The 111,513-nt window shown below is 38.7% G+C and overlaps 3 protein-coding genes and 1 long non-coding RNA gene across 4 annotated transcripts; 2 read left to right on the top strand and 2 right to left on the bottom strand.

Annotated features, from left to right (window-relative positions):
• Window positions 1-16,469: 16,469 nt before the first annotated feature.
• On the bottom strand, window positions 16,470-20,277 carry LOC117303620. The gene is made up of 3 exons (XR_004520522.1): window positions 19,957-20,277; window positions 18,901-19,003; window positions 16,470-16,509 (listed from the first exon to the last, which is right to left on the bottom strand). It is a non-coding gene; the product is annotated as an uncharacterized LOC117303620 (long non-coding RNA).
• A 964-nt stretch (window positions 20,278-21,241) lies between these two features.
• Window positions 21,242-27,301, bottom strand: LOC117303753 (peptidyl-prolyl cis-trans isomerase-like). Its single transcript, XM_033788079.1, has 5 exons — window positions 27,217-27,301; window positions 25,287-25,390; window positions 24,871-24,901; window positions 23,730-23,915; window positions 21,242-23,088 (listed from the first exon to the last, which is right to left on the bottom strand). Exons 2-5 carry the CDS (start codon window positions 25,353-25,355, stop codon window positions 22,880-22,882), a joined length of 495 nt encoding a protein of 164 aa, XP_033643970.1. The 5' UTR covers window positions 25,356-25,390; window positions 27,217-27,301; the 3' UTR covers window positions 21,242-22,879.
• Window positions 27,302-29,463: 2,162 nt separating this feature from the next.
• Window positions 29,464-34,095, top strand: LOC117303756 (peptidyl-prolyl cis-trans isomerase-like). Its single transcript, XM_033788082.1, has 4 exons — window positions 29,464-29,664; window positions 30,465-30,495; window positions 30,947-31,132; window positions 32,089-34,095. Exons 1-4 carry the CDS (start codon window positions 29,596-29,598, stop codon window positions 32,295-32,297), a joined length of 495 nt encoding a protein of 164 aa, XP_033643973.1. The 5' UTR covers window positions 29,464-29,595; the 3' UTR covers window positions 32,298-34,095.
• Window positions 34,096-34,975: 880 nt separating this feature from the next.
• On the top strand, window positions 34,976-101,527 carry LOC117303677. The gene is made up of 14 exons (XM_033787936.1): window positions 34,976-35,287; window positions 41,813-41,856; window positions 69,452-71,847; window positions 76,215-76,418; window positions 80,174-80,314; window positions 81,325-81,577; window positions 81,954-82,696; window positions 93,435-93,592; window positions 94,146-94,256; window positions 94,426-94,570; window positions 94,967-95,031; window positions 95,160-98,785; window positions 99,967-100,158; window positions 100,892-101,527. The coding sequence occupies exons 3-13, from the start codon at window positions 70,245-70,247 to the stop codon at window positions 100,106-100,108; spliced, it is 7,191 nt and encodes a 2,396-aa protein (XP_033643827.1). The 5' UTR covers window positions 34,976-35,287; window positions 41,813-41,856; window positions 69,452-70,244; the 3' UTR covers window positions 100,109-100,158; window positions 100,892-101,527.
• The last annotated feature ends 9,986 nt before the right edge of the window (window positions 101,528-111,513 follow it).

Genomic DNA, 111,513 nt, shown 5'->3' with positions numbered 1-111,513 from the left:
CTTCCTTGCTGGGTAAAAAATGAAACCCCAGTTTTCAACTCACACAAGTTTTGCTGAAAAAATTGACAAGGCTTATGTTACTGACTGAGCAATTAAAGTTGATTAATTTTATCAAATTTTATGGGAAACCTGCAAACAAGGGTGCCTGCTATGTGAACCAGTGACACTGGGGTACTGATCGGGACTCGAACCCACACTGTGCTGATCAGTTCATAGAGCTGCTTAAGCAGACAATATTGCCAAACCATTCTCTGCTAAGCAGAATACCGGTCACAAATGGTACATGTGACATGGTGGTCCCCTTATTCCGGTAAGCAAAGTTTTATTATGCTTAGCATCTGTTTGAGCTTAAGCAGCTCTATAAAATTTGGCCCTGAGCTATGAGTTGATTGCTCTTAACCCCTCAGCCACAACAACCCATCTAGAAGGCACAACTTTGTTTAGAACGTAAAGTCGGGCATTGTCCAACTGTATGGCTGTGGTTTGATTTGGTAACATGACTTAAAGCTTAGAATGCACATAGCAATACCCTGAGCAGCAGCAGTAGCCATATTTTAGGCCCAAGACGTAAGTGCTTGACTTTGGAAAGTGTACTAAGCTCGGTTGTAAATTGCTAAAGCGCGCCGGCCTCTTGTGGTGTGATTTAACCAACTTGACTGGAAAGCTTGACTAGTCCCAAGCCCGCCATTCAAGTTGATCATAGCGTAATATGCCACGCTTTAGCGATTTACAACTGAGCTTAGTACACTCTCCAATATTGAGCACTTACTTCTTGGGCCAAGACTACCGTAGCCACAGCTCAGCCAGGTGATGGAAATCAATTAACGCTTAGTTTGATCACATTTATTTTTTGCAATGTTTAGGTCTCATCAGAGTGTTAATTGTGTGTGAAAATTAGTTTCAAGTCCAAGTTTAAAACTTCTGCATTTATTTTTAAGAAATAAGCCTTAAGTTTATGCTTTATTCAGCAAAAGTATTCTGTAGCAAAGATCGATAGTTATTTCGTTCTGTCATCATTCATGTATTCGCTCAATAGCAATTTTCGTAGGTATTCAAGATTTTATTTTATTTTAATAGTGCTGAAGAACAACAAAATGGTCGAGTAAAATTAATGGTGACTTGAAAAAAAAACATTGTTTAAAAAAATGCGCTGGGCCAAATTTTGTAAATCTGCCAAGCAGATAATCGCTTAACAAGTTTATTTTGCTTAGCAGCAATGAAGTGATGAACCAGTCACAAGCATGTTCTTTGTGTAGCTTTCTGACTGGTAACTCTCTGACTGGTAACTCCTTTCTGCTAAGCAACATTTTCTGTGCAAAGCAAACTAATGTGTTTTTAGAAGGGGGAATACTTTATCTCAACAGTTTTCAAGTTATTATCAAATTATTTAGAAGGCAAATTATAGATTGTATTAATTTAGGCCATTCAAAAAAAGTGGGGATTAAAGGGGCAAAGAAGAGTTGGTCCTATACTGTATTGGTTGTTGTGCTTACTGTGCAGTGATACGCTTGTTGCAAAAGAACAAGTAAAAACAGTTCATAGAGCTGTGAAGAAAATCAACAATGTCTCGAGAATCATTTATTGACTGTTTATGTTCAGGATTAAAGTAAAATCCCCCACCCCCTTTTCGACACCAAAGAACATCAACAGAAGTGCTTCTTCCTCAATTTGAGTTTGCGGGTCATTTAGAGCAGAAAACATTGCTTTGATCTGCCAGTAAAAATGTGCTGGGTACCATCAAATTTGAACATGGCATGGCATGGCATGGCAATAAGCCATTTTAGAGTTGAATAATGTCAGGTACCATGACTCGCTTAGTCACGATGCACCACTAACTGCTTACATTTGAATTCCTTAGACTATCGAGACAGTTGCTACGTACACCACGTGATTTCATAGAATTGCTAATCACAAAGAGTATCTGCGCACAACATAATTATGCAGACAGAATAAAGTTACCAGCAAAAATACCATGTCACATGTATATCCTGCCTGTTTTTGCTAAGCAGAAAATATTTAATAAGTACTATGTCTGCTTAAAGAAGGCATTTTAAGAAATTGGTGCAAGTTAACCAGCCAGAACTCCATGAAGTTTACACTGTTGCCACTCGTGTTTTGCTCACGGAGTATGAGTGCAAGTGCGTTTGGGTCTGAGTTAGTTTGTGTACGAGTGCGTTTTGTACGGACGAGTTGGTTTGTTGTATAATACCGCTAAATAAAAGCATACCAATGAGCACTCTGACTGAGTGAGACACTGCCCTTCTAAGTTATGCTAATTTGCCAAGAAGGGGCATCAAGGGCCAAGAATCAAAGGGAATCCAGAGTACTAAATTGGTGATTGGCAGGTGCAACACCCCCCCCCCCGTGCACAACTTAATTTATTGACAACTAGCAGTTAGCCCCCCCCCCCCCCCAATTCAAATTCTCCCTTGTGTTTGCCTCCTCCTTGATGACATTACTGATTGCAATGCCACTGGCAGTAACGAGTATGGGCTGCAAAACTTTGTGATGGATTGGTATTTCTGACTGTACCCTTGATATTTTTCAAGTTTCGCCCCAATTCTTTCAAGTAAAAAATAAAATAACAACTTCTTAAATTATTGCTTGAAATATTATTATTGGCTTCTATTCAATAAAAAAAAAGGCTTCAGAAAAGCCTACTGCATCATGAAGAGCACAACATCGCACCTTAACAAAAAAATAGATAATTGATAAAAGTGCTGGCCTCACCCCCTATGATTCTTTCAAATTTCGGCCAATAAAAGGATGCCGTTCGTACTACGTTCACGCGCATGCACATCGAGCAAGGCATGCTGGGAAAAGATGGCGATATCGATCACCCCTGGGAACGAGGTTGATGCACCCCTTAACTCCTCGCGGCCATTTTGTTTCTGAGCGCGGCATCGTGTGTTCAAAGGCGATTGCTCGACGTGTGTGGAGGAAAAGCAGATTTTCTGTAACATTTTACACATCAAAATTTAACAACTTCCACGGTGATAACCGCACGGATGTTCATAAAATCTTCTTCATCAGGTAAGTGATTCATGTGTTGATGCAAAAGAGGAAATTTGAGGGGGATAATAAGACAAGATTGTCTCGGGCAATACAGTCAAACCATGGAGGTAGAATTAGAACCATTGTCAGCTAAATGTCAATGATATAACCCAAGACAAATCGAAGAAACGTAGATTGTGTTAAAATTGATTAGACCACTGAATTCTCGCTCAATACAAGTGAGGAAAATATTGTTAGGGACGGATGTTTTTGTTGAAACATTGACCCACATCGATTTTGCTGATGAATTCTAACACTTTGCACTACACGTTTTTTGTTTCTCCAATTCCTTCAAAGTTCAATGGGAAAAGTTTCCGTACGGCGCCACCACTTTTTCATTCGATATGAAATAATACAGCATCTAATTTACCTCAATGAGATATCCCTTTTTGTAAAAATGAGTGAAAAAGTGGTGGCGCCATACGGAAAGTCATCCTTTCCCAATGCCTTATACTCTCTATATCCGCTCATTATGTATGAACACTAATTTACATCCATACTCTAAATATAATTTTGTTCTTTTTCAGAGTTCGTGGAATCTGAATGTTTCCCTTTCATCAGAAGTGTATGCTGCCTCTCCCTACATCTCAGCAGTCTTTCCAGCCACAACAGCAGTCACTGAGGTACGAGCCTCAACCGTTCTGTAAGGCAGCCAAAATGTATATTTTTATTACTAGCTGTAGGGCCAAAACAATTTATACCAACACATTTGCCCAAATTTCTCTCATACTGCTTTTTCTCCTAAGACCCACATTATTTATGACTTCTCCTTTTTTGTGGGGCTTCCGAAGAATCCGTTAAATTTCTATTAAAAACTTTCATTTAGGTGAGCCCTTCTTCTCGATGAAATGTTCATACTTTTCCCTCAAGAGCCAAACATAAGCTAAGCATCGTCAATTCGATACTAAACTACCCTTGAGGTAATTACCTAATATTGTGAATGAGCATTTTTGGAGTTTTGCAACTGATTCTAGTTCACCAAAAGGAACGATTACACTGTATTTCTGTACTTGCAAACATGTAATTACTGTTCATAAATAATATGTAACTCTAACCCCCCCCCCCCCCAGGATGTTGAGAAAAAATTAGCTTTATAATTTTGAATGCATCCTATTAACTAGGTGTACTTGGTAGTTACTCCAAAAATTAATTACCATGAAAACGATAGAGCACTGGCCATGTTGATGTTAAAACAATGTTGTCGGAAAAACTGTCGGAAAAACACCCTTTAAAGTAAAATGTAGTTTTAGTAGTGGTAATTTTTTTCAAAAAGTTTAATCTGAGAAAGGCTTCAGGCATGAAGCCTTTCTCATGCATCTAAAAGCACACAATACAAGGAATGGAATGTAGATTTCCTTTCATATTTTGTTTTCAACTTTGATGACCATTTGGGCCAAAACTTTCACTGGTTTGTTATTTATGCATTTATTGAGGCCCACCAAGTGATGAGACGGGTGTTTGATAATTACCAAAAGTATCCCCAATCTTTATTTTCTAAAAGTTACTTTTAATTAGTTCATCAACACCTAGAAGGGGAATAGGCGATCACCAAAGCCGTTCATAGAACCAATAATTGTCCAAATATTATGATTCATCAGAAAATAATGAGCAAACCAGACTAGATTGTTTATTTGAATTTTCAAGACTTTATTTGAACAAACTCATGTTTTCCATTAACCCCCACCCACCCCTACCTCAAGAGCTTGATTATGACTAAGATGTATGTTATGTTTCCGGAATGTTTTAATTAAAACAATTTTTGTTTTAGGGGGTGCTTTTGCACTCCTGTTGCTTCCTTACTATTCATTTTGATAGTTGCTTAAATTGATGGTTAGAAATGTGCCAGTTGATGTAAAATTACTTGAACCTCATTGAAATTATTTCAAAATGTCTTCTTTTTTTTAATGCACTTGTCAAGTGCCACAATTCAAAAATTGTATTTGTAAAATCAAATACAGCTTTCAATTAATACTTGTCTTTATTAAAAGTATTGAAAATGTGTATAGTTCCAAAATTCAACTTAAACCCCCCAAACCAGTTAAGAATTTATCCGAGAAGAAACATCAGCTGGCAAATGACAACCATAGCTAAGAAATATAAATGATCAACCAAGGAAGAAATGTAACCTGTTTTTTCCCAAAAGGAGTCCACATGGCTAAAAAAAAAACTAGTCTCATCAAAACATAAATTAACTATTTGGTTTCCACAAACTTGTAAAATAATTGTTTGTGCTTTTTCAGAATATTCCAAGAATCAAAGCGTTTTTGTTTGTTTATTTTCAAACAAATCTAATTAAATTTGACTCCTTTATGGTTTACAGGTTGCATTTCTTACTTATAAAGAAGGTACAACATTGGTATTCATATACTGCATATAGAGTGCACAAATTTGGACACAAAAAACATTATCTAAAACTTGCAGCGTTTCAAAACAAATTTCTTTATTAATTGTTTATCTCATAACAGTTTTTACTTCAAGTGGACATTAGATGAATGTGTACTTGCATGCTTACCAAAATTTGCAATAGCGTAACTACCAATGTTGTATCTTCTGTAAAGGCCGCATCTTATAGCTTGTTCCGTGACTTTATAATCTCAATCTTGGAAAGTTTTGCAGTCAAAAATTGCCAATTCCACAAACGGACACAGAGAGTCAAAAATTACCAAGTGTTTTTATCAAAAAATTACTAAGTAAAAAAAAAAGACTAAGTACAAACATTGACTATGAGTTTCTGCTCAAAAAATTACTAAGTACAAACAATGGCTAGTGTTTTTGGTCAAAAAATGACTAAGTCCACAAAAGGACACAGAAAGTCAATAATTACTAAGTGTTTTTGTCAAAAAAAGACTAAGTACAAACATTGACTATGAGTTTCTGCTCAAAAAATTACTAAGTACAAACAATGGCTAGTGTTTTTGGTCAAAAAATGACTAAGTCCACAAAAGGACACAGAAAGTCAATAATTACGAAGTGTTTTTGTCAAAAAATGACTATGTCCAAAAAAAGACTAAGTACAAACATTGACTATGAGTTTCTGCTCAAAAAATTACTAAGTACAAACAATGGCTAGTGTTTTGGTCAAAAAATGACTAAGTCCACAAAAGGACACAGAAAGTCAATAATTACTAAGTGTTTTTGTCAAAAAATGACTAAGTACAAACATTGACTATGAGTTTCTGCTCAAAAAATTACTAAGTACAAACAATGGCTAGTGTTTTGGTCAAAAAATGACTAAGTCCACAATGGAACTCCATTTTATTGTTATTTAAAGTCACAACAAGCTATAAGACGATACCTTTAATAAGGGGCTGCATTCCATTTTGATGTACCTAGCAATATAATCTTATGGTAATTTGAATTTGACGCCTTGTATAAGTGTCATATGCAAATTTCTAGTTGATTACATGTTGGTGTACATTACTATGGGATACAGTCTCTTCTGCACCCCTATAGGGGGTGCATTTGGTTGATCATGATTTTAATAATAGGGGGGGTAGGGCCAAACTTTTTACGCAGTTAATTTCGAACCGTACAACGGCACGAGAAATATTTTTGGCTGACTTAGTCTATATAAAAAAGGCAATTTTTAAGGCATTTGTTTGATTTTTTTAAGCACCACTGAACTGTAGAAGCAGCAGAGTTGCGCAAACGTGTGTACCAGTTGGTGTGGCCAACTACTATCTAGAAAGTGAAGCGACTTAATGATCTAAGTATTAATGGAAGGAAAGCATTTTATTAAGTTAAATCAAGTTAATGTTTCATTGATAGTCTGTTTTACCAATGTCCTGCCTTACATGATTGACAAACTAAAAAGATTGGTTTTTTTTTAAAGTCCGAAGCCAAAAACAAACTAAAGATTTTTTTTCGAAGTCCAAAACACAAGTCGAAAGGATTCTGTTGCCCGTTAAAATGTTTGATGAATCTGTATCAAGTGTACCATCGGACGTCTCCCCCTGTTCGGGCAAACACGTCGCTAAGTTCTTGGAGTCAAGTTTCAAGTTTGAATTTTGGTTGAAGTGTAAAAGGACGTTTCCACTCCGTCACCGATTGAGTCCTGTACCATCAGAATAACGAAGACTTCAACCCAGATGATGATGCGCTGATCAGAGAAACAAGATTCCAACATGGCGGCTGAACTTGAACAATTTTGTTAATTTTTGTGACAAGCACAAAAAACAGAACTAAAATACTCATGTTCTTTTCAATATTAACAGCATACTCAGGAATGTATTGGTTTCACTTGCATTAGAAGTACTACACTTCTGCATAAATTTTGTTTCAAATCAATCATAAGTTTTGGATTTGTTAAAACATCGCAACATTTTAACAGTGTGTGTGATTACATGTTCAAACGCAGTCAAATAAATAAAGTCAAATTTCAAAGTCAAAAGTGAGGTTGTACGAAAACATCAGATTTGCATTTTCATTGCATTGAGTATCATAACAGGAGATATTGTAGATGACATTGGGTTTATGGAGGATAACTAGACTGAGAAAAAAAACCTCTTAAATAAACCTAACCTATCTCTAAACAAATTCTAAACTCCTAAGTACAACAAAGTTTCAAATCCTACGGAACTACAAATTGCTGATGAAGTCCCAATTAAGTATTGAAAATCTAGGATCAACAACTACTCCTACTGATTAACTTCATGTAAATCTGCAAACCAACCACTGCATGCTAATGATTTCGTACCAATTATAAATTACAATTTTTTGCATAAAAATTAGTCTGACGTCGGTGTCGGAAAATCACTGATAACTTGGTGTTTTTTCCATCTAGAAAGACACCTGTGATTCTGCAAACAGTGCATGAGTAAAGTAACAAAGCGACGTCTTATTTAGAATACCTATTCCTGCTGTTTCTTTTTGGCATAATATTCATAACAAAATCAATCTAACAAGCGAATTGAGAAATAACTAAACGTTTTGAAGTTATATGTTTAATAATTCTACACTAATATTGGACTAGTGTGTATGCTCCCTTTTCCTTAAACTACCTAGCCATGTCACAAATTACTATGTTTGTTCTGAGGTTATTAAACTGAATAAGTCTACACTAATACTGCTAATACGCTAATAAACACCTAGTTTGATCAATTGTGCACTTTGCTGTTGTACATGTTGAGACATTCTCATGTTTACCATAAAAGAATTAAAATAATTGATGGGCATCGCACAAAATTTGTTTTGTTTCAAAGAGATCTTAACAAACACAAAATACAATTGTTATACTGACAAAAACTAGTAGCTTGCATTTGTTCCCAACAGTTCTACGGGTTTAATATCATAAACTTGCCTACTCTTTTCAGAACCTGTCAAAATAATTAATGACCAAGTGTCTTTGTCACTTTAACAGCCTGAATAACTAAGACTTCAACCCAGATGATGATGTGCTGATCAGAGAAACAAGATTCCAACATTGCGGCTGAACTTTACCAATTTTGTGAGTTTTTGGAGAAAACGCCTGTGTGTCGTCACCATGTTCAGCTGGAAAAGGGTTAACTAGTCGTAGAAATTGTTCACAATTATCAATAATTAATACCCTAAAGGATTGAAAACAACTACTGCAGCTAAATTACTACGTTTATGAAAAATGTATTAAAAAAAGCAATGTCCATTGGTCAACATCATTTGTAAATCATTTCCTCAACTGATTGTCGTTAACATACCTACTGTAGAATCTGTCATAGAGCTGACCACTCAAAACCTACAATGCACAACCTAGTTAATTGGTCACTGAAATAGACCAATTGTTAACGTCATAGACTGAATAACTAACGTCAACCAGTTCAACAGGGGTTTTAACTAACTCGGAAATCTTAACACTATTCTAACTTACGAAGGAGTGTAAGTAAAACCTACAATAACATAATGCACAACAGCATCTTTCTAAGCAACGATGTTTCTTCTACAATAAAGCACCCTGTTTACTTCCTACACAATCCCATTGTCATCTTTGATATCTCCTTTGATACAGTCAAAACTTCTTAACACAAGTGAAACCAATGTAAAAGCCTGAGTACCTGATTGAAATGTGAATAGCCATGTTCAGAATCTCGTTTCTCCGACCCTCGCACCAACATCTGGGTAGAAGTCTCCGTCATCCGTCAGGTCCAGAGTCTCCCTCAGATCAGAAGAGGATGTCCGGTTGCAGAAAAGGTTGATTAAAAAGTAGACCCGTTTACACAGGAACAGTATAGAGAGACGGGTACCAACTTAGGATAACAAAATGATCAGGTAAAAAATGTGAAAAAAAGTGCTATGGTCCTCAGTCCTTGACACTTTTGATACAGGCCCCCAAAGACTTCAACAGGCAACCAAATCCTTTCTTTCTTAGGTTTTGTTTTTTTGTCGGAGATCGAGAAAGTTGAAATAGTTTGTCAATCATGTAAGGTAGGACACCGGTAAGACAGACTACCAGCGCCACATTAACAAGATTTCACTTAATAAAATGCTTACCCAACCATTAACTCTTGGATCATTAGGTCGCCACACATTCCAGATAGTAGTTGGCCACACCAACCGGCACACACGTTTGCACAACTCTGCTGCTTCTACAGTTCAGTGGTGCTTTCTACAGCATTTAATGAATGGTAACCAAATAATTTAAGACATAATTTTTCAAATTATAAAAACAGCCAAGTACAACATTTACCATCCTTGAGTTGAAATAAAATTTATCTCTGAAATAAGATTTTTTTTTTCATCAGCTGATGCCAAAAAAAATCAATGAAATTTAGAACTGTTAATTATTACTGTCACAGCAATGCAAAGAAGAAAAAACAACATTTTCAAATGTGACTGTTTCATAAAAGATATTGTACTTTCAATTAATTTCATTTTAAGTTTGGACAGGTGTGCATCACACTTATCCAAACATGTTGTGCTTAAAATGAGTAAATTTGGTTAAATTGATGACGTACTTGTATGTCATGAAGATTGGTCCCAAGAAGAATACAACTTTAGGATGTGTTTTGGTTGCATTAATTGTCTTGAGTGCGTGCAAGTTGTACTTGGCTTTACAATCATCAAAGTATAGATATATAGAACCAGAAGCACTCCCACAATTTGAGTCACAAGCAAATTTTACAGAATTTTTTGTTTTCCTAAACCGATTTAAGATATTCCAACTCTGGGAAAATCTAGAAAAGAAGAGTTTTTAAAGCAAGCAAAGTTTTAAAAGTATGAGGGGAAAAAACATTTGCCAAGAGAGTTTTGAAAAAAGAAAAAAATTCTGTATTTTGGAAAGTAAAGTCAAAGGTCTATATGAAAAATGTATGCATTTTGTACGAAGTATTGTGAACTCGTTTCGTGGGAATGTTTCGATAAAATGTATCAAAAACACTGGACACTATTGGTACCTGTCAAAGACTAGTCTTCACAGTTGATGTATCTCAACATATGCATAAAATAAAAAATCTGTGAAAATTTGAGCTCAATCGATTGTCGAAATTGTGAGATATTAACAAAAGAGAAAAAAACGCCCTTCTCGCACCATGGTCACACGAAGTTGTGTGCTTTCAGATGCTTGATTTCGAGACTTCAAATTCTAAATCTGAGGTCTCGAAATCAAATTCGTGGAAAATTACTTCTTTCTCGAAAACTAAGTCACTTCAGAGAGAGCCGTTTCTCAAAATGTTTTATACTATCAACCTCTCCCGATAACTCGTTATTACCAAGAAAGGTTTTATGATAATAATTAACTTTGAGTAATTACCAATAGTGTCCACTGCCTTTAAGACAATTTATGTAAAATACACAAATATTATGCCTCGTTCGTTCTTTCAATCGATCAACCCACCCCAGGGGTAAGGGGAGGATCGATCAATAACAACAATTCATGAAGGTAAACAATTAAATTTTAGCTACTCGTTTTTTGAAACTAGCTATACAGCATGAGTATTTGCACCCTTGCACGAATGAAAAACATTCATTATTTGTTTAATATATTGTCCAAGTAGATCTTTGTCATTTTGATTGGAAGATACAACTTTCATAAACAAAGCGTAGGCCTACAATTTCTAATTGTGAAATTACACCCGTTTCTTTTGGGTCGGCCTGTTTGACAATGCGTTCTGTACAGCTGTTTTGGGACACGCAGAAACCGAATGCTAGTAATGTGCCTTGCAGTAACACTGCTGCGTTACCAAAGACACGCGCACGCGGTGATGTTTTTTGCTCCTCAGCGTGCAATAGTACTTTTCGGATGGAACGAAAAATGCCACTGAGTGACCGTAGCGTGCAATAGTACTTTTATTTGCCAACACATGACGGACACTCCTCCAATCAAATGGCAAGGATCTGATTGGGTGTTATCTAACACAAACTAATGTAAGCAAACACTGACAGTTTAAAAACACCTTTACCACAGTTCGGCCATTTCGTCTGGTTCCTGTGTACCGATCAAAACCCGCTCGAAACTCTCAAAGTTTGAAAAAAGGAACCAGACTAAATTTGGATGTCAAGCCTCATTTTGTTTCTTGAGACAATCCTGATGGCACTGTCATTGATAAAGGATCCTTATCTTATTTAAGTACCCATACTGGGATGGACGCTCGGCCTCCTCATCAGTAAGATATCTCTCTGGCATCAGGTGGTCGTCGTTGTTGTTGTCTTCGGTGATGATTTCATCTCCTTGTTCCAGTGAGCTCTTGCCTTGAGTTCCTCTCAGTGTAGAACGATCCGAAGATGTTGATTCTCTTCAAGAGTACTCGATCTCTTGATGCCTGTAAATCAAAAAAAATAAATAAAAATTTACTTTTACATTAAAAATGAACCTTTGACCCTAATCATCCTGGGGTCAATTTCACAAAGAGTCAGAAAGATCAAATAAAACAGTGAAAGTTTCAGCAAAATGGGTCTACTGGTTCTACTTGCTGAGAAAACAGAAAGAAGCAAACCCTGTCACAGTAGCTATGAATCCATCCGAGGTAAAGATTTTGATACATCAACAAATTACGTTCGTTTTTTCCAAACATTTAAAAAGAAAAATGGCCAGGGGTTTCCTTACGGGTGGCGAACCCTTTGTCACTGATTTTTGCTCCTCTGTTTTCACAGGTAAAAGATAAAACCTCTGAAATAAAACGAGCCTATTTGTACATCAAAATATTTTGGGGGCGTACGTTATTTTTAAAAATTTACCAAATGTCAACTTCAAGTTCCTCTCAGTGTATACCGATCCAAAGATGTTGGTTCTCTTCAGGAGTACTCAATCTCTTGATGCCTGTAAATAAAATATTAAAAAAAATAAAAAATTACTTTTACATAAAAAATGAACCTTTGACCCTAACCATCCTTGGGTCAATTTCACAAAGAGTTAGGACTGGTCCTAACTTAGGACAAACTTAATGCTAGTCCCAAGTTGGACGAGTAACTTGTCTTAACTTAAGATAAGACTAGTCTTAACTCTTTGTGAAGTCCACCGCAGATCCTTCAAGATCCAATTGCATGTTTTGTTTGTTTCTGTTTTGCTGAATGCTACACTTGTAACCATATTGTGCTTACACACGTCATGTAAACAGTGAATTTCTGCTTGTACTAATCCTCATGTAGCACTGAAATCCGCAATTCAGTGACGCTCATGGCTCTTCAACAATGTTACCCCTGATCACTAGGCCATTTATTTCATTCATCAAACCAACTCAGCTCCCTTGGGAATAAACTGCCTGTGCAGCCAAATATGTAGTGACCAAGCTAAATAAATAACAAGAACCATCTCTGCCCTCACAGGTACCTACTAACCCCTGTGCAATCTATGGAAACTGTATGTTAAACCTAAAAGGGTCTACAAGCCTAAAGCCCGGTTCATACTTCCTGCGAATGCGAAGCAAATTTTGTTGTCACTAACTCGCAACAGTTGAACTGTGTCACAACCCCTTCGAAACATTCCCTAAGAAAACAGGGCTGTGTCGCCAAAATTCACTGTGCATTTGCAGGAAGAATGAACCAGGCTTAAGTAGGCCTTAACTTACTTGCATGATGGGCAGAAATAGAAAACGGTTTGTCCTTCATCAGCTGATCGTGTTTGTCTGGTGTGGAAATGAAGTCCATCGTGACCGCACTTGGCACATGCCCTGTCAATCTGAAACCAGACCAGATACAAAAATGAAATTAAGAAGTGGTTGAAAAATAACCAAGCACTGAAAAAAACAAAAGTGTGATAATACGCCTAAAAGGTTGGGCCATAAGTTGTTGTTTTTTGTCAATGATTAATGGACAAAATATAGAAAGATGAAATAAAACTTTGAAAGTTTCAGCAAAAAAAAGGTCTACTGGTTCTACTTGCTGAAAAAACAGAAAGAAGCAAAACCTTGTCACAGTAGCGATGAATCCCTCCGAGGTAAAGATTTTGATACATCAACAAATTACGTTTGGTTTTTCCGTACATTTAAAAAAAAAATGGCCAGGGGTTTCCTTACGGGTGGCGAACCCTTTGTCACTGATTTTTGCTCCTCTGTTTTCACAGGTAAAATATAAAACCTCTGAAATAAAACGAGCCTATTTGTACATCAAAATATTTTGGGGGCGTACATTATTTTTAAAAATTTACCAAATGTCAACTTCAAGTTTGAAGTCGCTCAATTTTCAATCAAACACAGTTAAAAAATTGTCCAGGGGTTTCCCTACGGGTGGCGACCCTTTGTCACTGAATTTTTGCTCTTCTGTTTTCAGAGTTAAATATATAAAACCAAATATTTGGGGACTTGTGCAAAACTTACCAAATGATAAATCACCTAATTTGAAATGGCGCATTTTTCAATTAATAAACACAGTTAAAACATCGGCCTCCTCATCAGTAAGACATCTCTCTGGCATCAGGTGGTCGTCTTTGTTGTCGCCGTCGTCGATTTCATCTCCTTGTTCCAGTGAGCTATTGCCTTGAGTTCCTCTCAGTGTATACCGATCCAAAGATGTTGATTCTCTTCAGGAGTACTCAATCTCTTGATGCCTGTAAATCAAAAAAAAAAAATCAAAAATTACTTTTACATAACAAATGAACCTTTGACCCTAACCATCCTGGGGTCAATTTCACAAAGAGTTAGGACTGGTCCTAACTTAGGACAAACTTAATGCTAGTCCTAAGTTAGACGAGTAACTTGTCTTAACTCGAGATAAGACTAGTCTTAACTCTTTGTGAAGTCCACCGCAGATCCTTCATGATCCAATTGCATGTTTTGTTTGTTTCTGTTTTGCTGAATGCTACACATGTAACCATATTGTGCTTTACACACATGTCATGTAAACAGTGAATTTCTGCTTGTACTAATCCTCATGTAGCACTGAAATCCGTAATTCAGTGACGCTCGTGGCTCTTCAACAGTGTTACCCCTGATCACTAGGCCATTTATTTCATTCATCAAACCAACTCAGCTCCCTGTGCAGCCAAATATGTAGTGACCAAGCTAAATCAATCACAAGAACCATCTCTGCCCTCACAGGTACCTACTAACCCCTGTGCAATCTATGGAAACTGTATGTTAAACCTATAAGGGTCTACAAGCCTAAAGCCCGGTTCATACTTCCTGCGAATGCGAAGCAAATTTTGAACTGTGTTCAACCCCTTCGAAACATTCCCTAAGAAAACAGGGCTGTGTCGCAAAAATTTACTTTTCATATGCAGAAAAAAGGAACCAGGCGTAAGTAGTGATTAACTTACTTGCATGATGGGCAGAAATAGAAGACGGTTTGTCCTTCATCAGCTGATTGTGTTTGTCTGGTGTGGAAATGAAGTCCATCGTGACCGCACTTGGCACATGCCCTGTCAATCTGAAACCAGACCAGATACAAAAATGAAATTAAGAAGTGGTTGAAAAATAACCAAGCACTGAAAAAAACAAAAGTGTGATAATACGCCTAAAAGGTTGGGCCATAAGTTGTTGTTTTTTGTCAATGATTAATGGACAAAATATAGAAAGATGAAATAAAACTTTGAAAGTTTCAGCAAAAAAAAGGTCTACTGGTTCTACTTGCTGAAAAAACAGAAAGAAGCAAAACCTTGTCACAGTAGCGATGAATCCCTCCGAGGTAAAGATTTTGATACATCAACAAATTACGTTTGGTTTTTCCGTACATTTAAAAAAAAAATGGCCAGGGGTTTCCTTACGGGTGGCGAACCCTTTGTCACTGATTTTTGCTCCTCTGTTTTCACAGGTAAAATATAAAACCTCTGAAATAAAACGAGCCTATTTGTACATCAAAATATTTTGGGGGCGTACATTATTTTTAAAAATTTACCAAATGTCAACTTCAAGTTTGAAGTCGCTCAATTTTCAATCAAACACAGTTAAAAAATTGTCCAGGGGTTTCCCTACGGGTGGCGAACCCTTTGTCACTGAATTTTTGCTCTTCTGTTTTCAGAGTTAAATATATAAAACCAAATATTTGGGGACTTGTGCAAAACTTACCAAATGATAAATCACCTAATTTGAAATGGCGCATTTTTCAATTAATAAACACAGTTAAAACCACGGCCTCCTCATCAGTAAGACATCTCTCTGGCATCAGGTGGTCGTCTTTGTTGTCGCCGTCGTCGATTTCATCTCCTTGTTCCAGTGAGCTATTGCCTTGAGTTCCTCTCAGTGTATACCGATCCAAAGATGTTGATTCTCTTCAGGAGTACTCAATCTCTTGATGCCTGTAAATCAAAAAAAAAAAATCAAAAATTACTTTTACATAACAAATGAACCTTTGACCCTAACCATCCTGGGGTCAATTTCACAAAGAGTTAGGACTGGTCCTAACTTAGGACAAACTTAATGCTAGTCCTAAGTTAGACGAGTAACTTGTCTTAACTCGAGATAAGACTAGTCTTAACTCTTTGTGAAGTCCACCGCAGATCCTTCATGATCCAATTGCATGTTTTGTTTGTTTCTGTTTTGCTGAATGCTACACATGTAACCATATTGTGCTTTACACACATGTCATGTAAACAGTGAATTTCTGCTTGTACTAATCCTCATGTAGCACTGAAATCCGTAATTCAGTGACGCTCGTGGCTCTTCAACAGTGTTACCCCTGATCACTAGGCCATTTATTTCATTCATCAAACCAACTCAGCTCCCTGTGCAGCCAAATATGTAGTGACCAAGCTAAATCAATCACAAGAACCATCTCTGCCCTCACAGGTACCTACTAACCCCTGTGCAATCTATGGAAACTGTATGTTAAACCTATAAGGGTCTACAAGCCTAAAGCCCGGTTCATACTTCCTGCGAATGCGAAGCAAATTTTGAACTGTGTTCAACCCCTTCGAAACATTCCCTAAGAAAACAGGGCTGTGTCGCAAAAATTTACTTTTCATATGCAGGAAAAAGGAACCAGGCGTAAGTAGTGATTAACTTACTTGCATGATGGGCAGAAATAGAAGCCGGTTTGTCCTTCATCAGCTGATCGTGTTTGCCTGGTGTGGAAATGAAGTCCATCGTGATCGCACTTGGCACATGCCCTGTCAATCTGAAACCAGACCAGATACAAAAATGAAATTAAGAAGTGATGAAAAATAACCAAGCATTGAAAAAACAAATTTGTGATAAAGCGCCTAAGATGAAGTAAAACTGTGAAAGTTTCAGCAAAATAGGTCTACTGGTTCTACTTGCTGAGAAAACAGAAAGAAGCAAAACACTGTCACAGTAGCAATGAATCCATCCGAGGTAAAGATTTCGATACATCAACAAATAAGGTTTGCTTTTTCCCAAACATTTCAAAAAAATTGGCCAGGGGTTTCCTTATGGGTGGCGAACCCTTTGTCACCGATTTTGTAAAATATAAAACCTCTGAAACGAAACAAACCTATTCGTATATCAAAATATTTGGGGGCTTACGTTATTTTTCAAAATTTACCAAATGTCAACTTAATTTGAAGTGGCGCAATTTTCAATCAAACACAGTTAAAACATTGGCCAGGGGTTTCCTTACGGGTGGCGAACCCTTTGTCACCGATTTTTTCCACAGGTAAAATATAAAACCTCTGAAACGAAACAAACCTATTCGTATATCAAAATATTTGGGCGGCTTACGTTAGTTTTCAAAATTTACCAAATGTCAACTTTGAATTTGAAGTGGCGCAATTTTCAATCAAACACAGTTAAAAAATTGGCCATAGGTTTCCTTACGGGTGGCGAACCCTTTGTCACCGATTTTTTTCCACAGGTAAAATATAAAACCTCTGAAACGAAACAAACCTATTCGTATATCAAAATATTGTGGGGGCTTACGTTATTTTTCAAAATTTACCAAATGTCAACTTTGAATTTGAAGTGGCGCAATTTTCAATCACACACAGTTAAAAAATTGGCCAGGGGTTTCCTTACGGGTGGCGAACCCTTTGTCACCGATTTTTTTCCACAGGTAAAATATAAAACCTCTGAAACGAAACAAACCTATTCGTATATCAAAATATTGTGGGGCTTACGTTATTTTTCAAAATTTACCAAATGTCAACTTTTAATTTGAAGTGGCGCAATTTTCAATCAAACACAGTTCAAAAATTGGCCAGGGGTTTCCACACGGGTGGCGAACCCTTTGTCACTGAACTTGTTTTTCAAAACTTATCAACTGATAAATTACCTAATAAATATGAAGTGGCAAAAATTTCAATTAACAGTTAAAAAATTGGCCAGAGGTTTCCCTATGGGTGGCAGCCCATATCACTGAAGTTTGCTCTTCAGTGTTTATAAAACCTCTGAAATAAAACAAAACTATTTCTAGCCAAATATTTGGGGAGGGGGAGGGTAATTTTCACACATTACCAAATTATAAAAAAAATTGCCAGTTAAAATGAAGTGCTGGTACATTTTTCAATTAAACGCAGTTAAAACATTGGCCAGAGCTTTCCCTATGGTTGGCAAACCTTTATCACTGATTTTTGCTTTTTTCAGAGGGATAAAACCTCTGAAATGAAATAACAAGTACAAACAAAGAAATTTGGGGTTGCTTTTTTTTTCAAAATTTACGAAATGCATTTCGTAAATTTTGAAAAAAAAAGCAACCCCAAATTTCTAGTAAACCCCCTTTTATTCAAAACCAAAATTGTGCATTTATCTTTCAAACAATTTCATAATATTGACCAGAGGTTCCCCTACAGGTAGCAAACACTTTACACTGATTTGTTTTTGTTTCTTTCCTGAAATGAAATAAAATAAAACGGTAATCCTAAATATTTTGGGGGTTATATTCTTCAAAAGAAACCATATTAAATAAATTACTGAATAAATTTAATCTATTGTGCATCTTTTTTATAAACCAATTTTAGAAATTGCCAGAGGTTTCGCTGTGGGTGGTGAACCCTTTTCACAGATTTTATTTGTACATCTTTTTTTTATTAATGCACAGTTAAATATAAATAATGAAACCTCTGAAAGAAAAAAATACAAACAAAATGTTTTGGTGGTTGTAGTATAGACAAATAAACAACATAAAATACAAGCATTTCTGTATGTAAACATCAAGATATAAACCTAAACAATTTGGACATTTCCTAAGATAAGGCCGAGTAAAAAAAGAAACATGTTTAGCATCCGGGTTTCTCAAAAAAAGGGAAGGAGGAGGGGCTTTTTATTTTTTATTTCAAGATGGCCACCATTCTTTTTAAAATGTCAAATATCCATTGTGAATACATTAATGAAACGTATTGGTCAAGACATTCAGATTGTTTTAGCTGATAACGTTTAAAACTACCCTTTAAAAAAAATGTGCGTAATTTTTTTTTTAATGTGCATAAAAAAAAAACATTTAAAAAAATGTAAAAAATTCAAAAGGAGGCGGCATGTAAAAAGGAAGCTGGCGGGGACACTAAAAACATGTTTCTTTTTTTAACTTGGCCTAAAACTCCAGTGTTTCACTCACCAGTGGTCCTAGGTCTTTCTGGCTGTAACCTTGTAACGACCTTCAACATTCTTGCGAGAGTTGAGACACAGGTATGAATGATAGACCACACCATGTAATGCAGCTGTAATGAGGAAGACAAAAAGTGACTTTTCATTCAAAAATATGCTGTCTGTCTGTGCTAATGATAGTGGTATATGCGGTCACAAAAAATTCACTGATAATATTATTAAACACAACTTTACACAAGGTGTTACATTTTGTTGAAAATCTGTGAATGAAAGGAAGGTTATTTTAACTTGTGTTGGTCGATTTTGAAATCATGAGTGCCCGGCACCGGCAGGTTGCACAGCACAGACCATGCCTCATCATAAGATTTGAAAATCGGAAACATTCTGATTCATTTCCAAAAAAGTTAGTCAATGGGGATAACTTTCCGTATGGCGCCATCAGTTTTTCACTCATTTTTACAAACAAAGGGATATCTCATTGAGGTAAATTAGATACTATAATATTTCATATCGAATGAAAAAGTGGTTGTACCAAGGGTATTTCTTTTAGTTTTTTTTACCACAATTAAAAAAGATAATTTTATTTATTTTGTATATATATTTTTATAAATTATAACATGACTAAACAACAGAGGATGAGCCACCGGGATGCAATCATTACAAAGGATGATATAAAAGGCAATCATTAATCTTACAGACAGGCCTAGTAGTAGTTAGTAGGCCGATTATAATGTAAATTACAAAATTAATATTGAAAACTATGTCTACTATTTTATTTATAAATGTTTTTTATACTAAAAAAATATTCAACTTTTTTGTAAACTACAAATTATCAGTCACATGTCATTTACATCATCAGAGTCAAAGTCATTGAGCTGAATTTGCATTAATGTATTTAATATAATATTCAAAGTATGTTGCGATCATGCATCAGCCCCACCCCCCCCCTAGATACGTCCCGACCCCGCCTACCCATTTAATAAAATAACCCACAAGTCCAGGGGGCCATCGCACACAACTTTACAAGCTCCGGTTTCCACAAGAAATACATTAATTCTAAACTTACTTTTTGCATTTACTTTGTGAGGACACGTCTTGCATTTCATAACTACCGTTCCTTTTTCAGGAAACGGTAAAATGGAGCCAAATTGCGGGCAAAATTCTCTTGAAGAAGCAAATGACTCCTCTCCGTCCATGTTTTTGAGAAATTCTAATCCAGCATGCGTTTCTAATTCTGGATGGGCCGGCACGTGATTTATCAAGCTGGACTTCATCCGAAAATTCAGCGTTGAATTTGGTTTAGGGTATCTGACTAGGTATTAAAATAGGAATCGCGTCCTCTGTTGGCGGATTGACAGGTCGTGTCCGAAACGACGACTTCGGCTACAGCTACGTCTAGATCAGCGCGTCTACCTACCAGGGTTGAAGATAGGCAGACGCGCGCGATCTAGCCGTAGCTGTAGCCGAAGTCGCCGTTTCGGACACGGCCTGAGAGTCTCCCGCGACCAATGTAGCCTAAACACCCGACGTCACACTAGCACACTCGTGTATGATAAAGACAGGGGACCAGTCTAATTAAAACCCGCAAGCCACCCCGTGACTACTTTGATGATATTCACTGCTTATGAATATTCATATTCGAATATCATAGTTCATCTAGGCTAGGCAAGTCAATGTGTTTTCAATTTTAAAATACAAATAAAATTCATCAATATGGAATTTAATGTTTGGAACGTTGGAATACTTTGGGAAAAAATGTGTGGGGAAGAAATAGTTGTGAAGTTTACCCGTCCCACCAGTGAATGGAAGCCCCCCCCCCCTCCCGAGCTTATCATATTTTGATACATTTTTCAGATACTAATTACCTAAGTTGTTTGATAACCAGCCCTGGCCCAACGTCAAAGAGCAGTGGATGTCGCTAAGTGCCTTCCATCTTGGGGCTGGCTCTGCACAGCCTACCTGCCTGGGGTCCTAGTTCCCCAAGAATGGCAATTTGGGTCAGTCCCAGCATAGTGCAAGCAACTCATTCTATTGCAAGCTATGTGCACAAGTCATTTCTAAGCTCCTGTCAGAGCTATTCCAGTTTCAGAGTTATTCCCATCCTTGTTATATTTACCCCTCAACCCTTTTTTTGTCTCACGTATCAATAATACACTTGTATGAAGAATAACATTTTCCGGTCAAATTAGCTACAGCGAGTATGACAGCTCCAAAAATATCCCATAAGATTTAATAATATTGATTACAAGTAAAACGCCTTCCATGTCACAGACATCACAAACGTTTTACAATCAAACCAATAAAAATACAGAAAATTCAAGTAACAACACAAAAGGGGAGCAACAAGTTCCTTCATCTTTACAAACTTCATGGTTTGATTTATTTCTTCGCATCACATGTATATATCCAACACAAATTGTTCCACTGCCCAAAACCCATACCAACACTGTGCTCCAACAACCTATTTTTATGCAAAAGTATTAGAGTATGAACCCAAGTTGGGAAAGGCCCAAGTAAAAATAGGTCCACAGCTCAAGTGTAGAATCATGAGTAGCATAGCACACAGGTGTAGTTACTTGGGTAAAATCTACACTTAGGTGTAAGCTACACTTGGGTATGCAACAGTTTTCCTGTATGGATGAAGCCCAATATGCATAACTACAATGGTCATTCAAACAAGGGTGGGACAAGGCGAACAGATACTGGTGATAATAGACTGTGCATGTCTTTAGGTTATATCAACCAAACTTTTTAAACTGCATCTTTCAATCGGTAAGATTTTGTACAACAATTGGAGAGATATTTAGAACTCTATCTAACATAATATCCAGGTTTTCAGGAAGAATCTTCAAGGAATTTGTTCATCAGAGAGACGTGGAAAGATTGGTTTATTTCCAGGGAACTTTCTGCATAATCAGGGAGAGTTGACAGCTCCTCCTTGATTTGGTTTGAAGAATGTGAACATTCCTGAAAACCAAATGGTAATTTTGTGGTTATTCTACAAAAACTTTTTTTAGATGTTGCAATTAACCGACTGTTCACCAAGATTTTGAACAAAATCCTGTGAAATCACAGTTTAAAAAAAAGTTATTTACGTGGGAAGCCAATGTCCACTGCACTAAAAGACTTGCACAGTCTGTTCCGATATTTAAGCCGTTTCACAATACATGTATAAAAACAAACCAATACAAAAGTTTTGCATGGAAACGAAAATAGGTGCTTAACTTGTATAAAGACAGTATAACGAATCATTTATGAAATGATCCTAATTTGGGGCGACACGATTTAGATTAAGTTGAATTACATTCAGAGATTGTTAACAACTCTACTTGCATATAAAAAAAACTTGATATTAAATCCTTTGTTAAACCTTTAACAGAGGGCAACTATTAAATTCTTCCGGCCACTTCTTCAAGAAGTGCTAGAACCATTGCACAGAAAACTCTACATGTACAGGGATGCAGATTGTGTGTCCTTGTTTTCATGTGGGGGGAATAAGAATTTGACCCATAACTATATTTGTTGAAACATAATGCTCTGGTCTTTTCATTAGCAGACTAGCAGATAGGTCGCTTATCTAGCTTACCTTTGTTTATCAACAAAGAAATCAGTCAAAATGTTTTCAGTGTCAAGTTAACTTCCACGATAAATTTGAAAATATTAAACGAAGACAGCTAATAGAAATCATATTCGTTAATTCTATAACTTAATTTAGGGTTGCTCCTAAGAGCAACTAAACCTAAAAAAAATAAAATTTCTTTGAGACAGACTAATTTTTATTTTTGTTAATACTCTTCCTGTTTTGGGGACAGATCAATTAACTATGACGGTTTAACCACACAAAAAAACAAAAACACTAAGATTTAAGAACAACTTCCACATGATACTACCAGGGATTTTCATTTCACTACTTCATGCTACGAATTTATTGATACGATCTTGCTATTCAAAACAACGACCGCTAATTCTCGGGTGCGAAGCGGAGCATCCTAACACTGGCCACAATTGTCGATTACGATCTTCTTTGAGGTGGTCCCAGAGCTAGAGCCATATCCCTCAATCTCTTTGACGATGTCCATTCCAGAGACAACTTCGCCAAAGACAACGTGCTTGTTGTCCAAGTGGGCCGTCTTTACAGTTGTAATGAAGAACTGTGAGCCGTTGGTGTCTTTCCCAGCATTGGCCATCGAAAGTTGTCCTAGGTAGAACAAAAAAAGCAAAAAAAAATAAGCGTTTGGGTACATTTTGTACAACACAAAACAGAAATGTCCACAGATTTTCATTACAATGACAAGTTTTAAAGAAAATGATGGTAGAAAGCTTCCCTTTAAATATATAAATTGCTGAGAAATGAGTGAAACAATTTCACAAAAAAATGATTTTCATCTTAGTGAGAAAAAATTGTTTTAGTGTTACGTGACTCGCCTGGAAACATTGCTCTGTGATTTTTAGTTTTCCTCAAAAACTTTGACAACTAATGAAGCTGAAACTTCTACAGGTAAATTATACTACAAATATATTCATAGACATTGAGAAGGGATTCATGTCATGGGAAACAACTTGATGTACAAAAGGGGATAGCAAATTTAGGTCTTCCTTTGGTCTGTGATGGAAAAGAGTCCGTGCACCAGGTTACATTTCAAGAACTACATCTATCAAAATTATTTTTGCAAATGGTGTCCCACTCATTTGTCTAGCCTAGCAAAGAAACTTGCTTACAATTTTTTTCTGCTGAACAGCTCTAAGAAACTGGGCCAAGAAATTTTATGCCAGAGGCAAGACCTTCTGGCAAGACAATACCCCCCCCCACCCCCCGCTCTTCAAAAGAAGACCGCTTACCAGGTTTGGTGTGTTTCAGAGTGAAGTTCTCGTCTTGAAACTTGGCTCCGTAGATGCTCTTTCCTCCAGTCCCGTTGTGGTTTGTGAAGTCGCCCCCCTGGCACATGAAATTTTTTATCACTCGGTGGAATGACGAGCCCTTGTAGCCAAATCCCTTCTCACCGGTACACAGAGCACGGAAGTTCTCTGATTAAAAAAAAATATATATATATATATATATATAATATATATAGCAAGGAACCCTTGCTAAATTGCAGCATGGATGACAAATTTGACAAAATGTACCTCGGGTGAAAAGACAAACAATGTTTGTAGTGACCAAGGTACCTTGTAAAATCGTTTTGAATTTTGCTTCATTTTGACGGAGGTCTGAACCTCTGACAAATTCTTCTGCCAACAGAAGTTTTGAAAGAGGACGTGCGCCAAATGATCGTGTAAAGGGAACCTTTGTTTATTGAACAATGTTCTGTGCAAAGTCTCCCACACTGCGAATGCAAGACAACTTGTTTGTATGAACTTTTGCATCCCGTGCAAGGGGATATTTTTTCCCTCGCTGAAATTTATTATCGACCACTTTCTTAATCACAAAACTTCCCAGTCGAATGCTATTCTACAAAGCCATTCTGCTGGAATTTGTTGGGGGAAAAAATCACACTTTTGGGGGAAAAATCAAATTGTCTTGACAACTTGCTGACTTTGCGCTGCCAACCTATGTCGGACCAGCTAAAAACCTAATTTGGTCACAAACTGTTTAGTTTTGGTTCAAAATATCAGGAGACAGAAGAATTCAGCTTATCCGTAGTCTGGGTTCAAGACCTTCCTGTTGTTTTTCTTCTTCTTGAAATATCTACTCCTGCTGTCAATTTTCCTCGCTGATAGAGTCGCCAATAGAGGGCACTATCAACCAAGAACAGTTGTCAACACCTGAGCACCGCTTTCACAGGAGGTATCTCATTATTTCATGTGATCGTGATATCCCATGATAGCGGTCTATGCTGAGAGTGTGTCCTCAAAAAGGCTCTTGGGGCAGGGGATAAAAAAAAAAAAAAAAAATCACAACAGGAGAGTGTTGAACCAAGACTAGCTGATCCCATGAAGAATCGCATGGCTGATCTTTGAATTGATCCGTTTCTTTACACACCTGCAGTTCTGGGGACAACATCAGCGAAGACCTGTGAAAAAAAAAATGTGAAAAATATTTTAAAATGGAAATTGGGAAAACTTATCAAGGAATTCAATTTAAAAGATCAGCTGGTTTTGCCTGAAAGTTGGTCAACTGCGTACGGCAGGGTTATGCTGTCGTTAATATTAATAGTTTATCGATACCAGTGGCTTTGAAACGCTCAAATCCACCACTCAGTGACACTCATGATGCTCAAATATTCAGTATTTTTTCTTTAAGGCATGCAGCCAAGCTAAGTTTTTGAGACCTTTTTTCCTTCACATAGCACCATGTAATGGTTTACAAGCCCGACATAAATAGTCTGAATTCAGATAAAAGACTGACAAATCTCATCCCTGTATTAGTTAAAAACAAAAGCCCTTCCCTGTACTTACCACAAACTCAATTCTACCAATTGGTTTACCACCAGCACTCATATCGAAGAAACATTTTGGGTTTGGCATGATGACGATAAACTAAACAAGTACCAAATCAGCTTCTGAAATAGTGATTAAAAGGGAAGGTATACATTTTATAATGACAATAAAAACGTAGTACAGCAGCTTTCCATAGTACAAAGAATTGTGAAAATCATTTCACTTTGAAGTTATGAGGTTATGGAAAAAGATATTGCAGGTCTTAGCCCCAAAATATGAATCTAAGAAGCGTTACTTCTCAAAAACTTTGTTACTTCAGAGAGAGCCGTTTTTCACAATATTTATACCATTATCAACAGCTCTTTATTGCTCTTTACCAAGTAAGTTTTAATGCAAACAATTATTTTGAGTACCTACCAAAAGTATCCAGTACCTTTAAGACCCTTTAAATGCAACCCTTTACAACATTATATATAAAAATTAGTTGCTACAGGAGAAAACAGTTATCGTCCTAAACAATACTTTAAAAAAATATAATTGCATTTCATTTGAAGAGCTCAAATAAAAAAAAAATTAATTGAACTATACAAATTTTAAGGCCTTAAAAAGCAGTTAAAAAACTTCAATTCAGCATTCATTTTCCTTAAAAACTTTACTTCCCTTAAACAAAAAAAACTAAGGCGCCACAAATTGGATTTAGAAAAAGCAATTCAATAATAATATCGATCAATTAAAAAATTAATGAAGTTAAATTAAATTACAGATTTTCTTATTTTGTCATGCAATACTCTCTATCTGATGTGACTGGTCGTGTCCGCCCCCCTCCCCCACTCCGCCCCCCCCCCCACTCCCACCCAAAATATATTTTTCCAAAAAGGAAACATTTCTGTATACTGCCACCACTTGACTTTTTTAATTCAATTAGGGAATAACAGCGAGTACCCGTTCTTCACTGCGTGGTAATGACCGGGTTGGTGGCTGGCGCTGTTAACGGACCGAGCTGGAGGCGAAGTCCGTTAACAGCACCAGCCACCAACCAAGGTCATTACCACGCAGTGAAGACCGGGTATGAACACTGTTATTCCCATTCTTAAATACCTTTTTAGCGAATTAAACGGCAAAAACGGCTGATTTAGTGGCTACTTATTCGCTATTTTCCAAAGCCGGTCTTTATACCACCGTTAACACTCCCACACGTGACCGGGTTTTGACCAATCAGAGACTTGAAACCGTCCAAGGTATTTATTAATATGAAATATTGATTAAATTAGTATATAATTATACTTAAATGTTATATTTATAATTATTCCTTTTGTTTTGATAAAAAAGAGCGACATTAGTAAATCTCTCCTAAAGAACAACTTTATCAGGACCACCATAACTTCATAAAAGACTTGGAAACGGCTTTTTGTCATCATGATTTAGAGTTGGACACTTTTTGACTTTTGTTGGCTAACTTTTCGTATGGCGCGTCACATTTTTTCACTCATTTTTACAAAAAGGGATATCTCATAAATTGGATACTATATTATTTCATATCGAATGAATAAGTGGTGGCGCCATGCGGAAAGTTATCCATTATGGTAGCTAAAGTGGTGACTAGATGTGGAATTTTAGCCCAGCTCAGTGAATGAATAATTAAAATTTGCTAAAAACACAACCACGTGCGGTTTGCCAAATACCCCACTAAGTGCATCACACTGCATCAGTGCATGCCGACTATACTACAACAGAACACACCCGGGGCAACCATGCATGAAGTTGAAGTGACTGAACAAAACAAAAAATACCCGACATTTTACTTGGCCCGTTTGCTTAATTTCAATCATAAATTGAGTCTATTAACTACAAATAATCAGTCTTTATCATTCCCTTACTTAAATCCACTCATAAAAATCACGCTTTCAGTCCATTCGGCCCAACTTTAGCGCAAATTTTGAGGACCTACCTTGTGCGGAACTGTTCCGTGACTAGAGAGAAAAATCCAGAGACCGATTTTCCTGCACCTGGATCTGATCCAGACTAAATCTAAACAACCCCCGTACAGTATCGAGTTGGGAACCAGACCGGTTAAAAAAAAGGAGTTTACATATGGAACGCAAAAGAGGCACAAACTGTTGTAGATGCCAATAATCTTACCCTTTTTAACAACTAATCCAATTTGCTCCCGTTTTTTAGATACAACCCCAGTACTTCAAAAGTGAAATGATTTTCAACAAAACGCTTTATACTATTGAAAGCTGCTGTACTTCAAACCACTTAATTTTAATGCCATTAATTTTAAGAATGATTATCAAACCCTTATAGAACTTTCCGCTGCAAGTTCCTTCTTCAGCAACATTGTGGCACATGATACCTTTCCTAATTTTCCTATTAGTTGCAAGCAAAATGAAGTACGTGGCAAAGTAATAATTTATGATCAAAGTAATAATTTATTCATATTAGAAGTCGGCTGGCCGTTACAACCCCTTCCACACTGACCCCACCCATTCTCGGAATAGCTACGGTTCCCAACTATCCGTGAACATCTGATGTCACTCACTTTGAGGCTAGGGGAATTTTGCCCCCTCCAATTTTGGAGAATAAAATGTAGTTATATTGTTGTGTCTTCATTTGTTTGACACTGTGCGACACTTTTTAGACAATAAAACAAGATAATATATGTGCTGTTCCTCATGCTCCCCCTAGTGAGCTAAGCCTAAATCGAAAAATTAATACTGCTGCTAGAAGTTTATAATTGGGCTTCATACAGGAAAACTGCTGCATCCACTAAGGTATAGCTTATAAAAAAAATTTTTTAAGTTAGTGTAGCTTATAGGGTATAATACCATAATACCAATAGCTAATTATACCCAATTCCCAAACAACTACCCATGTGAGCAATGCTGACCAGCTGATTTCACGAAACGCTTGGATCAATCCTAATTCGAGTCCTAATTTAGGATGTGTTCAATGCTTCCTACGTATTTGGATACGGAACTGAACCCTTCCTAAAGTCCCAAATGAATCCTAAGTTAGGAAGAGTTCGCTGAAATCGATGGCTGCTACTACTTGGGCTTTTCCCAACTTTGGTTCATACTTTTGTGTAGTGTGTTAGAGCACAGGGTTGGTATGGGGTACTGGGGCGGTGGAACAATTTGTGTTGGATATGTTAAGGGTTAACTCAAAAAAAGTGTTTGTTTTTTTATCGTGTCAATATGCATTGTGCACATTTTCTGAAGCATCCTACGTGACACCAATACAAGCACCGATACAAGCGAGTGCGCAATACAATCACTTTTGGGAGCAAACCATTTTCTTCTTCTTCTGCACATCCATACCAGAGGTTAGTGACATAAGGTATACATGTACATAACATGCTGTCCATGGTACTGAGGCTGAAAGAGACTAGTATATGGGCAGGCATTATAAAAAAAAGTATTAAAAAAAAAATAAAAAATAATATTCTTTATCCCCGATGCCAATTTAACATCTATAATACATTATATTTTCCTGATTTCCAAGTTTATTTAATTTCCTGCCTAAGAAAATTGTCAACAACCTGTGATTAAATAGCATAAAAAGTATATTAAAGGCAGTGGACACTATTGGTAATTACTCAAGCTAATTATTAGCATAAACCTTTACTTGGTAATGAGTACTGGGGAGAGGCATGGGTACAAAACATTGTGAGAAACGGCTCCCTCTGAAGTGACATAGTTTTCGAGAAGAAATATTTTTGCACGAATTTGATTTCGAGACATCCAGTTTAGAATGTAAAGTCTCAAAATCAACAATCTAAAAGCACACAACTTATAGTGTGACAAGGGTGTTTCTTTCTTTCATTATTATCTCGCAACTTCGACGACCGATTGAGCTCAAATTTTCACAGTTTTATTATTTTATGTATATGTTGAGATACACCAAGTGAGAAGACTGGTCTTTGACAATTACCAATAGTGTCCACTGTCTTTAAATCCTATTCCACAAGTACGTGTATGTTATAGCGCTCCAATTAGCACCAACATGATCATGCATCTTGTAGGATCGAAAACGATCGACCATATCCCTTTAAAACTATTTCGGCATTCCATAGATTCTTTCCTATCAACGTTCACTGGTACTCCTAAAAAATTCCATTGGAAATTTCGCTGGTGCTTAAAAATGTTGTACACACAAACCCCTTGTTTGGAGGGTACCAGTTAACAACGTGACTTTTTTCACGCACACACACACATGCGACCTCTCTTTCTTACATTTCATCTTCAACATTTGGCCTGTGAAACGGGGGCATAAAAGCCGACTTCTTTGCACAATTGCGTCCATTTTTAGACGAGTTTTTTCCACCATGGCTAGGCAGAGATGTTTTTTTGACATGACAGCTGACGGCACTGAGATGGGAAGGATCACTTTTGAGGTAAATAATAATAGTGGATTAATGTACTTTATCTCATGTATATATCTGGATTCAATTTTAAAAAGATTTTTGGGTTGAACCCGGAGGTCGTTGGTTCGAATCCCAGCCGTTGCTCTTGACCAATAGAAATGAAGAAACTGTCCCGCTCACAACCAGTCATATACACTGGTCATTATCGAAGGTACGTGACGCTCTCTCCACCAATAGGAATAGCGAAACTGAGGTATTTTTGAATGCACTTTAAAGACAACATGGCGATGGCGGATATATAAACCGTTCGTTGCTAAATTGAAATTCGGGTAAAAAAAAAACTTTTTTTTAAAATTAAAAATACAAAATTTTCAACAGTTTGAAAATGATTTAGATTAGATGCATATGACTCTTGTGCATATGTGTAACGGTTGATTTAAAGTGCATTTAAAAATTGTTGTCGTGAGGGGTCGTGAGTTGTCAGTATTTAGTGCGACCGGCCCCATGGAGCACTCCATGGTAGGCCACAGAGTAGTTGCGATAACGTAACCCTCCCTCCTCGGCGGCCGTTGGGAGGAGGGTTACGTTATCACAACTAGCCACAGAGGTCATTTTCTCTGTTGCCCTGGGTCTTACTCCTGGCCTTGGTGCCCCTTCAGAAGTTAAGTGCCCCATCATAAACTCTAAGATTTTCCAATGAAGTCCCTTTTGCAAAATGAAACTGGCCTGGCCCTCTCAAACTCAAAGATGACTTTTTCCAGGTCAAGTTTTCAAATACAAATCAAGTTTTATTTATCTTTTATTTAAAAGTGCCTTTTTTGTATCCTCAGCTCCGTAACGATGTTGTACCTAAAACAGCTGGTGAGTAAATATTATTATCACTTGTTTCAATCATTTTCTAATTTTGAATTTTATAAGAATTGTTTTCAATGGCTGATTCAAAGTTATGAGGAAAGCAACACCAGTGAGTGTTCTGCCCCCTGTTTGGCGAAGTCACCAAAGCAGGGATGTGATTTCTCCTTTTTTAATGGGAAAGAAAATAATAGGCCTAATAATTATTATTATTATTATTTTTTTGTTTCTTAACTCAAATTCATAAGAAAAAGAAGAACAAAAATCATATCATTCCAGATTGGAGAGTAGGGCTTTCAAAACAAAAGATTAATGTAAAGCAGGCTTCACACTCGACTTGCAAGCTTTCACGCTTTTTTCTCATAGTTCGGTTTTTTTATTTCCCAACCTGTCGCATCCCTGCCATACTGCTGCACTGCACACCTGCCAACTTTTCTTGTGTCTTCTTAATCTTTATCAGAAAACTTCCGAGCTCTGTGCACCGGGGAGAAGGGCTTTGGATACAAAGCGTCAGTGTTTCACCGTGTTATCCCGGAGTTCATGTGCCAGGCGGGAGACTTCACTCGTGGGAACGGCACTGGAGGAAAGAGTATCTATGGCGAGAAGTTTGCAGATGAGAATTTTACATTGACTCATACTGGACCAGGTAAAGCTATGTTAACCCCAACCCACTTCAAGTTCATCGCCTAGTTTTGCTAGAATTTAATAGATTTTAAGCCTGGAAGTACATGGAGTCAGCCTGACACGACGGCAACGATTGCGATTGGCAACGACGGCAATCGCCATACCTTCCAGGCTACCATTGGGTGCATGGGTTTATTCTGTTTGTACATGTTGTACTACTGGCACTGGTACTACAACAACTCTGATTGTCTAAAGACTAACTTCTTCTTAACCCTCCTACAATCGATGCCTTTTTGTAACAAGTTGATACACCATTTGAAACCATTCAAGTGAATGGTTTGATAGCTGTGCATACAGTTGGTTCCCCAAATGGTTTTGAATGATGGTGCAGCTGGTACAGAATCCTATGAGGATTGTTTTAAGTGGTGCATCAAGGATGTCATGACTGAGTGATACCAGGCGGTGTGGGGGTGACCAATCTGTCCCTGGCCTACGAGGTTACCATACACTATGTCATAGACACTACAGGATTTGTTAAACAGCTTGCTGACCATCTGAACCCATTCGGCTATGGTAATGCACACAGGTACAGTGTATGCACAGCTCAAAACCATCTGAATGGTTTTGAGTGGTAGTACAGCTTATCTTCAACCCTGCTCAAATGGTACTGCCATGTGTGTACAAAAACGATGGGGTTGCAAACGTTAGTGAATTTTGAATGGTTTTGAATGGTGTATCAGTAGGAGTATTCCTTTAGATCTAAATCCCTTGGCGATAGGTCTTTCTCAATAGCTGACCCCCAGACTTTGGAACAGCATTCCCGTCTATTGCTATATTTAGGAAGCATTTTAAACACTTTTTATTCACTACACCATAATTTTCTTTTTATTCTTGTTCAGCTCTTTGATTTCACGTAAAAGCGCTTTATAAATTTATTACTATTATTATTATTATTATTTTTGTGATTATCATTATTAGGAATCTTATCCATGGCTAACTCCGGAAAGAACACAAACGGCTCTCAGTTCTTCATCACTACCTCTAAAACAGATTGGCTGGATGGGAAACACGTTGTGTTTGGCTCTGTCGTAGATGGAATGGATGTCGTAAAAAAGATTGAAGCCTTCGGCTCTAATGATGGTAAAACCTCCAAAAAAATTGTTGTCAAGGATTGCGGTCAGCTGTAGATTTGGAGGAGAGGGGTGCAAGTAAACAGTTGTTTATCTCCTTCACTTATTAGTAATTAGGGTCCAAATTTAAAGGGTATTATACAGGATTGGTAGACCTGACAATAAAGTTGCAGACAGTTTTCATGTTTTCTGTGAGAAACCATTTACATGACATAACAAATTTGGGTTTTATCCATTGTGTGAGTCTGGAGAAAATATGGAAAAACTGTACACAATTTTTAGCACATGTCAAACACATTGTCTTTAATTAATGCTATAACAACAGCTGAAAGCGAGATCAGCTGTTGCCTTGTTTGGGGGTTGGTTTTTTATTTACGTTTTAAATACAGTTTTCGTGGAACATGACTTCATTTTAGAGGGACATATTTCACAGGTAAAAATGGTTTTAGTATGAACTTCATAATCAGTAAGCTTTCAGATTGAAATTATTCAATGATGGTTATTATCCTCACCAATCCAGTATAATATCTTATGCATAGTTGCTGATAGGTAAACTTCCTTATAAAATGGCAGATCCGAGTATAACCAGCTAACATAACTAGATGTGTTTTTGGTAATCCAATTGAATATTCTTAGCAAGAAATCCAACTCTGCCTTAGTTTCTTCAGCACAATTTCCAGCCGATCTAACGAGATCGTTGCAGAGATGTCATCACCATTTGAAATTAATGTTTTGAAATAATCGTTCTTAGATCCAGTTTTTGTATGTTATAGTAATTTCTATTGGGCCCAATCCAGGAGCTTGGGATACAGTTTTGTAAAAAAGTTTCTTTACTAGTGACATTGTATGAAAGGAGGCTGGGTGGTCTCAAGACATTCTGAGTGGGCGTTTCATATTCTGAAGACTTGTGGATTTCCTTAGTCTGTTGCCACCTTTTGTTTTGGAGTACCTTGGTCTTACAAACCCCACTTAATTTGTTTTGACGACATTTTATGCAATCTAATATACCCATCATTGGCAAGAAATTGCGCAGTAACATTCATGCAAAGTTTAATATTTGACATACGGAAAACAAAACGGAAAACGTTCACCACTTTTAATACTCGCATTATTAGTGAGTAACAAAACGGTGGAGGCATTGTGGTTGACTTTCTAGTGTAGTTTCAATGGTTCACAGAAGAGTTATTAAAACTATTTGAGGATGGAGTATGAGTTTTATCATATATTGTGGTATGCAATACCCTAAGAAATTATAATGTATTTTTTAGCAGCTTGCCAGTCAAATGTTTAGATGAATACTCAGGATACTCGTAAACACCTAAAGAGCGTTCTAAGCTTTCTACATTTTCAGGTCATGCAGGGAGTATGATAATTTTGGTCCAATCCCCAGAAGTGGCTCTTTTCAAAAACTTCTTTCCAAATTGATACACTTTTTTGAATATCAACATTTTACACACCCTTATAAGCCACTCGGCTCTCGACCCTCAACTTTTTTAACGACTAGCAGCCAGCAGGACCAGTTAGCTTTGCAATTGACGAGTCCTTCGGCTTTTCACTAGTCTGTTTTATATTAAATACGGATGCTTTTCAATACGAATCTAGCCAGCCAGACCACTTGGGGTGTATTTTGACTGCTCCTCCGATTGCTAGCGGACCACTGTTATGTTATAAATACTACATAATGGTCTCCGAACCCCCTTCTTGGGATGACACTGAAAATGTTGAAAACTTTGGACGGCCCTTGTAACACAAAGTAGCTTTAAGGATGGACACCAATGTTTTCTGTGGTTTATAAAGCTTCTTTATTATTGGTAAATAAATTGTGTGGTGAATAAACAATGGCACAGTCTACCTACTTATTGTTTTCAATTTCGTATAGCGCTTTATCACACCCAATGTGCTATCCAACCACTTGGTTTGTTTGTATGTGAAGCTACATTTTTAAAGCATTTTTTGATTTGACAATAATAGGAGACTTTCCAACGCTAGGCGGCAGCAGACATACCGGGTAAATTTCCATAGACCTTTTCGCAAATACTGGGGCGCGCGCGTAAAGCTTGGAATTAGGTGCATTGTGGTCTAGCTGGTATCCAAATTTGATTCATATCTATCCCACAATGCACCTCATTCAACAGTCTGCGCTTGCGCATTGGTATTTGCGATAAGGTCTATTGTTTACGTAGTTCTGAACATGCGCATAATTCTGAGAACAATGGATTTACCCGGTAAGTCTGCTGCCCTCTATCGTCCCAGAAAGTCTCCCATTGCACGTGCTTTGCGTATACGCGCTCAGGGCCGGCTTCAGACAAGAGAACGGACGAGCCTCAAGCCAAGGACGTGGTTTCGAAAAGAGTCTCAGAGCTGTCGATTCCAGTGCGTCTTTTCGAAATTATCCAAGTGTATCTTCTTTTGAAAAAGTCAATAAGGATCATATGTCTTGGTGAAACGCAGGTTTTCGGCCTCATGAAAATAAATGGAAGCTCAAGAAATTTCTGTAAAAACAACTAGAACTTTCATGTGTAGAAGCTCATGAAGATTTGGAAGATCATGAAAAGATGGTCAAGTCGAAAAAGCAAAGCAACTGCATGTATAAATAGAACCCCTCATCTGGTTGAGGAGTGCGCCCTCTGTTGAAACCAAACATTTTCACAAGCTATTTCATGCTTTTTTCACGGACGACGTAAAACGACAACTAGATTGCACTCGAGTCTTGTTTTTACGTGCACAACTTTCTTCACAACTTGTCAGGTCTTCTTTGCTACTCCACTGCCTGTAGCCAGCTTTACACTGATCCTTACACTTGCTACTTTTGGAGAGTTTGATATTGACCACATCGTGACCCAAGGAACTTTGTAAGAATTGGCAGAAGGATAAACCTGGATCGAAAATTCAATCGACTGTCGGAAGGTGTGTGTGAGAGGGGGAGCGCGGTTTTGGTTCTCGTTCGTGATCGATTAGACAGCGACCAGTTGACAGTGATTTATCGACGGGTGGCCGTGGCAATATTTCAGGCCCAGATCCCGCTGGCGACACGGTCCGTTTTTCATGTAAGTTTTCTTGCTTTTTTATTCAGTACTTTTTAACAATTCCATCAAGCAAGATTTTGAAGGACTGATAATTGTGAATGTTTACCCAGCCAGTAACTGGGGCGCAGCGGCTGTACTTTTTTCGAAATGTTGACATTCTCGGCGTCAAAATTTGGAAAAAAGGAGTACAGCGCCCCAGTTACTCACTGGGTGGATAATGAAGATTCGGATATATATTTATAGCATTCGGTAGCCTTAAGTATTAAGAATATTATTTTTATTAATATTATAAAACTGAGAGTGAGACGGGCATGACGGGGGAAAGGGAAAGCATAATTTCATAAAATAAGGCCTACATTGCAAAAAAGGTTGACTCAATCAACATCTATCATGCCATGATCATGAGGAAGAAAATGTATAATGAGAGGACAAATATTATTTTGCAAACCAAAGGGCACTTCCATTCTAAAATCTTTTAAGTCTATCTCTATGGGAAATAATTATTTGAATAAGGAAGGGGCACCAAGGCCAATACATTTGGCAACATACAATGTAGGAATAGGATATGTTTGCATTTGTGTACACATAGTTCCAGTTGTTGTTGAATTGAAAGATCAGTGTTTAATACAGATTTTTTTTCAGTTGTAAATTTTGATTGTAAAACGAAGGGTGGAGTAGGCCTACTCACTGTACAGTGAATTAATTCAATTGTAACAATAAGATCACACTCTCACAGAGGCAAATTAGATCCGAGAAAAAAAATGCTTGAGTACAGGACAGTGAAGCCCTTTTGACATTGTATTATAACATTCCTGTGCACATTTCTTCCAAACTGCTTCACAAATGTGCACAATTCTACCAATCGTCCAGCATTGTTTGTTAAGAAGAGAAAAAAAAGATAGGTTTAAAATAGCAGTCCGGTTAAATTGTTTGACAGCTGTAAAATTGCCTCAAATTGGTTTCTCACGTGTGACAATTGTTGCAAGTTGCGAGGCGGTAGTTTTTTCTCCCCCGCACCGTTATCAAAGCAATGCCGTTTGTCCTATTGTTTGGTTTTTATTACAAAAGAATACAATGTGGACATGTAGTTGTTTGGCCTTGTGATAACAGTTAGCATGCATGGTTGCTGATTGGGTTACTTAGCTCCAAAATGCACCTTTAAGACAACTAAAGTCTAGATTTCTCGGTTTTTTTCAGAAAATTCAAACCAGAGCTAATCAAATGTTATCAGCATTAGCAGGAAACTAGTCATTGACATACATTTATGGTGATTTTTGACTGTTAACCTTACTCTCTGCCCAAAACACTTATTGTACATTATGGTGTGTTGTGGCTATCAGTCTATGTAGTTCACCAGACCAAAGTTCTGGTGTTGTCAGCAGCAGAGTGTGGGTTCGAATCCCACACTTGTGCCCTTCCGTAAGGAACTTCAAACTAAAGATATGTAACCAAAATTGCTTCGTAAGAAGTTGGGAAGGTACATGTAACGTAGTTTATTCTGCTCCACCAACCAGGCTCCTAGTGGACGATACCTGTATGCCTACACCCTTACGGTATGTAAAGGGGGTAACCTTGTTTCAGCCTTATGGAGTAGTTGGCAACATGCCCCTGGTAGCAGTTGATTTGGGTAGACAGCTCCAATCAAAGTGGGCTAGTTCTCACCTTAAAGTGGCCATCAGGCGTTGTGATGTAAAAGGTGATTTCTCACAAAAACAAATAATTGTGAAAAATAATTCCTAAATTTATACTATAAAGTTTACCCCCTACAATTTCATACCAAATCAGAAATCAATGACTTTGCTAAGCAGAGAAGGAAACCCAGTCAGATAATCAAACCATCAAACACTAAGTAATAAACTTGATCAAAACAACCCCAAAACATCTAACAAATTTGACTTTATTTCACTATGTTCTATTATGTTTGCAGACTAAACATAAAACAGGCTCAATATATCTGTCCGCCCCTCTCCCACCCACTGTGACTTTACAGAATTATAAAATACTTGACAATGCATGTAAGGCCAACCCTTGCCAGGGGGCTACCATTGCTCTGTTAAACTATGTGCACCCTACGTATGTAATATGTTGACTCCAACGGTATCCAGTTTCTGTAAAGTTCCTGAACCATACCTTGGTCCTGCTGAGTGAAAGATATTAAAATGTCAATGACTATATGAGAGTGACACAGTGAGACACAGCGCTTGTACTACATGTATGTCCCATTAGAACTTCTGTATGGCTGTATTATTGAGCCGGCAAAAATACACATCACTATGGTACTTTATGTAACACAAACACAATGTCCCCAGATTTACATTAAACTTACACCGTTTGAAGATGATAATACCGGTAGTAGAAAACATACCTTGCTGAGGTTGCATACTTTTTGAAAAATTAGTAAAACAATGTCACGAAAATACGTTTTACATGGGATGCTTAAATAATTTTCGTCTCCTGAGACGAAAGTTATTTTTGTGACTTGTTTTACTCATTACTTAAAAAAAAAAAAAAAACACCTCCGCAAGTAATATTTTAAGGGAAGCTTTCTACCTTTATATTTTTGTGAATTGGATCTGGAGTAGGCCAATTATGCTTAGCAAGATTTTTTAGTGCTCAAAAGACAAGGGATTAAGAAATTCAGAAGGTTTAATCTTTGTCTTGTTCCCTGTATGGAACATTAAATAAGGAATGCAAATGTTGTTCCACCAGACTACCCTTTTCCCTCCAGTCTCTCTCGCATCGAACAGATAAGAATCAAAGAAAAAACAACAACAACATGGCTGGGTTTAATGAAGGTCCTTAAGTCAAATCATCAAAGATTTGATGGAAAGCGATTCAACCTTGCCGAATCAAATGTTGACATTTTCTGCCCCTAGGGAGTTTTTTATACCTTCTTTTGAGGTCCAGCTATGCAGAAGCAATCTGTGACCTCAGTCAAAAGAGAAAGGTGTTTAGGAAACAAATCCGCCCGGCTCACTGTAGTGACTTCGGCTTTCCTTTCTGCTGTAAAGTTTGCTAGCATTACCAAATACTGCAGTTGGTTCTTTTCACGAGTTGGACATTGCAACAATGAGGTCATTTGGGATAGAAATCAAGTCACTGTTCATTGGAAGGTCGTTCATTGGAACAAGGTTGTCTTAAAAAAACAGAAAAATGTCTGAATAGTACTGTTGTATGTTGATGATTAGGGCATCTAATTGACTCACTCGGAATACTTGGAAATAAACGAGAATTGATGAAATCGTTGGAAGTAGTGTCATGGATAATGGATTGGTGTTTGTCGATGTAATGCTGATTTATAGGCAACACTATCAAGAAAGATACAATAAATTATGTAAAAATTACAGTTTGATTTCTTGTTTACTTGTATTTTTTGGTTTGCGGTAACACTACATGTATCCACTTCGCTGGGTAGAATGTGTTCTTTGGTAAAAAGGTGAAAATAACAGCAATGTTTTCAGGAAAGTCGCATAAATCCATTGTAGTATGGTAAAATATTTTTCGTGAAATTGTTTTACTCATTTCTAAAAAACTACAACACCTCAGCAAGTAATATTTTAAGGGAAGCTTTCTACTATGATTATCTTTAAACAGTGTAAGTTTACTGTACATCTGTCACCGTTTGTAATATTGTACCCAAACCCTTTAAAAAGAAACAAGGCACAAATGTTGAAAACTTTGTGATGGTTTCGTTAAAAGTGAAACGTGAAAGAGGCAAGACCGCAAGGTATGCAGCAAGCATTGTCCCTTGACAGGCGTGCATATATTTTAAAGAAACGATCTCTAGAGGATAATCCGGGCTAAGTGCTCTGAACAATGTGTGGTCTGGCTAAGCATGGGCTAAGCATACCTCAGTGTTTGTTTGATTTTTTTTTAGTTTTATAAACAGTTCTAGCCCTCCTCTGTCCATCATACATGTACTCGCAGAAATCTTGTGAGCAAATACATTGTGTAGAACTCTCGCCTTCAGAGGTGAAACATCTTGGGGTGACTTATGGTTGTTTCAGGGGCACACTCAGGGGAACGATTTGTCAAAGGGAGGGGTGTGGGGAGGGTGTGAAAGAGAGAAAATGTTTTATTTGTTTCTGTTGAAAACATAATACATGGCCAGACTTCAAGGTAACACAACAAATTACATGCTTAGAAAACTAAGTTAAACAACGACAATCTTATATTAATTTTGGTTTTTACCCATACACCGATGTGTGTTAGCACTGTATACTAATCACAGGCATGTACATAGGTTGAACCTACAAAGAAAGGTGAAAGTATTGAAACTTTCTGTCTACTCTACAAAGTGGGACTGCTTTATGATTAACTGAGAAAAAAAAATCACAAAACAAAGCAAAACAGGTCATGTAAAAGTAAGTTAAGGGGGGTCATAAATTTGGTTTTGTCAATTTAAGACCCAGCTGGCCAAGATTGTCAATTTCATTCCAAAATAAAAGTAAAAGTGTGTTTATAAGCTGGGAAAACCTATCTAAAATATCTAGTTCATTTGAGGCTGGTCTTTGTTCGTCAGTGTAGGCCTATAGATATTATGAAGCCATTCAATATTTTATTGGAGGTTAGGTGGGTGGGGTCCAAACAATTGACAATAGTAAACATCTATAAAGAATGGACAAGTCTCAAGATGGTAACTCACTAACTTACACACAAACCCCTTACTCTTATCACAGAAGAAAAAAAGCTAATGTAAGAGACAAATCAACAAAGCAACTCCAGTAGTGCATAAAACAGCACCCTAAAGTTATTGTTAGAGTTCTTATGTAAGTTCTACATTGGCTGGTTGATTTAATACAAAACACAGTCCTGAGAACCAAAAACCTATTTATAGAGTATATTTTATTTGAAAGGGGGTACCTCGAGGGGGAGGGGCATTTGGAGGGGGATGAATAATGAGTGAGTTAAGCTTATTCACAGTTTACTTAAGTAAAGAGACTGTTGTTGTACTTGGGGCCAGGGTTTTATGCCATGCAGTTCCTTGGTTAGTGGTGAAGGATCCAGACCTAATGGGGACAAGGGGGCTAAGCAGTTTTGTTTTGTCATCACTCACTTTTTTAGATTCTTGTTTGGGTTCTGTCTGATGGTCTGATGAAATCTGCATTAAAGGCAGTGGACACTATTGGTAATAGTCAAAGACTAGCCTTCACAGTTGGTGTATCTCAACATATGCATAAAATAACTAACCTGTGAAAATTTGAGCTCAATCGGTCATCAAAGTTGCGAGATAATAATGAAAGAAGAAAACACCCTTGTCACACGAAGTTGTGTGCGTTTAGATGGTTGATTTCTAGACCTCAAGTTCTAAACTTGAGGTCTCGAAATCAAATTCGTGGAAAATTACTTCTCTCTCCAAAACTATGGCACTTCAGAGGGAGCTGTTTCTCACAATGTTTTATACCACCAACCTCTCCCCATTACTTGTCACCAAGAAAGGTTTTATGCTAATAATTATTTTGAGTAATGGGAGACTTTCTGGGACGATAGAGGGCAGCAGACTTACCGGGTAAATCCATTGTTCTCAGAATTATGCGCATGTTCAGAACTACGTAAACAATGGGAATTTACCCGGTATGTCTGCTGCCGCCTAGCGTTGGAAAGTCTCCTATTACCAATAGTGTCCACTGCCTTTAAAGAGGGGTCTCCAATGTCATACAAAAAGTATCAAAACCCTTCAATGATGCATGGCCCTGCCCTGAGTTTTGCTGAGATATATTTTATTTTGTATTCTAATTAAACCTCAGACTTTCTCAAAATCTCCTCATGAACTTAATAGCAATGAATACACGTACTGGCCGTTTGATGCAATACTGCTTTAAAATTTCTAGTTTGCTTCAAGCATCAACAAATCAGAACAGATGTTTTGCCGTTGTGGGTTTTATTTAATTTCCATTTTTTATTTGAAAGGAGTAAATAACAAAAAACTTCAATTGAAAAGGGTGATCGTAAACATCAAAACCGCAGTCATGAAGAGTTAATGTACATGTTTTTATGAAATCTGTGGCCAAATACCATTTAATGTTGTATGAATTACCAATGGTTATCAAGTCAACATGGTGAGCCACAAAATAATTCCAAACCTCTGCCAAACAAAGTGCATTTTTTACAGGGCAAGGTCACCGTTGTAACCCATGAGTTTCATCCACTAAATTTAGAAGCACGGTCTGTTTTGTTTCGTGGTTGCTCCACACTTTGAGTGGTCTGCAGGTGTGATAAAAAGCTTACAATCCTAGCTCATTGGTGCGTTGTATGACGAAAGGGAAATGCAGTGACCATGATGGTCAAGGTTGGGGGGGTATCCACGTCAAAATCAAAAGCAAGGTTTCCTAGAAAGTTGACATAACTGTGACATGAGTTTACGGAGCTACTGATGTATGCCTACTGTATTGCGGTCATTGGTAACCAAATGACACAGTGGTGTTATTGTATGATGGGTGGATTTGTAAAGATTATGGATTTAGTGTCTAAGGACAGGGTGTAAAACACACAACTTGTGGACTTTGTGAGTAATATTGGGCAATTTGTTGTTGGACATTTTTACAGACGCTGGAACGGGAGGATAGTGTACAGAAGTTGATGGTCAAACGGTAAGTACAATTTGTATGCAGTTTTGTTCTTTGATTTTGAATTTGTTGGTAGTTTTGTTGATTTTTTTGTGATTCATGACTGACTCTCATGTTTCTGTATGTTTTTTAAGTTAGAGTTTTTGTTTTAATTGTTTATCCTTTTAATTATGATAAATTTCGGGTGGAAACCAAGGATGCCTTTTAATGAAACCTGTAAACAGGGGTGCTTGCTATTGTATGTGAACTAGAAACACTGGACTCTCTATATAGGACTCCTTTTTTGTACACAGACACAGAGTCCTAACTATTAAGGCCCGTTTCTGGGGCGGAAAATTTTCAAAGCTTCATAACTCAAATCTTACCTGCAACAAGCCTCTAATTTCAACAGATTCACATTCCACGGCGGCATACATTTTTCTGCGGTGGGTGCTTGCTATTGTATGTGAACTAGAAACACTGGGGTTAACCCCTACTCTTCCATGATCGTGTTCTGGGTTCTTTTGCGTTCACTACCAATCCTAGTACTTAGAACATACGACTTGGTCCCATCTGTAGGAGAGGGGGTCGATTTCACAAAGAGTTAGGACTAGTCCTAACTTAGGACTAGTGCTAGGAGATATACAAATTGCATGGATAGTCCTAAGTTAGGAAGAGTAACTGGTCCTAACTCGAGATAAGACTAGTCCTAACTCTTTGTGAAATCCACCCCTGACGGACTCTTGGTTTGGTCAGATCCTTATTTGAGAATTTGAATCCGATTGTGTACAATATATCGTAAAATTGTATCTCTGCCAAGCTGTTAATAAAGGGAGTGTGGGCCTAGGCCTTTACTTTTGGTAATATTACAAAAAATGAAAGGTCATAAAAACTTACATGGAAAGAAGCACTGCACTTGACAATGAATATTATTTTGAGGAATTTGGTTTTAGAGAAAGGGATCTGAAAGATTGTCATGCGTGAAACATTTCTCAAATTGTGTATTCCAATTGCGGAATATTCTTCCTATATGTACGTGGACATAACCGCTCCAGATTTTTGGTGGTATTTTTAAAACTGAACTGAACTTTTGAACTGAAATTTCATAGGTTAGTTGTATTGTATACAATGTATTATACACATTTCCAAATAAGTGTACAATTTGACTTTAACGTGTCAAGACTTTTATGTCCTACATTTCACAATGTATGTGATCATTGTCTATCCGAAATATCAATAGTGTTTTATCTGTGATTTAGGTTTTGCTAGTGTACCCCGTTTCCACTTGCTATTTACCCACTCGTTCTCACACTGTTTACACACAGATAAGAAGTATTTATTTAACAAATATAAGTAGCCCTTCCCTGATTTTAAAGGGAATCGACATTGAAACGGCGTCAGATAACAAGAGATGTCAACATTTTTTGGGAGAAATTTAATCAACTCTTTTGTTGTGGTTTTCATTTTATTGGGATGTGATGGTGTATGTTTTTGAGAAAGAAAATATTGTTTACGGAAACTGGGAAATGATTAGGATTGTACTTTGGGTTTCCAATTCATGCTATCTGTGTTGGGTTTCTTGTGTTCAGAAAGTTATGTTTCTCATTTAACTATCAAGGCGCCAGGCTATATTTCCCTACAAGCTACATGTCGTTTACATGATTCCAGTACACTAAATCATTTAATAAAAAAGTACATTCACACATACACCCCGTTGAAGTTGAATTTTTGGTTTAAATCCCACCTGCTGTTAAGTAACCCAACACTGCACTAGGAAGTGTCACCCGCCCCTTTTGTCAATGTAGCTCCGCCCCCGCTGTTCCTTTATTCTGTTCAGTACATCAGGTGGCTGAGTTAACGAATTAGAAAATATACGTCAAGCACGGATGTGTACTTTCTTTGAAAGGCAAAGCCACCTTGCTCTTGTCAGAAGATTCAACTTTTGTTAATTCTTTTCGGGGTTTAACTTTTTTTTTTTGGGTGGGTATGGTGGCGGCCCAATATGTTAAAATGGCACAAGAATTAGTTTAAAGATTGTTGTCGTTTCTGTCACACAAATCAAAAGTGCTTGGAGATTATTTAAGCGTATTTGCTTTTTGACCTACATTTTCAGCACTTTTCAAACATGAAGCCCACCCCATCCCTACCAGGCACCCACGGCAATTGCTGTAGTGCCCTTTGCATGGTTCCAATTCAAACTTAAATTTTCTTCATAGAAGTGCCCTTTACCAGAGGAAAATTACTGAGCCCCTTCAAAAGTCAAGTTTGAGGCCTGCCATAATAAAATTACTACATTTGGTGAATTGCATCTAATCCTACACTATACCTAATGGATGTAGCAATGCATGGATTCATTGGTTGGTCCGAAAGCCTATGGGTTTCTAGTGTAAGTTAACCCCCCTTTCCCCACCACAAACACTACCACCTTAGTGCATGCTGTGACACTTAGATGGTATTACCATGGCAACCCAAGTCATACTTTAAGTGCTTCTTACCAGCACTTTTACCTGGTGTCCTTGGGTGACCTCAGTTTCGGTACCCCAGTTCGCACTGATGTTGTGGAGTTCTTTTTTCTCCTGTAGTGAAATGATAGGAAAACCAGATATGACATTTTTTGAATGCCATTCCTTTGTTGCGATCTGGTTGGGTAAACTAATATGCAGTGAATAAACAAGTTCTGAGGCTAGATTTTTTTTTCTTTTCCTGCAGGGTTTACTGAAAGAGATTATGACGGATCGGAATAATATAGTAATGTTCTTTGTGTGGTCGTAGCACCGGGTAAACACTGAGTGCGTTGTGGACGTTGAACTGTTCTTTCGTGAACTTGAACCACAGACTCGTTGATCGGGGAAAAGAAACGAAATAGTTATTTGTTCCGCATGGTTGCTGTATATTTTTTGGTTTAAACCCAGGTGAAATCTGTATGGGTAAAGAGAGAAAACAACAGCTTAGAAAAATGGTGTAAATGAAAATTATTAATCGGATCAATTTTGTGTAAAGATCGAGACAGAATGAGAGGGATAATTTACAGTTTGACCCTGGCCCCAATTTTAAAGTTGGTTAGGCAGAAAATATTGCAGAGGTGTCCATTGTTAAACGCCAATCATATGTTGAGGGAATCGGTCATGGAGCGTGAGCAAATCACATGATGCCTCGACTGGTAATCTGTTCTGATAAGCAACTTCTTTTGAACGAGAATAAAGACCTTGTATGACCTCATAAGGTTGAAGAGCGCCCTCAGAGAGGAAAAGGAAGACCTTTCATTGGCTGAAAGTTGTACAGTTACTTGGGTCTAGTGCTTTTTTAACCAAATGCTCCACCAATGAATAATAGGAAGAGGAACCAGTGACAAAATGTACATAAAAATGTGTGAGTTTGGCAGGTAGCCTCTCTTTCTGGTGAAGGAGATTGTTTTCTTTGCCGCAAAACCTTCATTTCTGTGCGAAGCATTTCTATTTAATTGGGCCTGTGGTGCTGATCATTATCTTACAGACATGGAATTTCATCTTCAAGATGGCAAGGCAATTTTTCAAAGGGCACCTCCATTGGAAAATCTTACAGTCTATGGGTAACTTTTGAAGGGGCACCAAGGCCAAACAGGGGCAAGAGTGGCCTACCTGTATGCTCTTATGATATTATAAGGCATCTTAGTTTGTTCGTCTTGGGTTTTTTAATGCTTGTTATGCCTGCTTCAAACCAAGTTTCCTGAAAAAAATAGTTGTAAGTCCTCATTTCAAAACCTGCGTCAATCCTGAATGAAATACATTTACCTTATTTGTACAACTTCTGCCTTGACCTGCATTACTTTGAGTAAGTTTTCAATTAAAAATGAGTCTGGTGACACACGGAAATGGTATCAATACATCCTGGGCTGTCGCTTACTTGATGTCATTTCCATGTGCACATGGAGCACATTTAGAATGTGACACCAGTTGGCCACCAACTGTGGACCTAGTCTAACATTAGAACATGAATAATCAACAGTAAACGCTTTCTGTGAAAAGCAGCTTGACAAATTTTGAAGTGTGGTTTTTCGTTTCCAGTGACTTTTGGATAATTCTTTTGAAGTTTATATCAGAACATTTACCGTACACGCAGGAGTGTTATTCCTTTGGTCTTCAGATATTGTGCCTTTTTTTTAATAAGGTTTGTTGCATAATTTGATTAAAGTACTAGAATCCCTTCTAACAAATTGTACATAACAAGTTATTTTGGTTGTTAACTTTATTCTGGTAAGCACAAGCTCCTTCTTGTGCTTAAGCAGTTCCATGAAATTGTGGCATGTGCTGTGAATCATCGTAGAGCAAGGACCAATGGTGTCACCCACCTATAGTGTAAGGAAAAAACACTAAATTGTAAGGTTGTGAAATGGTTGTACCTGCTCCTATTTAAGAAGTCACTGCACTCAATTCTATTGTCATCTCGTAACACAAAAGACCCGAGTGTTTTTACCTTGTATAAAGAGTCCCTTTCAGTTTCTGGTAATAACGTGAGACGTTCTGGCAGAGGTTTTTATTTCCCTCCCTGAAAAAGGGGGGACGGGACTACATAACCAATTATCCAGACTTATTTTGCAAGCTGTTTTGGGTGGAAAGTTGACTTTGTATTAGTGCCTTCTAACCCAAAGTTCTATGATTTATTTATTTTTTGTTGTTGCAATAAAACAAGAAATATTTTTGGGAGTCAAAAAAATGCCTAGGTCACTCTCTGAAACTGCCCACTAAATCATGAAGAAAGGCTTCTTGAAGCGTTTGTGTATTTTAAGAATTTGTTTATGACCCGTAGGTATTTAGTGCTCTGCTATAAATGTTTTTACCATATACCACAAGCAGGTACACCTTTAAAGGAACTGTAGAAGGTGGCTAATGCCATAACCATCCACACAAGTTACCATTTTATCTATTAAAATGTTGGCTGTCACTTTAAAGTTTGACTAAGATGCAAGTACATGCACTTTGGAGGAAGGTTAAATAAAGTCAGTGACTTCACTTTCTGATTATCAAACTTCGCAAGAGAAATATTGTTTGGATGACTTCACAACATGATTGCCTGTGCAGGCCTTGAACTTCGCTCTTGAAGGGGTACAGCAATTTTCCTCTGGTAAGGGGCACTCGATCCTACGAAGAATATGTCAATTAGAACGGGAGACTTTGAGACTCTGGCGGCAGCAAACATGAAGGTCCTTTTGTGCGGCTCATGGCTGTATGCTTCGTTTTTGAAAGGGCAAGGACACCAAGGCATTTTGTTCTTGGTAAAGGGCACCCTATGATGAAATTGCAAATTTGTACTGGAGCATTTCAAGGGCACCAAGGCAATGACCAGGGGACACGGAGGCAATCGCCTTTGTTGCCTACGTGAAGAATGAGGCCTGGCTCTGAGCGTGCGCGCACATGCTCAGTGTTGCGCGTAGGTCTGAGCACGCACACTCCTGGCGAGAACTGTGAAAACGGATCGTTCAAAAGTTTCCCATTGGAACTTTGCAAAAAATTCTAAAAATCTACCTAATTTTTAGACAAAATCTCCCTGTTTGTATGATGCACGTGTTGTCAGTTCTGCACCTTTAACAGAATTTAGTTTTACTTTGGACATTTACAAGGGGGGACACAACTCCAGAAGCCAGCAATAGCCAAGGGTGCTCTAAGTTAAATTAGCCTCAACAACAACCGCATGTAATTACACATGTGAATTTAATCTCTCTTAGGAATGGGTGTAAATTACGTGCGAATTGCTGGTGTTACACAAGCTTTACCCCATAACTTAGGCTATTGGCCAAACACCAATTATCCAAACCCAAACTCAAAGAAATGGACGTTCGTAAACAGCAACTCAAAACCCATTCAGATCAAGACTTTGTATACCCGCCACAAAATTACCTGCAAGTTGCATTGAGTCGGTGATGCAGATAGAGTAAAAGTTTGTCTACCTACTCCTTTCTAAATTCAAACCGCTAAGCCTGTGTATTGGATGAAGGGAGTTAATTTGGACCCATTGTAAGGACCCCCTACCCCTCCTAATGGGCCTGTTTTGTTGGCTGCTTTTAGGAAGTAAGAAATGAATGGAAAACTGCACAATACAATTTTGTAAATTTAGTTTTAACAATAATCATGATTTTTCATGGTGTGAGGGTTCTTGCACAGTCTGGAGCATTTTATGTGTTTTTTTGTGAATTATTTTAATGAAGAAAGATGCTTTTTTATTTTGTTGGTGTCAGCCGAATTTGCTTGTATCGGCTCGCTAAAAAGCGCACATGATCGACATGTCGTCTGATTTCTGATCGTCTGCCCTCCAGACAATTCTGCCCTCAGAAAAAATCTGATAGAAAAGTGAAAATCACGTTGCAATGTTTTATGTGATATAACTTTATAAGAGTCAATAAAACTCTACACTTCCACAAACAGGTGCGATACACAGTTGAGTTGCATATTTGTTCATTATTTCATGGAACCTTACTGCAGACCCCAGAGTTCATGACCTTTTGGGGTCAGAAGTCACGATATCATTCCCCAAGCTCACCTAAATGTCACATCCTGAATTCTTCGTATTCCATTTCCCTACAGACTCAGTAAATTTAAACAACTGCAATAATATCCATAAAACCAGATAACAGAACTTCCCTCTTGATGGGGCACAGCAATTTTTCTCTGGTCAGGGGCACTTCTATGAGGAAAAATGTAAATTTGTATTGGAACTTTGCAAAGGGCACCACGGCAAAAGCACAGGGCACCACAGCAAGTACTGTGGATTTTATTTTGAGGTCTGTCATAAAATCTTAGAAACACATTTCATGGTTTTATAATGATTTATTATACTTATTTTTAAAAACAAAATCTTTTTAATCGATTTTTCAAATGGTTTTGTTATATTTTTTGTAGATTTTTTTTTTCTGTGGAGGCTGCACTTTAGCAATAAATTTGAGAACACTTCCTTACTTATCTGTCACCAAAGAATGGGTAAACCGGTTTGCTTCAGGACCAAAGGTTGAAACACAATATTTCATGGAACATCCTTGTCTTAAGTCAACCTGTCACCTGACGCCATGGTATGGTGAAACATTAGCCATGGAAAGATATAGGCCTATTTTCCCCCTGTTTGTCAGTTACATAGAATGATTTACCCTGTGAACCAGTCAACTAGAGCTGAATTCTGAATATTTTTTTCCCAGGAGCTGTCCGCTTATTCTTTATTTCTAAGCAATTCGAAGGTTATCAAGCCTGAGTTACACAGGGGCCAGTCATACCTCTTGGTCTTGGCCTTGGCCATTGTTCCCCTTCAAAAGTTCCCCATAGACTTTGAGATTTTCCAAAGGAAGTGTCCTTTGCAAAAATGAAAAAGGCCACCGCCTCTCAAAGATGATTATTTTATGTGGCATGAAATCGTCCCCAGATGGTCCTTTAAGTGATCAAAGAAGACTCCACAAACTACAGTAGACTACCACTCCTAGCTCCTTACCATGTACCTTCCCGTTCCATCACCCACTCCCAACAATCTTCGCTCATCATCCCAACACTTGGTGGGGACTCAACTCATCTACCCTCCCCTCCCGACCCTCGACCCAAAAGGTCCTTGGAGTCACGTCTTTCACCACAGGGAGACAGTGAAATACAAACTGAAGACAGAATACCCTACATTCCTCCCACGTTCTTGTGCCAGTGTGAGCTCGGATTCTCCAAATGTTGGTCGGCTTTCCACATGCATGTACATGTCTTAGATTGAACCAAGGAGCTCCATGATTCAACCTAAAGGATGATAAATTAACATTTCCTTAGAGGGTCTGAAAGCCTATATGGTTGGTTTTCCAAAGGTGTACCTTCAACCACACCCCCCTCAACCACCCTTTGCATAATAGTTGTACCATGTTGTACCTGTGTGAGCTTGCCCACGAGCCGGATTCTCAAAATGTTGGACGCCTTTTCCCCTCGTACATGTATTGTATATGTCTTGGATTGAACGGAGAGTACGATCCAAAATCATTTCCTTTTAAACGGAATGTTAACGTTTGGTTTTAGAACCGTTCGATTTTAGAACCGTTCGAATGTTTTAATCACTATATAAATTGAGATATATAGGCCTACAATAAGTGACCAAACCAATACTCCCCCCCCCCTCCTTCAACCAAGAAATCATCGCATGATTCTTCCAAGGCAAGCTTGGTCCTCCCTTCGCAGATATTTTGGGTTCCAAAGTCATACATAACAGGAGATTAGTCTTAATTTAATGTCAGAGACCTCTTCCTTAGTGTAGATGCTTCAGCTGGGTAAGGTGTGGAAGTACACACAGGTTAAACGGCAGGAAATCGCTAGGAAAACATCGGAAAGGTTAAATCACTAGTGAGAGAGGTAGGTAAGAGAGAGTTGCAATTCATGGTGTGGGGGCGAAGAGTGAAGGTTTTGATGGAGAAATTAACAAGTTATTATTTTTAAGTGCTTACAAGTGTTCGAGTTAGCTTGAGGATCAATCGGGATTAGTTAACAGCGCCTGGGGTCGAGGTATGGAAACTGTTCCATGTACCAATTTGGGGATGAGGTTGTCTGAGTGGGTTTTGTCTCTGCCTGCCACCTTTGTGGACCTAGTTGGAATCCCACCTCAGACCGGAGCCTTGCATGTGGATTGGGTTTCGGTTGGCACTAATTGCACTGTTGGATAATGAAGTAAATAAACTACGGTAATTCAAATGTTTTTAAAATGTTTTTAAAATGTTTACTATTGTCAATTTAAAACTTATTCTAAATACCAGGCATATGGTATTCTTCCTACTTAATTTTGATTTCCAAGTTTTTGCCGTATAGAAAACCAGAAAAAAACTGTGATTTAAAAACCTGAAAAGTCTATACAGCATCCCTACCACCCACAACGAAATTTGCCTACTTTTTCACGAGGACCAAAAATACTACCATGCCTGAAATGACCGAAGTCACATTTGTACATTGTGCCAAAGCTCCCTTCATAGGGGGCAAGCAGACCCCTTCATTTGTTTGTTGACTATACCACTGGACCTACAAGTAAGAGTGCCCCTCCCACGCCCCCCCCCCCCACTCCCGCCCACCACATGTGTAAAAGTTTGTTCGGATTATTCAACATACATGTAACTTCCATAGTGACTAGTTCTACAACATCATTCCTTCCCTCCCCCACATGTATTGGAAACCGCAAACTATATTTTCATTCCGGGCGTTGATATGATTTTTTTATCCAAGAATCACGTCACACTCTTCAAAGATCAACTTACGCAAAAACTCAGAAATGTAAAAATATCAAAATTACAAGGAAGTGATAAACACATTATAAACACGTTTAAACAGCATCATTCCTATTCAGGGCTGAAATTTGGGGGGAAATCCACAAGACCACATGGCTTGTAGTTAAGAAATTACTGAACCAGAATTTTGTTCACTTGACCAGAGATTGTTTTGACTTTGGCCTATAAACTTTTTTTTTCTTTTGAAAAGAAGATTGATCTCATTTGTATCATGGGTAAGTAGACTCTGACTCTCAACACAGTACTCTCTAAACACAAAAGAGTGAAAAGGCACTTTTTGAAGAGCTATATGAGGGACAACTCTTTTTCGAGTGGTTGTCTACTCTTTAAACTTGAAGTTTGCATCTTTTAAAGTGATTTTTCACCCTGTCCTGGAGTAAAACCCCTCAGTTTAAGAGTGAAATAACCACTATACTATTGAAAGAGCCATTATATGCGGGACAACATGAAATGTAAAGAGTGGTGTTTTTCACTCTTTTACATTAAGAGAGTATTACAAGAGATATATCAGACTCAAAGTCAATGTTTGAACATCATCTAAAAAGAAAAAAAGATGTTGAATTGAAAAACACAAGACGGCCAGACTTGTCAAGTCGTGACTTTACTGGCCTGACACAAACAAATCACTGACCTCAGGCCTTTTTTTCCATTGTAAATTTTGAGCCCGGTCTTTAACACTTCTTTTGCTCAAGTAGCTTTTAAAAAATAAAGTACATGAACTTTCTAACTTCAGCTTTGCACTTTCAAAAGATGGAAAAGAAAGCTGGGGAAAAAAACTGCCCAGGGGAAACGGTCTTTTTGGTTTCCTCATTAGTTGGCTGCAATATCACGCTGTGCTTGCAGTCACGTAAGTCGACTCGTCTCGTTCCCCTCCTAAAAGTGCATTTTAATCAATTAAAATGATCATTAGTTCTCCTTCATATTATAAATCTATACTGACACTATCTGGAGAGGCATCTCGATCCAGAACGTGTAGTTGGCGATAATGTTCATCAATTTAAAAACATACAGGAAGTGATGCATTTAAAAAAACTGCCAGTGACACATGCGTATATAATGTCATCATATGCTGTCAGCTGTTGGAGCTGGTTGTCTTATTCTGTGCATGTGTTGTGGGGGGGGAGGGGGTGGGTGGTATCATAACACTGCTATACATAGAATGATCGCAATAGCGATCATTTAAATTATCGGATGTTTTAGAGCCATGGTGTAGTACACAGAAAGTTAAGTTTTTTTGTGTATTTATACAGATTTTTTACATTTGTATATAAACCCACTGTTTTAAAACAAAACCTAATTTTTTCAAATCATAAATATTATTTATTAAGATAGTTATTTGTAGTTGTTGAACAAGTTGCTTTTTCTAACAAGTTAACTTTCCTTCTCAACTTGTCCTTTCGTTATGGAGAAATCTACAGCACCAGCAATTAATATTTTAAGGGAAACTTTCTACCATCTTCAAATAATGTAAATTTATTATTAATCTGTGAACATTATGTTTTGTGTCCTACAAAGAGTACCCAAACCCTTTTAAAAGGCTCTTGAAGGATTGTCCTCGACTCATACATCAAATTCTTTTCTTCAAAACATGCCCTTTGTGCACACAATCCAAGTCCATGTAATACACACTGACCCCTACTTTAAGGTCACATATTTTCGAGTGATTCCAAACCGCAATTTGACAGTCCGATGGAGGCTCCATTTCATTTTTTTTTGTACCACTCCTGTTTTTCTTGGAAACTCGAGGACTGTCGGTTCTTCTGAAAAGTCCTTACCAAGTTCAGCTGATTCTTTGGGAATATCAATGAAAAGTTGTTGAGTCCTGCTTAATACTGGGCATTAAACCAAGGCACGAATTAGGAGGGAAAAGAAAAACTTAAGTGCAACTATTCCAAGAGTGAACCCCTTTAAGTGTTTTTTCCCTCTTTTTTCCATCAGTCTGTTCTGCTTTTCTTTTAAAATGGAAAGTAGACGGACAAAAACTGAAAGTAAATTTAAAGAATTTTAATTAAATATTTACAAAATTTTAATGTTATGAGTAGTCCTTGAAAGAGTCCCGTTTCAGTCAACAAGGATAGCCACAATGTGGTATTGTTTTAACAATCTGAGAAACAAGGAAATGACAAGAAATAGCAAGCCATGCCTTTCTAAAGACATTAAATATATACATTATAAAATGTTAAGAAAACAATTCTGTGATTTTTTTGTTTATTTTAGTACGAAAATGAAACCCTTTTTAGCGATTGCGTGTTGTGGCTGAGCGGTCTAGTTCTACAGACCCAAGCTTCAAATGTTGTTGTCAGAGTGTGGATTCAAATCTTAGCATTGAAAATGGTTCAGGTACTGGTATTTTAACTGGTTACCCTTTTAAGCTATCCTGTTTTGTTCAACCAAATAGTTTATAAACTCACACAACCAACCAAAAGTGGATACCAACACAAATGTTGTTCACTATTTTGTAAATCGCTAGTGACGGCTCCCGTTCAGTTTCACTCTCCAAAAAATTGATCAAGTCATATATTTTTTTATTTAAAGTAACACCATGACATTGGCCTCAGAGTTTGGTAGGTACACTAGGACGGAAGGGCATACAGTCAAGGATACAGTCAAGTGATTTCTCATCGACCCCAAAATAGGAAAGTAAGGAAATATAGGGTAGGTTTTAGAACAAGGACTGACGACGAACCGCTTTCCCCTGGGGTTTTGGGGGTTGGTAATGATAATGGCCGAGTCAGGTTACTGCCCTGTGATGTTAACTAGAAGGATGGTGATATTAAGTTATCATATCCTGCTTAAAGCCATTATACACTTTCAGAACAGAAAAAAAAATAAAAGTTCACAGATTTACAAATAACTTACTGGGTTTATAGAAGGTAATGGTGAAAGACTTCTCTTGAAATATTATTCCATGAAAAACTTTACTTTTTGAGAAAACTTTAAAACAATAATCAATTCTCAAAAATGATTTATTTTAGACACATGTCATGACACGGCGAAACATGCGGAAACAAGGGTGGGTTTTCCTGTTATTTTCTCTCGACTCTGATGACCGATTGAGCCTAAATTTTCACAGGTTTGTTATTTCATATATAAGTCTGATACACAAATTGTGGCCTTTGGACAATACTGTTTACCGAAAGTGTCCATGGCTTTAAAGAGAAATTGTGCGTTTGGTTATCACTCTAAAAACTAATGGTAATAACAACTTTTGGTTTAGAAGCCTACAGCAGCTTTGGATTGTATAAAACATTTTGAGAAAGATTTCACTTTGAAATTTTTAGAATGAACTCCTTTTATGAAAGTCTGAGAAAATAGTGCTTTTGCCGCATGATGTTTCTATACTTTTCGAAGTCCTACAATAGCGCGTAACAAACATGACAATTTTCCGGTAACCACAAATTATATTTCCTTATCAGCTTTCTGAAAATGTGGTTTTTTTCCAGGGAATTTGGTATTGACAGAGTATCAGGAATAGTATGTTCCCATGTACATGTATCATCAATGTATGAAATAATGAAGGATAATTAGTGGTGCAGGCGTGTATGCTTTGTTTTTGAAAAGGGCAAGGGCACCAAGGCATTTTCTCCTCGGAAAAGGGCACCCTAAGAGGGTATTGTACAGTTCTACTGGAGCATTTCAAGGGCACCAAGGCAATGGCATGGGGGCATGGAGGCATTCGCCTTCGTTGCCTCTGTGAAGTATCAGGCCTGGTGGTGCCAGACATTAATATCACTGGTGAGATTTTGGCGGCGACGGATCAAACACGCTGAGGCCATCGCGCTGAGTCAAAGTTCCGAATAAAATTGAAATCGTAACACTACACCTGTTGAATGAGTCGCATTGGATGATGTAATGGCAGACTTTCATGAATTTGCCTATTTTGTCATGAGGAAATTTCAGTTTTCAGAATTCGGAAAGTTTCAAAGCAAACAAGTTTGTCTCTTGATTAGTGCCGTGTTAGATCTGTACTAAGTTTTGAAGTGCAAGGTTGAAGGTTCTGTTACATGGATAAGCACTGAAGTATGGTCTCTGGTCCTGGTTGTACGATGGTGACTTTGGGTGAGTGTTTTAAGAAAGTCGACAGGTTTCTCTATGTTAAAAGAGTTTTACTTCTCTAAAATCAATATATAAAAAAAAATCATATTTGCTTGTTTTTTTCAGTAGAGTGTGGGTTTATGTCCGGTCTTGACATTTATGTCCTTATTAAAGCCAGACACTTGACCAATATTGCTTCGTCCTTCGGCTGGAAAGTAAAACCATGGATCTTGGCCATGTTGTGTCAGGCAGGTTCATGTAAAAGATCCAAGTATACACTTATCACTAAAAGAGAGGCCCCATGGGGCCTATTTCAAAAGAGTTAAAGTTGATCATAACTGAAAATCAATCACAGTTGTTAAGTTAAGTGTGATGTTACAATACAAATCACTGTGGTGATACAGACAATTTAATTTGTCTTGCAATGAATTATATTGCTTTGTGAAATCGGCCCCTGGTCCCCCTAGCTAGTCCTTGAATGAGTTTAGGGCAAACCCTGGACAAGCCAATGGTTGCAATCTGTCAAACAACAAAAAAGTTCTATAACAATAACAAAACATACCATTGAGATTAAGTACCATAACAATCTCCAATCGATCAATGGTGAATAAAATAATTTAAAATAATTTAATCAAAGTAATAAATAATGCTTGGAGAACTAGTAAGGTTGGCGGAATGTCTATTGTTGCATAATTTAGGTCAGGTATTTATTACCAGTATTCTCCCTTAATTGTGGTCTGCTGTCAAAGGCCAGTTAAAACGCCCGAAGACAAGTCTAAATTTACTTTGGCTGGCTAGTTCAGTGTTGAGAAGTATCCCTTTTGAATATGGTGAAATAACAGTGAAAAGGCTGACTGGACTTGTAAACCGACAAGATAACTGGTCACGTAGTCACTCTGTGGACATTTTATTGTTCTTTTACACTTAAAGCCATTGGACCCTTTCAGTACAGAAAAAAAACAAAAAATTCACAGATTTACAAATAACTTACAGGGTTTACAGAAGGTAGTGGTGAAAGACTTCTCTTGAAATATTATTCCATGAAATTCTGTACTTTTTGAAAAAACAGTTAAACAATATCAATTCTCAATATCGAGAATTACGGATTTATTTTAAACACATGTCATGACACGGCGAAACGTGCGGATACAAGGATGGGTTTTCCCGTTATTTTCTCCCGACTCTGATGACCGATTGAGCCTAAATTTTCACAGGTTTGTTATTTTATATAGAAGTTGTGATACACAAAGTGTAGGCCTTGAACAATACTGTTTACCAAAAGGGTCCACTGGCTTAAGGAAAATCCTATTCTTCAAAACTGTAAAAAAACACTTTGTGGACCTTTATCAAATCCCTACACTATGTGGACCTCTTTGTTTTTTCTCAGGTCTATACTTTGCATGTAGGGTTAAAACACACTCAAATACTTTGATCTTGTGTAAGTCCACATACAGTGTACATGTAGTGTTTCAAGTCCCTACACTATGTGGACCTCCTTTTTTCTCAGATCCACACTTCATATGTAGCCTAAAAATAATAAATAATAAAGTTTTTAATATCATTAAGCCCACTCACAGCGCACAACCAACATCAGTCACGTCGTCCTGGAAAAACCCCAAATTGAAATTGGATCAGGTGTCGATCGTTGGCGTGAACCTAAACGTAATTCAGTAGCTCGGTGTCAAAAGTTCGTGCAAATTCACATTTCCAGAATACCGTTAATTGGTAACAGTGCCTTCAGCAACTACTCTCTGTTTAGATTTCAAAGGTGAGAGGTCACAATCTTTTCTCAGTTCCGTACTTCTATGAAGTGTATTTTATTATTTAATAAACCTGTCGTTCATCTCCAGACATAAATTTTCCCAGGGAGTGACATTGTATCACCTGTATCTTTTGATATTTAAAGGGAAGGTGTATGTTTGGTTATCACTCTTAAAGGAAGGTTACAGAATTGGTAAGAAACAAAAATCAGGATGATCACAGATTTACACAAAACTTACATGGTCTAATGATGATGATAGTAGAAAACACCCCTTGAAATATATCTGTCTGAAATGTCATATTTGATAAGAAATAAATAATCTAATTTCGCGTTTGGAGTTTATTGCTCAGTGAGCGTTTTATTCATTTTTGTTTTGGCATCGATGCAATGCAAAATTTATAATCGGTGTTCACTATTCTCTCGTGACTCACATGGCCGATCGATCTCAAAACTTTGAAAGTGCTTACACTGCCAGCAACTGTTTTGTTAGCAAAAACCAATTCTGTAATGCTCCTTTAAAATGAATGGCAAGAAAAACTATTGTCTAGGTGAGAACTGGGTAGAAGCCTGCAGCAGCTTTTATGTGTGACTAGAAAGTTTGGTCTCAGCCTCAAGTTCACACAAAGTTTTCATGTTAAAAATAAAGCATTACTAATCATTTATCATAAACCAATTACTCCGTAGTTAGTTAAAAATAAACACAAATGTGGCACCACATTCCAAATACTCAATTTAATGTTTCCCTACCGTCTGAAAAGTCCCCCTTCCAAATCTAATAACCAATTTTGACAGCGAGACATTACCCACCAGGCTCAGAAAAAAAATCTATATTAAGCACACTCCGGCAATTTCTCTCCCTTAGAGGCACTGGACCTGTTTGGAAATTGTCAAAGACCAGTATATTTGCACTTGGTGTATCTCAACAGTATGTACATCAAATCCGTGAAAATGTTGGCTTAATTGGTCATCGAATCTGCAAGAGAACAATGAAAGAAAAAACACCATTGTTGCATTTCTTTGTGTGCTTTCAGATGCATTATAAAAGGCTTCAGCTGAAGTTTTTTCATTCCTTGAGTCAGGAATTACCTCTTTCTCAAAAAGTTAGTTTAACTTTGTTACTGAGCCATTTTATACTACATGTACATGTATCAACAACTCTTCAGTGCTCTTTATCAAGTAAGTTTTGATGCTAACAATTATTTTGAGTAATTTCCAATAGTGTCCAGTGCCTTTAAACTAGACAAAATGTAAACCCATTTCCTGTGTAAGACCCCTGGATACTGTGGTCTAATTCACACCTTCAGGGTATGAGCTGAGAGAACAGGTGGGGGCCTGGATGAGAGAGGTGGTCCCCATTGTTGTCCTCCATGTGATTGGGTAATGGGGTACCAGGGTATGTTGGCCCTTTTTCTAAACCACAGTTAATGTTGGCTCTTGGTTTGGCCATGGTCTGCCTGTTCAATTCTGCATTGAAATACAATTTATTGTTCTTAGCTGTCCTGGGGTGGATTTCACAAAGAGTTAAAACAAGTCTATGTCCTAACTTAGGACTAGCCTTAAGTTCTTAATAACTCTTAGGATTAGGCCTAAGTTAGTACTCGTCCCAACTCTTTGTGAAATGGTGAAGTCGACCCCTGATCTGCCCTGAAGCAGCTCTACGAAATTGGGCCCTGAAGTTGGTCCCTTTTCTGTCATGATGATTTTATAGGTATAGGGAGGTGGAGGGAACCGGGGAGTGAAAGAATTAGGGCTCCAAATTCATAAAGCTGTTCAGCAAAAGATACTGCTTAGCCAATTGTTTTTGCTAATCACAAAATGAGTGGAGCACCAGTTTCAACAATGTAAACTTCATGAAGTTTTGGCAGGTAACCAGTCTCTGTTGTTAAGCAAGGTTTTTCTGTACATAGCAAGTTTTTTGTTTATGGTAACAGGCTTTTATGAAATTAGGCCCAGACAGATAGTGTCCTTGCACTCACTCCAAAGAAAGACCTTGCTGTTGTAAAAATAAAAAAAATCTCTTAAAGGGGTACACTGGTCAAACAGTCTGGTCAAGCTTTAAAAGTGCCCACCTGTCATGTGATGATGAAGTGTTGGGACGGTTTAAAGGGGCAAACACCTAAGAGGGTTTCGGTAGAAGAATGTACTACATTGCTTGCTCCATGCTTGCATTAAGACTAGGCCAGTGTCTACAATGGTGAAAGGTACCAAAACTGTAGAGAGTAATTGGAGCGTATGCTGTGCTACTCTCTACCCAGACACCCTTAAAGCCATTGGACCCTTTCGGTTCAGAAAAAAAAAAAAAGTTCACAGATTTACAAATAACTTACAGGGTTTACAGAAGGCAATGGTGAAAGACTTCTCTTGAAATATTATTCCATGAAATGCTTTACTTTTTGAGAAAACAGCAAAACAATATAAATTCTCCTTAACGAGAATTACGGATTTATTTTAAACACATGTCATGACACGGCGAAAAGCGCGGAAACAAGGGTTGGATTTTTCGTGTTTACTCCCGACTCCGATGACCGATTGAGCCTAAATATTCACAGGTTTATTATTTGATATAGAAGTTGTGGTACACAAAGTGTGGGCCTTGGACAACACTGTTTACCAAAAGGGTCCAACGGCTTTTATAGGGACACACACTGGTCACAGGGGCATTGCTCTCTGTTCCCTTCCTGTATAAGCCCATAGACCTTGGGTCCAATGGGTCAATCACAAAATAATCTTCACACCGGTGGTCCACAATGTACTTCCTATCCTGGGCATCATGCATGACCAGAGATTTGTTACCCTACATAATAATAGAGCAGTGGTATGCGCACCAAGGACAACCTTGCCAATTTTGATTTGCCTAGAGACTAAAAAATGCAGTTGAAGGGATAGACCCCTTAAAAAAAAGAAACTTCTATAAAGAGAATGTGTGGTTTTACTTTGTGAGGTTTCCCTAAAAAGCAATAAACTGAAACTTTGAATTTTTGTGGCAATCTTCCGTCCCCAAGCTGCAGACCATTGGATTCAGGTCTCAGTTGTAGAATATAGCAATTGCAGCCCATTTCCAAATGTTTAGCTGTGTTTTAATCCGGCAGTGCGCAACTTGAAAGAGTTGTTGCTAGAGGGCGCCAATTAAAAGCAGTACAGTAGTCGCATGGTGGCTTTGAGCAATACCGTTTGACTTTTAATTGCAGTGCTAGTATTCATACTGACGCCATGAAGCAATTATTTCTCAGTTGCTCGATCTCGAACATCCAATTCTTGGTCTTGGTCTTTGTCCAAAACTCTTTGGTTCTTGGAATCTCTGGTTCTTAAAGACACAAACATGTTATGGTTTTTCCTAACCTGTTTCTTCAGTAACAAGCCAGCAGAATCAGTTATTTCAATTGTCATTTCGATTACACACCTATGTTCCGACACCCCTGTGTTCTGTGCGCTCAGATGTCAGAAGCCTTTCTCAGATTCAAATTTTGCGATGAAAAATTACCTCTTTAACTACTCTACTTCAAACTTCATTTTTTGCAATGATTTATAAAATATCAACAGCTCTCCAGTGTCTTATACCAAGTATGTTTTTATGGTAATTAATATACTTAACCCAAACTTAAACCCTCCCTCTAAGAGTTTATTCTTCTTAGGCTTTTCACATCTGCCAGACTAGAAATCCCTTTCTATTATGAAGTTAGGGATCTTCCAAATTCTCAAGGTCCTTGTTGGCATTTTTGTCTGTTGTCCTCGAATAACACATCCACATGTACATATTGTAGGGCTAGTATTCTCCAGAGTTTTCCCCAGGTTTTTCAAAATGGCGGGGCATTCTGGAAACAAATTTTGGGATGTTTGGGCAAAGCATGCTGATCTGAAACAAGGTATTCAGAGTAATATGGAAAAATATACTAAGTAAAGTTAGGTTTGCTGTGAAACCATGTGAGACATCTCTTTTGTGAGTAGTGGTGGCTCAAAGTGAGAAGAGCTGGTTTCTGCTTGTCATTTCAAAAAAATTTCAATTTGAAAGATCACTGGTTTTTTATAAATAGTTTAAAGAAGTACCAGGCATTCAGCTTTTCAGGTTGAAAAGGCTGACGACTGGCACCCCTGAACAAAGATACTGCCGAAATAGAGAGACCATCACTGTCAACATTAGGGTTAGAAAGCTTAGTTGATAGTAAGAGCACCATCACATTAATCCAGAGGTCAAAGGTTCAACTCCAGCTTGAGTCATTGTTTCTTTGTTTAACCCATAAAGAAGACAAAAAAGGAAAAGAAAAGAATAACACAAAGAAATTTTCTTTTTCCGTTTTCAAACAGCGGAAGTTCGAGTTCTGTTGACACTCCGGTTTAAAGAATGTAGACAGTTATGCTACAATACAATTATCAAGATTAGTTGCGAAGGACAAACTCCTTAATCAAATCTGGGATTTAGTTTTAGAAGTAAATTTACAGTGACTTGATTTTTTGATTTGTTGTCATGTTTTTCTATTTTTGTTTGTGTGATGAATGTTGTGGGAAATGGTTAATCACATGTGGATATGTTCCAGGAAATAAACAAGTGCGAACTGTCAAAGTTATCCACCCTTCTAATAATTCTTGCAAAGGACTACAAGAAAATGCCAACAAAGCTTGCATTTTTGTAGGAAAATAAAAGTCCCAACTAGTAAAAAGGAGACCGCCAACATAGGGCTTGAAAGACGAGGCTTAGTCAGTAAAGCACCGGCAGGTTAAACAAGAGGTTGATGCTTCAATACTCGCTCTAGTAATTTTTCTTTGTTTGACCCCAAATATGCTCTCAGCGTTGAGCGTCACTGAGCGACAGAATTGTGGACTTTATACGAAGCCTTTATTATTATTATTAAGTTGCTCAACTAAACCAAGACCAAATGGTTTCCCTCCACTGTCTAAACCCGCCGTGATGCCACAACTAACATCATTCAAATCACGACATGTAATCCAAGATTCAATCGGACGAAGACATCTCCCCATGGAGATCATTTAATTTCACTGACTGGTCGCTTCATATCAAGAGATTCCTCTTCTTCTTTTTTTACCTTGGACTTAACTTCTTCTTTGTCCCGAAGAAAAATTTGTGGAATTCCAAGCGATGCCGTCACCCCGACATGGCGGTCTCTCTCTCTCTGCAAGAAATTGTGCTATTGTCTAAAGGGTCGGAGAGCTGCTTAAGACCAAAACTTAGCTTAGTGCGACATCATTTTGCCTCTCAGAATTCCTTTACCAGCCAAGCTATACCATGACAATTTCATAAAGCTGTTAAGCAGAAAGTACTGCTTGACAATTTTCTTTTCTAAGCAAAAATTGAGTGTGGCACCAGTCACTTAATGTAATTTTGGCTGGTAACCGGTTTCTGTCAAGCAATATTTTTCTGTGCTTAGCAAGTTTGTGTGCTTTTAGGCTTTATGAAGATGGGCCAAGCTCACTTCAATTGTTTAGCAATATTTTTTGGTCAAGCAGCTCTCATAAGTTGGGTTCAGACTAAATGAAATGAAAATATCCTTTTATGATGTTCCCGCTATGCAAAGTTTCATTCTTACTAGGCGCTTTGAAACACCTGCCAAATTCATTCGAGAGGATTTCTTAGATTATTTCTTCTGTCAAGCCCTCTCTGGCAAGTCAGACAATCCTCTAGCCCTAATAAATTTCCCAGTTTACAGGGTGACTCTGGAAGTAGAGCTCACTGTTAACAGATATTCTGCTAAAGGTGCACCTTGCCAACATGATGATATATGCCACTTCAAAAATAAAAATTCAGTTTGTGCTATCCCTGGAGAATTTGATGCATCAAAATCTGACCTCTGCCCCAGCTGTTTGGGCTGGCTGCATAAATAATGAGCCATGTAATCAGATCACATTCACTCCGATCAGCATATCAGACCTTCAACAGATTTTGTTTCATAAATACCTTTCTGGTGATGAAATCAAACTTGCCAAAGTTAGCTTATCAGGAAAAAATTGCTATCAGGTTTCTTTTTCCGCTTAACCATGTTCACAGCGTTATCATGCATCAGGAACAATTTTATTGAGCTGCTTTTCAGCACAAAAAATTCAAAAATGCCCACCAGAATAAGGTAGCTATCTGATTTTAACGAAAGTGCTGGGTATAATTTCAATCATAGAGCTGCTTAAGCAGAAAGTATTACTTGAACAATTCCCGCTAAGCAAAATAAGCAGGATACCATTCACATATGCTGCATGTGAACTTGTATATATAAGCTGCTAACCTTTTTTCTGGTAAGCAAAGTTTTGTTATGCTTAGCTAGTTTTTGCACTTAAGCAGAGCATTATTAGCCTTTTTGAGGTATGGCAGACACATTTCTATGAAACCATTGGGTTTGGGTAAAATTTGTCTGTATATGCCCCAACCAAACAGTGCACTCCTATAGTGCAGGCATGCAACTCTTCCGCGGAATTCTGCGTTTTTTAAAGTTTTTTTTACGTGAAAAACAAACAAACAAACAAACAAACAAACAAACAAACAAACAAACAAACAAACAAAAAAACGTTTATGCCTGGCAACTACAGTGTACAACTACAATCATGTAAAATAAGCCTAGTACATGCTCTCAATGCACCTAAGAGCATAGTAAAACTCAATATTTTCTAGGGTACCATTGTTGGTATCATGTCTTGTGGCGTTTCGGCTGCCTCACTCCGCACTTGCGTTGTGCCTTTGAAAATTTTCGTGTTTTTTTTTTTTACGGGCAGTTGCACTCCTATAGTGTTTGCCATACCTCAAAAAGGCTAATGAGATTGGGCTAAGGCTAAACAATAACAAGAAGACTGCGATCCAAACATTTCTCTGAAAACTCAGTACTGTTTCTTGTATGTCTACCGATTCATGAAGTGGTTTACCAGCCAAACATAAACGTCAAACAGTTAAGTGTGAAAAAGTGATCCTAAGGATGTATGCACATCCCAAGAGTCAAGAGATTTCAAAGCCTTCTTCCTACAGTAAGGTCTTAAGAAAACATGTCGCACACAAAAGGCACTCTCTTATGGAATGTACTGTACACAAGGACCTGTGTGTGTGTTTGAGCGTAATAGTTGCACCACCACAGAGCAAGAAAACACTTTTGTTGAAGATGTAAATTTTCACACATTCTTGTTTTCTACTTTTGTGGATTAGCACAGGTTGTTCAGTAGACTTTGAAATTGTGGTAGTAGTAGTATTTGTCTGGTGTCCTTTAGTGGGCCTTGAAGTAACCCACAGCAATTGGCAGAGTGCCCTGTGATTTTGCTGTGGTGCCCTCTGCAAAGTTCCAATACAACATTTTCATCATAGAGGTGCCCCTTAGCCAGGAAAATTGCTGTGTCCCTTCAAGAACAAAACTCAAGGCCTGCTGTGGGCATATTTGCTGATTGGTTGGTTTTCATATAATGGGCCTGACTATCTTCCTCACAGCCTTGCTGAGAATGAGATTTACAGTGATTTGCGTACACCCAGGGCCAAATTTCATAGAGCTGCTTAAGCACAAAATTTTGCTTGAGCAAAAAAATCCTTGCTTTGTAAAATCAGATTACCGGCCAAGACTCAACTCAATTGTTATGCTAAGTAAACAACAGCTAAATACCAGTCACAAGCAATGTATAATGGCATGAAATTTTTGCCGGTAACATGTGAAAAATAAGCGAGCTATTTTCGTGGTTAAGCAAATATTTTGCTTAAGCAGCTCTATGAAATTGGCCCCTGGTCTTGTGCTTAAGCTAATGGGGAAGTGGCCTACTGGGCTAATAAACTGTGTGTTTTACTGGCCCCAGGAAGTTTTAGTAGCCCAGATTTAAACGTTTATTGTATCAAAATAATGTTAAATATCTACTTTCTTTTTTGTGGTGAACACAGCCAGTTTCTTGGTGACAAGTGAAATTCCCCAAATATCAAAAGTAAGAAGATTTGACAATGGTAAGAAATGAAATTCGATGCAATACCATTTTGAAATTCTGCTTGTTGGGTTCCATGAATAGCACTATGTAATCACTATGATTAACATCAGTCACCAGTCTATTTTTTTATCAGCCTCAGTTTGGTTACACACGTTTGTATGAGGGCTAGTGTAGTAAAAATGCCCTGGAGGATGATACCCAGTCATGAGTCAGTGTCAACAAGTATTTCTGACCTCAAATTCTTTCGTGACAAAACTTACCGAAACAAAAATGCTTGTTTTTGTTTCAAACTAATTAGTGACATCTGTGTTGGTTATTCTAAAGTGTGGCTAAACGGTGAAAATATTTTTTGATGGATGTGCCTTAAGGATTTGTAGGTGTCAGGTTTTGTCCTTTTGCTTCCCCCGAGTGTCCTGAGCGTGTGGAGGGAATGGTTTGAGGTGCACACCTGGGTTTCTTTGTCGGGGAAAATGTTCGCTGTGTTTTAAAGGGTCTGAACGCTGTTGGTAATTACTCAAAATAGTTGTTAGCCTAAAAACTTACCTGTTAACAAGCAATGAAGAGCTGTTGATAGTATAAAACATTGTGAAAAATGGCTCCCTCTGAAGTATTTACCTCCATGCTTGAAGTAACATAGTTTTTGAGAAAGAGGTAAGTTCTCACTCAAATGTTAAAAGACTTCAGGCCTACATGTATAAAGCCTTTTGTTGGCATCTGAAAGCACTCAAACTTGTGTAGTAAGGGTGTGTTTTTTTTGTCATTATTCTCTTGCCACTTCGATGATCAATTGAGTTCAAATTTTCACAAATTTGATAGGATACACAAAGTGAGACCACTGGTCATTGACCATAACACTTTAAAAGGGTCTGTTTACAATTGGTAATGAATCTGAAAATTAATTTGTAAGATAATTAATGTTTGGAGTAATTACCAAAGGCTGCATTTATACCCTGCCCTTTAAGAAGAAGTAGTGAAACAACTTACACTTTTGAACTCTGTGTCTGGAAGTCTTGAAGGGGGGGGGGGAGGGTGGAAGTCTTGAAGGGGGGGGGGTGGTTAAGACAATCTGCATGTCAGTTGACCTTGAGTCACTACCTGATTCGCCCCAGCCATCCTTGGGATCAGTTCATTATTAGACTCAAGGTGTTGGCAGTTGGTCTGGGAAACTTCTTAACTCTTACAGTGCCAAGGTCGTACATGTACAAGTTCAAACTAATTTTCAGGCCTGTATGCTTCATGAAATGGCAAGGCACCAAGGCATTTTCTCCTCGGTAAAGGGCAACGTATGGGAAAATTGTAAATGTCTCCTCGCCATAGCATTTCAAGGGCAGTAAGGCAGTGACGAGAGGGCATGGAGGAAGGGGAGGGAGGCTTCCCAAACTTCAACTGTGAATTTTCAGGCGAGCTTTCTTGACCATGTATGAACTGTTTATCACTGTAGTAATGTCCACCTGATTTCGTTCAAGGCGATTATGACCGTAGCTCGCTCACTGTCTCTGAAAAATTCACGTACGAAACTGTCCAAACACCATTCCGTTTATTGTCTCCGCAATTAGGAAACGACCCCGAGTGACGTACGTCAGGTTTCCTATTTTGTTTTTGAGGGAAGGCTCTTTCGGGGTGGATTAGCGGGTGCAATAAAACATCCTGACTGGCAAGTATCTGTCCACGTAGATCTGTATTAGTCAGAGTCATCGAGAGAGGGAACAGTCGTTGAAGTCTTATGTAGAGAGTCTTACCAAGCGATCCGATGCAGATTGTGGGCTTCTATGGATGGGTATAGCCAAACTGGAGGAAGTGAATTAGCAACGTTTTCGGCAGATGTATTGGTTCTTTTTTGTTTTCCTTGAGCGTCAATTTCAAATTTAGCCAGTTGTGGTAGGATCTTTGCGGTTGTGTTTGATGTCTGAGTGCAACGTTTTCGGCAGATGTATCGTTTCTTTTTTGTTTTCCTCGAGCGTCAATTTCAAATTTAGCCAGTTGTGGTAGGATCTTTGCGGTTGTGTTTGACGTCTGAGTGACGCGGTACAAGAGAAAAACTTCTTTTTATTGTGTATTTTGAGTGCGTTCTTTCAACTGTCTTGAGGTGGGTGGTTTCGTTTCCTTCTTTTTTTGGTTGCATGCATCCTGGAGAAAAGGGTTGGTTAACCACTGAAGATTCGCATACTCACCAATTTGTTAAAAATAACCTTTTAAAAATAGTTTGTCTAAGAGAGCTCAAATTCAGTCCTTCTGAAATTGGAAATCTTTTTTAAAAGACGAGTTGCACACTCAACTTCTGGTTCAGCTTAGCAATATTTTTCGGTGCTAAGCATATTTGCTAGCTTAGCAGCTGTATGAATTTTATCTTTGAGAGGGCAAGGCCATTTTCATTTTGCAAAGGGCACTTCCATTGGAAAATCTTATTGGAAAAGTGTATTGGAAAGTTGTGAGGGGGCACCAAGTCCTGGGCAACAAAGGCCATTGCCTCTGTTGCCAGCCCTCTCTCAAATGCAAGACTTTAAAACACCTGAGGACAAATTAACATTCTCTCCAAGTCGCCATGCTCACCTCCAAGTTATTGCTGACCTGGCAGATTCTAAAGTAATAATGCAACAATCTCTTTTTGTTAGGAGTAAAACAGCTGCTGAAAGTGTAAAGCATTTTGAAAATCACAGCTTTTTTTACCCGACATCTGCATCGACTTTAACCACGATAAGTAAATTCATCCAGAAACGGAAATTGAAAAAATTTAGGTCTAGACTGACCTTTTTTAAGAACAAAAAAGTGAAAGATCTTGATCGGTTTGAATTGTTAGAGAATGCTGAAGGAAACCAGATAACAATGTGTGGTCGCTGGTTTTTTTTTTTATTGATGGGAGATAGGAACTTTGAAGACTTTGGCCTGGCTTTTTGTGTGTGTTTTTTTTTTTTAGATTAAAGGGGACCCTCAAATTATCAATAATTTTTCTCAGCTAAACAGCCTTGGTCATCTGCCAAGTCTGGTTTCTGCCTTTGGTCAGCCCTTGAAAATCTTGTGCGATTTAATAGCCTGACCAGGGCCCAATTTCATGACTCTGCTTGCCGTAAGCAAAGACTTGGCGCTTATTCACCCCTGAAATACACAATTTTTCTTAGATTTAAAAAAAAAAACTGTTTCCGTAAAGCCTTCCCTTTAAATATCTGTAGCCTGATCTTTTCCTCTGTCAAAAAAATGCTCCATGTGTGGTTGTAGATTAACATTAGTCCCTTTGTGAGGAACATGTTAGCAACAAATGATAGCACTCAGTTTAGCTATGGTTTAGATTTCGCCTTTGGAAATTAATCACCATTTTTTTCCTGATGACAGCAATATGGGCGGCATGACTTCTGATGGTTAAGTGGTAACATCACTTTGAGGTTCAAAGATATCTGAACAATAAAAAGGTTGTTCCCCCCTTGTTGTTGTTGTTGTTGTTGTTGCCGTTGTTATTGCTGTTCTCGTTGTTGCTGATGTTGTTATTTGTGGTGAGGGAAAGACTGTAACAAGAACCATTAAAGTTGGGGGGGGGGGCTTTATCATCTAGACCAAGGGGAGACGCAGACCCACTTCCCTAGTCCTTTATTCATCATAAAATGTAGAGAGTTTGTAAATCCTCTGAAATGTAACACCCAGGAGGTTCTGGGGGCTTCATCCTTAAGACTCAAGGCCCATTACCTGAAGTTCTTTATTTAGAGAGTCTGAAAATCTTCAAATAATATGCCTTAAGCCTTCTGAAAATCCATTAAAGTTGTCTTCAAATGAAGGCTCCCATTGTGACGATTGGCAGTGATAAAGGAGGTGTCTTCTTTAAGTTGTAATTACATCTAGATTTATGGCACTTTGTTTATTTGCAGTAGTAGTCGGAGGGCATGTTTGTCATATCTCATGTGTCATCAAATAAAGAGAAGCTGGGCCAGCTCTTTCCTTGATTCATAAACTTCTTGGTTATTTTGGTTTCTGTGCTAGGGTGGAATGTTGATTATTACATGCATGTTGAAGAAATGTGGTGATGATGTGGGGAGTTTGTACACAGCATCACCATGTATGAATCAAAGTTTATCATGTATTTAAAGGTACATGTTACGGGATGGTAGAGCTGACAAAATAGTGGAAGGCAGTGTTCACGTTTTGTGTATTCGACCAAGGAATAATAAACCTGGAAAAATTTGTGTTTAATCCATGTAAGTTGAGAGAAAATATGTAGTATGAAAAGATTTTTAGCATGTAAACACATTGTCCTCAATTTTGGTTGTTCACTCAGTCAGATGTTGCGTTTTAAGGTTTTCAGTATTGACAATTAGCTGGTTACTCTGCATTAGGAAGTCAGCAAAATGTGTACATGTATACGTATTGGCTGGTAAGGAAGCCAATGCAATGTGTATGAATTTTTGCTGGTAACTTTACATTTGAAAGCCAATTCAATTTTCAAAAATGCAAAATGGGAGCACACTTTTGTTTTCTCTATTGATAAAGTAAGATGGGTTTTTGAATCACAATTCAGCTTGTTTGCCCATTTTGTTTTTCTTTTTTTCCAGATGTTTGTTTTTCATGTTGCAGTAAATTCTTGTCAACAACTTTTCAAAGTTGATTTGGGTGGACTGATTGAACACAGCTTGAGGTCAATAGACGTTTCCTTGATGCTCATGTTCAAAATTACTTGTGCTTTGCTGATAATTGTTTCTCTCGATTATGTTTTCCAGATCCAGTCAATTTAGAGATCAGAGCCGTTGACTTAACGCAGGAGTGGCACCCCTTGTGAGGCAAAACATTACAAGGCAGCTGGAATAGTTCAAAGGTCAAGTCTTTTGACGTCACAGGATAACTCCAAACCCAACGGACATCTTTCTTGTAATGACTCGTTTATCGTGAGATCACATCAACAACAAAATAGCTCGGCCAGAGCGAGTGGTTACAAGCTCCGCAACGTAAGTGAGAAGTTTTCTTCCTAGACTTTGTGGTGCCAGATACAAACTATCTGGTCCCGACGTCACAGAGAGTGTGACATTTTGCATGCAGGGCTGAGAGCAACAGGCGCTAATTTGAGAGCGATCTGGAGTGTAGGGATTCACCCTGGGTGTTTTAAGAAGGGGAAGAAAGTTCGCCGACGACGACGACACCAACTGTCCGAAGCCATCACTATCCGAGGTTCGTCGACGGTAGCAGAAGAAATGTGATCGTGGGTACATGCAGAGATGAAAGTATAGTTTACTGAATGGTTAAAGTTTCAACTTCTCAGAATATTTGCTTTGTAGGGTTGTTGTCATCTTACGGACTGACCTCAGGTTTTCTCCCCCGGGAGAGGATAGGTGAATTTGTCAGGATTTAGTCATAATGTGTGGCCGATCCCGGGAGCAGAGGCCGGATTCGATTGAATCATCAGATATGCCGAGGAGGAATAGTTCCCCGCAGAACCGTGTGATGTATGACTTATAAATAGATCGCCTGGTTGAGGGTGAGAGACCAGAATTGTGGGATTGAGCGATTGAGCTCAAAATGGCTGACAGGGTTGGGTTTGCTGGTGATGAGAATGAAGTTGAGAGAGGGGAGATGACCAGTCCAACAATGGGTGACGGGTCACTCCTTCGGTCAAAGGATGAGTGGGGATCTATCATTGACATCCTTAAAAATATTGAGAATACGACTCAGCCGGTTAAGCCAGTATCATTGCCCCCTGTGCCGGCCCCGGCCCCGCCGCCCCGGCTGGCACCTCTCTCGGAAAACATCCAGTCGACTGAAATGATGTCGCCTGGCGACGGAAAGAGAGGGCAGGGGTTACAACATTTGGATCATCTCGTACGCATGATGGAGCAGATGTGCCAACTGCAGAAGCAGAACTCGCAGCTACGCGAACGCGCGGAGTACCTCGCCGCTATAAAGGACCTTCAGGAGCTCCGCAATGAGAGCCTTGTGCAGAACTGCAAGTGTGAAGCGCAGCGACGTTCGTCGGACATCAGTCGTATACCGGATGAAACATTCTCGGAGCCTGAGAGCACTGTCGGGGATGAAATGGAACCAAGACGGGAGCCGTCTCCGACGAGGGAAAAAAGACCCGGTCGATCCATCAAAAGGGAACCTAAGACCAAGAGTATGAAAAAGAGGAGTAGATCTTTAGATCCATACAGAAAGGACACTGCGGAGCCGCGTGAAAAAGAGGGCGAGAGAGAGCGCGGACGGCCTGGCATTTTCTCAAAGTTTGAACGCATGAAAGAGAAACTGACCACGAGGCGCGGCAGCGTGAAAAAACACAACACGAATAAACGGACTGAGGATAATAAACATGATGATGATCTCAGAGCAGAGAGGCCTGAGGCGTTCTCCAACGAGCATTTCAACCTTCAGATGGACGGCACAGAGACCAAGTCAGAGGACAGCGGTATCTACCACGTCGGTCTGGACGAAATCGTCAACTTGCCACGCTTGCCGGCAGAAATCCTTCCCAAGCTGCACGACGATCTCTCTGATAATGAGGACGTCTTTGCAGCACATCAACCGTCGTCGTGGACCCGAACGAACGATTTTAGCATGGAGACCCGTAAAGGCAGTGACTTTTCAACAGAAAGTTCAAGTGAGGATTACTTAGAGGTCAAACCGAAGCGGGCAAATGCCGCGCATCACGAGGAACCGGTCAAAATGCGCAGCCCCGATCGTCAGAGACACCGGGAAGATTCCAAAGAGAGGGACGCCAAGAGCAGCGATGAGAAGGAGCAAGTCGTCCACCGCAAAATGCGCGTGCGGCGCTCGGCTAGCCTCCAGGACAGTATCTCGTTAAACAGTGATGATGACGAGTTTGAAACGGCCACCAAGGCGTCGTGGGAGAGCAAAGAAGCTCCCGCGATCATGCAGAGGAGTCGCTCGGATAAGATGCAACTTGAGAGGAGCCCCTCAAACGATTTTGACCTCTCGGACATCAGCCTGACGGGTCACGACTCTGCCAGTACGTCGAGTCTGGAGTCCAAAGCCGCCCACAAGAGGAAATATTTCAGGAAGAGTCACCATATTGAAGAGCCGACGTCACCCATAGACCAAAGATTCAAAACCGTAGCATTTGAACTCAAATCGCCAAAAGAATCTCCACCAGAAAAGAAACGACATAAAGGTAAGAAGAGGTGTTTTTTTTTTATTGTTTTTTTAAAATTTACAACAGTTTTTACTTGACCTTTCTAAAGTTTCAGTTGAGAGCTGAATATTGTTTGTTTATTGTTGACATTATTGATTGTGTAAGGGGGCCGTTCAGAATAGTCAATGTTTACAATGTTGTCAATGAATCTGATATTCTTTCAATTCTGTTGAGTATAGAAGTTAGAAGTAGCTTGACAACTAAGGTAGTTCTTCTCTTAGTGCTTGTTCAACTCATTTGAATCTGGTCTTGTAAAATAAAAATTGGTCCTGTAAAAACATTGAGCGTCATGTACAAGCCCTGCAGTCTTGTGGATTCCCCCCCCCCTCCAACAGCCTTACACATAATAATAATAATAACAAATTCTTATATAGCGCATTTCACAATAAACCGTATCAATGCGCTTTACATTAGTCCCCTGGTCATTGGGCCAATAAACATCCCTTTAATCTTTCTCAGCTCCCATTAGGGAGTATACAGCCCCGAGCTGCCGTGGCGCTCCGAAAGCTTGTCATTCACAATATCAACCTCTACCCTCGCAGGTACCCATTTATACCCCTGGGTGAAGAGAAGCAATTATAGTAAAGTATCTTGCTCAAGGACACAAGTGTCACGACCGGGATTCGAACCCACACTCCGGTGACTTAGCGCCAGAACTTGAATTCGTTGCTCTTAACCACTCGGCCGTGACACTCTACAATGTACATGTATTCATTTAAGTTTTTACCCATATGCACCAGTGTTTGTTTCACTGTATACTACTTTCCCATTCAAAGCTAACACACATCGGTGAATATGGGTAAAAACCAAAATGAATATTCTTTGTCCTTGATGCAAGTTTAACATCTACTGTATTCTTAAAGCCTTTCACATCCCGGAATAATTCAAGACGTACGTCTTTAAAATGTTGGTAAAATATTACTGGAGTCCAAACAATGTTTTTGTGGATATGAGTGCAATGTCAATGATGGGTTGTTGTGATTGCAAGAGACTCTGAAGGACTGACATTCCTCCTCTCATCAGGTGGTACATACCAATCTCATGACATGCTGCCAAGTGTCAATACATAGATCTCAGTAATTGTGTTCTGCCCCAACTGAAGAATTGGTCCAACTGTAGTTATCTTATGACATGCTGCCAAGTGTCAATACACTGATTTCAGTAATTGTGTTCTGGCCCAACTGAAGAATCAGCCGAACTGTAGTTATCTCATGACATGCTGCCAAGTGTCAATACATAGATCTCAGTAATTGTGTTCTGCCCCAACTGAAGAATTGGTCCAACTGTAGTTATCTCATGACATGCTGCCAAGTGTCAATACATAGATTTCAGTAATTGTGTTCTGGCCCAACTGAAGAATCAGCCGAACTGTAGTCGGATCTCAGTGTGTAGTAAGATGTTCAGGGCCAACTTAAGAATCAGCCCAATTGTAGTCGGATCTCAGTGTGTAGTAAGATATTCAGGGCCAACTTTAGAATCAGCCCAACTGTAGTCGGATCTCAGTGTTTAGTAAGATGTTCAGGGCCAACTTTAGAATCAGCCCAACTGTAGTTGGATCTCAGTAATTGTGTAGTAAGATGTTCTGGCCCAGCTTTAGAATCAGCCCAACTGTAGACGGATCTCAGTAATTGTGTAGTAAGATGTTCTGACCCAGATTTAGAATCAGCCCAACTGTAGTCGGATCTCAGTAATTGTGTAGTAAGATAAATTGGCCCAACTTTAGAATCAGCCCAATTGTAGTCTGAACTCAGTGTGTAGTAAGATGTCCAGGGCCAACTTTAGAATCAGCCCAACTGTAGTTGGATCTCAGTAATTGTGTAGTAAGATGTTCTGGCCCAACTTTAGAATCAGCCCAACTGTAGTCGGAACTCAGTGTGTAGTAAGATGTCCAAGGCCAACTTTAGAATCAGCCCAACTGTAGTTGGATCTCAGTAATTGTGTAGTAAGATGTTCTGGCCCAACTTAAGAAACGTCCCAACTGTAGTTGGGAAGGGTCCCAACTTGTATGTTGCAGTTGAGACTGTCCGACTTTAGCCCTACCCTTACAAGAATGAATTATCACGCCTGTCACACTCTCAATAATTTTGTTGAATGCATTATTCTTTCCCTGGAAAAACCAACTCCATTTGATCTGGGATTTGTCAAGCCACTTTTCTCGAATCCCCCAAATGTTTTGATCGTCCCAGAAGGCTCTCGTGTCAAGTCTAGTCCCAGCTCAAGAGGGAGTTTGAAGTGATTAAATGTGATGACTTTGCGTTGATGTTATGATGACTTGCGCTGAATAATATCCTCCTGCAACACCAGGGACCTTTGCTCAATTTCACTAAGCTGTTAAGCAGAAAATACCGCTTGACGAATTTCTTCGCGTAGGGAAAATTGAATTGGGCACCAGTAACAGCATTTATGTAAATTTTATAAAAAATGTAATTGGCTGAGACAAAAAGGGGGGAAGCTTTGGAACCAATTTTCAATTATTGGTTGTTTGGCTTGAAAAACTTGTTGTTTTTGGTTATAAGCTAAAATTTTCTAGAAATGCGAGGCAAATATCACAGAGCAATTTGTAAAAATATGGGATTTTGTGGCCACACTCAATCAAAAACATCAAAAGTTCAAATCAATTGCTACCATTTCCCGATTGAAACAAAATGAACCCCGCATTGCAAAGTGAGCTCTCCCCCCTCCTTTCCCTAATAAAATAAAACAACACTCCAGCCCCGCCAATTTGACTCGCGCATTACCCGCGTCATTAAACACAAATTTCCCGTGCCCAAAAAAAACCTGTCCCTCATTGGGTTCACGGTTGGCGTCTGTGGCAACGTTTGCCCCATTCTTAACTTCTGACATTTCTTTTCCTTAACGATGGGACATGGGGGGGGGGGGCTAAGAGGGTTACCCTGTTAGGGTAGAGTAATGGTTTCGCTGCATTGGTTGGGTTGGATTGTGATAGAAGCCCGGGCCCCCAAAAGGTTACGACTGGAAGGGAATAAGACGACGAGGTCGAACTATAGGGAGTCACGCACAGAGGGGCTGAACGCTGGGAATTTGACGTTAATCAAATGGCATTTGTGTGGCGCATTCCGTGCGATTAGGGCGTCCCATGTAATGCGTGTTGGGAAGAATTCATTGGAAAAAGTCGATTGCTATGCTCAATACCATGAATGAAAAAAACCCTTCCTCTATCAAAGGGTTTTGAATGACCAAACAGAAAAACCCTTCCTCTATCAAAGGGTTTTGAATGACCTAACAGTGTGTAAAAAACTGTATTCTAACTCAAGAAAATATTATTTTCTTGTATTGGCAAATACATACATCCAAATAAAAACATTAATCGAAATTACCAAGGGCAATTTTTACATCAAACATGACCACAATTATGTGTCAAGTTTTGTTACTTTTTACAATGTTACATCTTAAAGCATAAACACTTGTGTTGATGAAGTTTGCCTGTTTTATTTGTAATGTTTGTTGAAATCTGGAAGAGTAGACTATCGCTAAATTTACTCTCCAAGTATCCCATTGTTATCCCATTGAATGTTTTTTCTTGAAAACTAGAGGATTGAAATGCATGTACTCTTGAAAACTTAAGTATAAGGACAAATGTGTTTTCTCTTAAACCCATGGACACTCTCTCTTTAAAACTAACCGACATCCTTATTGATAATAAATTTCAGCCTTAATTAATGAGCACGTCATACAGATGATCCTTGTTATTTAAAAAGGAAATGAGATAATTTTCCAATGTCATATTTGATTTTTTCATGCAGTGTATAGAATTCAAGGCCAAACTTATAACGGAGCAGTACAAACTGGCTCTTCTCAGAGCCCACAATACTCACATTTGATTTAACATGGTGTCATCGCAAACCTTAGTTACTCAGGCTGAGTTCGGGCGGTGTGTTCTTGGCCCGATTGGGCTGTTCTCACGCCCGAACGATGAGAACATCCGAGAAAATTCACTCGTAACAAGATCACACGCCACCTTTCATCGGGGTTTCGAGATTGTGATGCAAGTCGCCAGACACACAAGGCCTGAAGGCCACTTCAAGGTGTGGGCTACAATTATTTTTTCCAGAGGCAGTTGCTACCTACTCCTAGGGCTGAAACAGGGTTACCCCTTTTACAGTCCATTTGGATGTAGGCTTGGATATCATCAGTTCGAAGCCTGGCTGGTAGAACAGAAAGCACTACCCCCCAATTTGCTGCCCCCAAACTATGGAATGTACTGACATCTGACGTTCAACACACTCAATCCATTGATTTTTTAAGCGAAAAGTAAAGACGGTTTTTATTTTTATGAATATTTGTGTTCATCTCCATCCCTCCCCTTCCCCCACCCCTCCGAATAGTTGGATGGGAGAAAGTCAAACATGCAGTCACAAGAAAGCACATCGGTGAGCTGGGCAAGACGAAAGGCACCGTCTCAATGGACGAGAGCATCCTACGAAGCTCTGAGGAACCCAGCTCACCTACAGACAGCTCCCCGCCCGAAGACTCTTACGGAAAGGTCAAAAGGTCGGAGGTCAGGAAGGTCGAACAGAAACGTGAAAAAGGTCGGTAGAGAAGGAAGTTGTCTCAAACTTTAAAAATTATACATAAAAACATACTAATACTTCCTTATCGTTTGATTGGTATAACACTTGTAATGTAGCATCCTTAATTTAGTTATGTAAACTGCTGTCAATATTGGACACTTCTCTACCTGTTTGTCGTGTGACAATGTCACGAAAAAAATTGTCTACCCTCATAAATGTAAAACTGTGGACATTGTGTTTTGGTCCCACAAAAAGTACCCAAGCCCTTTAAGCAAAGATTGTCAAGCAGTATTTTTTGCTTTATGAAAATGGGCCAAGGCAGTTTGATGATTGAAATATAAAAAATGGGCCTAGGCAGTTTGGTGTTTGAAAGCCTTGTTCCATTTGAAGACAAGATAACTTCTGTTTAAAAGTCCTTGAGCATAACACACAGTCACTGTGGTCTGTTCTTACATTAGCTTCTTGTTGACAGTTGTGGTCCCTCTGCTGTGAAGTGAGATGTCAGCTTAAAGGGAAGGTATCATTTGGTAATAACTCTTCAAATTAATGGCAATAAAAACATTTTGGGGATAGAAGCCTACAGCAGCTTTCGATAGGATAAAGCATTTTGAGAAACATTCCCTTTCGAAGTAATGAGGTTCTGTCAAATTTGTTCCTCAGAGCATGGACATTTTGACAAATTTTCAGGGAACTTTCTGCAGAATCAGGGAGAGTCGGCAGCTCTTGGATGGGAATGAATTTTCTCTTCACAATTCAGCTTTTAAAGTTTTTTTACTTGTTTTGTACACATGGATTGTGATGTTCCAGAGCCCCAACCCTCCTTGATTCTGCAGAAAATTCCATAAAATAAACCATGCTCTGATGAACTAACTCAAAAATCTCCCTGATTATGGAAGCTTTTTCCTTCTTACGTTTCAGAAGAGATTTGATTTTGTGGTACAAAGACAAGATCTAAGATGAAGTGGTGGAAAGTTCCAAAAAGATATACACAGTCGGGTATTACTATTGAGATGAAAAACTCAAGACCGTCAAACTTTACTGGCCAAACACTAAAGTCACTTGTCTCAGGCCTGTGGGTCCAGTGTAAAATTTGAGCTCTGAAATGGAAAAATATTGGCAGCGCTAACAAAGAATAATCGTCCCTTTAAGGAACAGAGTAAGACATCCACATGTCAACAGTTGTCTTGAGTGGGTGGAATGACCAATGAGTCAGGATGGAGATGTTGAATAAGCAATTGTCGAGAAAAATACAGCAGTGCTTTCAAATTCATTGTGACTTTATCACGCAGTTTGTTGCATGAGAAAGAATAGAAACAGCTGGTCATAGGGCCACCCCTTGTTATTTCATATGCATACAATATAAGGACAGAAACAACAAAACTACATGGTATATTAAAAAATATCATAGACACTCCATTCCACTGAAATTTTGACTTGCATTGTCATATATCTTGATACTATGTATAAGTCAGTATTACATGTACTTTGACAAAAATCAGTCTATGTATGACCCTAAATTTAAGCTCATTTCCACTTTATCGTACAATTGTTCACCTGTAGTATTCAGTTAGATAGATTGTTAGTTTTTTTTCTCAGGAATATGAACATTTGTTTTGCAACTTAAAAAAGGGATGGAAAACCACATTTAATAAGGAATTTTCCGTGGGTGCTGCGGATTAAAATTCAAGGCCTGATTCAGGGAAGGATGTAGTTCACAAAACCACCATGGTCTTATGGATTTTTTTTATTACACACATGGTCTATTTAATAGACCAATTAAAATTAATTACAAATGAGAAAAGACAGAGATCTTATGTGATGACAACTATTTCCCTCGTTAAAAGAGAAACCTTGGAGCCATCGTTATGTGTGATTCAACGGTATTGGTTTGTTGGAAAGGTCATGACTCCGAGACCACACAGGAAATGTGAAATCTCTAAATCTAACCTTGATGATCTTGATGACCTCATTGGTTTTTTCTTATAAGTTTTACATAATGCGGGCTTAATTCTTAGTTCATTTTTTGGGTGGGCACCAAGGCAATGACCAGGGCCCAGTTTCAGAGAGCCGCTTAAGCAGGGAATATTGCTTAACAAATCTCTGCTAAGCAAAAAAAGTGAGTAATAAGTTGAAAAGGTACATGTGACATTGTATTTCGGCTGGTAACCTTACTGTTGTTATGTTAGCATGCATTTGTTGTGCTTAGCTAATTTTTGTGCTTAAGCAGCTACACATGTATATGAAATAGAGGCCTGTCTATCATTCAAAACCCCAGTGGATTGAATGGTCGTACAGTAGGAGGGTTGACTGTGGAACGTCCACAAGATATTGCAGGCTGGCATAGTTTATCATTCATAACCCCAGTGGATTGAATGGTCGTACAGTAGGAGGGTTGACTGTGGAACGTGTAGATACAATCGCCACAAGATATTGCAGGCTGGCATAGTTTATCATTCATAACCCAAGTTGATTGAATGGTCGTACAGTAGGAGGGTTGACTGTGGAACGTCCACAAGATATTGCAGGCTGGCATAGTTTATCATTCATAACCCCAGTGGATTGAATGGTCGTACAGTAGGAGGGTTGACTGTGGAACGTGTAGATACAATCACCACAAGATATTGCAGGCTGGCATAGTTTATCATTCAAAATTGTAGTGGATGATATTGAATGATCAGACAGTAGGATGGTTGTTGTAGATTTTTTCCCAGTCTTGACAACATCCAAGTTGAAAATTGGTCATCAAAACTTTATAGTACATGTAAATCTTCAGAATTGGTGAGATCAGTTTTCCAAAGAACTTCCCTGAATAATTCCAAGCTGCGAAGTATCGCAAAAACTTGTAGCAAGTAGTTTTTTTTCAATGTTGTTTGTTGTGACTAGTTTTGGTGCCATACCTCATCAGCCACCAAAATGTCACAGCGGTTGATGTTTTAATCTCTTAGTTCCTAGCCACCCTGCTCTCCTGAGAGGAACGCGTACTTCAACACCATCCGATCTGTTCAAAACAATTTGGATGAGTCACTGACACCAACTACATGTTCCTTAATTGTCAAAGTTGTCAAAGTTTGGTGATGCTGCGTGTCCCTGTAAAGTTGTAGGTTAAAACAAGAAGAGTTTGCGGACTATCTCCGGATTTGTTGAAGTTTGGAAAGATCTAGATTTTGTTCCTGATTTGCGGAAGGAAAACCGTTTTTGGAAAAGTTGTGGAATACATTTCTTTGGAATGTTGTGTCTGTTTTGCAGAGAGGATTCTGATTTTTGGGGTAAATTATTTGATTTTTGTGCTTAACTTTTTTGGTTACTAGTTGTTATCAACTTTACTTGCGTGTGTTTGGACAGATATGGTTATGTTTTTCTTGAAGTTTGAGTGTCTGGATTATCATGGCTACTTTGAGTTTGTTTTGATTTTTGTTTCCCTTTGGATTATTTCTGACATTCCTAATAATGTAACATATAAAAAACATTGTTTTGCTTTTTTAGAAACTGTGTGGACAACTTAACTTGGTCTTAGAAAAATGCTGACTCCATGAAATTGTTAACATTTGACCACAGAAAAATTGTAGTACAGGTTTTTCAATGACTGTTGTCACTAAATATTGAGACGTTCTCTCAATGGAATTACAATTTAAACGGTAAATTGTGACTAAGCAAGTCATTGTACCAGACTTTATTCAAATCTAATTCGCAAATAGCATATTGCTAAGAAGGATTCATTTTAATCTGAAGTAATCCGAACCTTTTGGTTTCCTCTGATTTTTTTTTTTTCACAGAGAGAGGCCAGCCCCCTCCATACGAGGCCCAACAGAGCCCCCTGGCCATCTATGAATCCCTTCAGGCAAACCTCTCTGAAGACTTTGCCAAGAAGATGGAGAAATGGGACAGGAAGAAGCAGAAACAATGCAGTAGTACAGGTACAATAGGGACTTTTCGTTTTCGGCGACGGATGGTTCTGCGACAATTGTTCAGCTAAACGTTGTCGTTTTCAGCACAACGAAGATTCATCCCAAGTACTGTCGTAGAAATTGAGGGACGACCAAGAACCATTATTTAGAATTTTAAAAAAGGCAGTGACGCTAGATGTGGGATTCAGGCCTGTATGCTTCGTTTTTAAAGGGCAGACACCAATGCATTTTTTCTTTGGTAAACGGCACCCAATAAGGAAATTGTAAACAATTTTCCAAACAAATCCTCAAAGTTAACTGAGGACTTTTGTTACAGGTACTCATGTGAATGGGCCTTTACTGCAAAAACAAGGGACGTTTGTAAACTTGTATTTTAAGAAATCATGTGTAAGCTTACAATTGAGCAAAGTGACAGACAACTACCGGGACCCCTGTTTCTGGTGCTCATGCGAACAGGCCTTTACTACACACTACGCATGCAACCCGTACAGTCATAACTTGTCTCCTTGCTCTTGACTGATACAAGGATTTCCAGGTTCCTGTGTTAATTAAAGAAGGTTTACCATTCATGACGAGTTAACGAAGGGCTGTTGTCGCTGGTAGGGAGTGTAGAGTCATCTCCAAGTTCAAGTTTGAAGTCAGGGATAAAGTTCTAATACTTCCTGGGCACCATTTGTCGTTTGTTGTATTTAGAGGGCATCAAGGCAGGGTATACTTTTGGTGATTGTCAAACACCAGTATCCCCACTTGGTGTTTCCCAACATTAACATAAAAAAACAAACCTGTTAAAATGTGTGCGCAATTGGTCTTCGAAGTTGCAAGAAAGTTATGAAAGAAAAAACACCCTTGTTGAACAAATTTGTGTGAATGAGCTGCATTCTTGATTCAATGTCGCTAAATAAATGCCCGATTTGTAGCCTATACTGTTTCAGTAAATTTGAAATGCGTTGGGATCGCTGCTTAATGCTGAAGCTTCATAAAGTTTAGGGTAATCAATTATTTTCAATTATTTTCCACAGGCGTTTCTCCGTTGGAAAGAACCAAACAATCGTCGCTTGACAGCTGCTCCTCCGATGCGGGGACCCTCCCCACCAGCGATCTAGAGGCTGAGCTCCAGAAGGGTCTAACCGAAGACTTCTACAAGAAACTAGCCGAGTGGGATAAACTGAAACATCACAAGGGGGTGGGGGCCATCCCAACCAGCCCCAAGGGAGAGCCAAAACACAAACAGAAGATCGCCAAGGACGGTAAAAAGACGGCCAAATCTACAAAGTAAGCCATCATGTTTTAAATATAGTAATAATAATACTGAAGTCTTATATAGTGCTTTATCACACCCAATGGGCATCTCAAAGCACCTACCCACAATTTTGAAGGAAAAAAAAGAGAAAAAAAAGTCAATTTATTTTTTAAAATTGATTAAATTCTGAATGCCTTTAAGGTATAGTGTTATTCATTCTGAAGCAATTAGATCAGCCTTAGTATTAGTGGAGATACTTTCAGCACAGCATGGATGGACTGGCATAAAACTCGACATTATGTTGTTGAAGATTAGCCGAGACTGTCCGTCATAATTTACGACATCCTCTCAGTACAAATTGATTGTTCCTGAAATATGCTTTTATTATTAAACTCCTCTAACAAACAGAAGTCTTACCAAGGACAAGGAACGTGACAAAAACAAGGTCAAAGACACCCCTCAGCAGAGAAGCAAATCGCCCGAGTCATCAGCCGCTAGAAAGGTCTCCCCGCCGCCAGACGCAATCTACGCTACTGAGCATATCACCGTCTTCGCTAAGCAAGGCGGGAAACTCAAACTAGAAGGCGCTTCCAAGGAGTTCTCCAAGAAATACAAAGAGTGGGAGAAGAAAGAGAAGAAGAAGAGGAGCTCTCCGGCCCTCCGCACCGAAGACATCTCGTCTCCGTTGACGGAGCAAGCCGTGCCCCTACCTGGCTACTTCACGGACGGGACACCCCCAACGCCTTCAAGCCCCACAGCGAACGACCCCAGCGAAACCGATAACCTGTACGTCATCGCACATGCCACGCCAGTCATCGTTGAGCCCGATTTTGAGCATAAAGAAGTCCGACACGCCAGATCCGGCGATCCCATATTTAGAACTCAATCCGCGCCTCCAGCGACAGTTTCCAATTTCCCGGCGGTGTCGCAAGGAGATCTTTGCGTTTCGCAGCAGACCGTCTTGGAAGAGGACCATTTTAACACGGAGCCGGTGAATTCTCAGATTCCGAAGGAGAGGGTGGACAGACTCGAGAAGAGGAACTCGTTCTTGGCGGAGCAGCTCAAGATGGACGATGTCAACCTCCAGGCCGTCCAGGAAGAGATCGTGAACGTGGAGGAGCAACTGGCCGAGATCACCGGCGAACCAACTGGTGGGTTTTAGGTTTTTGATTCCCCCCTTTTGAATTTTACTCCAAACTGCTTTGAATTCATTAGAATCCTACAGCTAATTAGAACTCAAACCTCTTGATAATTTTGATTTGTTTTGAAATTAGGATATTATGTCAACACGCGACATTTGAAAATTGCATATTCGTACATGACCTTTACTTTGACTTGTTAATGTGAATAGAAGTAGGTCAAATCATTTGCAGCAGCTATGGGCATTTTGGTACAAGCCTCTTGTGCGCTTGTGGCAGCTATGCCGTCGACTTCACAAAGCCCTTCCTAACTTAGGATGAATCTTATGACTTAGGACGAGTCCCAACCCTGCACTGTATTATGCAGACCTTAACATTAATCTTAAGTTAGGACGAGTTACTTGTCCTAGCTCAAGATAAGACGAGCCCTAACTCTTTGTGAAATCGACCCCAGGTCTCTTTAGGGTTAAATGACTGCGCTTCGCAATGAAGCCTACCAGCTATGTATAGATGCACTAACTGTAGGAATTTGCAGCTTGTAACCAGCTAATTCACCTCACCAAATTTGTCATGCTTAGCACATAGGCTTGTGAATCAAAATTTAATTAAGACCAAGCCCCTCCCTAAAACCAAACAAATCTTCTTTTCTGCCCAACCACCCAAAACCCTTAATTCCTTATTCTGCCCAAAATACTTATTTCTTACCCATTAAAAAAGAAAAAGAGAGAAAAGAGTTTTATTTTGGTTGGACTTAAAAGAAACATCCTGTGATTCATCGAGTCCTTCCTCAGCGACTCGTAACCCCAACCTCCTACCCCCCCCCCCAAACAATGTCTGGCTTTTACTTTTGATCACATCTTACACAACAGGTCAAAAGTTGGCAGCACTTAAATGAACTTGGAGGGGTTTAACGCAATACTGTCAACGGCAAACTTAAGCTCTAAGCTTCCTTTCAGGATAGCATGATCCATGAGGAATGTTCTCGGTGATGACAATTTTATCCAAAGCTTTCTTTTTAGGAACGCATAACTGATCTCGAAGGAAAAGGGAATCCATTGGGCGTGGATATAGTGAGAATTTCTCAACTCTTGTTTTATCAAGAAATGTCTCTCTCTTTAGAGTTGTATCGTAAAAGAATACAGCAACACAAACTTTTTTTTAAATTTTTTTTTTTAGGAATTTGTTAGCTAAGTGTTAGCCAATCGTTTACAATTTTACTTAAACTTGTTAATTTTTACACCTCTAGTTTTACTCTGTTCGATATTAAGGGTAGGAATACACAAAGCTGTGGGGTCTTTTAGACAATTGAACAAAGGTTTCCACAACATTTTTCCTTAAAATAATAGAACAAAAATAGCAAGTCCCCACAACTGTGCGTGAAAAAGAAAGTGTGTACTCAAAAACAAATTTAAATAGAGAGATCGGTATTTTGGGGTTATTATTCTGTTTTAGATGTTGGGTTACAGAGAACTTAACAGCAAAATGCAACTTTTTTTGCATATTTAATAAGCTTAATGACCACAACGCACTTGGCTCCTCACTCATTGAGCAACGCACTAACATTAACGGCCAAAACTCGCTTTATGTTCAGAGGATCGCATGGAACGACGAGTGAGTACCTGCTCAATCGGCGAATCAGCCCTCGAAGCCGAACTCCTGGAGATTAAAAACCAGATCGCTCAACTCGAGCAGCACCTCATGAGGCGGCGACCCCGGAACAGGGGTCACCGTGAGGTCGGAGGTCATGAGGAGGTCAAAGAACAGGAGGAAGTGCAGAGAATGTCAACGGAGAATGTCAAAGTTGAAGAGAGTTCTGCAGGTTTGTTTTGCTGATGGCTTGTCTGATGATTTTTGCACCTTTTTGTTTTTTCCTGGAAATAATACTTTCGCTTTTTCTGGATCGTCTCTTTTCTTTCTTGAGTCTTTTGCACTGTTCTTCTTCTAATGAGATTAATTTTGGGCACTTTTTTAAAGGTATGCATAACCCTTTTTTTATTTCTTCTGAAAGGTAACTTTCCCTTCTTTTAATTTTTTTTTTCTGGACTTCTGTTTTTCTTTCTTTGGTGTGATTTCATTTGCGCTTTCAATTATTTCTCGCAAAAAAAATCTGTGGCTTTTGTTTTTCTTCTTTTCAATTTCTCTTGAAGTTTTGAGTTTTGTTCTGCAGCTGTTTTCGTTGATCTATTCTTTTAGATTTCTGCTTCAGGTTCATTTTCCTTTAATTTTTTGCATAAAGCAAATGATTGGCTTGTGCACGCTTTTCTAATGTGATGAATTTGTGTTTCTCTTTTTTTTTGCCTGCAAACACGGCCAGATTGTCTGCAATTAGGGTTCGTAGAAAAAGTGTTTGAAAAGTTGCAGTGTTCCGGTTGGATTGCTGTTTTGTATTTCATTCTGGTTGCTTGCAGTTTTTAAATCTTTGTTTTGAGTCATTCCTTTCCAAAGTTATTTATTCATTTAGCCATTAGGTCTTCAATTCAGTAACCCATTTCGATCAGTTGTCACACATTCATTTTGATTATAGTTCATTTGATTTGTTTATATTTTAGTTACTTGGTTTTGTAGTCTTTTTGTGTGTTAATGTATTGTTTCTTTCAGCACCTTTGTTTTTGTCAGATATAACTATATAAATAAATAGTAAACTTGCTAAAAACTTGACAAAAGAGCTAGTGTGGTCTAAACCATCTTGACGCTTCGAACAGAATTCTGCTCGTGTTCATGAGAGTTTACTGTTAAAAACTTCAAGACCACCTCAGCTCTTTTTAGAGCCAAAACTCCCACAGATTTAGTACATGCTTGTTACCGCAAGTTTACTATTTATGTATAGTTTATTCTTATATTTCACACCATGCAGAGCTAAACACCACTTATTTGTGTTTTAGTTTCTATACATTTTTAGTGGTTTTTCTTTTACCCTGCAACTTCACTGATCATTCACATGCACTGTAACACATACACTACAAAAGATGCACACATACGGAAATTTGCATGCGAACACACATCGCGAGTGCCTAGATTGATGCATTGAAAATAAATCAAATACCTTCTTTAAATGACATTTATAAATTATTTCCTTTTAAAGTTTTGGAAGTTTCTTTTAAATTAAGAAATGATTGATGCATTGAAATTTAATGCAAACTTCCCTTTTAAATCCCATTTGAGGTTTATTTCCTGCATCCCCTTTCCTGAGAGTTTTGTTTTCTTTTTTTTGGGTCGTTCACAATTATCAACATTTTCACATACCGTTCACTTTTTCAATACCCTTCCGTCCCTCCTATGAATAAGTGTACAAGATTTTTTTAATTTTTGTGCTCACACTATTCTACATAGAGATGCTTGGGTGTGATAAGCGAGAAGCGAGTTGGGTACCCGTCGCAGTGATGTTAACTGTATGGTATATACCATGTGTACATAAAGCTTGGCCCTTCTACTCAATAAATTGTTCTTTCTTCTTTTCCTTAGACCAAATATCATGCCCCCCCCCCCAAAAAAAAAAAAAAAATAACAAAATCTTAAAAATTAGTTGTCTAATTTTCAAGACACATGTTTTGAATCGAAGCTTTGTCTCCATGCATGTTTTTGCCAAATCCTGAAACCAACCTCGGATGTGACCAAAATTCTTGACGATGTTCTATTTTCCCTACACTCATCCTGTTATGCCAAAGAGTGACTTCATCTGCTCGCTGTACCTCGTTTCCCCTAATTATAACCTCCTCAACCCCTAGAATAACCGCAAAACAACCCTGGGGATCCCTGACCCCCAGCGCAGAAACCCCCCCCCCCCCATCCTTCAATCATGATCCTCCACCTCCACCACCCAGGCTAAATTTACAGAACTGCTAAAAGTTACTGGACACGTTTACTACTTATCAAAGACCAGTCTTCTCACTTGGTGTATAAGCTTAATATACCGGTAACCAATTTTGAAAATTTGGGCTCATTTGGTCATCGAAACTGCAAGAAAATAATAAAAGAAAGAACACAAATTGTTGCACAAATTTGTGTGCTTTCAGATGCCTAGAAAGGCTTCAGGCCCTAATACTTGGTGACTCACTAACCCTTGTATCCGGGCTGAAAATCCAATTTGTCAGGTCTACTCAGCGCTTTGGTCAGTGTTCTAGGGTCTTGAAAAAATTCCTTTATATTTTTGTTTTTTGTTTGGGAAAAGGGGATATGTATCACATTCAAGGATATTAGGTGTTTTTTACATGAAATAAATGACCTAAGTTTAGGCTTAACTAAGTATGTAACAGCCAATGATTTTTTTTTTTTTTGGGGGGGGGGGGTGGGGGGCGGGGGGAGGGGTCATTGTATGTGTTATCCAGTCCATCATGATACAATTCTTCTTAGATCAGTCTGGTGTCCTGCCATGGGATGGAGGTGTCTCCTGTAATAGTTTGGTTCCATTTGTCAATCTACGTCTCCAGACATACCAGTCATATCTTAAGTCTGGTATCCCCTCTCTCGCTTCTAGTCAGAGTGTATCAATCAGCCAACTTCAACCGGAGTCCGATATCATTTCATACTTCCTTTGGTAAGTTACTCACTTCTGCCAACGGATACAAAGCCGTATTTGATCTGTATGGTGTCCCGTCTCCCCCATGGGATTGGCAGTATCCATCAGTTATCCTAAATCAGTCAGTGGTGTCCGATGTCCGCAACCCATCCTCAATCATCCCAACAAGAGGAGTCAATTCAAGACGACATTCGATGCTAGGCTGTCTTAGATCTAGTATCCTTTCTCCCTCATGGGAATAACAGGCATCCTGAAGTAGTCAGGATACATCTGTTCATTGCAGTCTATTATGCTGTCCCTTATTGTTATCAAGCAATGTTGTTTTCAATTCTGTCTGGTATCCTGTCTCCCTTATTGTATTAAAGACATACTATACATAAGCAGGACTGGAGAACCTGGAAATCCCTCAACTGACTACGTACAGAGGTGGGACGATGCAAGACAAACATGAAGAAATGGGGGTATACCGACGATGATGACACCAAATGCTATTGTGGCACATCACCCCAATCTATGCCACCTTTTATGATGCCCAGCCCTTGAGGAGCAGTGCTGCCTTAAAGACCTGATGGCAGCAAAGGAGAAGGCTGTGAGATGAGTCCAATCCTGGTCCGAACATTTGAAGAGTAGATGATGGACTTGAAAGAAAAAGAAAACATGCTGGGGTTTTTGGGTTTTTTTTTTCCCCTCAAAACTTTGACATCAGATTTGACTCTTTGGCCTCGGCTTCATTTTATAGTATCATGGCTCATCACTCCTTTACCAAATGTAGACGGTTCCAGAATGGCTGCTGGAGCCTTAAGCTGGAACGGGAGCCAAGATTCGCCAGCTTTCCACACTCAAGTCATGTCCGGTCTCTTATCCCAGTCTCCGTTACAGTCACCGAATGGCGTTAACTGATGTTAAGACGTCAGATATCCTGTTAAAATGTCCTCTGGGATGTTACCACATCCAGGAATTTTACGGCTGCTTCTTCGGTTGTCAGGTCAGAAGGATCAGTTATCGGCAAACCTGTGTCAGGTGTATTGTGTTTTATCTGCAGGTGTTTGTCGATCGTGTCAATTATCAACGATCAGTCTCGGACATCAGAGGTGTACCTGTGATCCCACTGTTGCAAGGTGTCATGGCCGTGACATACTTTTTAACAAACTACATGATCGATTGACCGTTAACATTGTACATTTGGTTTGAGATACCCTGTGGGTATAAATACTCGCTGGATAGATTATAATAGATGTTAGATAATGTTCTTTGAGCACTTGTCTGCTTTCAATTCTACTACCACGGAGTAGATTTAAAAAATATATTTCCTGCTTATTAGGAAGAAAATCAGCCGGTACTACTACTTCGCTTAGTGGATAGAGGAGACTTTTCTTTATTCCTAACAACCGCCAAACTCTTTTTCACTCAGCTACTGTTGTCCTGAGCAATTTTAACATCTTTTTGTGGGGGGGGGGGGGAGGATCTGTAAGTTCCATTAACAATTACGAACCTGGAAGCCAGCCAAAGCAAACAAACATTACGGACATTGGCCAAGAAATGTCAATCTCTATTCCCAATATCAAGCGACCGTAAATCCTTGCCCTTTGGGGATCAAATACTCACTGAGTAAAAACAGCATCTAATTCACACGTCAATTATCTTTGGAATTTTCTCAAAGCATTTGCCCTTTTGAGCTTGACATTTGGACAATTTCTCCTTCGGACAATCAACAATTTCACGGCGTTGGCAATCAATGAAATAGTTGTGCTTACTTTGTCTGATTTGGGGAAGTCTGTGTCTTTCAACCGGTCCATAGTAGGGTGATTCGGCTTTCTCCAGGGCACTAGAAATGTGATTCATCGACAGGAAATCAAGTTTGGGGGAACCAGAAACTTCTGTCTAAAAGCGAAAATGCATTTCATACATAGCAGTTCTGTTTCATGGCAGATAGTTTGTGGCATGTTTTGTTCGTTAAAGTCACAGGGGGCACTCTGTATATTTCTAATAGGACACAGACTTAAAGGGGGTAAACAGATATTACGGTCAATAGCACTTCTTGGATTCAAATTTTGGGGCATATAAACCACATTACTGAAGAGTGAAATGATTTTGAAATGCTTACTATCGTAAGCTGCAGTACTTTTAACCAAGAAAGTTTTTATTGCAATCACAAATCCTTTAAACACGCTCTACCGATGCTATTTAAGAACATTTTGTGCGCAATCCAAACCCATGACTGTGCCAAATTAGTCTCCAACAACGCTGACGTAAAAATAGCCGTGAATTTCTTTCTCTGAAACCATGGGGAGGGTTCTTAGGATAGTGTGCAACGATCATGGCTCCAGATTAATTTGTCTAAGTAAGAACACAATGCATTGTGACAGCTGGGTTTGGAATATCTGTGATGGTATGTCATCATTCTTCTTCGCCTGTCTCCATTTATTTTATTTTTTTCCCCCCCTTTATTTATTTATTTATTATTTTTTTTTTTGCGTTTGCGTTTTACCACTTCATCGTCTGTGTAAGGGAATAAATGTTACCTCTATAAAACAGTTATTAATATTTTGGGGTTGCATGAAGAAAATTAGTTTAAATGACGAACAGAAATATATTTATGCAGAAGATATATAGTGTGGAGATCCATATAGAACTTAGAAAGTGAATACCTATTTGGTTTTTACCTACTTTTTGTGTTTGCGTTTGTGTTTTACAACTTCATTATCCGTGTAAGTGAACGAATGTTAACTTTTAATAACAAAAAATGATTTGGGTATGAACAAAGAAAATTGTTTAAATGACCAACAGGAATATAGTTATGCAGAAAATCAGATATACACATAGTCTTGAGTCCATGAAGAACAAAAGTGAATACCTACTCGGTCATTTTTTTAGTATCTTAACCTTCTGCTTACTGACTTCCTTATTGAATCCCACGCATACCCGATGAAGTGTTCAGCCAATACTGTTCTAAATGACCTCCTTCTCTCTTAAACTTTACACCCCAAAACATAATTCATCCATTTTCGAAAACAAGTTGGGATGACTTGCCCCGCAACAAATCACGTTTTTACGCAAACCAGCTTTTGTGCCCCTGCATTTTGTCCACCAAAACTCAGGGGAAAATCCTCAATACTTCTCATATTAAAAAAAAATAGAAAACGATTAATTGCCTTTTTGCCACTTCAGGAAAATGATTTGAAGAAAACCATCCCTCCATTTCAAGAGAACGGCAAGGTCTCAAATCGTCGCCAAAATCCCCTAAATTAATCTGAATGGAGACATCGGTTCCTCTGCCCCGACGCTCCCATGTGGACATCCGATAAAAAGCACCCCGTTGCCAAGTATGACAAGATGATGAATTGATGAAATAAATGAAAAAGGGTACTTTTTGGTTTTCCTGTTGGGAATTGCTTGGTGATTCAGTCAAGTGGGTAAGAAACTAGTGGTGGGTCACTTAAAAATGTAAGCAAAGGTTGTTCTCTTGAGGATGGACTGACCTGTTTCTATACGCAAGTTTGTTGAAGGAGCTGGACTGTGTAAAGCATCAACATGTGTCGGCCATTTTGGTCTCGTTCCACAAGTTCAACAGCAGTAGTGGATACCCTTTCTCATAACACAACAATGGGGATCAGACTATTTTACTCTTCCATCCTTGGAAAGTGTCTGCTTTATGAAATGGGCCAGGCACCAACTTCTTACGACCGTTTAAGCAGAAAGTATTGCCCAACAAGTTTCTGCTCAGCAGAAATGCACAGGATACCAGTCACAAATTAATGTGACATGGTACTTTGGATGGTGACCTTATCCTGGTAACCATACTTATTTAGAGCTTAGCTGCTTTTTGGTCTCCAAGTTATAACACAGGTTTATTTCAAACCTCACTCATAATGTAAAAAGGGTAAAAGCACAATCACCTTGCCAAATATTTTCAGTTAAAACTGCTCTCGTCCTTTTGAAAAAATGCTGACTAAATTTCCAGAGGGATCAAAAGTTCCTCAAGTGCTTACATCATACTGTAACCTTTTCTACCTCACGTGCAATATTGATATTTGAAGAATAAAGAAAACACAGTTTTCAACACCTTGTGGGTTGTAGCCCCCACCTCCATCCTGCTCCAAGCTGTCTCTAACCTTTATATCCCCCTCCTTATTCCTGATTGCCTACATCCTTTTTATAACCTAAATTTTGTTTTCTTTTCTATGATGGATAAAGAGCCCACGTAGCATGTGCATTCTCATTCTTTCGATGAGTCAAAAGGAACTTTATTTCGGCTTTTAAGAACTTTGTTAGGCGTGAGTTTAAAAACCTGGAAGCCCTCTTGGTGTTGAAGGAAGTTAATACTTAACTAATCCCTGTTAATGACTAAAGGCTACACTGACAGGGTCGTTTCAAATATGGCTAAGGTGTGCTCTTTAACAAGCTTTTGCTAGGAGGGATCTTGAGGGGACCATTTTAAGGCCACTAACACCCGAGTCCCATTTCATAGAGCTACTTAAACGGCAAATATTGCTTTAAAATAGCTAAGCACAGTAAAATTTTGCTTACCAGAATAAGGTTAAAGGCCAAACTTCTATGTCACTTGTACACTTTTGGACTGGTACCCTGCTCATTTCTGTTCAGCAGAAAATTGTTTAGCAATAGTTTCTGCTTAAGCAGCTCTATGATAATGGGCACAGGCAAGTCTCACACTTTGGTTGAAGCATGTGTAAATCTGTGTAGTTACTTAAATATCAAATGACCGGTAACTGGTGGATTATGGTCAACCAGTGGATTACAGGCAACCTTTCCTTTCAGTTAATCTCAAGTTGATGTTATTTGCCGAGTGTAAAGGACGACTTACAAGCTATTAAACCCATCCTCCTGAACCTGGACGTCTCATAAAATTAAGATTGCAATTTTTAAATTAAGCTGGAAATTTTGGTCGACTGAAATCCATACACTCAAGTAAAAAACACTTTGGCATGAGATAAGGGGATGCAAGAAACAGTGAATTAATTCAGACTAATCCCCCACTCCTCTCTCTTGTCTAACAAATATTGTTGGTTAAACCTCGGAAGGAAACAAGGAACTGGGCACTTCTGTTTCTTGTATGAACCTGGTCACCCCCCTGGTCTTAGCTCGGAGGTATGGTTCAGTCTATTTATGGGCAGAGGTGATCTAGGAAGGAAACTGGCTGCCGCCGAATCTGTTGTGCGTTTTCTCACCGTCTTTAAATAGAGTCTTCCTCGTAGGGGTATCTTCGGGGCGTGAATGTGACACTGGGTACAAGGTTGTGGAAACGGAGAGCTCATTCCGCATTATCTCCTGGGAAGCAGGATTCATTCTTGCTCAGATTTTGTCTCTTTTTGAGGGCATAGGAGCCCAATTTCATAAAGCCTGTAAGCGCCACAAATTGCTAAGCACGAACAAATTTCGCTTAGAAGAAACTGGTCACCAGCCAATGGCGGGGGTCCATAGAGTCCACATTGTTGGCTTAGCATAGAAATTACTTATCTTAAGGTACATTCATTTTCATTTCACATAAATTTTCATCTCATGTAGGAATCAAACATCTTTAAATAGACCTGTCTGTATTTTGGTGTAAATTATCAAGAAATTAATATTTTATAGGGGTATCCTCCCTTCCTTCCACCTCCACATCAACCACTTGCATTCTTGCATAATAATTCCTCTTCTCGTACATTCCAATCCACTGACCCCCTGTTAAGATTTTTTATCCATTGCAAGGAAGCACAAATATTATTCCTCTTTCCACTTACCTTCAATCTTCTAGCACAGGTGACGCTGTAATTAGTTAATTTGTGTAACATTTCTGTTTAATGCTCAACATATTCCGGTGAACAAATCTACTTTCCTTTCCCTCTACCTTCCCTTTCGGTGTGGAGTGATGCATCATTGACCTTTGCGATGACCTCAGATTTTGCAACCTCATTATTTTTGGTGTCCGCCCTACTTTACCAAAATTGGCGCCGTTTGGAATTACTGGGGTTTTGGGGGGATATTTGGGTGAATTAGCTTGACATTTTTGTTGTCCTTAAAAAGACCTCTCCCATGTTGATAAACAAATTTCGATAGTCAGCATGGACGCTCGATTCGTAGCAAGGCACTCGATGGTGTTGACTCATTTATTACCGTTTTTTATCAAGTTAGTTATGCTTACAGGCTTAATGAAATTGTGCCCTGGTGTTGGGATTGACCTTTCATCATTTACATAGTCTTATTTCCAGAAGTTATTTTTGTTTTATGTCACAGACTTTACTCCGGTCCCAATCACAGCAGCAGCAGAGGTGCAAACAGAGGAGACACAATCAGCAGATCAAGAAACTCCTTGTGAGAAGACTAGATCTGACCCCACTGAAGCGCTTGAGAAGAGTCTACAGGAAAGAGAGGCTATCATTAAATTATTACAGGTAACAATTATGCAGCAGTAACCACTGAGCCAACCTGACTGCTCTCAAATAAAGCCTTGAAAAAGTTCTACAAGGCAATCGGAGTCACTCTTGAATAGGGGCAACCATGTGTTCTCCATTCAGACTAGCGAGTCCACTAACACAGACACAGAGCTGAGCTGGGTGTTAGTCTGGTGCTTCCCAAGCTTACACAAGCCTAAAATATAGCTTTAAGACAGACATCCATAAGGCCACATCAAAGAAAAACTTGCTTAGCATTCCACCTGTTTCTTTTTAGAGGCCGCCCTCCTTATTTTTTTTCTTCTCTATTTTGTAATTAAAAAAATAGGAAAAAAAACACCAATATTTTAACATTATCAGTTTTGAAAAAAAGACCAGCTGGTTGTCTTTAAACATAATTTTGTCGGGTGATAATTTTGTGGGAAAAAACAAAATTCCTTCCTTCCTTTTTTTTTGGTTTTTTTGTTTTTTTGTTTGTTGGTGTGTTGTTGTTTTTATTTTGCCTAAAGTCACCCCCTTCTCTCTCTCGCTCTTTGTGTATCTCCCTCTACAGGCAAGGCTTGATAGACAAGCTCTGGAGATAAACTACCTCAAGAATGGATCAGACGCTGCCAGTATGTTTAGAAGAGCCAAGAGTTTCACCGCTAAGGATAAGAAAACATTCGTAAGTTGAAAACAAGATTTAAAGGAGTAAAAAATAACAAAATTGTCAAGCCCCGTATCATTCGTGAAAAATTTAAGTAAAAGAACTTATTTGGTGTTCTACCAACATAGCTTTTTACAATTCCATTTTTATATTGAAGTTATTGTCAAGTTTATCTTAACATTTTTAGGATCCACGCTCCATGAAGCTCATCGACATCCTCCAGGAGAAGCCAGAAGGCTCGACAGACAACCTTCACTCTGAGAATCAATCAGAGTCGTCCAAGTCACTCAAGACAGATAGCACCCCCTCACTTGAGACGCTTCACATATCAGGTACGTTTCTTCTTTCAAGGTTCTTTAGAATCTGTCTTTAGAAACGTCCAATCCAGTCAGTATACCAGACTTTTTGTGACTATCGATGGCATGTCGTGTTTTAGCAAGAAAGTGCACTGGACTCAAGCTCTGTTGTTTCGGATCGGCAGAGTGTCGGTTCGAGTCCCAATAGGAGACTTTGGAACTGAGAAACATTTCTGATAGTAATGCTTCTCAATTTCAACACCTTTACTTCGAAGTGAAATGTTTCTCAAAATGCTCTATACCAGCATAATGCCATTATTATTGTTGATTTTGGGGGTTTAATTCTCTGTAATTTTTGTTTTGTTTTTGTATGGACTTTTTGCCCTACGGTGAATCTGTATCTAATTGTTTTTTTTTATTTACTTTTTGCAGCTGAAGATATACGAATGGACACAGCGGTTGAGGAGAAGCTTGAGACGCAAGAAAACAAAGAAAAGGTATAAACTGGTTTCAATCTTTTCTTATCCTGAGAGCTATTATAGAATTCAGTTATGTTTGATGGATGAATTATACCTCTGACTTCTGACCTTAACTTTCCTGTTTCATTCTCTCAATTTTCCAACAGAAGGAAGTCAAGAGTGGAGAGATTAAACCTGCAGTTTCAACAGAAGTCGAAACTCCAGAGGTACCAGCGGCTGAAGCTGTCAAACAGCCTTCAGCTTCTTCAGAGGTTGAGACGAGAGCATCTCTGAAAGAGTATCCTGGTCTTTATGGTCCGATTGAAACAAAACCCAAGCGCCGTCGACCAAGGAGTATAGAGCCACCTCTGTGCCCTCCTGAGGAGACCCAGACACAGGAGAGCCATGCTGCTGTGGATTCCCTTCTCGCCAAGAAGGAGGAAGACCAAACCAAAACGCAAGAGTCTCGCCCTGGCAGCTTGTCACCAAGATCGCCTTTACTGAAGAAGTCGAGGGACTCGGCAGAGGGTGAAGCCATGGTGCCCTTGTCGCCAACTTCAAAGAAAGTTATGCCAAAGATTGAGCTGGTGAAACTTGCCGATGGGTTGAAGAGTCAGGCTGTTGAGCTGAGCCCTAGGACCAAACGAAAACAGGATATGGCTGGCGAGGAGGATAAAGGTGTCAACAGGAAGTCTCCTAGAGGTGGTCAAGCATCGCCAAGAGGAGCAAGGGAGTCACCCGAGAGTGTCTCATCTGGGGAAAATAAGGAAAATAAACCAGCAGAAGGCAAAGATGAGAAGCCTAGAAGGGATGTGAAAGAACATACAAGCCCTGTCAGGCAAGCCAATCTAAGGAAGGATGATTCTCCTGAAAGATCTACCCATCGAAGCAGGAGGTCACATGCATCAAGAACCCTTTCCTCGGAAATATTACCTATCGGATCCTTGAGGTCATCAAGTCGTGAGAAGGAGCCCATGGCAATACGTCTGGACATGGAGAGGCGGACATCTGTGGAAGATCTTCGAGCAGCCATCGAGAAGCGACAGCGCACTTTCTCCAGCGACACTGTTGAAAGTGATCCAGAGCCACAAAACAATACCAAGTTCACCTTTGAGACCCGGCGAACAGAAAGAAGGGAGTCGTCTGATTCTCTTGTGAGCACTAAACAGACTCCTGAAAAGCGGGAACCTGTCCTGATGCGCTCTCAGAAACCAGAAGAAAAGTCTGTGTCCACTTTGCGGCGCAAATTCGTCAGCCAGGATTACGGGAGTACACCTAATGTGGCAGATTTGAGCACATTGACTGGCAGGAAGGGGAAAGAGCGGCCTCGTGAAGGATGCGTGAAACAAATGAGCCAGGCTTTCTCGCTGGTCTCTTTGAATGACCAACCTGGAGACGTTAGGAGGAGCAGCAAGTCATCCAGCGTCCGCTCCTCCCCACAGAGTCTTTCGCCAGCTTCCTCAAACAGTTCCATTTCCAACATTGTTGCAAATCAGATCAAACGTCTTCAGGAGAAAGCTAGTTCTTCTCCCGAGTCTCCAGAACGTCGACCTTCCATCCAGTCACCCAGAGGTATCAAGGACACAAGTCCATCACTCTATAGCATTAAAGGTAGATTGGAGCACCGACAGTCGCTTACAAATGTCGCGGATGTACGGGCAAAATTTGACAAGAAAGGAGAGTCCCCTTCGAATACAGATAGTTCTCCATCACCTTCAGCAACCAGTTCACCTGCTCAAGGCCGACGCACAAGGAAAGACAACAATGCTAAGCCGACGCTTGTTTCGTCAGTAGCAGCGGCTCGCATCAAGTACACTGTGTCTGTTAGCAACTCGGAAGATAACTCAGCTCCAAAGAAATCGGTTTCTATGAGGGAAAATGGAAATGCAAAGACCCAACGGCTGGTTGCAGTTTTGGAAACGCCAAAAGCAGAGAAGACGAGAAAGTCAGACTCTAGTGTCACTACTTTTACTGTCAACCAAAGCCAAAAGCGCAGACAAAATTCCAGCTCCACCAGACTCGAAGAGAACAACAACAACAGCAATAATAATAATAGAAACTACTCAGCAAGGGTAGACGTTCGCAGAAAGGGGTCTTGTACAAAAACGGCTGAAGTTTCCAGCAAAGCAACAGAGGATAAACAGGGTAAATTCGATAAAGATAATGATGACCGAGGGCCATCTAGAAGGGGCTCAGTGACAAGAAGCGATAAAAGAAGGAACTCTCTCTCAAAACAAAACGATCTATCAAGAGATACCTCAAGGAGGGGTTCACTGACCAAAGGAAAAGAGTCTCCGAAAGAAGCTGCCAGGAAGAGATCTGTCTCGAAGGAGTCGCAGAAAACGAGCTCCCGCCGGAGATCCTTGTCAAAGAGCCAGGACTCCATAAATGAAGGCGCTAAGGGAAAGGTTGTTGCTAAAGGCACAGAACCATCTAAGGAAACGCCGGCGCTTCGTGTTCCTGAAGCTGAGCCAGAGGAAGATGAAAGAGGGAGGCGGAGAAGGAGACGGAGAGAGCGAAACAACCCCTCGCCGGATCCTACAAAAGCCGCTGCAAAGATTGAAGAGGCAATACCCGAGGCTAAGGCTGAAGTAAAAGGAAAACCCGGAAGTAAAACAGATGTAAAGGTGGAGGTCAAACCTAAAGTCAAATCTGATGTAAAACAGGAGATTAAGAAAGAATTTAAAGATAAAGAAGGAAATGTGGAGACTCAGAAAATTAATCAACAGAAGGTCAAACAGGATGTCAAGCACACTAGTCCACCAAAAGTCAAACCAGAGCTTGGAAAAGAGACCAAGCAGAAGGTCAGTCACGTTGTCAAGTCGGATGTCAAACAGCAGGTCAAACCAGAGGTTAAAGCTGAGGTCAAACCTGAGGTTAAATCCGAGGTCAAACCAGATAGAGTTCAAGAAAGAAAAAATAGAAGAGAGGAGCGGGCGAGGAGACAGAAAGAAAGAGAAGATGAAGCTGCTAGAGTTAAGGCAGAGAAAGAAAAGGAAGAAGCTGCCAGGGTCAAGGCGGAGAAAGAAAAGCAAGAAGCTGCTAGGGTCAAGGCGGAGAAAGAGAAGGAAGAAGCCAAGAAAACAGTAAGAGTTGAGCGGAAGGAAACACAGAAAGACGAAAGGAGAGAAATGCGAAAGGAGAAGATGGACCTGAAGAAGAGTACCACGGAGCAGACTCGACCTGGGACAGAGTCATCTGGTTTCCATGGAATCCGTCGCAGACATAGCAAGAGGGAAGAGCAGAAACCATGGGAGGTTCCTTCAAAAGCAGCTCCAGCAGCTGTCTCGAAGACCGAAGAGGAAGAACCGATGCCAGACCTCCTCGCCCAGGCACAGAAGAAGACGGCGGGCGAGGCTTCAACTGCCGAGGATGTGATTGGAGGACGAAGCCCCCGAGCAATCTTAACCAACTCTGCTCTGAGAGGTGCAGAGGCCGTTATAGGTCATGCTCTTCCAAAGTCTCCAACGGACGAAGAGGAGGTGAAGGAAGATCCTGCCGATGAGAGACGCTCCAGGAAGGATGCCACCCGCCGGAGCCGTGCCATCAATCGCGGAAGCCGCATCTCTCGCCTGGACATTTTCAAGCGAGCCCGCTCTGTCGACAGCTCCAAGGGAAGCAAGGAGCGCTCGCCTGATCGGCTTGGAGGAGGTGGGGCAAGTAACAGGGCATGTTCTGTGGACAGGTCAGGCAAGAATCGGGACAAGTCGCCTGGCGGAGAAGAGACAAGGAAAGGTGGGAGCTGGTTATCGAAGAGGACAGGGTCTATCAGTAACTTCCTCAGACCTTCCAAGTAAGTCAATGCTTCCAATAAAAATTTCTGTTGAAACCCTAACAATCCTAAAAACATTGACTTTCTAACATTTGTGTTAACTCTTTCAGTGCCAAAGTCATTCTTATGTACTATTTTATTTATTCCAAAAGTGCTATTATTGTACATGGACAATCTATTTTAAGTACTCAAAAAGTGCATCAATCGCACATTTGACCATTAATATACAAGTTATTATGAGAGGACATTATCCCTTAAGAAATGCTATTGACTTTAGGATGTACCAAAGCCACATAATTCATCAAGATTGGGTTTTGGGTAAAATAAAAAAAAGCAGGCACAGAAAGAGTTAATATGTCGCATCCAAGCAGTGGTATGCATTCGTTTTTTGGTGTGTTTTTTTTCATACTTTCTGCAAAGTGATGCAAAAATTTTCCTCAGCAATTTGTGATGATGAATTTCTTGAGCTAATCAAAAAAGTATATCTCACATTAATACCTAACTTGAAATTGAGGACCAACTAATATTTGTCCACCTCTGTTAAACTTCTGTTGACTGCTACATACTTCAACAAATCTATGCCATTTAACTTGTGAAGTCATCAACAGAGAATTCTTAAAAAGTAAAATCCGATTTCAAACTCAGTGTTGTGATGTACTCATTTTCTAATAGATTGAGTCTTCTTGCGATTTGGGAAAAAATAACAAGTCTCTTACCTCCAGTTAAAATGGTGTAACATGCCTGATACGAGGCGTACACATTACGATGTAAGGGTAAAACCAAATGATATTCTTTATCCTCAATGCAAATTTAACATCTTTAAAATCTGTCGTTGCAAACTTGTGGCGCCAAATACTGCGTTTGAGTTTGCAGAAAGTATGTATCAGTCTCTGTGGGTGTAGTCGATTAGCTTCCCTGTGTCGACCCCGGGGTGCTCTTTCGGGTGAGCCTCTGACAAGAGCTAATCAAACGATCACACTCGCCCTCTCAGGGTGAGGTCATTCACCTCAGGCCAGCCCCAAAGTGACCCACTCCACAAGCAGGGCACTTGGGGTAAGCCCCTGGAATGACGTCAAAGCTATTCGAACGTACCGGGGGCAGACCAGAGTCGACCCAGGGAAGCTAATCAAACACACCCACAGCTTATCCTGCATGATTCTTACTGACACACACCCCTCCCCTTCCCCCTTCACCCTTACCAGCATCGATGATCAAGATATCTGGGAGGAATTAGACGAGCGTTACCAAATCCTCCAGAGTTGTAAGACTCGCCAACAACCAGCCGACGAGTACGAGGATAAGTGGCAGCCCCGAGGAGTCCGAGAGTCCAACATCTTCAGCTAACGACCTTGAATTAACCAATGACCCGACCTTGCATGGCATGATGATCTTGCGTAAGTTGCATGAACAGTAGAACAGTAGATGGATCTATTAAGCCCCACCCCTTATTGCATTGCCCAATCACAGTTTACCATGACATAAAGGGAGGTTATACCTTTGATAATTACTCCAAAAATGAATGATCATAAAATTATAATATACTAACTTGGTAGGAAGCACTGCAGCTTTTTGAAATAAAATTTTGATATCATAACATTTTGTGAAATAAATCCCTTCATAGGAGGAATGTGGCTTTAGAGAGGGGGATCCAAAAACTGTTTATTCTGTGAATGCCTTAGTACAAAACGTTTGACAAATACATATCTGTTTTTATCCCCCTAAAGTTGAATCTAAGAAGCGCTAGATACATTTCTCAAATTTGGGGCGTGCACGTTTCTCAGATTTTGGGTGTGCACTTTATTCAAAGGGCTGCCGTTGCCAGCAGAGTGTGGTAGGGGCTTAATGTGTCAGCCTATAATAGCTTAACATATTAAAATGCTTTAGACTTGCTTGTTGTATTCTCATATCAAATGACTAACCAGAAAGTTAAAGTTAGACAATTAAAATTAATAATGTTTAAATGTTATATTGTGCCCCTCACATACAAATAATAAAAAGTTTACAACACATAAACATTACCTTTGCAAAGTAAAAATGGCCTTGCCCTATCAAGAATGGAATTCCAGGCATGTTATTATTAAACAGTTGGCTTTATTTTTGCCATGTTTTTGTTTTTTTTCCAACTAGGATTTGATGCCCCTCGCTTACAAGTTCTCCAAGATGCCCTACCGCCACATTTTACCTCTGTGAATAACCTCCCTGCAATAAATAATGGTACAAGTCGTCTCGATGTTTATACAAAGATGCTCATACTTCTCCAAGTTTAATACTATTTTGTATCATTACCTTTTCCTTCTCAAATTTTTTCGATGGACCAATAGTGGAAGTTTTTTTGGTACAGGGCTTGGCCTAGGTCCAATATCATGGCTCTGCCTGCCGTGGAATTCTTTGCTTACAGTGCCTGCTAAGCGCTTAAATATGCAGGCTGTAAGCGCAGAGTTCCATGGTAAGCAGAGCCATGAAATTGGGCTTAGATGATTGTTTTAAACTTTGATTTATTGAGTACACAAGAAAGGGAGTGAGATGATTGTTTAGTAACACTTGAGAAAACAAGAAAGTTTTCTTGAGCATTCCTGCATGGTGATGAACCCTCAATAACAAAAAATTGTTATTCTTGATAAAATTTGAACCAATTTTTGTACCCTATCTTTAAGCCAGGAAGACAGTTTGAATTTTACTTTCAGAAATGGGTCCAATTTCATTGCTTAAGAACTGAAAGTAGCTAAGCACAAAACAGTCTTGCTTACCAGATTAAGGTCACTAGCCAACTGCCTCTAGCCACCGGGCTAGCTCGGTGGTCTAGTGGTGAGACAACTGCTCTAGCAATGCAAAGGTCTGAATCCTACCCGAGATGCCTGTGGATTTCACAGAACTCGGGAAAGTACTGAGTATACACTGCCCAATACACAAGGGTGGAAACAAGTTGTTTTCTTTATCCTCAATGCAAAACTAACATTTTTTAAATCAAAGTGTTGTTGTGCTTAGCAACGATTTGTGCTTTAGCAGATCTGTGAAATTTGGTACAGTATGGAACCTCTTTATTTTGGCTCTGAATTTAAGAATTTCAAAGATGCAGTCCTGTATGGCAGTCATTGGTGTTGGCCACTCTAAAGTGTTGTTGATCAAAATTATTACATTTATAGTTTGAAAAAGAAATAAAATTAATTTTTTAGACCATAATTTTTAAGATTAAGAAATTACATTGGGCACCAAGTATATGATTGAAATAGATAAACCTGCTCTGGTTCCCAACTCTCTATTACCAGATGGAAATTTTAGAAAAATAATATTGCAGCAGTTGCATGTAGTTCAATTTTTGTAAAAAATAATATTAAGGTTATTTTTAAAAGTTTTGATTCTGGCTGGATTGTCTGCCCAATGTAAAAAACAAATGCTTTTCTTTATGATTGTATTTAATGTTAAAACATTTAAATTATTTTGTCAGTAATTTTTAAAAGCCTGAATTGAGTTTTCAAAGAACTTTTTCTATGCAAATGTGCTATGCAAAATTTACAATTTTTCTACACCAAATACAGGGCAGAAAGTTTGTTTAATAGTAATTGAAAAGTATTGTATAGATTTTTAAAAGTGTTTTAAATTGGTAAACAATTCCACCGAATGTAAGAAAATATTTTTATCCATAGACATTGTTTAGAATATTTAACATAGGAAGGAGTGAAATGAATTGATACTGTTTATGAATATGTAACACAACATTTAAATATGTAAATAACCTTATGAATATTTAAAAACCAAATCTGCCATCCAACTCTGTGAAAATACCTCAACAAGAACAACAAAAGAGAAAATGTTTTTCTTGCAAAAACAAAATTTGAAATGTATGTGGTGCTATTTGTTGTTTTTGTCTTATTGTTCTTCAAACCAAAGTAAGGTGGTTTGGTGTAACCATGGTTACGTCACCCCGAAAAAAAAAAAAAAAATGAACTGTTGAAATGTAAAACAAAATCCATGTCTGAAATAATAGGGTGCATAGACATGGTATTCAACAGGAAACTTTACTGTTTGCATTGGGAACTTGACGTGTAGAGTTGGTGTTTATGAAATCACGGTGTTGGCTTTTGCTTCAGTCTTAAAGCCTGGTTGAATGATGGAGTTAGCCAAAGCCGGACCTATGGCTAACTGGTTCTGAGTTTAGTATCTGTGGTTGTGACTTTTGACTACATGACCAATCTCACAGCAGCCAACAAATTTAATTGATAATTTGCCTTGCCTTTTATACTTACCACAGAAAAAAAGGTTTTGTCTGAAAATGTTGCGCTTTTTTCTCACATTTCCATTGGCAGAATTTTACGTTGACTTTTAAAATATTTTTAGTCTCGCCTTTGAGGGCAGTGTAACCGAACCGAGATTCGATGGAAAAATAGTCAGGTCCCGTTTTGTTGTGATGAGAATCAGCATCCATGGTTGTGATTGCCCATTGGGAATTAGACTAAGATAAGGTTATGGATTGTACAGTACTTAATCATCCGACTCAATAAAAGAGGCTAGTGTTGAATTCTTTATCGGCCATGTATAGATTAAGCTAATGATGGTCCTAGTCTAGTAGAGGAGCGCCAATTTGTTGCGATAGAAATACTTTAAAATGGAGTAATGTTTAGAACTAGCCGATGTGTTGCCATGAAGAAAATCACCTTTTTTTCGGGGTTGATTCAGTGATTATTAAAGACAGGAGTACACAACCATGTGTTACCTGGTAAACAAATTAAAAAGGAGGGTTTACCTTTAGTTATTAATATTACTCCGAAAATTAATGACCGTAAAGTGTAATTGCTAAAGAGCAATGGAGAGCTGTTGATATTGTAAAACATTGTTAGAAACAACCCCAAGTTATGCGGTTTTAGAGAAAGAGGTAATTATTTATCTGGGAAAGGCTTCAGACATGAAGCCTTCTCATGCATCTGAAAGAACAGTTCTATACAATAAGGTCGTTTTTCGTTCATTGTTTTCTTGCAACTTAGGTGACTAATTGAGCTCAAAGTTTTACAGGTTTGTTATTTTGTGCATATGTTGCGATACGCTGAGAGTGGATACTGGTCTTTGACAATTACCAAAAGTATACCCTGCCTTTAAATTATGCCACCTAGAGTGAATTTTTCCAAAGGTTATAGTTACGTGGTTAATTATTTAATTTAAAGCAGAAGATGGGATTTACTTTCAAAGGCAACGGTAAAAACAGACCACGGAAAAGTTTATAAAAGTTGACAAAATTGGTATTTCAAAACATTATTTGCTACGAATGTATGAATGTAGGTAGTAGGCAGCAATGCAATATGTAAATAAATAAATACAATTATACAGAAGTCATAACTATTGAGTGATTTGTTTATTTTGCTTTGTTTTCAAATATAATTTGCATTCATTTCAAAATCAATTAGACCCCTATGCCAGACATGATAATTTAGAGGACAAAAATGAAAGGTTTTCAGAGTAATTTGGTCGGCAGGGATTTTGTGTTCGTTCATATTTATTTTTATTTTAACATTTTAAATAGATTTTAACAAAGTATTTTGCCTAGATACTTTGATTTGATTAGAAGAAACTTTTTCCTGGTAGAGTTAGAGAAACATTTTTTTAGAGAGGTAGGCTTGGACCCAAATGGGGCTATGTGGCATCAACTAGCCTGCTCTAGTCATAAACTCTGAGCCGAATATTGGTACTTTTTTGTTTACAAAAAAAAACCCAAGCAAACAAACTAGTACACAACAACAAACAGAAACACCATAAACAGAAAAACAATTTTTTTTTTCTGATGATGGTATAAACTTCCAAGAAGGCAAACTATTAATTTTTCTTATAATATCACAATTTGTTTGTATCTACAAATGCATGGATGAAGCCTTCGCATACGAAGTCATATCATTATTAAGCTTTTTGTTCTTCTTTCTTGCCAGAAAAAGTATTGCTCAAAATTTATTCGGTTTTCAAAATAAATCTTTTGTTGATTATTTCGCAGACGACATTACGTTGCAACTATTGAACAGTAGGTGGCGCTATACATTCGCACACTTTTTCAGTTGAACTTAACCGCGCCTGCTTCTTGCTGTCTGTGTGGCTTTTCTGTATCCTTCCCAAATTCTACGGTCCATCGGCCACAACGATTTTCACTGGGTTCCTCTGGAAAACATCTCCGAAAACATCAATTCGGAATTCAAGGAGGCGGAGAAAACCTCACTTTGTGCTCTGTGGTACTTGATGTCGCTCCAGCTTGTTTTTGACAATTGCAGTGAGCTTTTTCCGGAGTAAAAAACAGTGAAAAATTCGAGATGGATTCAACAGAATTTAAGGTAGGACATTTCGTTGAAATTGATGTTTGGATTATTATGGGTGTACACCGTTGTGTTGTGTATTGAAACGATTTTGCTTTTCGTGTTGTGTTTGTTAGTTGGTTCAGAAACAGACCGTGTTTGTCTGCTTTCTACATGTAATAACTATTCTTGGCTGCAGTAAAGATACAATGTTATCAAATATTTTAAAATTTTTATGAATTACATTTTTGTTAATTACTCAGTGTTTGGGCTCCCTACGTCTACGACCCTCTAGTCCTGCTTGAGTAAGAATTGAGTTAGTTAATAAATAGTGTAGACATTTTAAAAGAAATGATTTTGAAACAGTGTAAATAATAAAAGTAAGCCCTATTCATTATGTAACTAAAAATTAAAATGGTTTTCATAACACTTTATGGTGGAAGAGGTCTGTGGCTTGTATGGCACCGGTTTCTCAAAAATCAAATGCAAAGACTTTGCGCCAAGACTGGCTGAGCAACATCTGGGAGTGTGGTGTGTTCATGTTGCACCTAGAACTATGGGGTTCATTCCGCTATCGTCTCCACAATAGTGGAATGAACCTCATTCCAGAGAGGAGTATGTTGTCTGTTCACGCTTTATACAAATACAATGTTTTTATGAAGTTGGAAGTCTGCAAAATTAACATGGTTCTTTGAAAATATCAGAATGACGCATAAAATACACACATTATAATAAAGGGAGAATATTTGTAGATTTTGCCAAGTCCACAGAATCTGTCTGCGGCTACTGTAAAATTCAAGTACTGTATCATGACTGAATCACATGTCCATCGAGTCGAGTTTGTTTTTTCCTTCAGTCTTAAGCAAAGTGCAGTCCAATCTTTGAAGTACATCAGTACTCCAGACTTAAACTGTATTGACTATTACATAATCAGTCATTCTTGTAATGTAATCCATTTCATGGCCTCCTTCCTTGTTGTGGTTTATGTATTCATGGCTTTACCTTAGGACATAATACCCATTGACGAAACCAGTCAAGCAGAACCGGGCCCAAGAAAATATTGCTTTAAAATGTTCTGCTCAGCACAAATTAGCAGGCCACCAATTATGATATGGTGGTATTTTGGCTGGTAACCTTATTCTTGTGAGCATAATTTTGTTGTGCCGACCAGTTTTGTTGTGCTTTGGGCCACCTCCTTCCTTATAAATCAATTCTCTGGAATGTAATTTTTTGTAAGAAGTCAACAAAAATATTTCACTTCTGAGTACCTTCAGTGTGTTTATGACCTTATAAAATTTCTTGTAAACTGCAAATATTTGTGAGTGCATGTGGTTTGAGTTGTTTTGCTGGAGGATTTAATACAGTGTGTGAAGGCTATTAAATTCTTAAAATAGCACTTGTGTACCACTTGTGTAATCATTGTGTGTAGTGAAGCAATGTACACTCTACATTCAGTGAACTGTGTAACAGTAACAATGTACAGGCATGTAATTTCTCGGTAAGGTTTTTGAAGCCAGGAATTGGTAAAAATGGAGTCCAAAATTTGCTGAAAATTTAGCATACAGACTTCTTCGAAATAAGAAACCAGTCTAGAAAATATTTCTCTAGAATGTTACGTGTCAAATCCCATTCCTGATTTATATAGTATTATCTGTAAAATATTGTAAATCCATAAATGATGTTTAAAGGGGCACAGCAATTTTCCTCTTGTTAGGGCACTTCTATGAAGGAATTGTATAATATCGTATTGCATAGGGCACCACGGCAAAAGCACATGGCATCACAACAATTGCTGTGGGTACCGTGGTTATTCTGAGGCCTGGGACACTGCATTACATAGTAACAACACTACTGACATTGTATAAGTCTGCAATGGATTGGAGTGGCAACCGGAATCATCCAGTGACATAAAATATTATGTTAAAACCATCTGTATTCCTAATTTAATCTTCACATCTGAATTCCAACAGCTCTTTTTTCCTATACATGTATTGAGGTTCCAGCCTGCTGACTGACATAAAGGTTAACCCAGGGAGGCAAATTGTAATAATTCTGTGTGAAAGACCATAATATTGTCATAGTTGACTGCACCTGAGGGGGAAATGTGATTTTGTTTTGGGTGGATAGGGTACATAGAGTTGGGTGCTTGTGTGGGCTGTGTGTGTATTGTTGGAAGAGAAAAGGCCACGGTATTGTTATACTCTTGCATGGTTTTCCATATAATTACTGTGTGAAGTGGTGCCAAATGCGTTCTGGGTTGGGTTACATTGAAGAGAAGTCAGGCGTGACAGACAGTCCTACATATTGGTGTAAGTGAATGTCGTCAATGTCATATAAACTAGTGTAGTATACATACTGTTTCAACATAAAAACCAGACTACATCATGAAACAAACGCCATTCGGCGTGTGTACAAACGCACTCAGACACTGGAGTTACAGGAATGCAATACTCCAGGCGTGTGATTTCTATGTAGACTTCGATTAGATTAGATTAGATTTATTTATTTGTCCACGTTAAAAACATAGAAACTTGACATCCACTGGCCAAATACATGTGACAAACAATATAAAAACTATATAAGTTACAAAAAGTTAAGTTAGAAATACAAAGCAACAACAGACAAAAAACTCCCGCACACTAACAAAAATGCACCAGCCAAAACAACGCCAACCGGTCACATAAGGACAACAAGGCAACAACAGGCTGGCCGGCTTATTCATCAAGTAACATTCTGTTTTCCTCTACACCGGGATACATGCATGGGTTGTCACTCTATGTTTACTGGACCAAAAAGGCGAACAAGCATGAAGAGAAGATGGATCGCAAAAAATATGCAGGCCCTATTTGTGTACTTAAGGAAATTGGGAAGTCATTAGTTTTTCACATAGATATCACTTGCCGATCAGCAGGCTTGTCCGGTCATCATGGTAATAAGTTGACTGGTCCGACCCTGAAATTGCTTATGTGGGCCCTACGGTCAAGTGTTAGTTTCAAGCCCCGAATATCAAACTGAAAACAATACAAATTTTGGCAATTGTATTTTAATTATTTATTTTATTTGAACGAGAGAGTAGTACAATATGCCTCTCTGTTCGTATCAGTCATGTCTCAGATCAATACATTCTAGGATTTACCGGTTACATTTAATTAAACATAATGCAAACACGTCAAGTTAAATCAGGCGGAGGACAAGGCCTTGACAACGTTCGAAGACAAGTGGTAATTAAAATGGTCAGTTTATTAATCAAGTTGGCTTAGTGAGTATCGGGCGAGCAGCAGTGAAAATAAAAAAAAACAATTGTGTAAATGTAACTTGCAAGTTTTTATTGCCTATTATTTTTTGGATTAAGCCCAGTTCATACTTCCTGCAAATGTGAATGCGAAGCAAATTTTGACCTCACATGGGTGTTTTCGCAGCGATTGTTTTGCCGGAGTTGAGCACTAAGTCAACTGATGTGAATTATTCATTGCGTCAAAATTTGTATTGCACTTTGCATTCACAGGAACATGAACCGGGCTTTAATTACCAAAACTATCAGCCCACTGTAGGCCTACCCTGTCATTAATACTTAATGCACAGTTCATGGTATTGCTTATTTCAACATGATACATACATTTCACCCTACAGTGTACAAAATAAAGGGCAACAGTGAACTAACAGTGAACTGGTAAAGTTCACGAGGCAGTATTACAATGTGAGCAATTTGTATTGAGGTCTGTCATCTGATTTGGTTTTAAAACCTAATTAGTATCAATGTATGACCTTGGACTTTAAGCTGGAAAGACCACAGATGAAACCTAATATCAGTACTGTCTAGAGATTGAATTGTGTGGTTGGTAATCAGTAATAGTCCACAGTTTACATTGATAAGGTTTAGTATAATATCTGAAGCCCCTTTCACACGAAAGCAATTTAGCAAGGGTCCCTTGCTAAATTGTAGCATGGTTGTAAAACTTTACGAAATTGTACCTTGTGTGAAAGGACAACAATATTGGTAGTGTCCAAGGTTGCTTGTAAAATCTTGTCAAACAATTGCTACATTTTACAACCATGCTAAAATTAAGCAAGGGACCCCTGTTAAATTGATTTTGTGTGAATAGCACTAAAAGGTAGGCCTACATGGATTGTGCCATAAATTAGCATTGCCAAAGCAGAGATGCCAACTCTCCTTGAATCTGAAGAAAACTTCCTGAAAATAACAACATGGAATGTTTTCGTCCATTAATTACGGTACCCCGTAATTGGAGTGCACAATCTGAGAAGCATTTCATGCAAATTAAACGTTACTACATTTGAATGTTTTTGGAATCCCTCTCTTTAACCGTCTTTGAAGGGAATCGTTTCTCAAAATTTCTGGAGAATTTTTTTATATATAAAGGTATACCCTCCCTTTGCAAATTATTGCTTTGAAGAGCATTGAAGCGTAACATAGGATGTTTATAAATATAAAAATGAAATATTACACAAAAATAATATATTTGATTACACAGTGACTGACTAAACAAATATACTTTGTACTATAATAATACATAATGTGTAGATTTAATTTCTTTCAGCTGAATGAGTAATACTTCAAATTATAATAAACATTATGCCCGCTGATATAAAAAATTAATTGGCAACGCATAGAAAATTAACTGCAAATGAGAAATACTACGTGTACTCGTTTTGTGTAAAACAAGTCGCCACTATTGATATTGTAACAGGCTGCTGTGTACAATCCATCCATCATTGGATTGTTGCATACCATCAATGCATTATGAGTGATTACTCATTTGCATGGTCCGTTGTTGCGTCCCAACACTTGCATAAACGAGATGAGTTTACGTTATGGCATACAGATTGCAGTGTGTGGTAGGGTCCCTATAATACAATATATGTGGACTACGTTTAGATCATTGATAATCAGCCAGTGCTTTGTGTTGTACCATTCATGCACTATGGAGGCCAAGGTAGCACTATTGATGTGCTCTGCAGGAAGAAATATTGGATGAATGCTATATAGAGATTTTAATAGATGTTAAAATAAAATGTAGTTTCACATCGGGAGTAAAAAATGTATTTTTACACCGATGTGTATTAATGGCCTGCATTTCGATGTAAACACTTTCAGAGTCTTTCTTGAAGAAATACTCTGCTAGGGTAAAGAAGAAAGACTCTGCTAGGGTTGAAATGTCAGGCCATTAACTGATTTTTTTGTTGTTTCAATATAGGCCTATTGACCAAATTCACCTGACATCATCATCGAATAATCTTGGATGCGTCATATTGGTGGGCAATGTCACTGTGAGTTATTCAGTTAAGTGCGCATTTTAGGCGACGCAGCGTTTTTACGTAAACCGAACTGCCAACCAAAATGGTGAGCGAGGCACAGTCGCCGCATGTGACGTGCAGGCACTGGGTCAACGTTTGTTTGAGAAAATAGGATTATTGCAAACTGCTTTAATACAACCAAAAGAACCGATGGTACACCATGTATGCAAAACATTTCTGCAGCTTCTCTTAGCCTTTGAGAAAGACTCTGTTCGGGTCAAAACGTCAGTCCACTAAATATTGTTTTCTTGTATAATATATATTTGGTATTACCTTACCATCTATATCAAATGTTTTGCATATTTCTGGTTGAAGCAAGTTTGTAAACAGAAGCTCTTGTTGATAACAGTTCTGGTGAATATTCAGAACACTCTTGCTAGCTATATCAACAGTGCATATTTATCAGTGCTTTGCTGGAACCGTCTACCCTTGTTGTGACAGCGTTGAGTGAATTTCTTTGGTCCTCAATAGTTTGAAAGGCAATGTTGTGCCTGGGAGGTGGCACCCAAGGCTAGCCGACAATGTTGAGTTTTAATCAAGCTTTACTTGATGACCCCTGGAGTCAGGGTTATGTTGGTTTTATTCACCTGCGAGGGACAGGAATGCTAGCCCCACCTTGGATTGAATTTGCTGTAGCGATGCCAGTTTATTCCCTTTTGTATAGAAGTAGTGAACGTAGGATGCATTGATGAAAGGCAACCAGGAAAAGTGTTTGTGTTTTGATTTTAAAATTCAGAAATTTAATGGAAAACCACGCCTTGAATTTCCCTCTTGGAGGGGCACATCAATTTCCCTCTGGTGGGGCACCTGTATGTGCACAATTTTGCACAGGAACCTTGGACAGGGCACCAGAGCTATTGCACAGGGCACCATGGCAATGACTTGAAGCTCAGAATCTTCAACAGACCAAGATTTTATTTACAACTCTGGAATCCAAATGAAAAGAGACTAGAATCAAAATGAGAACACGGTTTTAACATTTAACCTGTTTTATTTGAAAGAAAAACTAAGAGGAGATTGATCTCTTTGTTTTATAGTTGACACTCCTCAGGATTGAGATTGAAATATATTTGTGAGACTCAACTTAACATTTGAACATCAATCTTTTGAGACAAAGATCGTGAAATTGAAAATTGTGTATTCAAATGGCGGATTATTCCTGCATAG

This window comes from Asterias rubens, chromosome 20 (genome assembly GCF_902459465.1).
Source record: "Asterias rubens chromosome 20, eAstRub1.3, whole genome shotgun sequence".
Classification (NCBI taxonomy): Eukaryota; Metazoa; Echinodermata; class Asteroidea; order Forcipulatida; family Asteriidae; genus Asterias; species Asterias rubens.
The sequence above is the reverse complement of the archived record's forward strand: the minus strand, read 5'-3'. Positions and strand labels throughout refer to the sequence as shown.

Coding starts and splice junctions, on each gene's coding strand:
- LOC117303753 (XM_033788079.1), bottom strand. CDS start 25,355: ATGCCAAACCCAAAATGTTTCTTCGATATGAGTGCTGGTGGTAAACCA. Junction 24,902..25,286: donor TTGGTAGAATTGAGTTTGTG/GTAAGTACAGGG, acceptor TTTTTTTCACAG/GTCTTCGCTGATGTTGTCCC. Junction 23,916..24,870: donor TGTTGTCCCCAGAACTGCAG/GTGTGTAAAGAA, acceptor TTTTTTAATCAG/AGAACTTCCGTGCTCTGTGT.
- LOC117303756 (XM_033788082.1), top strand. CDS start 29,596: ATGGCTAGGCAGAGATGTTTTTTTGACATGACAGCTGACGGCACTGAG. Junction 29,665..30,464: donor TGGGAAGGATCACTTTTGAG/GTAAATAATAAT, acceptor TTGTATCCTCAG/CTCCGTAACGATGTTGTACC. Junction 31,133..32,088: donor ATTGACTCATACTGGACCAG/GTAAAGCTATGT, acceptor TATCATTATTAG/GAATCTTATCCATGGCTAAC.
- LOC117303677 (XM_033787936.1), top strand. CDS start 70,245: ATGGCTGACAGGGTTGGGTTTGCTGGTGATGAGAATGAAGTTGAGAGA. Junction 76,419..80,173: donor CGAACAGAAACGTGAAAAAG/GTCGGTAGAGAA, acceptor TTTTTTTCACAG/AGAGAGGCCAGCCCCCTCCA. Junction 94,257..94,425: donor CTAAGGATAAGAAAACATTC/GTAAGTTGAAAA, acceptor TAACATTTTTAG/GATCCACGCTCCATGAAGCT.